The following is a 135,149-nucleotide window of genomic DNA, read 5'->3' as shown; positions in this document are numbered from 1 at the left end:
CAGCCACTCCTGCTGTCCCAAAGAAACAAGTCCACCAGTGTTTCGCAAAACGTTGCTTTTTCAGCCAGGGGAGAGCTCAGATTGCAAAGTGAGAAGTGAAAGAGTTTTGTATTTCTTTTTTCAGTCCCCTCTTTCGGAGCCGAACTGGCACCAGGAATCCCATTGGGCCGAAGGACGACTTCCAACATTTGGAACAGCCTGTTGAAATCCGTGTAAAAATGGAAAATTACGAGAGCCTGCCTGAGGAAAGGGTCTTACCCAACAGCTCTTGGATAAGAGCTCCAAAGGAGAGCATGGGATAGAAATCATTAGCCCTGAACTACTGCTGAGCAAAAGGGGAACGACGTGCTGCATGTCTGTGTCTTCTGTTGGCTTAGAGACCCCCGCAGGCAAAGCAAGGCCACGGTACTTTTCTTATCATAGACAAGATAAAGCATCACAGAATCACAGAATTGCTCAGGTTGGAAAAGACCCTACAGGTCACCAAGTCCAACTGCAACCCAGCCACCCTGCCCTAGCTAACAAGACAGTTAGCTCCACTAAGACAGGCAGAAATCAGGCTGCAAGGTGGTGGCGGCATGGGGCAGTGGGTAAGTATTGGTTTGGTGTTAGTGTGGTCTGGGCACATAATCTAACATAATCTGTCTGTGCTGAAGGTTAGGGGTGATCTGCAGTGTCGTCTGGATGGATACCCACCATGCTGCACCCACCATCAATATTCTGGATCCCCATAGTGGCATTGCTCCGTATCCACAGCGGGGTCCCAGCCCCAATGGGGCCATGACAAAGGAAAGCTCACAAATGCACCACAACGAAGGGCAATAGCAAAACCCTCAGTGCTCCATGGAGCAGCAGGATTCACATCAGCACTACCACCAGGTTGGGCAGCAGCCCCGTGCATGCCTTGCATGTGTGCACTGCAACACCACGTCCTTGGGAGGAAGGAAGAGTCGAGCATGGACACAGCTGAGCCCTGGGGTGGCGGCTGCCACCAGGCTCTCATTTCACCCCTATGAGCCCTCTGACTTCTTTTCCTCTCCCCTTCAGCTCAGGGGAAGATCAGAAAGCCGTCCTGAATGGTGAGAAGCACCTTGGCTCCGTTCCCCACCAGGATAAGTTTTCCCACTAGGAGGACGCTCGTTCAAAGGTTGTTTTTGCAAATGCCCCTGGTTTGTTTTGCTCGGTGCTTACATTCCTCCCTTGGCACAGCAGGCACACGGCCCTGTCTGTCATTAACCCGCATGTCTGGCAAGATTACTCTTCAACAATAACATCCTTTCAAAGATCCCACTTCTCCTGCACCTGCAAAACACGGACAGGAGGCCGCCCACAGCTCTGGGCATGCAGCAACAAATCACAGTGCCTTCGGATTCCTTTATTCCTGCTTCTGCTCAGCAGCACCTCGCAGCAAAGCAGCAATGCTCCCTTCTGCAGTCACGTTTTTTAATGCACGTTGGTTTAGGTGATGCCTACGGAAAGGTTTTGAGGCTGCGAGTTGTTTTTCTCTCTCCACTTCCATTCGGGGGCTTACATGCAAGGTGTGCAGTGTGTTCCAGTGCTTGGACAGGCGCTGCTGCACGGAGCTGTGGTGTTGTTCCTATGTGCTTATGGAGCAGAAAAATGTCCTGTTTTCAAAGCCTACTGAGGTTCAGAGTTCAGTCTTCACCCAAAGGCCACAAGTTTGGGTGTATGTAGGACACTGCCTGCATCTGGCACGTGCTCAAGTTGAGCTTCTCTGTCTTGGTAATTTTCCTCCTCTCGCTTGAAACATTGATCCATTTCCCTCTGTTTTGGGATTTTTAAATCCTCTCTTTCCATGTGCTTTTATTTCTATTTTCTTCTTTCTTTGTCCCCAGGATGGTGGGCACAGCCCTGAGCTGCTGGAGCTCATGGGGCATTGGGACACTGCTCTGCCATGAGGTTTGGGTCTGGGGGTGCTGCGTGGGGCCAGGGTTGGGCTCAATGAACCCTGTGGGTCCCTTCCAGCTCGGGGTGTTCTATGGTTCTGTAGTTAAACATGGAGGGTTTATAGCTGCCAGAGTTTCCCCATTGATCTGCCTTCATTTCCCCTTCACAGGCTTCAATCACAGCATCTGAAAAAGACCTTTTTCCTCAGGTTCTCTCCTGCGGTGGCACATGACCACAGCTCAGGCACCATGACCATGTCCAACCTGGCCTGTATTTCTTCTGATGTGTGATGAATCTGGGTTGGGAATAAGGGGCTTCCCCAGGTCTTGTTGTAAGGAAGTGGTGTGTGAGAGGTGTCTGCATGGAAATGGCGTTGAGCAGGACTTCTTTGTACACACACTGCATGTGCAGCCGAATCACAGAATCATTAAAGTTGGAAAAGAAGATCTCTAAGATCCCCCAAGCCCAACCCATCCCCACCATCCCTCTAAACCCTGTCCCTAAGTAGGATCATAGAGTCATTACGTTTCATAACGAGGATGCTGTGGGATTAAGGTTGGAAAAGACCTCTCAGATGCCCACCCCCGGCCCACCCACCATTCCCACTGCCCACATCCCTCAGTGCCACATCCCCACAGCACTGAGCACCCCCAGGGACCGTGTTCCCCCACCCCCTGGGCAGCTGTGCCAATGGAAATCTTACAGTGAGCGATGAACCAGGTGATAAGATCTGGGATTTAACAGGGAGTTTTGAACCCAAGTCACCTGCATTGACTTTGTCAACTTCCCAAGCTAACAAAGCAGCAGGAAAACCCCTTCTGAGTCTCACTGTGATTGTTTGTTCCCCCTGCACATGGCTTGGGCTGAGCTCAATCTAAAGAGCCAGGCTCTCCTTTCCAGGCCCTAACCCTAAGGCTCTCCCTTCTGGAGGGAGCCTCCTCTTCCTCTGCTGCTAAATGTGGGCATGGGAGCCCAGCAGCTTCTCACATCATCCCAGAGCACAGCCTGAGCCTCCAGGTCAGAGGGTTCATCTTTGCCTCCATCCTTTCTTCTGCCTCAGTGGCAGCAGTTCACAGTCCAGGTGATGGATATGGAGGTGTGATGTTGGCTCATACATTGCCCAAGTGATGAATGTGAACTTTGAGCCAAGGGCGACAGCTGGGCAGGGGAGAGGAGGTGGATCCCAAATCCACACACGTCAGCTGCTTCTACAGAGCTTCAGATAAGATGCAGAAGCTGTGTAAGACCTCAGTATGGAGATGTAAAACCTGTGTATGGAGATGTAAACTGAGGCACAGCTGTGGAACCACTCCAATGTACCATCCCATATCCTTTGGGATGCGGTACTGCAGATTCAGGTGGTTGTAGGAGTCCCATACTTATCCCTCATCCCTTAGCCTTAAATTCATCAGCTACAAAGCTCCCCGTGGTCTCTCTTCCTCGCTGTGATCCTGCAGAACCTGTTTGTTAATCTGTGTTGAAAAACAGTTTGTCACCTTGGGTGCAGCGCCCGGATTATTTACCAATGCTGGGCGTACATTTGAGGTGTGTGCTATGATCTTCAGAGCCTGGGCTGCTCCTTCCTAACGCTCCATCCTTGACAGCTCTTTTCATACGGGCAGAAACCACCCACATTTCCGTTACGTGACATCCTGACCCATCATCAGCAAACTGCACATCCCACCCCTCCCTGCACCAGCAGCACAAACAGCTGCGGGTCGTTTGCTCCGTAAGCGGAGCGTGGCAGAGCGCATCCAGGGCGCATCCAGCTGCCACGGCGAAGTCCATCTGCAGAGTTCAGCAGTCCCAGATTTTACCAGGGTTCAAAGGCATCAGCACCACATCCGGAGCTGGAAAGAGCTGAGTGAGCACAGAGCAGCACCTCCTCCCAGCACAGCTCACCCACACGTCTCGGCACCGCCGCGCTCCTTGCGCACGCTGACCTTTGCATCTGGAGCAGAATCCACCTAAGCATCATGAGACTTCCCCAAGCCCCGGCCCAGAGGTTTGGTTTTTGCATGGAGTTGTGCTTTACACCCTCCCCCCACACGCTGGTGTCACACGGAGCTGTTATCTCACAGGTATTTATCAGTTTTGTCCCTCAAAGAATTTGCCTGGGAAGGGGATGTTTGCACAGCAGAGCTTTGCAAAACCTTTTCTCCAGAGCGATTTCTGAAGGTAACGTGGGCACCTCAGGCGTGTGCAGGCTCATTCCTGGGCGTTTTCATCCACGATCCCAGGAAAGAGGCAAAGAAATGAGGAGAGCTTCTCCTCTGAAGCTGCGCGCCCGCCTCTTTTCACAAGGGGAAGAAAATTTGGCCCAGGCTGCAAGAGATCATTGATCTCATTGATCAAAAGACAGTGAGCTTTGTGCCAGGGGGCATTAAAAAAAAAAAAGGGTAGGGAAGATAAAGAAATACTCACCGCACCCTCGCTTCTCCCTGCAAGACAGGAGGATTCATGCAAGTCACTGAGCAAAGCCAGATTTTGGATGCTGGCAGCAGCTCAGGGTCTGGCTGCCTAGATACAGTCTAAAATTAGAGCACCTAAAAATTAACTGTAAGGCTAAAGAACTTTGGTCCCTGTGCTGAATGAGCACTGGAGAATTAGAGATAGACAGCAAGCCAGCTCTGCTTGTAATGCACTGCAACTGGGAGGCTGCTTTCAGAACCACGTCAGGCACACAAGAAATAGGGAGGACTTTTTTGCAATTATGTTTGCTGCTTTTATTAAGAAGGATGTGGAGGCAGTAGGCATCACAGAACTACAGAACCATAGAATGGCTGGAGTTGGAAGGGAGCTCAAGGATCACAAAGCTCCAACCCCCCACCAATGCAGGGCCACCAACCTCCCCATCTCACAGCAGCCCAGGCTGCCCAGGGCCCCATCCAACCTGGCCTCCAACACCTCCACGGATGGACGGGGCATCACAGCCTCTCTGGGCAGCTGTTCCAGCACCTCACCACTCTCTGAGCAAAGAAAAGCACAGAGCTGCACAGAGCTTATCATAGATAAGGCGCAGGCATGGCAATCTGGTTATGAATACAGTGGGGTAAAATAACGTTTCCCATTGCTGAAAGATGGGGGAGCTCCGCACTGAGGGCAGCGGTGCTCCTCCTCGCCTTCCTGCCTCCATCTTGTGATTCAACACCGGGAGAATCCCTGATGAAAGCTTCTTATTCCCTCTGTCCCCAGGGCTTGTCCCTGTAATGCTATTAGCCGAGGCTGCCTGCCCCACACTGACCTCCTTGCCAGCTCCGCAGGGCTCATCATCGCTCCGGCCATGACGGCTCCATCCTCAAATCCTTCATGGGAATGAAGAGAATGAGAATAAATGAGAAAAAATGAATTACCGAAAAGGAGAGATTGGCCCTATGACCGTGACTTACATGGACATGGCCAAGAGCCATCCCTTGGGATTTGCTCATTTATGGTGCTTTCCATCCCTGAAGCATTTTGTCAGCTGCCATCAAACCCTTTAGGACCGTCAGACAGGTGCACCCACGTGTGCACAGAAGAAAGCTGGGCAAACCCCCCCTTCACCTCATCCTACTGCTCTCCTCCCTTAGGATTCCAGCCCTGCAGAGCTGTTAAGAGATCCCATGATGTTTAGACCATTTCCGTATCCACATCCAGGGATTTGTCTCCAGGAGTGAGGATGGAAACTGCACAGCCATGACCAGATCTGCCTCGTGAGATGGCGGTGCCCCATCGCTGGGGACACCCGAGGTCAGGGGACCTTTGTGGCTCTTTTCCTCAAACAAATGAGTGTTGCGTGGCTGAAAATTCCACCTTCTGATGAATGGAGAAGGATCTTGGAATTGAAGTGCACCTCTTTCCTTGGGGAAGCCAGCTGAGCCACACTAATGCACTGTCCCTATGGCACTCTGCAAGTTGTATGGCAGAAGGGGTTGGTAGACATCCTGCAGGATGCTGTTGTTTGACTGCTCCTAGCTCAGCCCATCTGAACAACAACCCGAGCCTTCCTACGGTGTTGGATAGCTTGCAAACCATGTGCTGTCAGAAGCACATCCTGATAGTCCTGCAATTCCAGGGCACGTGGCGTGGGGCAGATCTGCAGTCTGAAGGGCTGACTTCAGTCCCTCACAGCATTAAGAGCAGAGGCTGCACCACAGCCAAATACAGAACAAATCAGAGATAACAAAGTCTGCAAGGAAAAGGCACCAGCCTGATTTCACAACCCCTGTGTGTCCCTGTGGAGCCATTCCATGGCTGCCTGTGGGCAGCAGGCACCAGACAGACCCGGTCCTGCAGTCCTTCCCTTACCCAGGGAGACCCATTCACTGCAGCAAAAACACTTCTGCAAATGATCTCTGTGCACCCCAGGGTTGCACGATCAGGCCAGGAAATTCAGAGAAAGAGTGATACTCACTGCTCTTAAATAGGCATTTGCAAGATGGAGTTCTCAACTTGATCAGCTCATATTGATTTTCTCTACTGCTTGTGCAGCCTCTAAAATGGCTCTTTGTCTCATCCTGTGATACTGGAGTGCTTAGGAAAGTAGATGGGATGGGATGGGACGGGATGGGATGGGATGGGATGGGGTGGGGTGGGGTGGGATGGGATGGGATGGGATGGGATGGGATGGGATGGGATGGGATGGGGTGGGGGAGGAGAAAGGAGGAAAGGGGAGAGGAGGAGAAAAGAGGGGAGGAGAGAAGAGGGGAGTGGAGGGGAGGGGAGAATGGAATGGAATGGAATGGAATGGAATGGAATGGAATAGAATAGAATAGAATAGAATAGAATAGAATAGAATAGAATAGAATAGAATAGAATAGAATAGAATAGAATAGAATAGAACAGTTTCTGTTTCCTAAACCATCAATTCCCACTGCTTTGGGGCTGACCCAAATACTGGGCTGAAGAACTAGAGGTAGATAGGACAAGGAAGAAAGAAGAGTAATCAGTCTAGGAAGGACCAAGTCAACAAGTTGAAATCACTGGTTGTTTTAAATCAAGCAAGCAAAATTGCTATGTTCTCATTTGAAAAATGAAAAATAAGGAGATGATGTCTGGATTTAACATATATTTACAAGGATAAAGCAATAGGCCTCTGCTTGTTAGCCCTATTGCTTCATAATCTCTACAGCCTCATCTCCTCTGTGGTGGCCATCTCTGCTAATCTCTGTTAGGTGGATGGTTGGACTGGATGATCTTGTACATCTTTCCAACCTTGCTGATTCTCTGATTCTGTGATTCTATTTCCCCTCTTGTTCTTTTTTAATCAGCCAGAGTAGTTGGCTTTGTAAAAACTTGCAATCCTGCTGTATCAGAGCTCCTCGTGTCTGGGATGTCCACATCTGCCAGACAAGAGCCGAGCCCAGATGGGTTTCACTTCCAGCTCAGAGCATCTGTGCAGGGCAGAGGTCAGTGCTGCCCTGACCCACCACACTGATGGATCTGCATTGCCAAACTCCAGGGCTGGGCAAGGCCAAGGCAGCAGCAGGAAAGGTGGGACAGCAATAAAGCAAGGAAGAGTGCAGCCACCAGGACATCTCAGCCCACGTCTGTCTTGGCACTGCTAAGCACAGAGCTGACGAAGAAAACTACTCCGTGTTTTTAACCTGTGGCTGGGGGGAGATTTGCAGAGGTGGAGCTGAGGCTGGAAGTGCTCTGCATGCGTTGGAGAAGCAGCAGATCAGTCAGCAGGGCCCATCTGCAGCCTGTCAGTGTGGGAAGAAAAGAGCTCTGAGCAGCATCCAATTCCCTGCAGCACTGAGTGCCAGAGCCCAGGGCACGTCTTTGGAAACCCTGAGACAGACCCAAACCGTGGGGCAAGAGCTGGAGAAACACAGACAGCAGCAAGTCCTCAAAGCCAGGTGCCTTCACCTCCTGCACTGAGAGCCTTCATTCAGGACTTCAATCCGTAAATAAAACACAAATCTTCACCGCAGGTCAAGAAGGCTCTTATCCCTTCAGTTTCTTGTGTATTGATCAGAGTAAAGAGCAAGGGAAGCAACAAAACCTGGTGATGGGGAACATGTTGGTTGTTGGTGTCAGTAAGGAGGAAGGGGTATTGATCACTTCCCAGCAGGTCGTGCTAAAGCTGGCCCCACAAAAGATCTGTTGAAGCCTATTAGCTAAGGCACATCCTGGGGGAAATCCTCTTAGAGCAGTGGAGGTGAGAATGGAGATGATATTACCATTCCCAGGACTGCCAACAGAGAGCAATGGGGCTGGGAAGGGTGTTAGGAGGTCAGAAGGGCTGTTCCCTTTATTCAGAAGGGAAGTTCAGATACAGCCATGCCATGTGTCACCTGGCAGATAGGATGTTCAAACACTGTTAAAGACCTTCTGCGATGAAGAGGCCACAGCCTTTCCAGCCAGTCTGTTCCAAACAAGATTCCTGGCAGTAATCACACCCATTGCTGTTTCCCCCATCCACTATGGATGTGAAGACAAGATTATTCCCTTCTCTGTTACTGCCTGCTATTGTTACTTTTAAACCCACACTTCTGCAGATATACCACACTCATGTGGGACCAGATGGCCTTTAGGGATCCCTTCCAACTCAAGCCATTCAGTGCCTCTATGACCCATGTGCGTATGTACCTGTATTTTGGTTATCAACACATCTTGTTACCAGGGCTGCCATGAGCCTGAAAGTGCTTCCAACGTATAAAAGAGCTGCTGGGAGTTGGGTTGTGACAGGAACACATCCATCCCTTCACTTACGCCCCGAGCTCTTTGGCATTCTGGTCCATTCTGGGCAGCCTGGTCTGGTGGTTGTTGACCCTGCACATAGTGGGGTGTTGAAATGGGATGATCATTGTGGTTCTTTTCAACCCAGGCCATTCTGTCATTCTATCATTCTGTCATTCTATTATTTTACCGTTCTATCATTCTATCATTCTATCATTCTGTCATTCTATCATTCTGTCATTCTATCATTCTGTCATTCTATTATTTTACCGTTCTATCATTCTATCATTCTATCATTCTGTCATTCTATCATTCTGTCATTCTATCATTCTATCATTCTATCATTCTATCATTCTATTATTCTATCATTCTATCATTCTATCATTCTATCATTCTATCATTCTATCATTCTATCATTCTATCATTCTATTATTCTATCATTCTATCATTCTATCATTCTATCATTCTATCATTCTATCATTCTATCATTCTATCATTCTATCATTCTATCATTCTATTATTCTATCATTCTATCATTCTATCATTCTATCATTCTATCATTCTATCATTCTATCATTCTATCATTCTATCATTCTATCATTCTATCATTCTATTATTCTATCATTCTATCATTCTATCATTCTATCATTCTATCATTCTATTATTCTATCATTCTATCATTCTATCATTCTATCATTCTACAATGTTTTTTTTTTCCCAAGAAATTTGCCAACCCCTGCAACATAAGAGCACGGGTTGCAGATGGGGATGCGATCAGGAAAGGACCATCAAGGCACACAGGGCACTTTTCTGCTTCTTTCCTTCATATATCTGTGAGCCAAACCCATTCTCATCCTCCTGTAGAACATCCCTGGGGTTGCTATTATTTCCACCCCCTTCTGCTGAGGTCTCCTCCAGTGCTGGGACCTGGGGAAGATGGCTGGGTATTGACATGCATCGATTTGGGCCATGATGGCTGGCTGTGATGTTCACAGGCTCAGGCTCAGAGCATCACTGCTGGGGTTACAGGAGCTCCTGTGCTGCTGCTCTGGGGATTATGGGTTGCATTTAAGCATAAAGTGCTCGGCAGTTCTTGGAAGCGAGGAGCCCAGCAGGATTTGTAGGTAATGCCATGGCCTCATAGAAAACACAGCCCTGAGAAAACCTTAACCCTCATTCCTTTGCCTGAGGGACATGGGGTAAGTTTGTTGAAGGCACAACGTGCTGAGATCGGGTCTGTGCAGGGGAGATCTGGGGCCGGGGGGTAAAATGAGGTGCTGAGCTGAAAGGATCCTCTTTTCGGAAGGGGGAAGTTAAGCACTTTGTAAACGCTTCTGAGAATCCTGACCTCACGTATCTCCCTGCTGGAAGACTCCTATAGCTGTGTGCACGCTCCCGGAGCATGGGGCTGTTCTCTGAGTTCAAAGTACTCCGTGATGTGGAGCTGAATTCCTCCAGCAGCCACACGTACCCTTGGCCATGAGGCTGTTTGCAGCCAGCCGCCGTTCTGTCCTTGCAAACACTCGGATGGAGGTGAAGATAAAAGTACTGCTTGCTTGCATTTGTTCCTTTTCAATTCTAGGTGATCAAAACAGCCCGGAGCACTGCCTTCCCTGGGGACCAGCCATGCTTCCATCTTTGTGCAAGCACTTTTTGCTGGGTGTGTGTATATATCATTGTTCTGTGCATGTGTGATTTTCTGCTCATGCACAATTTTCTGCATATGTGCTTTCAGCACGTGCATTTTCGGTCTGTAAGTCCCAGTTCATACTGAGCTGCTCATCACAAACACTTGGCCTGCTTTCAGTTCCATATATCAACATCACCCAGTCCAGTAAATCACAAACCCATTTATCTCAGAGCCATTGCTTTGTACTCCAGATCCAAAACGTTGGCTCGTGATAAGCTGCTGTTACAGAGCTTTCCCCCACTGATGAAGGTGTGCTTCCCACTGAAGGCCTTGTGTGATCTGGAGTGTGGGACCCCCACGTGCCCTGGAGATGTGCTGCTTTAGCAGGTTGCTAGCATGGAATTAGATGGCTCAGTGCCTCCAAGCCATTCAGAGCCAGCTGGGGATGGACGTATCCAGGATTCAGGTTGGGTATTAAGAGCAAATCCTCCTCCAAAGAGCAGTCAGGCACAGGCACAGCTGCCCAGGGAGTGGGGGGTCACCATCCCTGGGAGTGTTCCAGAATGATGGGGATGTGGCACTGAGAGACGTGGGCAGTGGGCATGGAGGGGTGGGTTGGGGATCTGAGAGGTCCTTTCCAGCCTTAATGTCTCTAGGATCTACGAGTGGGAATGGTGGTGATGGGCTGACTGTTGGACTTGATCTTGGATGGTCTTTTTCCAGCCTGTAGGTATGATCCCATGAGTGAACATGGTGGGCATGGGTTGATGGTTGGACTCAATATTGGAGGTTTTTTCCAACCTTTGTGAATCTGTGATTCTACGATTCTAAGAGTGGTCGCGGTGCTATGGGTTGGGGTTGGATTTGGGGATCCTAGATGTCTTTTCCAGCCTTAATGATTCAACGAATCAATGATTCTGTGACATGGGCAAGGCCAGGAGGAGACAGAGGCTTAAAAATGAATCAGACGTCCCCAATATGGAGCATGTGGGTCGCTGCAGTTGTTTCTCTGATGGTCATCATAGCCTGAACGAGGCAGTCTGCCAAAACCCAGTCTTAGACCGATCCTAAGAGATACCCAAGAGGTCCCCAAATGCTCACCCAAGCTGTCACCCCAAAATGAGGTGCATTTAAAGCTAAAGCAACACAGCGTGCTTAACTGCAGCACTTCCACTGCCCCCTCTGCTGCTGCCTCTTGGTTGGTCTCTAAGTGCTTTGAAAACAAAGTGATGGGTTTCAAATGCTTTTGCAGTTCTATTTCCCTTCTTGGAAAGGAAATGCTGTGTGGTGGAGAGGAGGGACGTTTAACATGCCACATTTGGGATTTCACTGAGCTAAAAGCAGGAAGTCTTTCAGTGAGTGCAAAACCACCATTTCCCCCCCCTTTGTTTTTTGCTACACCAAGAGAACTTCCAGCCCCATTGTGGGGCCAGCGTGGAAGAGATGCAGAAGGACAAGCCGTGTTTTGCTTGGCTTTCCTCCTCTTGGGGAATCAGTCCGTATTTCGTATTCATCACTTGTCAGAGGTTTTCTTTTGAGCCTCATGATCTGAACCTGCTAAGTAAGGCAAATCCAGATTAGAGCCTCTCGCAACAGAAATACTGGAGAGATCAGAGGGAGTTGGATGGAGGCAGGTGAGGAGCACCAACTCACTGCACTCCTAAATGTCACCATATTTTCTCATTCGGGGTTGCCGTAGGAGCCCCAGAAGGCTGAAATTTATTACTCTGCCCATATTCAATCTGCAGGGGAGGCACTGAGTGGAGCACTTCTCTTGGGCTCGTTTCTCAAATCGAAGCAGGAAGAGGGAGTGGAATTGCTGCAATTAAACGTGCTCTGTTTCTTTGGGTTTGTTTTGGGGTGACAGCTTGGGTGGCCCTTTGTGCCTCAAACGGAGCCCATCCTGAGCTGCAGGGCCCAAACTCAAACACAGCTGCAGTCTGGGAGGGCTCTGACTGACCCGAGCTCTTGGCTTTCCTTGCTGTTTATCTTGTCTTGTGTTGGAGGAGTTTTAATCCTCCAGACATGTGCCAAAATAGCACAAAAGCTTCTTGTCTTACGGCACTTTGCTCAGAGGCTGCTCTGGTCCTTCAAGAAGTCGAGACCCTGCACTGCTCCGAGCCCCCAGGATGGCACCAAGCAGCAAGGATGCCTGTGAATTATTATTCTCCATGTGATATTTAACACAAGCCTCAGCCACTGGCCTCTCCTGGGCTGTGGAGGTCCCTGAGGAATCAAGGACACGTTCCAGCCTTGGAGATAAAACTGACCTCAAGCGAAGCCAATTATATATAGCCACTGCCCTTCTCTGACCCTTCTCCTCCAGCTCTGTGGTTTGCTGGCTTGGGGTCTCCTGTGTCTCCAACTGCCCCATGAGCCCTCCGACAGCTCCAGTGTCCTTTTCCCCATTTCCTCTTGTGACATTATCCCAGTTACCCATTTTCTGCTTTTTCTATCTGCAGGGGTGGTAGAACTGGCTGGGAAGGTGCTGGACCGTCCCATCTCTCAGATAGGTGCTTCTCTGGCATCAGAGGCATCACATAGGTGGATCCATGGGGAAGAGATGGACAATGGGGGATTCCATCCTTTACTGTGACTGCTCCATCGGGCTGGGGCAAGGTCATGCCACTTCTACAGATCCAGCCCTTCCTGCCTGCCCATACCTGCGATCCTTTTCCCTGCCATGAACGACAGTTCACATCCTGCTTCCTCCCCATTTCCTCCATCTCCACAATATCACCATCCAAACACCCATCCAACATCTTCCCAAATCCAACAGTCACTCAATCCACTCCAATCACCCATCCAACATCTCCCCAAATCCCTCAAGCACAGGTAATTCCCCAACCCCCCCCCCCCTTCCTTTCCCATTGCATCGAGATCCCAGCTCCTCATCCCTGCCCCCAGAGCCCTCTCCCATCCCCATTGCACCCATCTGTATCCTCAGGGACATCCCCATCACTCTCCTCCAGCACCAACACCTGCCAGGCTTCTTGCAGAAGTCACAGCAGCATTGATGATAGAAGGACCAGCGCCAGGCAAGGCAGAGGAAAGGACAGGAAAGAAAAATAATGCTTGGGTGCTGACAAACAGCAAAAGAAAACACCAAAAAAAAAAAGAAAAAGGGAGAGAATTACTGCTCTTTTTCTGGTGCATAAATCTTCTCCTGCTCAGGCACCTCTGCCCTTAATTAAGGACAAAAGAAAAAAATCTATTAATAGAAAACAAGCAAGAAATCATAGCAGGTGACCTGCTTTATTTGCCTGGATTAAGTGGGGGATTACAGGAATGGCTAGCGATGTCAATAAGGGCTCCGGACAAATTTTTCCTATTGCTGCTGGCTTTCTGGGAACAGGAGGGATGTGCAGCTGGTCATTCGGGTGGATAACTTCACTGAGGCTGAAGCAGGGAGAAGGTGAAAATCAAAAACCCCACAGTGATGGTCCTGGCATCACTGGCTCGGGAGCAGAGCTGTGCGTTCAGCTCGTTAAATGCAATTCTGACAGTAGCACAAATCCTGGGATCTCTGACAGCTCCTTGCAGGTGGGAAGGAGAGAGAGAAATGAAGGGAGAGAGGAGATGTGATTGTATAAGGGCTCTCTGAGGGTAAAATAAAGCTGATCTGAGCAGATGGCTTCCTGCCACCTAAAACTTCCATGCTGCAAAATCCCATTAAGCGCAGAGTTTAACAAAGTTCTGGATATCAAGGAGCAGCAGCTATTTAAAGCCTTGAGCACCTGCCAAACGTGGCTTTGTGAGCCATATTTCCTGTCCCAGGTCATTTCTCCCATCTCCTAGCCACGCTCTCACCTTAGGAAATGCCATCATTTGTGACACGAGGTCTCAGTGCTGGTGCTGCTGTGGCATTCCAATGGGGGGTCTGAGGTTCCTTATAAGCAGCCTCACACGAGAAGTGATTTTCCCAGCCAAGATCTTTATATCCCTTCAGATATCTTTGAGGAATCGACTTTTTGCAGCACAAACTTTACCCAGCTAGCCTGGGAAAATGAAACTTGAACTAAATGCAAAGGAAACCATAATTCATGTCTGCCTGGAAATATCTTGAGCAGACGGCATGGAGACCAGCTGGGAGCTTTGTGCTGGGGAGTTCCAGTGGTGTGGGGTCAGTCAGGTGGGATCTCGTTGGCTTGTTATCTTCTATGTGTCCTACAGGGAGGAGTGATGGAAACGCTGGGAGAACCAAGTCCTTCTCCCCACACTGTGTGGACCATGAATTACCCACGCATGAAGCGAAACAATCCCAGAGACAGGGAAAACTTGAAGCTTGATGTCCACAATTCCACCTTCCACAAGCTGCTCTACATAAATTCGAGGTGACTGTCTTCTGGGACATTATATTTGGCTTTGTGTTCCTCAAAGAGCTTTCTCAGCTCTTCTAAGTATTTCTGATGGACTCGATCAACCTCTTCGGCCGATGGTTTGTGCTTCTTCAGCACGGGAATTGGCTTCCCAACTGGAAAACAAGAGCAACCATTAGGTCAGGTCTCCATGGACCTGCATGTGTTAGCACAGAGATGGAGTCCCACCTTTCCAAAGGTGTGAAGGACGTATTGGTATGAGCAGTCATGGTCTGGGAGACAGCATAGCCAAGGAGGCGGGGAGGTGGAGGTCCATCCCAGTGCAGCTCCTACAGCTTCTCTTAATATCTCAGGTGCTTTTTTCAAGACAAATCCACATAATTTGATTCCAGCCCCTTCCCATCTCCCAGAGCCACCAGCAGTAGGACACTTCTCCTGCTCTGCCCCCTGACTCTAATTGTGTTTGTCAAGCTCAGCATTGTGTAACACTGTTCCTCATCGAACTAATGAGGAGCCCTTCTGATACTGTGCTGCTTGTAAAACCATTGAGTCAATCCAAACAGGCTGTAAAACAATTAGAAGTAATTGCTGCCTGTCAAACCTAATCAGCAGGGTGAGCCCTGACCTTTCCAAACAGCCTCTTTAATTGCATTAATTCAGGCCATCAGCCGTACTGTGGGCCAAGCGTGGAGCTGTTGAAACCAGGTGGAACTCCATCACAACCAACACCTTTCTTTAAATTTGGTCTCCTGTTGTGCATGGTCTTCAATGAAACCAACCTGGCTTGTTTGTGTACAGATAGGTTGGGGCTTGTGCCTGCATCTGGGATGCTGGGCAAATCCTGAATGACTTATGCTTGTGGGATTGGCTTGGAAGCTCAACCTAATGCCATTACAGGGTTTTGTACGACTTGGTTCTGGTGGGACTGAGACTGGATGCATCTCATGAAGGCGATGGAGCATCTCGACTTGCTCTGGGGCTTTCTCAGCACTATTCAGACCACTTGGGTTCTGCAGGATGACAAAGCCAGAGCTCCAGACTGGTGTATGCAGGGAACCCTGTGTTATCATTTCTCTGTGCCAACCCAAAGGTGCTCCAGTACCACATTCAGCTGAGTGACACATCACAGCTTCCAGAGCTGCCTGGACACTCAGGCAGTCATACCCAATTGTGTTGTTAACTTTTTTCCTTCCATCTACAGATGGGGAATTTTTTCTGTCTTAAGGAAACATCCCAGAATCAAGGACCACTTAAAAAAACCTTTTTTTAAGCAAAAAAAGGACCACAAAAAGGGCAAGTGAGCAGTGGGAGGTGCTTCATTGCCAGCAAGTTTCCAGCCCATGCTCTTTGCTCCTTGGCTCAGCAGAAAGAAGACACGGCCCAGGGACCATCCTTGACCAGGCTTTGGCCAGGCTTTTGTTGAGGAGGGACTTACTCACGGTGTTGATGGGCCGGCGGTAGGGGACCACCCCAAAGCTGTACTGGAAGATACCTCTTGCGTGGAAGAGGGGCAGGGAGATGCCCATGATCTGCTGGAGCCGGTGCTGGATCCACCGCAGCCATGAGCCCTTGGGGTTGCTCAACTGGTCGTAGAGCTCATTCTCCCCAAAGGAAAAGGCAGGGACCAGGGGGGTGCTGCAGGGAGATGAACACAACGTGTGGCCAGGTCGATCAGTAAGGCCAGCCCCAAAACACCCTCACAGTCCCCAAGAATTCACCTGGAACATCCTATCGACCAGAGCATCCCTCCCCAGCCACCCTGTAGCCCCATCCTTTGCATCACCCATGCTTGATGGCCACGCGGACAAATCCCTTCCTGTTCTTCAGCAGCAAGGTGCAGGATCCTGGCCGGGCATCCAGAGCCTCCTGAGACCCACCGACGATGACAGCCAGCAGGTTCCCCCCCTCTGGCCTCTGCAGCACATGGTACGCGCTCTCCTTGTCAGAGGACACAAGGCCTGGGAGGTAGAGAGGAAATAACACTCAGCATCTGTAAAACCTGCCAAGTGAGGCTTATTCCCATTTTCCTTCTTCATCCAGCTCAAGATTGGTGCTCAATGCTTTATTTTCAGTTTTCCAGTGTTCTGGAAATCTCAGCCCAACTCCTCAGGGTGATGCAAAGCTCTGCCACATCACAACACTGCAGTTAAGCCCCAGCCACCCCATGAGCTGATTCAGATGGAGAAGTGGGTGAACTCCAAGCCCACCAGTGAGAGACAGAGGCCAGATCTCCACAGGTCTCTCTGGAGCCCTTTCCCCCCTCTCCATTTAATTTTTACCTCCTCCTTTTCCTTTTTGTTTCCTGTCTTGTCATGTATTGCACAACACCATGAACTACCTTTGGTAGCTGCACTGTTTCAGAATCCAGCACCTATAGATGCCACTCATGAGGGACTCCTTGACCTTCTCAGGCCTCCCCGATGTTTCCCCTCTTTGCTCCCTAAAAACCATTTGATTCACCCTCTCATCCCACCGCTCATCGGCGCTGCCGCCCCGCTTACCTGCGCTCATCAGGTAGTCCCGTAAGAAGGGGACACGGAACCACAAGGAGAGCGTCATCAGGTGTGGGGTGATGCCTGGGAAGATGGTGGAAAACCCTGTCGCCTCTGTGCCGAAATTGATGAAGGCTCCCACCGCCAGGACCCCGTGGGGGTGAAATCCCACCAAGTAGTTCTGCCTAGGGTCCAACTCCGCTGTTTTCACCAGCTGGACAAGAGGAGGGACAAGAGTCAATGCTGTCACCTCAGCGCATGGAGAGTGGGCTATGGAGAACAGGGGGGTTCCCTTGCAGCCATCCCTCCTTCTGCTGGGAAAGATCAACTGCAAGAGCTCAAACGTTGTTTACTGAGATGCATTTCATTGCCTGTTTTTGTATCTCCCTCCATTTCTTGGCCTGAAAATGACATCTCTAATGCTACAGATCTTCATTGTTCTTTGTTCTTTATTCTTTATTCTTTATTCTTTATTCTTTATTCTTTATTCTTTATTCTTTATTCTTTATTCTTTATTCTTTATTCTTTATTCTTTATTCATCTTGTGGATGCCCCATCCCTGCAGGCATTCAAGGCCAGGCTGGATGTGGCTCTGGGCAGCCTGGGCTGCTGGTTGGCGACCTGCACACAGCAGGGCTTGGAGCTGGATGAGCGCTGTGCTCCTTTGCAACCCAGGCCATTCTGTGATTCTCTGATTCTATGATTTTACAGTCATGCAATGGGATGGGTCCAACCCCACTAACATAGACAGGGACACCTCCCACTAGATCAGATTTCCCAAAGCCCATATTGCTTTCAGCTGTTCTACATGTTGTTAGGAAACAACTTTTAAAACCTCCTCCAGTACATTTTACACTATAGGAAAAAAAAAAAGCAAAAAAATGAGATAACTCCTTATTTAGCCTCTTATAACCGCCACAGCCAGAGCCTCCCTGGTAGTGATTGTCCTGTCCTGGAACACATCAAGTGATTGAAGAATGCTTAGTATATCATTAGGTGAGAACCTCAGCTTCCAAGGACAAAAAATGATGCATTTCTTTACATTATGGACTACCCTACAACAGGCCAGCAGCTTGAGCCTGTGTTATTTACCTAAAGAAACATGCAGGTCCATCAGGGAGCAATGGATGTCTGCCCAAGGTTGTTGCAATTTTACCAAGGAGTGAGAAATCATAAAATCATTATGTTGTATGGAAAAGACCATTAAGACCAACCATCTTGTCTGACTGTCAGCACAACACCACCATGCCCACTGACCATGTTCAGCCTTCAGGGCTGGACAGCATGGACTGCAGCACATGGTTGGCCTTTGAGGGTTGGCTGTTGGGCAAGCCAAAAATCTCAGCCACTTTTGAAAAGTGAGAAGCATTGCTTGGGTGGCCCAACAGGAGAGGAGACAGAACAGACAAGATTTGGCCTCTGTGGGTTACACTTGTGATGGCCCAATTGGAATGGAAGGACCAGTGTGACAAGTCAGCCTTGAGCTGTGCCACTGAGGAGATCCTGCAATCCCAATGTCGTACAGACAGGGCATAACCCTGCCAGAAGCATCCAACAGCCAATGCTGATGTCTTTGCAACCCTTAAATCTGGTGCTGAGGATGCTCTCAGCCTCAGGGCTGCCCATTACAAAGCCATCATGGATTTCCAGACAGCTCAAAGCACTTCTGTATGAGGAGAAACAAAGCCCCTGGTGCTTCACCCCATCACTGCCTGAGTGCCCTGCTTCTGTCCAAGTGCAGGGAGCAGCTAATGGGGCATTTGTTTTCCTAGAAGCACCCAGCGCCCTGAGTTCTATTTTACTTCTTGACATCATGGCTCATTTCCCACCTGTCCTGAAGCACTGTTGACTGTACACATGTGCCCATTCAAGCGCCTGCTCCTAATGAGAGGAAGAGACAAACAAAAGTCCCCATCACCACCCAAGCGCAGGAAGAGGGGCAGATGGCTGAACTGCTGAGCCCCTGCCACGATTTGCTCTGTTTTTGAGCAATCTCAGCTTGCATCAATGTAACCTGCATTTATCTTCAGTTTCCAAACAACCTTTCATCTCTGAATAATTTATAAGCAGGGTGAGATGCTGGGATGCGTCACAAGCCACTAAATCTCCTCCAGTGTGAGAAGGGAGGGTGGCAGCAGCCTGAGCACCTGGCTGCACCCCATGGTTGTGCCACCCTCCTTGCTAATGAAAACTGGACTTGGGCAAGCACCCAGCCCTGCAATCTGCTCCCAGCCATGCTAGGACACCTCCCATCCCTAAAAACCTTCCCTAGGAGATGCTGCTTGCTGCTCACCTCAGTGAAAGAGGATGGAAAATCAGTGTCCAGTGGAGCTTACAGGAGGAATTGCTTCTGATACACGATTCCTCGTACATCTAAGTGGCCTCAGAGCCACTAACATCTGGAGTCCTACCAATTGTAGTTGGGTCTGAACTGGGCCACATCCATGTGTTTTGTGGCTCAGTCATGAGTTAAGTATCCAGAGCCCTGCTTTAAGCTGAGGATAGCTTTTCTGAAAGTGTGCTCAGGTGCTCAGATGGGCTGCCCAGGGAGGTGGTGGAGTCACCGACCTCAGAGGAGTCCAAGGAACGTTTGGACGTTGTGTTGAGGGATATGGTTTAGTGAGAACCATTGGTGATGGGTGGATGGTCGGACTGGATGATCTGGTAGGTTTTTTCCAACCGTGGTCATTCTATGTTCTATAACAACTGGATGGTAGGAGCCCTGATGTTCAAGGTTTGATGGCCTGGTCAAGGTGGAACTGTCTCCTGCAGCAGCAATCACATCTTAATGACATTGTTGAAGTATTTGCCTCTTTCAGCTTTGCAAAGGAAGGGAGAGAGGGTCCCTGTCTTTGTCGCAGGGCTCACAATTTGGCCAGAGCCTACAGAGAAACCATTTCCTTGTATAAGACCAGGAAGGAAATCTGTAGCAGAGAAGAAACTTGGGTAAATTATCTTAAGCCATAGCTCAGTCTCTGGATGCTAAACCACCCTTCTTCTGGAAACACTCAAACACAGCAACTCCATCCATCCATCTGGGTTGTCCCTGCTGTTTGTTCTCTCCTTCCCCTCCTCCTGGCAGAGTCTGCACAGCAAGCTGTTCCCAGGCAGCCAGGAAAGTTAACACCTGGCAGCACCCAGCCCAGGCTCCACACTGCAGCCCCACAGTGCGTCATGGGGTTGAGGTGCAAGGGGTGGATCTCGTTCCTCCTGGCTTGACTGGGTTGTCACCTCTGCTCCTACTGAAGGGCATCTACTGCTCTGCTTTTTCTGGGCGAGTTGAACATTAATCATTGTCAAAGGACTTGAGGGTCCAGCCAAGCCGGTCTGTGTGTAAACACTGAAGGGAGACAAATTCTTGTCCTGAAGTTTTTCTTGGTAAGGCAAGACGAGTTTCTCAAGTTACAGGGGTGACAAATTAATGCATGGGACCTTCATCCCCAAAACAGAGAACTCTTATCAGCTTGGGGCCATGCACTCCAAGCTGAGCCATGGGTGTGTTGGCTTGAATGGCTTCCCCTTGTCGTGGCTGGGATGCTGGCTTGTGTCTTGTCTGCTGACAGCAGCCCTGACCCCTTGTCAGTGTGTTGTGAGTCCTGGTGGCGGGGCAGAAAGCCATTTAGATCCCAGATAGGGGGTTATCATGGCCCTCCCAGCTCATAAATTTGAACTTGAAGGGTGAGGTCTACTTTATTCTTTCTTGGATGTAATTGCTGCAGATGTTCAGTGCTCTTGATTGTATTATTGACTGTAAAAAGCTCCCCCTATTTATCTACTTAAAAGCAGGTCCAGAACATGGGAAAGATCCTGTCCCCCATCTCTGGTGAGATCTGCTCCATGCATGGTCACCATCCATGTTAGGGAAATGCACACACAGACTTTTAGGGGCTCTAATAAGAGGCCATGTACTGGTGAGGATCTCAAGCAAATTCAGTTTTAAACTGAATTAGCTAAACCACATTAACATCACAAGTAGATGCTCTCAGCTGGAATTAAAGTGGCCTTCATTCGTTATTTGTTTTGTTTTTCATTTCATTTTGCAACTGAATTAAGTGAATTAGGGCTTCCAAGGGACTGGATCAGCACAGGATTTCAGCACTGGTTTAATGAGGCTGTTTTAATTCACCTTTTGAGATGTGGCTGGGGTTTTTGGTTATCACATGTGTGCTGGACGGTCTTGCCCCAGACTATAGGAAAAGGGAGGAAGGGTGATTCCCCATGTGAAACTGGTGCAAAAGTGCTCGAAGGAAGCAAAAGTGTGTTTTACATCAGCATATCCTTGGGTCAGATCAACACCTAGCCCCCAGCTGGCCTTATCTGTAGGGCTGGAGAGATCTAAAAGCAGTTATGTGGCGAAATGGATGGAATCAGGTAGAGGTGAGCTTGGTCAATGCACAGTGCTTGCTGTGCCAGCAGGCAGATGGGCAGACTTGCCATGTCATCACATCCTAAGGGACAGAGGAACATGTGGTGGAGACAGGGATTGGCCAGGAAAGCTGGTCAGAAAACCTGTACCTTCTTCATTTAGTCTCCCAAACTGAATTGCTATTGTGTTCCTATCACCCTCTGGCCCCAAACTCACTTCCAATGATGTTATGCTCAATAGTCTGCTCTTAAGTAGGATAAACTTCTGTTCAGTTTCACCCTAAGCAGATCCTCAGGTCCCTTGCTTTCCACCCAAGCACCACCAAATTGCATCTCATGCAGGAAGAAGCATGCAGTCAGGTCCTCTATGGGATGACAGCAACCAAGGAGCAAGCCCCAGGAAGAAGAAATGGTACCAAAGAGAAGTCAGGACATCACCTAAGGGTGGTGGGAGAAAAAGGGAAAAGCAAACATCCGAGTGCCAGCAGCTCCTCAGGAAAAATGGGTTTCTGTTCTCAGCAATGGAAGGAGTCTGAGAAAATGTCCCTGGGCACTGGTGCTTTCTCCAGGTGCCACAATACTGAATGCACTTGAGGGCAGAAAAGGGAGGTCCAAGTCACAGGGCAAGGGAGCTCTTCAGAAGATGGGAGAGAGTTGTTTTTGTGTCACTGGGCTGTATGCTGCTTTTGCCTGAACAATCCTTCTTCTCTCCTCTAGCCAACAGAAGGAAGCAAAATGAACAGCCAGAAGTACTGGCAACCAGAAATGATGTTTAACGTCATGGGCCAAAGCACAAGGTCCTCAGTCACAAACAGTACAATTCTGCTGTGAAAAGGAAGAAAATACTCCTGGGAGGGCTTGGTTCGTGTGCATTTGGACCACTCCACTCTGCAATGCCCTGCACTGACCCAGAACCACAGCACACACAAATAACCCCCGTCACAGTTTATGCAATTGTGAGAATGAATGAGCTCCTAGGGAACTGCTGAGTCTCCAGTGACACGTTTTGGTTAAGCTAGCAAGAAAAAGAAACCCAGTAAGAGCCCAAGGGCAATGCAAGAGGTTGGGACTCTGCCAGTTGCTATAGATAACAACATCCAACCAGCACTTACAGAACCACAGAGTCATTAAGGTTGGAGAAGACCATTAAGATCATCTAGCCCAACCATGGAGCCCTCAAGAATAACCCCAAGGGTGACAAAAAGTGTCCTGTGCCTCTTCAAGAGGGGACAACAGTGCCTCGAGGGCTACAGGAACCTTTTACACACAGAGACATTTTTCAGGTTGCCCTGAATAAAGCTGGTGAGGTGATGCCTGCTGGGCTGCCCTGATGGGTGACAGCACCTGAAGGCAGCATTTGTTGAAGGCCTTCCCCTTAGGCATGTCCATGGTGCTCCTCAGCTGAGGTTACCAGAGCACCGTGGCTGCAGGAGGAAGGCTGGTGAACAGCAGTGAAGATGTGCTATTTCTTGGCCACAGGGGATGCTCGTAGAACCACAGAATCATGAACATTGGAAAAGACCACCAAGGTCATCAACCCATCAGTGATGGAGGAATTCTAATGCTGGGTGTGTTCCCACCATGCTGATAATGGATGCTCCTCTGGTGGAGAAGGATGTATGAGAGAGGAGGTACGAGTTTGGGCAGAGACCTGGCAGACTAATTACTGGCTGTTCGTTGAACACAGCTCCAAAATCTCTCTCAGAGGTACCACCAGCCCCAGCAGACATTGTGGGATACCTGCTCAACCATTGGCTGCCCAGAGAGATTTGTTGTGCATTTCTGGGGATATCAACCCTGCTTCTAAGGCCCAGGTGAGCTCAGCATAGTTTGCAGGCCTATCATGGTCGTGTGAAAATGAAGATGAGAATGACTGAAATAAAGGGGAAAAAAAAAAACCTTCCTGGAAAAGATGCTCCTGGGAAAATGCCTGGGATCCCAGTGCTCATCCACCTTTCACAGTCACCCAAACTCACTCTGGTCCTGGCAATCCCCTAATTAAACTAAGGGCAAAAGCAAAGAGCAAAGCAATTGTGCACGACTGGGATCAGCAGAGGGTGCTCCTCGCACATGCTGGGAGCCCGAGCGCTCCTGCGTGGCAGATCCCCGCTGCAGCAAAGTGCAAATTCACTCTGCCTAGATCTCCCCTCTCATTGCTTCTGCAGCAGCCAACATGCCCAGGGATCCCATAGGAGCAGCATTTCAATCCCTTTCCTGAAATACCCAAGGGCAGAGCAGTGCAGGCGGCTCTTGCTGCCTCCCCACCTCCCAGCACTGATGCTTGACCACAACAAGTTTGCAGCGGGGATCCGGGAGGATTAGGAGCCACATTTAATCTTCCCAGAATAACTAATCCTCCAGAGCTGAACAAACTCAATCTACACACAAATGCAGCCCGTGGTGCTGGATCCATGTCCCCCAAATCCATGTCCCCATTTACCTCTGTTCTGGTTGGGATTTTGGGCAAGCAGGAGCGTGTAGCTCAGACCAAAGCTCAGCTCAGTTCTGCTCCTTGAGAGATTACAGCATGGCTAAAGCAATATTTGCAGTGCTTAACATCTATGCTGTTAGGAACAAATCATTTCCCATTCCCAAATAATTTATTCGAGCCCATGCTCAAAGGATATGAAATGAAATGCCTTTCAAGCAAGGGAAATGTGTGACTTCTCCCAGAGCAGCACAGAAAAGGCTGCTCCAAACCCTCCCTGTGCACCCCAGTATGCTGCAAGCAAAACCAGTAGCTATGCTCCCTCTGCTGGTTTTTCTGCCTGGCAGTGCCAGCTGGTAGGAAGTCATAGAGTCAGAATTAGGTTGGAAAAAATCACTGAGAACATCCAATCCAACCATCAACCCATGCCCAACCATCAACTCAACCCCAACCATCAATCCATGCCCAACCATCAATCCATGCCCAACCATCAGCCCATGCCCAGCCATCAATCCATGCCCAGCCATCAATCCATGCCCAGCCATCAGCCCATGCCCAACCATCAACCCATGCCCAACCATCAATCCATGCCCAACCATCAACCCATGCCCAACCATCAACCCATGCCCAGCCATCAACCCATGCCCAACCATCAACCCATGCCCAGCCATCAGCCCATGCCCAGACATCAAACCATGCACAACCAACTCATCCCCAGCCATCAGCCCATGCCCAGCCATCAGCCCATGCCCAGCCATCAACCCATGCCCAGCCATCAACCCATGCCCAGCCATCAACCCATGCCCAGCCATCAGCCCACGCCCAACCATCAACCCATGCCCAGCCATCAACCCATGCCCAACCATCAGCCCATGCCTAGCCATCAATCCATGCCCAACCATCAATCCATGCCCAACCATCAGCCCATGCCCAACCATCAGCCCATGCACAGCCATCAGCCCATGCCCAACCATCAATCCATGCCCAACCATCAATCCATGCCCAACCATCAGCCCATGCCCAGCCATCAGCCCATGCCCAACCATCAATCCATGCCCAACCATCAATCCATGCCCAACCATCAGCCCATGCCCAGCCATCAACCCATGCCCAACCATCAATCCATGCCCAACCATCAACCCATGCCCAACCATCAACCCATGCCCAGCCATCAACCCATGCCCAACCATCAGCCCATGCCCAGCCATCAGCCCATCCCCAGGACAGACGGACAGCCCAGGGTGCTGCTCAGGAGTGAGTGTGCATGGGACAGGCAAGGAGGTGTCATTGGGTTTAGCTAGCACCTATGTTTTAGCAGAGAGATCGGTCTGACACTGCTCAAGCTGTGCTATATGGCCAGAAATTACAGAACATGCATGATGTAGAATCTTTACAATCACATAAACAGCATGCAGCATTTCTAGCATTTTCTGCAGTAACCCTGAGAATAATGACTTGGGAATTTGGGGTTTCCTGATGAATGTCCTATAATATTACCTGTCTCTTATCGTAAAAGCCACCAGGAGCTCTCCTGGGTTGTGCTCCCGTTCCTCCCCAGGACAGTACAATATACATTCTGGGGGACTTGCTTTGAAGCTTGGCCAGAAGCCCTTAGATCACTGCAAAAGCTCAGGAAAATGGCTCTGGATAAGGCAAGAGAGCAGCCAGAAAGGCAGAGGATGGCTTTTTTGGGACATTTCCAATAGCTTTCTACAGAGTCCAACTCTGAGTTTAGCCATGAAATAACTCAAGTTTACTGATGGAACAAAGGTGGGAGGAGTGGCTGCGAGCCCAGAAGGCTGTGCCACCGTTCAGCAAGACCTGGGAAGGATGAGAGTGGGGTAGAGGAAAACCTGATGAGGTTTGACATGAGCAAGTGCAGAGTCCTGCACCTGGGGAGGAACAACCACAGCATCAGTACAGGTCAATGGAAAGAATGCTGAGCTGCTGGAGAGGAGCTCTGTGGAGAAGGACCTGGGGGTCCTGGTGGGCAGCAGGTAACCATGAGCCAGCAGTGTGCCCTGTGGCCAAAAAGGCCAATGGCATCCTGGGGTGCATTGCACAGAGTGTGGCCAGCAGGGTGAGGGAGGGGATCCTTCCCCTCTGCTCTGCCCCAGTGAGGTCACATTTAGAATACTGTGTGCAGTGCTGGGCTGTCCAGTTCAGAAAAGATGGGGATCATCCAGAGAGAGCCTGGTGGAAAGATACAATGATACAGGGCCTGGAGCATCTCCTGTATGAGGAAAGGCTGAGAGCCCCAGGGCTGTTGGGTTTGGAGAAGAGAAGGGTGCACTTTAAAAGGTTCTCTGTAGAGAAGAACTTCCTGTAAGGTCACGAGTTGCAGGGGAGATGATCTGGCACTCATGTGCAATGTTTCTTTCCAGGAATTATCATGCAAATCCCCACAGTGATGCTCACAGCTTTACCTACCCTAGAAAATCACTGTACTGCGTGGCTCATGAATGCTCCTGGAGCATTGCTCAGGTTTGCACAGAACTGCGACGGCTCTGGGGCAGTTCTTTCACAAAATCATGGAATGACAGAATGGCTTGGGTTGCAAAGGAGCACAGCGCTCATCCAGCTCCAACCCCCTGCTGTGTGCAGGTCGCCAACCAGCAGCCCAGGCTGCCCAGAGCCACATCCAGCCTGGCCTTGAATGCCTGCAGGGATGGGGCATCCACAGCCTCCTTGGGCAACCTGTGCCAGTGCCTCACCACCATATAATAGGGAACGGACAAGGGGAGATGGCCCTATCTAAGCAGTGAGGTTAAATGGGTGCACATAAGGCAGATGATTAAAGGACATGCTGGGAAAACATGGGGTCACCCAGTAATTCTAGGCTGGGAAGACCATTCTGCCTTCAGCACTGCACAGCTGAGGTCCTGGGCTTGGCTCATAGGAGGGACGATCCCTGCGGTGGAGCGGAAGGCACAGAGGATGCTCACCGTGACGGGGAAGAAGTCCTTCATGTGTCTCCAGACAGCGCTGTCCCGCACCACGCGGATCCGCCGCCCGCCCCGGAGCGGTGCTTCCCTGTCTACGAACCACCAGGCGGCGTAGAGGACGCTGAGCAGCCAAAAGCGGGTGAAGAGGAGGCCGACGAAGGCAGCGATGCAGCACTGTGCTGGGAGGAAAGCCAGGCGGTGAGCGTAAGGGTGCTGGGAGGGGAAGGCTCACCTGGAGGAAGCTGTTCTGCACAGCCCTGGGATGGAGCCCCGGCCTTCCCTGTGCTCACCGTGGGATTATTGGATCAGTATGAGGGAAGTTAGGAAGCCAACAAATGGTTTTCTTCCCGTCTGCCCCAGGAACCAGAAGAGCAGCTTGACCCCAACCACTGGGAAGCATCCCTTTCTCCAAGGGCCCCTATGTCCACCTCCTCCATCAAGGCTGGTGGACCTCTCTGGTTCCACATTTTGAATGACTGCCCATGATTTTTAATTTTTCATCTTCCCATATAGAAGAATTTTACTCTTTATTGATTTTCTTTTTTTCTTTCTTATTGATTCTGGACCTTTTCCTCCTCCGCTTTGCCTCATTTTAAACTCTAATCCTGACCAGCAGAGGATTTTCAGTCTTTTTGACGTGGTGTCATCACAGATTTTATAGGCACGCTCTATTTCGTTCCCCAAGTCATTAACAACTTGGGACTTTTCCAAGTCATTAAAGACCTTCCTGAGCTGCTTCCAGTCAGTACTCAGCTTTGTCCTCTACCTCCTGCCTCCCTCGTGCCCTGTGTTTTGGCAGGGGAACAAGAGGAGAAAAGTCTGCACGCAAGCACGCATCACTGGGCACGCCAGATCCCACCAAGCCCAGCACTGTCTGCTGCACAGAGTCTGGGAAGCACTGATGCCCACCAAGCTGCCAGTCAAAGCTGTGTCCTCTCCATCTGGAAGCCTTGGTGGCCCTGTCCATCACAGTGTTATCTGAGTGAGAATGGGCTGAAAATCCACATTGACCCAAGTCCTTTTGCTTCCCCAGCTCATTGTGGGTCACATTAGGATGAGAGACAATGGTCTCAAGCTGTGTCACAGGAGGTTCAGGATGGTATTAGGAAGAATTTCTTCTCCCAGAGAGTGGCTAGGATGTGCAGGAAAGTGGTGGGGTCACTGTCCTTGGAGGTGTTCCAGACCCATGGGTTTGGGGTGCTGAGGGATGCAGGGCACAGTGGGGATTGGATGGGATTGGGCTTGGGGATCATAGAGGTCCTTCCAGCCTTGATGATTCTGTGACTCTACGATTCTATGACTGTGAGTTTTATATTTTGCTCTTCTCTGGGCCCTTATCACAGATCCAGGACCCGTGGCTGAAGGACACAGGGGTGGAGAAGCTCAGCTCAGACACAGATTCAGCATCCAGGCCCTCATCCCAAGACCTGGATTTTCATCTCTCTGGGGTTCACCTGGCACCCGCCATCTCCAGCTGCTCTCACCTGAGGTCTATCAGAGAAGATGTATATGATGCTCTCACTTCAGACTTCTTTGGTTGTCTTTACAACAACAGATGAGCTTTAATGCATTTTCTTCTAAAAGAAATTGTGCTTTTCTATGGCTGTGCTCATGATGCTTAACCTCTTTTAGGCTTTGGGAGTATTTCAAATGTTTGTGTTGGAAAACAGTATCTTGATAAGCAGATCTGGTTTGGAAGCTATTCTTTTGATAAGTCATCCTGATCCTAAAGTGTTGGGTGTGAAAACAGAAGCCATGTCTTAAAGTCCTGGCATGGTGTGCTGGTAATTCCTACTGGTAAATGGAAGGGAGGGGGGAAAGGGGGAAGGAGGGGAGAAAAGAAGGGAGGGAAGGAAGAAGGGAGGGAGGAAGGGAGGGAGGGAAGGAGGGAGGGAGGGAGGGAGGGAGGGAGGGAGGAAGGAAGGAAGGAAGGAAGGAAGGAAGGAAGGAAGGAAGGAAGGAAGGAAGGAAGGAAGGAAGGAAGGAAGGAAGGAAGGAAGGAAGGAAGGAAGGAAGGAAGGAAGGAAGGAAGGAAGGAAGGAAGGAAGGAAGGGAGGGAGGGAGGGAGGGAGGGAGGGAGGGAGGGAGGGAGGGGGGGGAGGGGGGGAGGGGAGGGGGGGAGGGGAGGGGAGGGGAGGGGAGGGGAGGGGAGGGGAGGGGAGGGGAGGGGAGGGGAGGGGAGGGGAGGGGGGGAGGGGAGGGGAGGGGAGGGGGGGAGGGGAGGTTGGTTTAGGATGGAGAAGCACTGGGCTGTGCACAGCAGCAGGTCTCACATGCAATGCAGATCTCCAGGTCACAACTGCTCATGCCTGGCGCTGCTCCTTTGAAGAGACACAACCACAGCTGCACAGCTCTCAGGCAAAAGAGCATCCAGCATGAAACCAAGCTCCAAGGTGCACACAAGACACCAGTGCTGCTTGAGGAACACCGCAGAGGTTGCAGTTGTACTGCTCCTAACAGCCAGGTCATCAGGTCTGCTGCAAAGCTGTGCAATGCTTAACTCTTTTTATCACACTGTGCAAAGCTCAAGGTATGCCCTGCAAAGTGAAGGCGTTGTTCTGGTCCATATCTATCTACTTATCACCCAAGTGAGGCACATATCTTGCATTACATAGTTATTAATTTTACCCTCAATTCATTTGTGGATGAAATTAATAACATCAGCTTTTTTTCTTTTTAATGCAGAGCAAAATTTGCACACAATGACCTTCACTTAGTCCAAAGAGCTCTTTTTTTTGCCCTTGTGAAGTCTTGTGATGCTCTGCGCCCATTCCTGTCCTAGTATGAATCCAATTTGCTTGCAGATGTCTCTGTGTTCTGCTCACAGACCCTTCCACAAAAGCCTAGCACAGGCAATGCAATGCCATGGGTGAGACACTGAGCCTTTGTGGACCAGCAGTGCAGGATTCATCTCCCAAAGGCAAGCAAGGTCATCTTGAGGCCACATCCCTGTCCCTCCTTGCAAGACAGGGAAGAACAGGAGGTCTACAAGCAGCAGTGTTTGCTTATTGTGGCGCCACCCCTGCAATCACGGCTTGCAAATGAGGAAAGCCAAGAGTTCCTTGTTTGCCCTTCTCCGGAACAGTGGCCATGTCAGAGCTGCCAGGTGGCAGCCATATTCCCCTTGGCATTCCTACACACAGCTGTCATTTTCTGGGCTACCTGCCAGGCAAACACTTTGAAGAATATGACAAAAGAGGTGTTAAGGCCTTGGCCAGGGAATCCTGGCAGATGTCTCCTTCCGATCCCAAACTGCAAGTTGCTGTAGAATCACAGAGTCGTGGAACCATTATGGATGGAAAACACCTATGAGATCTCCATGTCCAAACCCAACGCACCCCACTGTGCCCACTGACTGTGTCCCTCAGTGCCACATCTGCACTGGAACACTCCAGGGATGGGGACTCCACCACTATCCCACAAGGGATGTGAGGCCAGGTAAGTGACCTGATCTTCACCTCTTCCTCCTGCAGGTCTACATGCAGTCTTGCATGGGAAGCCAGCACCAAATTGTTATAAAAGCACTGGTTTCTGCAAGTATTGCCCCATGGAAACCCAAAATTTGCAGGACACAGAAATGACTTGAGAGTTTATGAGACCTCTGAAGGCAGATATTGCTGCAGGTCTGAGGGAATCATGCATATCCTTACAAACACATCAATCACCTGAAAATAATTATAGAACCATCAAAAGGTGGAAAAAAGACCTCCAAGGCCCAGTCCAACTCTTAACCCATCCCCATCGTGCCCACAAACCCACACCCCTCAGTGCCACATCCTGCAGTGAACATCCAGATAACCCTACACAGGGCTGAGATTGTCTGCAGCACTGCCTGCATTGCCATGGAAGGTGAGCAGAGATCCCTTCAGCCAAAAAGCAAAACCAAACCAAAGGGCCCTCGACAACAAGGAAAGCTCCATACCCCAAACCTTGCGCATTCTGCTCAGATCAGAAGCTGGGAGGTTTCTCTTTCTTCTTTTCCCTCAAAGAAGCTTGAAGCCAAAGTGAAGTGTTTGGTGGTGGGCACCTTGTGCTAGGAAGTTTTGTTGTTTCTCTGGTGGAAACCAGGAACCAGAGGAGGATGAAATACGACAGAGGTGGTTTTGTAGGGTAGTGAACCCTGCTGCACCACAGCCATGGACACGCCACATTCGTGCCATGCTCTCCAAGTGAGTTGTGAGCTACAAGCAAGTCCACACAAGGACCATGTCCTATCAGAGACCTCCTGGGCTCAGCATTGCTGCTCCTCTGGAATTTACTCCTTCAGCCTGAAATAAGTGAAACATCACCTTTTGGAAAGAGATCTTTGTCATTGCAGCAGCCCCTGGGCAGGTGAGTCTTGCACTGCAGCTCCCAGGAGGATTTGCAAGATGCACGGTGTGGTCCTCCAGGCCAAACCAGAGCCCTTAGCAGAGCCAAACTAAGGCTGTGGACTCTGCTCAGCCACCAAATTTCCTGACACACTGGCACTGCATGTCCTTTGAGGCAGCCTTGCTGATTGAAAGGGTTCAAAGGCTGGCTGCCCATGCTGGGTCTGCAAAGACAGCATGCAAAGAACTTCTGCTCCTTTGATCATAGAAGCATAGAATATCCCATGTTAGAAGGGACCTACAAGGCTCAGGTTCTGATGAGTTGGTTAACACAAGCTCAGACCTTAAATTAATGCATGCAGCATCTGGAGAGAGACCCATGCCCAAGCCCACGGAGACAAGGAAGGAGAAAAGCCAGGGGAAGCACTAGACCAAATCTGGGCTCCCACTTGCTGGTTTCAGTGCCCTGCAGAAGCCAGGACCCACTGCCAGGCTGTGCCACAGGGAGATGGCACTGGTCTGTGCTGCACTCTGCAGGTGGGAGCAGTGGGGTCCCTGCTCCGCACTCTACACCCCTCCATCCAGCACCCATCAGCATCTAAAGCAAGGAACATCCCCTGGAGGGGATGCATTTGCACAACCATGGCAACAGCAAAAGGCCATGCAAACGCCTGGCAGGGTGGCTGTGTGTTTGCAAGAGCCCTTTTTTGGCAACAGAAGCACGGCTCTGAGCAGCCAGTGTCAAGCTCTGCTCATGGAGGGCCTGATCTCTTGACTGGCTTTGGCCTCAAACTGTGTCAGGAGGAAAGAAAATCAGACTAAGGCTGTTCCAGAGAGAGAGAGCAACCTGTGGAAGCTCAGCAGTGGAGGAGGTTTGAGGTTGAGGTATTGTCTTCATTTTGGGCAATCCAAATTTCCCTGCAAAGGGCAGAGCCTGTGTCCTGAGAAGCTCCAGGTTACCCTCTGACCAACGGAGGATTCCTCCCTACTGCCCACTTTCTGGCTTTCAGCTGCTTCTATCAGTCAACCTCATTACTGAAAAGTTAAGTGCCAGCCTGACTCCACTCCAGCAGGGCTAAACCTACTGGGCAAGTTGTTCTGCTGGAAAACACCATCCATTCCCCTTAAATCTTAGATGCATCCATGCTGCAAACAGAACCCAGGTAGAGTCTGGCAAAACATTACTTAGCATGGGCTAAAGTTGTGCCCCAGAGCATGCAAACAGCCAAGCATCCATCTGGGCCAGCATGGCCCAGTGCTCCAGTCCAGCAGACACTGGTGCAGAGTCCATCCAACCCCACATCTGTAGCAGAGGTTTGATGGATCCAACTCAGAGACTTAACGAGGCTCTAAAGCACAACTTACACTTCCTTTGCAGATGCCAATTTGGAGACGTGTATCCCTGGATCCATATGTACCCTCAAACCTGCTGCTGCTCTGCTGGGACACATATCCACTGTTCTGCCATTGCCAAGCAGAAGCTTTACACAGTCTTCTATCCAGTTTAAGAAGCCAGCAGGCACGCTGATGGCAAACCCTGGGATGTCACCTTCCAGCTTGGCTCCTGGACAGTTTGCAGATGGTGTTCATGCTCTGAAAATTGGCTCTGGATGCTCAGAAGAGGAAGAGGAGCTGCCACTTACCTAGACATAGGAAGCTGAAGACCCACTGGACCACCGCTGCGGTCTGAAGCCTCCTCTGCAGTGGCAGGGAGAGCGGAGCAAACTCAATCTTCATCCTGGGCTCTGTCTGCAGGTCTCAGAAGGAGGAGGAAGCTCAGCAAGTGGTGGATGCAAAGTGCAAAGTTGCCCGTCAATATTTATGCAGCTTTACAGTACAGGGGGTTGTGCAACGTGCAGGGGACTTCGCTGGGAGGTGTCACTGACTTTATGTCAGTGTGACACTCGTCGTGTTGTTGGTGCTGCAAGTGTCCTCCGGCTCTGCAGCTCCCAAAAAGGAAAATCCATCACTCCTTGTGCGACAGCAGCTGCAGGAGAGAGCAGGAGGGAAAGGCAAGGAAGGAGCTTGTGAAACAGTGTTGGCTGGGAAGGGAGGAAAAAGGCTTTTCAGAGGAGTGGCTTTGCAATTCAAAACGTATAACCTATAGATAAAGCTCAAGGCTGTGTCTGCTGGGTGTGGAAAGGGCTGGGAGCCAAGAGGTATGCAAACCATGCATGAGTGTTTCACTGCCGAGCACAGGATGCATGAGCAACCTCCTGCCTCCACGAGAGGATGGATGGGTGGATGGACAAATGGGTGGACGGACGGATGGATTGAGATGGATGGATGAATGGATGGATGGATGGATGGATGGATGGATGGATGGATGGATGGATGGATGGAGGGATGGATGGGTGGATGGATGGATGGATGGATGGATGGATGGATGGATGGATGGATGGATGGATGGAGGGATGGAGGGATGGATGGATGGATGGATGGATGGATGGATGGATGGATGGATGGATGGATGGATGGATGGATGGGTGGATGGGTGGAGGGATGGATGGGTGGATGGATGGATTGAGATGGATGGATGGGTGGATGGATGGATGGATGGGTGGATGGAGGGATGGATGGATGGATGGAGGGATGGATCATAGAATCACAGACTGGTTTGAGTTGGTACGGGCCCTTAAAGGTCATCTGGTCCCACTCCTTGCAATACACAGGGACACCCATAGCTCCATCAGGTACTCACAGACCCATCTCCTGCTCAGGATGCAGTTGACTTTAGAGCAACAAGGGCACAGTGCTGGCTTACGCCCACCAGTACCCCAAGGTCCCTTTTGGCAGGGCTGTTCTCCATCCTTACATCCTTACACCTTACCCCCCTTACACCCCAGCTTGTACTGATGCAGACCCAGGTGCAGGCATTGCACTTGGCTTTGTTAAACTTCGTGAGGATGGATGGAGATGGAGGATGGACGGAGGGAGGGAAAGATGGACAGAAGGGTGGATAGGACAGTCAAGGGTCCATGTGCTTCCTTGCATAGACTTACATGGGTGCACGAGCCTGCAAACACTACCTCCTTTTTGCATTTCTACCTCCCACTGTCTGTACCTTTGAAAAATCACATGCATCAAATTCCAACCCGCAATTTTGCGGTTGAAAAACAGACAAACAAACAAACGAAACTCTGAAATTTGGGGAAAAAAACATCCTCTGAGAACTGATAGTCTGCTCAGGTAAACAAAGGAGCCATCTGAGAATACCACGGGGCTCGGCAGTAACCAGGATACGGAATTAACCATTCACTGGGCTGAACTAAACAGTGGGCTGACTGCTGAAAGGCATCCTTTGCTTCTCTGAGGGCACTGCAAATCCCAGCGCTCCCCGTGGCCAAGGATGACAGAACAAAAGCAAAACCCAGTCCTTGTCAAAAGCAAATGGGAGGTGTGAGCTGGAAAAAAATCCCTCCTCTTTGTCGGGCCCTTGGAACATGCCAGGATGGGAAGGACAGACATCTTTCTGCCTCCCTTTTCTGGACTCACTGACCCTGGGGGCTCTTTTCCTAAAGACACTGGTTGCTTTAATTGAGCTATAATGGGCTCTGATCTTGTTTGCATCTCTCCCCTTTGTCTTCAGGCCCTGTCTGTTCTGGGAAAGGAAAAGCTTTTAACTCTTTAGGCTCCGTTGCTTGGAGACCTTTCCTGCTGAGAAACAACCAGCAATTTCCGAAAGCACCAACAATTCCCAAGGCAAACCAGCAGCAATTGCAAAACAAACCACCCTGCAGAGATCATGGAATCATGAAGGCTGGAAAAACCCTCCAAGATCCCCAACCCCAACCCATCCCACCGTGCCCACCAGCCATGTCCCCAAGGTCCGGGTCCTTTTGGGCTGTGTGTGGTCACTGAGGCCCAGTGGGGACAGGGAGGGGACATTCCTTGCAGGGACACTCCTGGGGATGCTTCAAGGTGTGGCTCCCATCCTGCAGGCTTGCTGGGCAGCTCTTTGCCTGTGCTGCTGGGAAGGATCCCACCTGAGCTCCATAGAAGGTCCAGACATTGAGAAGAGCCTTTTGCCCCCAGAAATGTCATGCCAACCCCTGCAGCTGCTGTATCACTGATTCCCTGAGCAGCTTTTTGCTCATGGTTCATTATTACAGTAAAAAATATCATGTTCTATTTATTGATGTACAAGTTGGCTCTGTGGAAAAGCTGACCAAGGCTCAGCTGGGTAATAAATATTGATGTCCTGCTCTGTCGTGGGCATGCTATTTGCCTTTTGTATCTATGTTTCCTTAAATCAGGAGAGAAAAATACTTGGAAATGGTTTTGAAATCTTCCAAAGCTTGAAAGGGCTCGGAGGTTTCCAGTTAGTCAGGGAGAGGGATGCAGCTATTGCTGTGCATTGGTGAAACCACACCTGTGCTTTGTGCTACAGGGGAGCAGAGCTCTCTGCACTATGGGGTCTTCCAACAATTAGATGTTCTCTGCATGACTGCTGCTGGAAATATAAGCTGGTGCTGGTCACAGAAGGGGAAGATTCACACTTAGGGGATGGGTTGGATGGGATGGGATGGGATGGGATGGGATGGGATGGGATGGGATGGGATGGGATGGGATGGGGTGGGGGGGGTGGGGTGGGATGGGATGGGAATGGGATGGGACGGGACGGGATGGGATGGGATGGGATGGGATGGGATGGGATGGGATGGGATGGGGTGGGATGGGGTGGGATGGGATGGGAATGGGATGGGATGGGATGGGGTGGGATCAGAGCCATCGAGATGTGGTACTGAGGGATGTGGGCAGTGGGCATGAGGGTTGGGAGAGGGGTTGGGGCTCCTGGAGGGCTTTTCCAGCCTTCCTGACTCTGTGATCCTATAACTGAGATGGTGATTCTCCCATCCCAGCTCTCCTGCGTGTTTCTCTGATTGCTTTCACATCTTTCTCCTGTTCTCTGTGCTGACTTGGTTTGGTTATGGGGAGGCTGGAGGGGATCATCAGTGAGATACCACTGAGCATGTGCATTCCATGCACTGATGACACCCAGTGCTGCTCACTCCTCCTCCCTGCAGTCCCATGGCAGCACCTCCAGGGGAATTTGTCTGCTGTTCCATTTACTCATATCACCCAATTCTCAGTCACTGAAATCTCATTTTCTCACCATTCCTCCTCGCACACGTGTGTTCCATGGTACCCCTCCAGTGACATTCCCCTTGGCCTTTTCCTTCTCAGGTATTTATAGCCAGTTATCCGATCTCCTATGCTTGTGTTCAGCATTAAGCCCTTTAATCCCTCAATAGGTCATCCCTGTAATCCCTTTATCAGCAGCCCTTGTGATTGGGTTGATCAATGTCCATCTCCGAATGCGAACCCACGAAGCCCTGGGTCACCGAGCTGCGGGTTTTGCAAGTCATCCAGCTTTACACACCAGCATACTGGGGTGACCTCACAGGACCCCATACCTGGAATGGAACAGTTTGCACGTGGGGAGCTGGCTGTGCTCCGGGACCGAGGACCTGAAGGTTTACCTGCAAGGAGCAATGCCATGACACGCATCCAGTGGGAGGGAAGTTATCAGGAGGAAGCTGAAAGTGTAATTGCAGTAATTATCTGTTGGTTTCTCTTTCCTGGAGGTGCCCAAGGCCAGGTAGGATGGGTCCAAGGTGGCCTGTTGGATGGGTGGCACCCAGCCCACAGCAGGAGGTTGGAACCAGGTGAGCCTCGAGGTCCTGTCTCCAACTCAAGCCATTCTATGACCCTGACTATGATTCTATGATTCCTCTTTCGCCATTGAGTTCCATTATGGAATTTCATATCCACACAGTTGTGTGTGACCACAAAATGATTTAAGACTCAAGAATCCACAAAAAATCCTCTGTACGTGGCCAACTGCTGTGGTGCTGTATTCCTTTGTCCATGGTGCCACATGCTGGGGACCAAAGAAGGGACAGTCCTTGCAGGGCCAGCCCTGGTGCAGAGACGATGCTTCAAGGATGTGACTTGGACATGGAGGTAGCAGAGATATTGGATATAAATCTATCTTAAAAGAACTTTTTGCACCTAATCAAGATGGTGTGGAGCTGGATGCACTTCTCCAGGCGCACACACTTCATCTGGTGAGCTCTGACCCGGGTCTGCATTGGAGCCGGGGCCTCATCTCTTGTGAAGCTGATGCCAATGGTCTCTATAATCGTAGAACTGAAGTTGGGAGGCACCCATAAGGATCATTGAGTTCAACTTCTGGCTCCACACAGCACCCCTCATCATTATTATTAATAATAATTTTCATATTTAAATGATTTTAAATCAAACCATCTTCCCTCCCATAAGGTCTTACACTGAGCTGTACTGCGCTGCTCCTGTGACATACCATTCCCACTGCAGTAACTGGCAGGTATGTGTGCACGAGGGGAAAACTTGCACACATGGCACATGATGTTGGTTGGTGATCAGAGACAAGGAGCCAGTCCCTCTTTGTCAGCAGATTAGCAGAGAAAAATAGAAATTTGGAGAGCAGCAGCAGAAGCAGCTTCAGACCTGGCCCAGGATGGGCACCATCAGCTGTAGCTCAACTGGATGCTCAACATCCCGACTTCATCTGAGGATGCCTGGAAAAGATTCACCACCTCCTTGTTAATGAGCTCCCAAAGCACTGCTGTCATTGTGTGGGGATGCCTGGAGCTATTCCCTGCTTCTGCATCAAGGATGAGACCCATTCCTGCACAGATGAGACCCAGCACAGCCTCCTGGGCATCTACTGAAAGCCAACACTAATTCAGGGTGCTGCAATTCAGGGTTTGCTCTGCTTTCCTCCCCAATGTGATACCCCTAGCACCATGCAAACCAGCTTTCTTGGGTGGCATCAAAACCACCAAAGCCACCCATTGGGCAAATCCCAATGCAGTGACAATGGTGTCCTTGGTCATTCCCAACCCAACATCCCAACATGACACCGTGGCCTTTTCCCAGGAGAACAGGGAAAGCTGTTCTTCAACCCAACCCAGTGTCCCATCGTGGCACCATGGCCTTCATCCACGAGAAAGGGGAAAGCTATTCCCCAGTCCAACCCAACAACCTATCGTGGCATCATGACTTTTTACCAGAGCAGGGAAAGCTGTTTCCCAACCCAACATCCCAACATGACACCGTGGCCTTTTCCCAAGAGAACAGGGAAAGCTGTTCCCCAACCCAGTGTCCCATCATGGCACCATGGCCTTTATCCAGGAGAAAGCTATTCCCCAGTCCAACCCAATGTCCCACCATGGCCTTGAAGAACAGAGAAAGCTATTCTCCAAGCCATCCCAACTCAACCAATGCCCCATCGTGGCACCATGGCCTTTATCCAGGAGAAAGGGGAAAGCCATTCCTGCTTTTGGCTGTAATTTGAACTCTAAAGCACTTTTATTTTATTTTATTTTTTAACTCCTATGCTTTCCAAGAGAGGTTTGCAGCCAGCAGCTCCATTGGGCTAATTAGAGCTAATGGATTTTACTTGACGTATGCGATTAGATTATTTCCATTGCTGATTCCTGAAAGTGAATGAGCAGCCATGCTTCAGGATTTATATAGAACCACACAGTTCTCTCCGGGAGACACCGAGTGATTTGTTCTTTCTGCAGCCTCTAGCTTCATCCAGCACTGCTGGGTATCTGCAGAGCCTCCTGACACTGCCAAACCTTGCAGAGCTCAGGAAAAAGCAGAGATGGGGGATGCATGACTGTGCGCCTTCCTGCAAAACCAGCCCATTGCTCTGTGCACATGCAAAATCCCAGAGGGATGCAAGGTGCTGTGCAAAAGCCCAGCAAGCAAGCTGGATGCAGGGCTGGGATGCCCTGCAGCTGTAGGATGGGAGCTGTTGCATTGGGTTACTGTGGGCTTGATCCCTTTGCAATCTTGCAGACCTTGGGTGGCGTTTTTCCTGCTTTCCTATCATCAAACTGAAAGCAGCGTGCAAAGAAACGCAGGGCTGGAGCCAGGCGCTGCTGCACCTTGTGCAAAAAGGGATTGCAGTGCATTCAGAGCTTCTGTGCTCCCCATGGAATTGCCTTTATAACGTCAGTTTGAAGAGGAAAGCAGTGACTGGTGCTTCTGTTGCAGATGCACAACCCCTGTACCTGCCACACGCAGAGCAACGAGCTCCTGGAAAAACTGATGTGAACCCCAGTGCTGAAGAGCTTCCTGTGTCTTTAATGAAAATCCCACCCCTGCAACCCTGCAATGAAATGGCAGAGGGAGATAATTGGCTGCAATAACAGAGTGCAGTGTCTGCACGCGTGCACGTGTCCATGTGTGTGCACGTGTCCTCATGCACGTGTAGGTGAGCAAGTGTGCATGAGTTCATGCATCTGTGCATGCTCTCACATGCATGTTTCTGTACGCATGTGTATGTTGTGCATGAGTTGATCTGTGCCAGGGCATGTCTGCACGTATTAATGTGCAAGCATGTGTGCCTACATGTATGAATGCATTTGCATGTGTCCATGGGTATGCACATGGATGGGTGTTCCTATGTGAGCACTTGCACGTGCACATGGATTTGCAAGTGTGTGTATGTGTGTGACTGCACGTGTGCGTGTTTATGCCTGCACACCTGTGTGCACCATGGTTCACGTGTGATTTTGCATGTTCTCCCGTGTGCATGTAATTGTGTATGTGCAAATGCTTGTGTTTTGCACATGTGTGTACCCGTGTGTGTATGCACATATGTGAATCTCAATGCATGCATGTTTGCAAGTAGGGGTGTGTAGGTGCATGTATACCCATGTGTGTGCACAAGTGTGCATGCATGTGGTTGCATGTGTGTGTGCACATGCACATGTGCATTCGTGCCCGTGTGTGTGCATGCATTTCTGTAGGTGTGTCCAGCTGTGTGTGCATGTGTGTGCATACATCTACATGTAAACATGCACATGCATGCAGGTCCACACACGTGCACATGCACATGCAATATATGAGCATTCACACATGCATAATCACGTGTCCACACACACAGATACGCACACATGAACACATGCACAGTCATACAGTGAACTGAGTGCACACAGCAGCCACAGTCACACACATACATCAACATGCAGGCACACGCTCACACACACAAGCACGGTTACACCTGCACACATCTGTGCACATGCAAACACATTTATGTGCACACACATTCAAATGCACGCAAGTGAAACCACATGCATGCGAGCTTGTGCACATACAGGGATACACTTGCAACAACTCACCCCTACGTGCAAACATGCACATGCAGGTACACACACATACTCATACGTGTGCAATATGCAAGCATTCACACGTGCATTATCACATACATGCATCCACATGCACAGGTTTGCACACATAAACGCACACAACACACACGGACTGAATGCACACAGCTGTGTGAGCACGCACAGTCGCACACATGCACCCAAATGCAGACACACGCTTGCACATACGTGCCTCCATGCAGGCACCCAACCACACACACACACCCATCCCTCCATGCAAGCGTGCACAAACGGAAACGCACACGCGAGGCACGTGCATGCACACGCGTGCTGGTGCATGTGCAGACATGTCCTGATGCGTGCACACATCTGCACACACACATATGTGCACACATGCATACGTGCAAACGTTGATACGCACGGCCGTGTCCTGACCGCGTGCGCATGCGCGCAGGTGCGCGGACGCCCCTTGGCTGAGCCCCGCCCCTTTGGTAAGCACCGCCCCCTTTAGGCCACGCCCCCGTCAGAAGCCCCGCCCCATTCTGCGCTGCGCTGCGCGGGCGTTGCGCGGGGCTTTGCGCTCCGCTCCCTGCACCGCTCCGCTCTCTGCGTGCGGCCGCTGCGCGGAAAGTGAGCGGAGCAGCGCGGAGCAGCGCGGAGCGGGGCCGCCATGGCGTGGCCCTGCATCACCCGCGCCTGCTGCATCGCCCGCTTTTGGAACCAGCTGGATAAAGCCGATATCGCCGTCCCTTTGGTTTTCACCAAATATTCCGAAGCCACCGAGCAGCCCCTCCCCGCGCAAATCCCGCGCAGCGCGGCGGCGCCCATCGATACCCAACCCGGGGGCGATGCCGCGGCTGCGGGCGGGGGGGACGCGGCTCCCGGCCCCGCACGGCCCGGAACGGCCCCGCACGGCTCTCCGCCCGCGGACTCGGTGATGCGGCACGACTACAAACCCTGGAAGGTGCAGCGCCCCGAGCCCAGCTGCAAACCCAAAAGCGAGTACCAGCCGTCCGATACGCCCTTCGAGAAGGAGACGCAGTACCAAAAGGATTTCCGCGCTTGGCCCATCCCTAAAAGAGGGGACCACCCGTGGATCCCCAAAGCGGGTCCTTCCCCTATGCTCGTCCCTGAGCGCGGATCTCCCGAGAAAGCGGCTCAGGAGAAAAGGAGGAAGAAGGAGGAGGAGGCGGAGGCGGACGAGGAGCATCCCAAGGCGGCCCGGCCCGGGGATGGCCGAGAGAAGGGGCGGCAGAGGGGCGACGAGGCGGGCGGGCAGGAGGGCCGGGGCCGGGCGGCCGCCGATGCTCTCAACCGGCAGATCAAGGAGGAGGTGGTGGCGGCGGGGGTCAGCTCGTCCTACAGGTGAGACCCCCCCTCGGCCGTCCCGTCCGTCTCTGGGGGGCGGGGCGGTTTGTTTCCCGAGGGTTTTCGCTGTCGCTTTGTCGCCCTGTAGCCACCTCTCGGCCCGTCCCGCTTTATTGGGATGCAGGGAGTGAAGGTTCGGGTCCTACGGGGAGGGTCTGCAGCGCGGCCCCCACCCGCCGTGCGGGCGCTCTGGTCACTTCTCTGCCGTGTGCAAAGCTCTGCTGGTCCCTTCCGAGAGGATCTCTGGGTGCTCAGAGACCCCACTGCATCCTGACAGCATCCCTGTATCCCAGCAGGGACCCAATATCCTGAAAACATCCCTGCATCCTGACAGCATCCCTGTATCCCTGTAGTGTCTCTGTATCCCAGCAGCATCCCTGCATCCCAGCAGCGTCCCTGGATCCTGACTGCATCCCTGTATCCTGGCACTGTCCCTGCATCCTGAAAGCATCCCTGTATCCTGAGAGCATCCCTGTATCCCGACAGCATCCCTTCCTCTTACAATGCAGAGACCCCCACTGCATCCTGACATCATCCCCGCATCCCGACAGCATCCCTGCATCCAGAAACATCCCAGCCCCTGGCTTCACAGACCCCCCTACATCCCTACAGCATCATCCCTGGGCCCCAGGCATGCTGGACCAGCAGCATCCCCAAGACAAAGCATCCCAGGGCCGCGTTGGGATGCGGGTGACGCGCGCCCTGCGCTGCTTGGGTGGGGCAGCCTTGGGATGCTGCCATGTTTAACGCGGCACGGCGTGGGGCGGCACGTCCCTGGGTTCCCCCCTCCGTTCCCCCCCCCTTTTATTCCCCACCCCAGTCTCGGTGCCCTGATTTCACCCCTTTTAGCATTCGCTGCATTAATCTCCTCGCTTTGCTTGTATTTCTGAGCGGGGTCGGATGCGTCGGGAATGCAAAAACAAAGTGGCTGCTGCCCTGCACGGGTGTTTGCAAGGAGGATTTGCTGAGATTGTGTTTTCCAGAGCTTTCTTTGGCAGTGCCCACCTCTGCCGAGGGTGGGGATGGCAGAGAGCAGAGCTGGGGGGGGGGGGGCTGCTTTGTGACCTAGGTGTGACTGCAGCTTTTTGCTTGTTCCTGTGCCTGTGTGCACAGCGGTGGGTTGGGGAAACATCAATTTTCTTCCCTAAGGGGGGTTTGGAGATCGTGCTCTGCCACCAAGCAGATAGTAAATCCTTGCAGGTTTACTGTGAAGCTGGGTTTTCTGTCCCACTGTCCCTATTCTCCAGGTGGGAGATGGCTCAAGCAATGGGATTTAGGGTTTATTTTTGCTTGTTTTTGCTGTGTTTTGGAAGAACCACATCCATCTCTCTGGGGATGCGGTGGTTCAGGTGCTCTGAGATGGCAGAGGATGGGCAGGGATTTTCGAGTTGTCTGTTTTGGGATTGGGAATAGAGCTGGAGAGCTGTCACGGTTGCGCTCTTCCATTGCTACAAAGGATAATTAGGGTTATTTATGTAATTATTTAGATGCAGATTGCTTGCCATTCCACCCCTCTGTGCACACCATAGTCTGCTCCAGCAAACCCCTACAGCTGCATGTCCTCCCTGTGCAGAGGCTCAGATGGGTTCAGGTGCTGGACCCAATAGGAACGCGAAGGCTTGATGTTGTGGCTGATTGCTCTCAGCTTCTGTTCAAATCAGGCATCCTTCAAGTGTTGCTTTTTGTTTGGGTTTCTGAAAGCCAAACTCTGCCAATCCCCGTCACTGTGGAAAATCTCACTGCTCTTGGGTCTCCCTACCTGTATAGATAGGGTTGTGTAGGGTTAGGTGAGATTGGAACATCTCCAAGGATGAAGGTCCCACTCCAAGGATGGGGCCACCCACAATTACCAGATGGGGCAGCCAGAATTACCCCCTAACAACCCAGGGGTGGCTAACATGGGGCTTTGTCCTCTGTACCCTTTGCTGGTGTGTGGCTGCTGGCTGGAGGCAGAACTGGGGAAGATTTCCTTCCAGTGCTACGAATCAGCGTAATGTGATGCTCCAGGGCTGGGAAGAGACCTTTGGTGAAACCAAAGAACACACCACTAATGGCTTGTCAGCGTGCTGTGATGCTGTGTTCTTTACTGGGGAGTTTGGAACAGAGCATGGGATGCGTCCAGCGACGAGCCCAAGGTCATCAGCGCATGAGAAAGGGAGGAATTCCCCTTTTTACCTCTTCATAAAGAATATTGCAGGGCCCGCGTGCTGTGAACTCTCTGGTCTGCTCAGAGCAATAGAGCAGAGAGCGTTCCTGATGGTGATGGCCATGGAGGATGGAGGTTGCTCCCAGCCCTGGTGCTGGAGGATTATTTAGAATAATAGAATCGTTAAGATTGGAAGAGACATCCAAGACTGTCTTGTCCAACCCTCAACCCATCCCCACCGTGCCCACTCATAGAATCACGAAGGTTGGACAAGACCTCCAAGATCCCCAAGTCCAGCCGTCACCTCATCTCCCCCCATGCTCACTCAATCCTTCAGCAAGTCCAGAGCAGCTATGGCAGCACTGCACATCTGCAGGGGACTCCACGTGCCCCAGAGATCCTACAGAGTAAATGGGAAAACCATTTGTGTAGGGAAATGACCGAGTGTGCGTCCAATCCTAATGGTTTCTGTAAGTGAAGTGACTCCCAGGACAGTTGTAGTTTGAACCCCTTGGGAGCAAGTAGGCTTGAAGGTGATCAGGTTGTGCATGTTGGCATCTGTTTGCCATGTAGGGTCTTATTTCTCTTCTGCAGTGGGGAAACAGAAACAGGGCCCACCTGATCCCTTCCCAAAACACGGGCTGCCCAGGCAAAGCTATGGGGCCAGTTTGCACTGCTTTCATCCCCCTCCTCTTTGCTCCCCGCAGACCTTGAGGGACCACATAAGGACATCTTTCAGCAAGGAGGAAAACTGGGTTTGTATATTTTTCCCTGGAGAAAAAATGAAAGGGGAAATCTCAAATGAGAAGCACTGCTCCCGTTGTGCAGAAGCGGGTGGTAGTGCAATGAATTTCCCCATGAGAAGCAATATTGTGAAGCTTTGATTTCAGATTCTTTACTAGAGACATATATGGATTTTTTTTTTTTTAACCAAAGTTTTTATTTATTTTTCCCACCAATTTCTTTTCCTATCAGAGGAAATGAGAGGAATAGTGGTGACTCCTGTAGTATTAACGAGGCGCCTGTTGCTAATGCGCTGTCGCTCATCTCAAGCCCTGGAGGTGCTGAAGACGTGGAGCAAATGGGAAGTGTAGGAGCTGCAGGGATGAATGACTCAGTGCTGGAGCTGCTGTGAGCTTTGTGAGACGCAGAGGAGCTGACTCAGGAGGGATGTCCTCCTTGGAGCCACTCACACACGGATGGGGAGTTCATGCTCCATCACTGTGCAACTGGGGATGTCAGGTTGGAAGGACGTCCCCATCTGGTCCACATCGCAGTTCTGAGATAGGATGGAGGAGATAATGAACCAGGGCTTTTCTGGGCAGACTTAATCTCCCAATGTCATTTAGCTATGACCTCTCATTTTGCATAGGAGCAATGTTAAGTTAATCCATATAGATGTGTGGATCCAAGATTGCTGTCGGCTGCAAGGAAGGGAAAGGAACGGGGAGGTTCAGTGGGTGATACTGAGTGGCTTTGGCTCTGTCCATACCCTTAGCAGATGTTGCTGGTGCTCCAAGGACCGTTGTGTGGGATAATGGCATGGAGAAGCCTCTCACAGTGAGATGTGGAGAGGGTTGAAATGAGTGTTGCAGCTGTTTTATCACGCTCTGCATCGGAGGTGTTCAGCAGATGCGTAGATGTGGCACCTGGGGACGTGGGTGGTGGGCACGGGAGGGATGGTACTGTGTCCAGTTTTGGGCCCCTCACTGCAAGAAAGATATTGAGGCCCTGGAACGTGTTCAAAGGAGGGCAACAAAGCTGGTGAGGGGTCTGGAACACAGGGCTGCTGAGGAGAGGCTGAAGGAGCTGGGAATGTTCAGCCTGGAGAAGAGGAGGCTCAGGGGAGACCTTATTGCTCTCTATAACTTCCTGAACGGAGGTTGCAGTGAGCTTGGGGTCGGCCTCTTCTCTCGTGTCATCAGTGATAGGAGCAGAGGGAATGGCTTCAAGCTACGGCAGGGGAGATTCAGGCTGGACATGAGGAAGTATTACTGTTCAGAAAGGGTGGTCAGGCACTGCAATGGATGCCCAAGGAGGTGGTGGAGTCACCGAGCCTGGGGGTGTTCAAGGAAAGGCTGGATGTTGTGTTGAGGGACGTGGTTTAGTGGGAGCTATTGGGAATGGGGGAACGGTTGGACTGGATGATCTTGAAGGTCTTTTCCAACCTTGGTGATTCTATGATTCTATGATTCTATGATTCTATGATCCTATGGGTTGGGCTTGGAGATCTGGGACGTCTTTTCCAACCTTAAGGATTCCATGATTCTGCAGTTTTATGACCGGTCTCCCCTGGATGTGGTCTGTCCATCAGCTGGGAAAGAGTCTCGGTGCCATTCCAACCCAAAAGTCATATTGCCTGCACTCACCTTGAAGTGGATAGTATCCATCTTCAGGCTCAGCTGGAAGCAGTGTAGGCAGAGCAGAATTTTGTGGCTGTGTGTGCTGCAGGGCGGGATTGAAGGAGGTGGCATTCTGGTGATGGAGTTGTCGATGGACCTGAGCAGTTTTTTGTCTGCTCCTGCTCTGCTGTGGTCACCTTGGCAGGGACTCCATGGCCCATAGGATTGGATGGAACCCACTGAACCATTACATCCAATTATAGGCATCCCATTGCTTAGTTTTTTTCTGTTCCCCAGATCAGCTGTTCTTCTCTCCCTCTTCCTGAGGGAAACCAGCATTTCTAAAATATGGATCCAACGTGCTGCTTGTGGGTTTGGGGAGGAGACGCCCATCTCTTCCTGACCCCACCACACCACCTTTGTGGTCATCACTACCTCTGCTGACCCCTTCATTCTCCTTAGGCACTTCCAGCCATAGCAGGAAATCCCAGTGATTAGAGCCCAGCCTGGGAGCTTCATGCTGGATTTTCACCCCATTTTGAGCACGTCAGTCGAGGTCCTTCCCTTTCTTCTTCCTGCATGCTATCCTGATCCTCCTCCCTCCCGGTGCTGCCCATAGTATTGTGCCATTAGGAGGTCTCATCAGCATTGCCCTACTTTTGTGTGCCAAAGTCAACCTCAGCACCGTTAAGCACCGCTAACCTCCTTCCAGGCTGCAGCTCAGCGTTCAACACTTTGCATTTCCATTTCCTATGCCCAGTTTCTCGTTCGGCTGATGTTCGTATTCACTGGCTTAATTAATAATCTCCCACGTGGCACGGTATCAAATGCTTTAGATAGATTTTCACATTTTCTTTGTCTGCTAAGTCAGTTATAGTATCAAAGGACGTGTCAGACATCCCTCCTCCTCCCCTCCCCATCCCTGCTGTGCTTGTTTGGACAGCAGTGCATGCAGGAGCAGATGCTGCTGAGCAGACCCCAATTCCACATGGCAGCTTCGGGCTACTGCTGTAAAGCAAACAATAAATAAAGATAAGAGGGAGAGAGATCGTCTCATTTAGACAGCAGGACTCTGTCTGCCCTTCCTTTGCCAAATAAATCATGAATAGCTGTTGTAAATTTGTCTCCTCTCGCATTTAGAGCATGACCTTTGCTTTCCCTGTCTCCTACCAGTGGAACAACCCTTCGATTTCTAAGTACTTCTGCACTCTCCCCTCTATCAATCTTGCTCTCCTTTGCTCTTTGCTGGATGCGAGCACAGCCCTGGTGCTGATAACTGCAGGTGAGCCTTGCTGCGCTGCGCTGAGCAGCAGGGAAGGGCAGCTTCAAGGAACCCTCAGAGGATGCAAGTTTAATTTCTTTGGATTGGTAACTCAGCACCTTGGATACCCTTCAGATGCCCCCTCTCTCTCACTGTGTTTATAATACACCCACAGGGCAGCTCAGCGACTGCTTCAACCTCCGCCTCATCTCCCCTCCCCAAGCTCAGCATTGCAGGTGCTCTGTAGCAAACACGTTTTGCTTTCCTATTAATAGCTCCTTTTCTTACACAGTGCCTTCACCTGAGGAAACCCTGCAGCACCGCAACAGTGCGTGCATGCAGAGGCTGCTGCTGCATTGGGATCCCAGGGGTTTGCATGGGCTGCTGCAAAGCAAGCAGCAATGCACAGGGCTGCTGTGTATACCCACACCCTGCAGGACAGCACGTTGTCTTGAGGATCACTGCTCTCCTGTGGGTTTGTTGTTGTTTGTTCCTCACCTTGATGCCTCAGATTTGCTTTTCCATGCTCATCCTCATCTTGCTGCCTTTATAAACTCTCTGCTTCCTGTGGGAGTGCTTTGTGTAAATGCGAGCTGTTGATTAAATGATGCTTACATGCAATTATTAGGTGAACTGGTGGATATTTTCCTCTTCTTTGTCCATTTTTCTCCCAGTTCATAGGACTGTGGAATCATAAAGTCAGGAAAAGCCCTCCAAGATCCCCAGGCCCAATCCCAGCCCACCCCCCCATGCCCACTGCCCGCATCCCTCAGTGCCACGTCCCCACAGTTCTGGAGCACCCCCAGGGGTGGTGACTCCACCACTCTCTGGGCAACCTGTGCCAGTAGCTGACCACTTCCTTCCCATTAATCCAGCTACACAGGCAGAGGAGGGGAGATGGGAGGGAGCCCATTTCCCATAGAAGTGAAGCTGATGTATTTCTCCTAAAACAATGACAAGCAGACATCTTAGAAGCCATGCATTTATGTGGAGCTGGGCAGGTTGGGTTCAGCCAGAAATCCAATGTAACCAGCAAAAAATTGGACTTGAGAAGGTCAGAGTTTGGCAGGCCAGTGTGTTGCAGTACAGAAACCCAAGGTTTGTGTCTGGGTGCTGGGTGAAGGGTGAGAAAGTCCTTCAGAACCAGCCCTGATTGCTGAGCTTCAGCCTTCCTCCAGCATTTCCTTTTGCTTCTCCTCGTGGAGGCAGGGCTGGAAACACAGGCAGGGCTGCAACTCTCAACTTTTACCATTCTCCAATTTGGGAAGCAGTGGGGCTGGTGGTTTCTTGGCAGAGCATGGTGCCAATAGGACGCCATTCCCAGCAGAGCAGGGTACTCTTTCCCTTCCCACCTCCACTTGATGGATTTTGAGGCTCCATCAACCCTGAGTTCTGCCAGGAGGTCATCTTGCAAGGTATCTTGCAGTATGCTTGCAGTTTGAGCCACACTTTGCTTCCAGTGCAATGGAGTGAGCTCTGGTTTGGGGAAGTTATTTAAACTAAGGGGGGAATTAGATGCAAAAGTCTGATTGTTCCATTCTTTGCTGGGTTTTTGAAGCCAGGATGCATCTCAGGATTTAACATTTTGAAGTCCTGACAGCACTGTAGTAGAATCACAATATCCTGAGTTGGAGGGGACCCATAAGGATCATTAAGTCCAACATTTGGGCAGCTTTTGCAAAGCTGGCTCCTGGAATTTTGGACTGAGGGTGGTGGGATATATGAAGATGAAAGTGAACAACTGGAAGAAGTCTCATTAAACATGAAGTGCCAGTGCTGTGAGTAGGAGCGAGACTTGTCTGTTCAGCCCTTCCCATCTCAACATCTACTACAATCTGCAATCTAAGATCTCTACATCTAAATCTCTGAAAGAGTGGTCAGGCACTGCAATGGGCTGCCCAGGGAGGTGGTGGATTCACCAACCCTGGAGGAGTTCAAGAAACGTTTGGACGTTGTGTTGAGAGACGTGGTTTAGTGAGAGCTATTGGTGATGGGTGGATGGTTGGACTGGATGATCTTGGAGATCTTTTACGACCTTGGTGATTCTGTAATTCTATGATCTGGTCTTCCGGTGTCTCTTCAGGTATTTCTAGTCGTGGTGCTTTACACAATGCTCCCAATGTGATGCAAAATGGGAAAAATGAAGGCTTGTATTGTTCTTGAGCAGTGGGAAGGGTCAGGATGTCTAGAGATGGTCCACTCCTGTACCAGTTGCTTCATAGCCTCTCCACTCTTTTGTTTATTTATTTATTGAAATACAGAAAGGCTGTAATTGCTCTTGAAACACAGACAAATAGTGTTGATTGATGTGATCCAAGTTCTGGATTTCAGCAGACACCATGTTCTAGCCCATATGAATATTACTTGGTGTGAGACCAGAGTCTGGTAGCAGCCAAGGTTTGAGGCTATGCCCTTGGTATGGAAGTTGCATGGTTGTGTTATGCAGAAGGCAAAATGAGATTCGCTGTGGCCCTGATTGCTGTGGGCACTCCATCCCTCTGCTGCACTGGGAGACATCTCTTGGGAAGGGGAAGGAGTGCTGCAGAGGTGTTCAGAGCTTCTGCAGGGCCAAATGAACACGCTACTATGATACGATTAGTAAGGGATAACTATGCTATAATAGGAAAGTAGTGTGTAAAGTTCTGTGAGACCATATGGAAAGAGAAGATACTTATATACAAAATGTACGAATATGTTGGTTTTACCTCTTTCTTGCATAGATTTTATTCGTTTACATTCATTCCATACTCTCAGGTATCAATGTGTTCATGTGGTCCTTACTGCACCTCCTGGTTTCCCTCAGCTGATGACAGCAATCTAATTTTTGGACAGATGTTTAATATCGTTTAGATTATACCAGTTGTTCTGTGTGGGCTTTTGTTTAGTATGTCTTGTTAGTGGGCTAACAGAAAAAGGATTGGAGGAAACACCATATTTTAGGGTTTGGGACTACATGGTCTTTAGGGTCCCTTACAGCCCAAGCCATTCTGTGACTCCATGGCTGCTTGACTCCATGGCTGCTTGATTCCATGACTCCTTGACTCCATGGCTCCATGGCTCCATGACTCCTTGACTCCTTGACTCCATGGCTCCATGGCTCCATGACTCTATGACTCCATGACTCCATGACTTCATGACTCCATGACTCCATGACTCCATGGCTCCATGACTCCATGACTCCATGACTCCATGACTCCATGGCTCCATGGCTCCATGACTCCATGACTTCATCACTCCTTGACTCCATGGCTCCATGACTCCATGGCTCCATGGCTCCATGACTCCATGACTCCATGACTCCATGACTCCTTCACTCCTTGACTTCATGACTCCATGACTCCATGGCTGCTTGATTCCATGAGTCCATAACTAAATCCTTGACTCCTTGACTGTATGTAATGTGCTGCAGCTGTAATACTCTCCTCCTGCTGTGAGAGCATAGAGCATCTGGCCTTGGTGGAAATAACTAAGTTCTCATTTTGATCAGTTGGGAAAGGCAACCTCTGATAGTTTTTCTTGTTTTTCTTGGTGTTTGAACACACGTTTTCATTCCTATTACAGTCACACCTATCTTAATATTTTCATTACTTACCTTTGCTTCATCCTCAATGGCCCATTGTGAGGGCCGTGGAGCTTTGGAGGTGTGTCCCAAGAGCTTGATCTGAATCTCAATGGAGTCAATGAATAAAAAACCCTCTGTACAGCTTGGAGCCTGGATGTGTTTCTGCAGGAGCATCACAGTTTCAGCCAGCAGTAGTGTTCATTGAGCTCCAGCACCACGTGCATCCTGCACAGGTGGGTCACATCTGCTTCTTCCCTTCTGTATAGGATGCAACCAATCTTAAATATCCCATAGAAGCACTGAGATTGGAAAAGCCCTCCGAGATCCCCATGCCCAATCCACCTCCCCATGCCCAGTGCCACAGTGCCACATCTTCACAGTTCTGGATCACCTTCAGGGATGGTGACCACCCCCATTCCTTGGCAGCCTGTGCCAGTGCATCACTGCTCTTTGGAGAAGGAATTTCACCTAATATCCAACCCGAATCACCTCTGGCACGATGTAAAGCCATTACCTCTCATCCTATCACTAGTTACCTGTGAGTTACCATGGAAATACCTCCGTAGCATCAGTACCTTATGGTGTATAGGAGCTTTTTAAGGACAGAAAGGGACTTTAGGACTACCCCACCTGACTGCCTGTACAGTGCTATATTTCATCTGTATGCTGACTCCATCACTTGTGTCTGGTGAAATCATCCTGCATACTGGAATTGGAATTCAAAGAGATCTTGACATATTGGTGAAACAGCCTGAAATAATGGGAAGAGGGAAGTTCTTTACTCAGAGAGCGGTGAGGTGCTGGAACAGCTGCCCAGAGAGGCTGTGATGCCCCGTCCATCCCTGGAGGTGTTGGAGGCCAGGTTGGATGGGGCCCTGGGCAGCCTGGGCTGCTGTGAGATGGGGAGGTTGGTGGCCCTGCATTGGTGGGGGGTTGGAGCTTCGTGATCCTTGAGGTCCCTTCAACCCAAACCATACTCTGATGCTGTGAAGCAGTTCAGGAGAGATGGGGGTGTGACAAATAGGGAGAAATAACAGTGGTAGCTCAAAAACCAAATGTCAGTAATTATTACTGCATTGAAAAAGAAAGTCTAGGAAGTAGTAATTAAAAAAAAAAAAAAAAACACCAAAAAAAGTAATGTACTGGCATGTATGTAGAGGAATGTGATGCATAAGGTGTATCGTCCTTACACATTAGTAAAGCCTCAGGTTAACTCTTGCTCAGGATTTGGCTTTGTATTTTGGCAGAGCTGTGGACCAAAGGAGGTCCATCAGGGAGGTGAGGAGGGCAGAAAGCGCGGTCACTAACGAGGGGGAAGGTGTTCAGTTATTGTGGGCAGGATGCAGAGCACGAAGGAGGCAGATAACTGTCTTTGCAGAGATGCAGAGGTCCATTGGGATGCTCCAGCCCATGGAGAGGAGCAGGGCTTGTGTGCTGAATAGAAGAACGTACCCAGTGTTCTGCTGGAGCAGGGCTGAGAGATGTTGTGGCCACTGAGGGTGGCAGCAGGACGTCTCCACAGTCCCTCTTTTTGAAACTAAGGGGAAAGAAAGTCCTTAGCATTTGTTCCCCGCATTGATTTTCTGCCTGCAGTGACCTTGCAGCAGCTTGTTTTTCTTTACGTTCCCCAAGGCACAGGTTGGATCAAGCAATTAAAGGTTTAATAAGAGTTGCATGGGTGTATGCGTGATGACATTTGATGGATGCTATCAGCCATCACCCACTGCTCTCCCTGCCAGCCTTTATCCCGTGCTGAGGTTGTGCTGGAGGCTGATGCCATGTTGGACCTTGTGTTTCTTCATGACCAAAGGCCGAATAACCCCTTAATGGGCTTGAAGCCTGTGTGCATAGCTGGTGGTTTGAAGTCAAAAGTCATCACTCAGCAGTTAATAGGGTTAATGTGGGACTGCTGATCTCACCCTGCCTGGCTCAAAGCCTTTGCATGGGAAACCACGCAACTTCCGTATGTGAAAATAGAGATCCGTGTTCTCCTCTCATGGAGATCAATGAGAAAAGCCCTTTTGTTGGGAAACTGCCCCTTTAACTCAGCAGAGAACCCAATGTGGCAGCCATAGGGCAACAGCGTCTCCCCATCCTTCATCCTGGCTGCAACCTAAGTTATTTTTCTTTTTAGGCAATGCAATATTTAATTATTACTTAATATAAACATTTTATGAACTGTTACGATGGGTGAATTATTTATGGAGGGGGAAAGAGTGCTTTTTCTGAGCCTTTCTGCTCTGTCAGTTGCAATAAATATCAATCCAGAGTTGTGCTTAAAGCACGCATGCTGTGCCTTGGAGACGGTGCCTTTGTCTCTGGTCTCCTCTCACAATTAAGTACCTGCTTAATACACTTATCCCTTGCATGCTTTATTTCTTGATGAAGCTTGGAACAGCTCCAAAGGAAGAAGTATTTGCACATCATCTGCTCTCCAAATGCATGTTATTTGCCCAGTGGAGAGGCCGTAAACCTTTGCTGCACGCAAAGGTTGGTGCTTAGCAATAACAAATCCTCCTTCCTGTCCATTGCAGATGAGCTGTAAACGTGTGCTTTTAAGTTTTATTCCACCAGGTTTTGTTGGTTTCTCGTTTGGTTTTGCTTTAGGAAGGGGATAGCAGCACACCTTTGTAGATCTGGGTTTGCAGATGGTGCAGATCTACGAAGCTTCCCCAGCCCTCCTTGCGCTCTTCTGTTTTGTGACAGCTTCGGTGCAGTCAGCATGGGACCAGTAATTGCTTTGTGCATTTATGCCAGCCCTCGTTTTGGTTAATTAGGAGGAAATGTGGCCGTGCAGCCATCTGCCACGCTGCCCTTTTCCCAGATTCCCCTGAGGTGGTCCCAGTATTTGCAGATCCAATACCATGGGACAAATCCTGTGGTGGGGAACTGGAGTCAGCGTGTCTTCCCCTCACAACCTCATCCATGCCCCAGTGATGCTGGTGGCTCCCACGCTTACAGAGGGCATTTTTAACACATTTTCTACATTTTATCCACTTCTGTGCCTTTTGCAAGCAGGGGTAGCTCCTAAGGAAAGATGAGACCGTAAGCAGCGTGGACTGAGTGTTGCTCCATTAAATATGATGTGTTTTAATAGTGTAATATCTTCAGAAATAGGCACCAAATTCTGCTTTCTGTTGCACAAAGCAAATTTGCACCTCAGTTTTGGGTCCGTTAAGAGTCGGGGTGAGGGGAATGTGACTCAGCCCCATAGTGCTTTCCCTTAGCTCCATCATCATAGCATCCTATATCATAGGATCATAGAGTTATGGAATCATTAAGGTTGGAAAGATCAATAAGATCATCCAGTCCAACCAGCAGCCCATACCTGTGACTGTTCTAACCCATGTCCCCAAGAGCCACGTCTCCCCTTTCCTGGGATACCTTCCTGGGCAGCCTGTGCTGGTGCTCTACTGGAATGCTGAGGTCAAGACTCTCCACCAAGACTCACCTGTGCATGTCATACCCATCTCTATTATGCTTCTTCCAGTTAAAACTAATTGCAGTCTCAGAATTTTAACTCAATGGCTACGTTGCACAGAAAGGCATAGAAGAGAAAGCAGAATTCAGCCCTTTCTGTCAAACCCAGCAACTCACCGTATGTGCTGAAAAAATAATCCTGTAAAGAAATACCACAAGCTCAAACACGTGCACAAACACTGGCACAGAACAGGCACGTGGTCAGACCAAATGTAGGTTAATCTTGCACTCGTCTGCTTCATGTTGCATTACTTGTAGCTGTGTAGTTGTCACCCCACATATGTTGTGTGCAGCTTTCCTCCCTGACTTCACCTGCTTGGGTTGCACGCTAGGGACATGCAGCTCATTGAGCTGTGGAGCCATTTACCCTGAATTGCACATTATACTGGAGCTGGCACCCGTGCTGCCAGCCAGTGGGCTCAGGGAGGTTCTGCTGGAACAGTTCTTGCCAAAGGGTTTGTGGTGATCTCTGTGGGGAACACAACTGTGCACACAGTAGGAAGGCAGTGCTGAGGCTTCATAGAATCGTAGAGTGGTTGGGTTGGATCTTAGAGCTTCTCCAGCCCCAATCTGCCACTGGCTGGGTATCCCCCAGCTCAGTCTGCCCCATGGCCTTGGGGCCCTCCAGAATGGGGCACCCACAGTGCTCTGCTTGCACCCTATTAATTGCAGACATGGCTTGTGGGAGGATGAAGTAAGGTGTCATGGATTTGAATTGCAAGAACACAAGATGCATCCAAAGGTTGTTTATGCAAGACACCTGTATCATATATTATCTTTTATATTTTTACCTCTTAGACAAATACAGGATAAAATCAAATGACTTGGGAGCCTAAGCATAGGTGTGTGCTATGCTCTCGTGTGAGACTTCAGCTTGGAGAATTTGAGATGAGGAAGTAGATCACTTTGGAGATACCTGGTTCCTCCTACACTCAGGTTTGAGTGATTTAACAGAAAACAAGAAGCTGTGCTTGCTGCACCTTGGCTTCTAAGCTGGGCTGCAGACTTCTCTATCCATTGGGGATCAAGAATACATCTACTGTTGTGAATGGCTGGAGCATCAAAGGTGGAGGGCATTCTGCCAGGATATCATAGAATCATAGAATCACAGCATGGCCTGGGTTGCACAGGAGCACAGCGCTCATCCAGCTCCAACCCCTGCTGTGTGCAGGTCGCCAACCAGCAGCCCAGGCTGCCCAGAGCCACATCCAGCCTGGCCTTGAATGCCTGCAGGGATGGATGGGGCATCCACAGCCTCCTTGGGCAACCTGTGCCACTGCCTCACCACCCTCTGCCTCAAAAACTTCCTCCTCACATCCAACCCAAACCTCCCCTGTCTCACTTTAAAACCATTCCCCTTGTCCTATCACCATTCATCCTTGTAAACTGTCAGATTAGACTGCTGCCATGCACAGTATGTAAGGAATTTGCTCCAGAGGAGGTTCAGGTTGGATATTAGGAACAGTTCCTTCGCAGAGAGCAGTGATGCAGTGGCACAGACTGCCCAGGGAGTGAGGAACACCTCGTCCCTGGAGGTGTTCCAGAACTGTAGGGATGTGGCACTGAGGGACAAGTGAGTGGACTTGGTGGGATGGGTTGGAGTTGGGGCTGGGGAGCTTGGAAGGTCTTTTCCAACCATAATGACTGTGTGTGTCTATGAAATACATGGTACTTGGGGGTTTCATTGCTTTGGACTTTTGGCATCATGTTACTGCTCTAGGCTGATGCAAGAAAAAAACTTGAATTCCGTTTATTCTTGGCATGAAGTTTGCCATGGGGCTTGGTTCACTGCTGTTCTACTCAGTAGTCCTTCCTCAATGCTTCCTCTATGAATCACAGAAAGGGTTGAGTTGTAAAGGACCCCTAAAGGCCATTGGGTCCCACTCCCCACAGTGAACTGGGACACCCACAGCTCCATCAGTGCTCACAGCCCCATCCCATGACCTCGGGTGTGTGCAGGGATGGGGAACCACCACCTCCTGGGCAACCTGTGCCTCACTGCTCTTTCTGTATGCAACTCCCTCCTTATATCTAAATAAGGAAATCTAAATATCCCCTCTTTGGCTTGAAATCCCTTGTCCTATCACAGTAGGTCCTGCTGAAGAGTCTGTCCCCTTCAGATATTCAAGGGGATCCCAACCCAAGCTGTCACTTGTCCTTGCGTGGCCACACCTTTTGAAATCAAGTAACTGCATCTTTCATGAAAGCTGACACCAGCGTTGCATTTTTATCATAACTGAAACTGAGAACTAACTCATTCCTTCGTTTTTATGTGCACCATTGGGTCTTTGAACACCTGGTGCACAGATAGCATGTGAAGGGTATTCAGATGTAGGCATGTAGTAGCTCCTGTGGTGAGCAGCGTATGACCAAAGTCATCGGTGCAGTGGCAAGCCAATAGCTGCTTGTCTAAACTGCGTGCTGTTCCTCCTTTACCCCCTTCACCACTGGATCTATTTCTGCTCCCGTGTCAGGGTGAGCAATTACCCTGTCATGCAGACGAGAAAGGCAATCAAAGTGCAACGCTAATTTTCAGCTGCATTAGAATCACAGAAAGAAAGGAAGTAATGATCCCCTAAAGGGAGGAGAAACACGCAGCGAGTCGAATAACATCGCTGCAACAGAAAGCCAGAGCTTCCATTTCATTTCCTGACCTTCCTTTGGAAACACCCATTCTTCTGCACCGTGATTTGGGTGATCATTTCAGCAAATTTGAGTACAATCTTACCTGCCATCCCCAGTACTGCCAGTCTGCATCTTTTTGCCTCAAGGACAAACCTTGCGGTTCTGATGCAGCTGAACTGCAGCATCATTAAAGCATGGCTGGAGAAGGGCCAGGATCTCAGGAACAGGAACTGGCGTGGAGCTTACAGGGCTTCAGACAGAGCTTCCCAGAAAGTCAGGATGAGGGTTTTCCCAGCAGCTCCTGCTCAGGGGACCACAAGGTGAATGGATTTGGTGAGGACTCCCTCAGCAGCTCTTCATCCTGGCCCATCCTTGCTGAAAGGCCTTTGGATTCCTACCCCATCCTGCTGCTGGATCTCTGGGTGGACTGATCTTACTATGGGTTCCTGAAATGCAATTATAGAATTGTAGAATCATTAAGGTTAGAAAAGACTTCTAAGACCATCTAATCCAACTGTCCGCCAGCGTTGCCCACTGAGCACCTCCATGGGCAGTGACTCTCCCACCTCATCGTCAGCCCATTCCAGTGCCTGAATGGCACTCTTTGGGAGAAGTTTTTCCTAATATCCAACCTGAATTGCTTTGCTTGACCAAAAAAGCTTCATTTTCCTCAACCTCAAGTAGCATATCTTGCTGAGCTAGGTTCCTTTCTCAAAATTCACACTGTAGATTCACATATAGCTTTGTCAATGTGGTCTGCCACACTGTGATTCAGGATGCTCGTATTTACATGTAAGGAGCAGCAGAAAGCCACCACGTGTAGAGTGAAGTGTTTTGCTGAACTGACACCACTCTTGCTCCAACCAGCTGGAGAATAGCCATACAGCCCACTAAGGAGGATGTCAGCAGCACTTCAGCCTGGCCCTGACCCATTTTCCAGGGGTGATCATGACATTTACAGATGGGTTATTTCTGCAGGCTTGTTCAGAAATGCCAGGCTGTGATCACCCCAGGAACTTTTCTCAGCAGCCTTCACCACAGTGGCATTAAATTCACTGACTTCAGAGGCTGGAGCGTGCGCAGTGACAGCACAGCAGCTTCCAGAAGGTATGGCCAACATGTGGACCGTTGGTGTCACAGCTTGGTGTAGGATATGGCTGTGGTTGCCAGGATGGGTTACTGAGAGCATGCCTCATCTTCCTGTTTGAATGGAAACGGGGCTTTGGCTTTGGGTCTCCCAGTGGAATGAGGCATGTTGTGGGCAGTCACCTTTTAGACCCTTAGGAAAGCCAGCTGTTACAAAGGGAGTGTTGGAGTTGTGTTGAGTTGGATTGCAAATAAGATTATTAGAAACCCGGTATTGTTTTCACATTTTCTTCCCTTTACCCCTTCCTCAGCAGAACCCATGAGCTTGTAACATCAAGGGAAATTCAGGCAGGAGTAAACTAGCAAGTCTCTGTGAGGTTATGAGGTTCCAGGGGGGTTCCTGAGGTCTCAAAGCTGTTGGGTTCCCATTTCTCTAGATGAACATTTTGCATTTGAACAGTGGGATCTCCCGCTATCTTTCTCCAGAGGTGATCACAGGAGTGTTGGCACACAAGTAAGTGGGCCGTGGGTGCCCAGATGTGCCCTCTGCTCTGAATTTAAGGTCCAGCTCACCCTTTTCTATCATAGCTGGACCTCTCCACATTGCTCAGTGTCCCGAGACTGATTGTTCCTTACGGAAGGTCTTGGATATCTCTATCCCAAGGCATGAGCAGTGCCAGGGCTGTTAGCATTTGAGTTGGTCTTCAGCAGCTCTGTGACTCTTTTAGCTTCTTGGCCCTTTGCAGTGTTCACCGTCCCCTTCAGACGTATATTTGGGACATTTTGAACATGAGCAATATTTCTGCATCCTTGGAAAACCACGCTACCTGGCCCTCAGGCAGTGCAGTACCCATGATTTGTAGGCTGCTGATTCAAGCTGCTTTCACAAATGGATTGCAGCATGGTTCTGTTCTGCCAGAAGACTTGACTTCATCCCTTTCATTAATCATGTCTTGCTCACTGCCTGCTTCAGCTGCTGTTGGAGTCGCCCGGCTGGAGGCTCAGCACATTCCTCTCTTCTCTATCAGTGCTGTACGTGACAAGCCTTACCCAGGGATATATGGATTTTCACCCCTCCTCGGGCACCAGGAGCTTCATGACACCATTCACAGTTCCCAGCGCAGCTTTACAGTAAATTATTGTGTACGAAATGATGGCGTGGGCATTAGAGGATAAAGCTGTCTTTAAGCACACACATAAGAGCTGCAGACTTGGTGCACCGGGCAGTGGGCACGGTGGGGGTGGGCTGGGGTTGGGCTGGGGGATTTCAGAGGGCTTTTCCAACCTTAAAGGTCCTATGATTCTATGAACGTGTTGCTGAAATTTCCTTTGATAGCTCTAAATACTCTCAACGCCCATCTCTACAGTCAGGACTTCATTAAACCTCATCATCTGCTGCACTTTGGTGACGTTCTTTAGCTGTGTGTTCCAGAGGCTGACCAAGCTTTGTCCTTGTTTGTAGGTTTTCCACTCTTTCACTCCAATGGATATTCTTTTCCTATGTTAAAAGAAAGGAGGGAGCTGGAAAACACTTGGGAGAAATAACAGCTTCTCAAAAGCTGGAATTTGAGAGAGGCAGGATTGAGAATCCCAGAATAATGCAGGACTTAATTTGGCCAAAATGTGTATTTTTTCACTTCTTTTTCTTTAGAGGAGCATTAAAGAGAAACGTGATGTTCTGAAATATTCCTTCTGCAGCACTTTCATAGTGGTATTCATTGTCATTTCATGTCATCCTGGTCAGAATGAGCCAAACAAACGGGATGGAAGAGAACTAAAGAAACTGAAGAAGTAAGTTAATGATTGATTTTAGAGCGAATTGAGCCTTTCAGACCAAACATTTTACAAAGGGATTTTGTTTTTCAGTGGGCTCTTTTCCATTTGGGGCTGAGCTGCCATTTTTCAGATTAAGCTGGAGATCTCCCTTTGGGGAAGTTCCCCATCTCCTTGGCCTGTGCCATTCCTTTCACACTTGCACAGTGGGAGGAGGGAATCAGTTTGGGTCAGCACCAAGGGAACTGCCATCAACAGAACTCATTCAGCATCGTGGGCTGATTTGGAGCAAATGGAACCTCTCCTTAAAGTCCTTTTTGAAGTGGTTGAACCTGACCCTGTTTCCCCTTCCATCCTCCTTCTGCTGGAAGCAACCAACCACCCAGGTGCCCTAAGATGATCTGCGCCTGCTGATTTGCAAGGTGCCTTCTCATCCGGAGATGGTTAAACTCCCATCATCCCTGGTAGAGTTTTTCCTGCTGCATTTGTTTTGCAAGAGGTCATCTAATGTCTCGCAGCATCTTTTTGTGTTGGTGAGTTTAATTTCGATTTCCATTTGAGGTCAGCATTGAGTTCCTGATTGATTCTGATTATTCTTTATGAGGCTCAGAGATGGGCAGAAAATCTGGAGACCCGGAGTTTGCTGCTATTTCAGCTCAGCCCTTTCATGCTGTGCCGAGATAGCAATGCTTCAAAACTTCCTCAGCAAAATGAGGAGCAGCAAAGAAAGCAGAACTGGGCAAGTTGGGTATGGCCACACTGACAGCAGCCCAGACTCATGTCTCACCACACAGTGTGAGCAGAGGGCTTTTCTTTTAAGGTTGAGCTCTGTGCTCTTCTAGGAGTGGAGATACTAGAACCAATGGGTCACCGGTAATAGGATGAGAAGTAATGGCCATAAGTTGCTCCAGGAGAGGGTCAGGTTGGATATTAGGGAAAATTTCTTCTCCAAAGAGTGGTGATGCAGTGGCACAGCTGCACAGGGAGTGGGGTCACCATCCATGGGGGTGTTCAGAACCATGGGGATGTGGCACTGAGGGACGTGGGCAGGGGGCATTTTGGGGGTGGGTTGGGGCTGGGGATCTGGGAGGGCTTTTCCAACCTGTGTGATTCTATGATTCTTGCAGCAGGGAAGGATAACATTTTCAGTGCTCACTGCAGCCTGCAGCCAGAATTTGCAAGTTTCTGGCACCCTGTGGGTAATAGGGATGTTGAATAGTCCTGAGGTGTTCCCAAAGCCTTTCTCTATGCTAGGGTAGTTTTACTGCTTCAGGAACAGCCAGTACAATACTTCAGACAACCGGCACCCCTACTAGTGCAAGAATCCAAAAGCCCAGGCTCTGAGCTGCTGCTTTCCCTCTCAATTCTTTGTTCCTGTATGGAGCATATCAGTGTTCAAAGGATACAATCCCTGAGAGCACGGGGTCTCACAGTGTGACTGCTGGAGGAGCATGCAACAATGCCATGCACCACTGGGACAACACGAGCTTGTGGTGACACTGTGGATGTGATGGGGAGATCACATCAATGTGATGGGGAGACACCAGACCTGGAGAGCAGTGGGCACAGCCCCGACTTGCCAAAGCTCAGGGGGCACTGGGACACCGCTGTCAGCCACAGGGTTGGGGTCTGGGGGTGCTGTGTGGGGCTGGGGTTGGGCTCTGTGATCCCTGTGGCTCCCTTCTGATTCGGGGTATTCTGTGGTTCTGTGATTCTGGTCACAGCAACGAACCACAGTGAGATTTCTGGGCACTTACACAACCAGCACAGAATAGCCTGTGTCTGTTACAGTTGCCCAAGGAGGCTGTGGATGCCCCATCCCTGCAGGCATTGGAGGCCAGGCTGGATGTGGCTCTGGGCAGCCTGGGCTGCTGGTTGGCGACCTGCACACAGCAGGGGGTTGGAGCTGGATGAGCATTGAGCTCCTTTGCAACCCAGGCCATTCTGTGATTCTATGGCTTTATGAAGATAGGCACTGAGATCAGTGTGCTGCACTACAGCTGTAGTAGATGAGCCTTTGCTCCAGATAGCAGAAATGCAGAACTGGGCACACTCAGTGCATGAGGGTGGTCCCAGCAGAGAGCAGCTGGTGCACACCAGGCATAGTAAGGCTCCATGACAGCATGGTCTGTGCTCTTGCTTGTGCTTGCAGGGACCGGCCGTGGTGTAGTGCAGCAGCAGTAAGATTGGTTGTAGCACTGCAGACACCACAGCTCAGCTCCACGCTTGATCTCCTGCTTTAGCATTTTGGCAGCCCTTTTTCCCGTGTGTCTGTCTTGTCTGTGGAGATCTTAGGCTTTCCAGGAGTATCCATCTCTTTCTGTGTGTTTGCACAATGCTGTGCATAATGAGGATGCCAGACGCTATGGTAACAAACACGGTCATGCTGCTTCCAAGCTTTCTGTGAGCAGCAGAATGAACAAATCCTGGCTTGTCTTCCATCCTTTAAGTCCAGCTCCTATGTGCATGGATCTGCTGCCTCCATCCTTTGTCTCTTAGCCATTTGTTGGATGCCATAAGCGATAGCTCAGGTGTACTGGTTGGCTTGTTGGTACATGTGGGTTGGTTGACCACCTGTCTGTGGCCTGAAAATGAGTAGGAAAATGGATTTTAGCTGGCATTCCCTCAGCTGAAGAACAGCATTTGGGTGTTTATTCTGTTCATTGTAATGCAGTGTATTGTAATTTTCAGCTCTGGGCTTTCTGCTGCAAGTACAATTGAAAAGATTGAACGGGTTCAGGAGTTGCTAGGAAGGGATCTGAGTGACAGACAGACTTGAACTTGGAGAAATATTGCATGATTTTGTTTCCTTTAAAAGCAATTGAAAATGTAATCTACTTATGGACCAAAAGTGGGTCTTAGAAAGAAGCTTCCTATCTTCTTTAGGAGCTGCAGCTGGACGTTCTCAGTAAAACCACATTTTAATCCAGTTCTTTACAGATGTTTCCAATCCTTTTTTATCAAGCCTTTGTTTGGGAGAGGTGTTTTAACAATGGGCTGCAGAGGGATATCTGTAGATGAATGGGTGACATTTGGTGAACGGCAGCCGAGGGGACACAGATGAGCCCATTCATGTGCTTCTGTTCAGTGCAACACAGTTCCATGAAGAATAGCATCCTTCATGCAGGCAGCATCTCTGGCCCTGTTGCTCTATTATCCCAAGCACAAGAAGGGCTTAACAGTAACAGATGAGGGGGAGATGTGAAGAAATTGGGGGAAAAGATCGATGTATCTGGAATCAAAACTAAGGAAGGGTGGAGAGATGGACGTGGGAATTGTTCCATAGATATAAGTGTCTAAGTGAGCCCAAGGAGCCATCCAGGTCACCCTAAGGCGGTCTCCCACCTCTGGGATAGGAAAGGTTCTCTGGGCTCTGCAGACTTTGTGTCTGTGTTAAATACAAGGGCATCCTGCAGAAGTGGTGAGTCCTTAATGTAGGCATTCCATTAATTGAAGGAGGAGCGTGCGTGTATTAAAGCTTTCCTGAGCCTTTGGCCTCAGTCCAACTGCCGACTTTAATAAAAGTAAAAGCTGAGTATCTGTGGGACCATTTGTCAGATTTGGTTGAAGCTGATTAAGATGCTCAGAGCTGTTAAGGGAAGGACTGACTGGCAGGGACATAGTACCCTGAAGTGGGGCTTGGTGATGCATCCTATGGGGCATTAAATGGCAGGGACAGGGTCTGCAACCTCCTCTTGCCTCACAGGTCACAACATTAAGAACAGAGCTTTATTCTCACCTCCGTGCCTGGGAAGATCATGGAACAGATCCTCCTGGACAACATGCTCGGTCACATAAAGAATGAGCATGTGATCCGAGACAGCCAGCACGGCTTCACCAAAGGAAGGTCATGCCTAACTAATCTTGTGGCCTTCTATGATGGAGTGACGGCATTGGTGGACGAAGGGAAGGCAACTGATGTCATTTAGGTGGACCTGAGCAAGGCCTTTGACATGGTCCCCCACCACATCCTCATCTCCAAATTGGAGGGAAGTGGATTTGATGGGTGGACGACCCGATGGATAAGCAATTGGTTGAAAGGCCGCAGACAGAGGGTGGTGGTCAATGGCTCTGTGTCCAGGTGGAGGCCGGTAACAAGTGGTGTCCCCCAAGGGTCTGTCTTGGGACCGGTGCTCTTTAACATCTTTATTAATGACATCGATGAGGGAATTGAGTGCACCCTCAGCAAGTTTGCTGACGACACCAAGCTGAGTGGTGCGGTTGATACGGTGGAAGGAAGGGATGCCATTCAGAGGGACCTCGACAGGCTGGAGGGCTGGGCTCGGGTGAACCTGATGAGGTTCAACACGGCAAAGTGCAAGGTTTTGCATTTGGGCCGGAAGAACCCCAGGCACCTGTACAGGCTGGGAGGAGTGGGCCTGGAGAGCAGCTCGGCAGAGAAGGACCTGGGGGTCCTGATGGACGAGAGACTGAATATGAGCCAGCAGTGCGCTCTGGCAGCTCGAAAGGCAAATGGGATCCTGGGCTCCATCAGGAGAGGGGTGGCCAGCAGGGACAGGGAGGTGATTGTCCCTCTCTACTCGGCTCTTGTGAGGCCCCATCTGGAGTACTGTGTCCAGGTGTGGAGCCCTCAGTACAAGAAAGACATTGAGATTTTGGAAAGGGTCCAGAGGAGGGCGACTAAGATGATCAGGGGGCTGGAGCACCTCCCCTACGAGGACAGGCTGAGGGAGTTGGGCTTGTTCAGCCTGGAGAAGAGAAGGCTGCGGGGTGACCTCATTGCAGCCTATCAATACCTGAAGGGAACCTACACCCAGGAGGGGAGTAAACTCTTCAAAAAGGCTGACAACAGCAGGACTAGGGGAAATGGTTTTAAGTTGAAGGAGGGAAGATTTAGGTTAGATGTTAGGGGGAAGTTCTTTACTAGGAGAGTGGTTAGGCCCTGGAACGGGCTGCCCAGGGAGGTTGTGGATGCCCCGTCCTTGGACGTGTTTAAGGCCAGGTTGGACGGGGTCCTGGGCAACCTGATCTGAATATGTATGTTGGTGGCCCTGCTAGGCAGGGGGGTTGGAACTACATGATCCTTGGGGTCCCTTCCAACCCGGGTGATTCTGTGATTCTGTGATTCTGTGATTCTCCAAGGAAAAACCACTCTTTTGCAGAGGGCTTCTGCCACTGCTTTTGGAGTAACTCCTGGAGCTTGTGCTGGAGTCTTCAGGACCTAAAGGGACTGTGGCTCTGGGCAGCCTGGTCTGTTGGTTGGCAACCCTGTAACAGCAGGGGGGTTGAAGCTAGATGACCATTGTGGTCCTTTCAATCAGGCCATCCTATCATTCTGTGATGGTGCAATGTCTGCACAACCTATCTGACGCAGCCACACGCTGGGGCATCTCCATTCTCTGATGAATGACAGTTTTTAGAGACAAAATGAAATGGTTTGCTTCAGAACCACAAAGGTGGTGGTGCTCTGTGAGGAAGAACTGAAAAACGCAAGAGAAAGGTGGGGAACAGAACGTGTCCAGCAGATTCTAAAGACCTTTGAAAAATGCTCTTGTTTTTGTGTAGTTGTGTTCTCAGAAGGCTGCAGCTCTGTCCAAAGGAAGGACTAATGTGTTTTCAGTAACTCTGGAATTCACCTTCAGCTAATAAGGAAGAAGCCATTGCTCACAATACATTATAAATACTGCATTACCTCATCTGCTTGAGTTTGCATCGGGGACAGCTCTTTTATTACTCCTTCACAGAGCTGACAAAAGTTGTTGAACATAACTTGGTGAAGTATAGATGCGATGCACTTCACTGCTTACAGGGTAAGGGGTGAGCTACAGGAAATTTTGTTTCCTCACTCTTCCCCTCTGCTTCTGGGGAAGGTTGTTGAGAAGTGTTGAGTTGCCAACAGCATGGAGCAGAACACGGGTTTTAATGTTTCTTGTCTAAATAGTTTTTTCCACCCTGTGGGGGTCAGGAGCTGTTTGCAGGTAGCTTCAGTGAGGAGGTGATGCCGTACAGCCAACAAAGCATGCGTGGTTTCAAACAGAAGTAGCTATGGGTTGTGCAGTGCCTGGGACTGGCTGATTTCTACAGATCAAATTCCATTTGGATTTTGCCTAATGTAGTGAAAGCTTAAGGGCAAAACCCCGTCCATTAGATCTTGCTGGGTTTTGTTCCCACTCCCCTTTCTTTGACTCACGAAACCTTTTCTTTCTTGATCTTCAGAAATGAGTTCAGACCTTGGATAGACGTCAAGCCCGTGAAGGCTATAAAAGCGAAGGCCCAGTACAAGCCTCCAGAGGAGAAAATGACCCACGAAACCAGTTACAGCGCTCAGTTCAAGGGGGAAACCAGTAAGCCTGCTCCAGCTGATAACAAATTCCTGGAGCGCAGAAGGATACGCACTCTCTACAGCGAACCTTACAAAGAACCTCCAAAGGTGAGGAACACAGCAGAAGGGTCCCAGGACCACCCCTGCTCCTGGTAGGACGTGTCCAACACAGTAAGGTTGGGCTGAGCACCGTTTGTGTTCATTCCTCTTATGTGGCATCTCCATTTCTGTCCAGTGGGTGCATCCTCAGGGCTGGCTTAGAGTGGTTTGGGTAGGAAGGGATGTTAAAGGTCGGCTAGTTCTGCAGCTGGGGTCTGAGGTAGGTTGATGTACTTGGGAATCAAAACTGTACGAAAGTGAGGGTAGGGTCCAAATGAACTGTATTTGGCTTTGTTATTTCCCAGGTCATTAATCCAGATGGCTTTCTCTTTTTCCCTCTAAAGCTATTGACACATCACGTTACACTTTATCCCAGGAACAACCTGGTAAGAGCCAGATCTTCATCTGCAGTTAACAAAGAGAGCTCCACAGATCCTGATGTTCAGCCCTTTGTGCTTTGGTTAGATGGAGGATGTGTCAAGGAGGGCTTGGGCTGAAATCTCACCCAGTCTCTGTTCTCCAAGTAGCAGAGGATTTGCGTGTAAATGGATTCAGTTTTAAGCCTGGGATCATTTTCCTTCCCAGAGTTTGTGACTGCTTGGATTCGTGAGGTCATGGTGGGATAGCAAGGCCAGCATGGAAGAACTTAAAACTTATGCTCCTACTTCATTTTGAAGTGATCTCTCCTACTTTAGGGGCTTTAGAAACAGATGGATGCAGGACAAGCTGTAGACTTGGCTCAGATGCCACTCAGTGTCCTGCACCCCAACCATCCCCGGGTGACTTGGATTTGTACCTGCCTCTTTGTCCTGAGCATTGTTTTTTGGCTTTCAACTCAGAAAAACAGCCCCTTTGGGGCTTGCAAAGCCCTCCTGAAGACAGAGAACTGCTCCCCTCCCTTCATGGCAGGGCATAGCTGACATAGAATAGAATAGATAAACAACATTCACAGTGGCTCTCATCTAAATCCTGTTTTCCGCCTGTCCTTGTGTCTCTCTCTCCCTCTCTCTCTGTCTCTGTGTTGTTTGGCCTTTCACTCTCCATGCAGGTTGAAAAGCCTAGCGTAAAGCCTTCCAAACCAAAAAAGACCACAACAAGCCATAAACCCTTGAAAAAGGCCAAAGACAAGCAGATTGCATCTGGACGGGCTGCCAAGAAAAAGAGCGCCGAGACCTCCAACACAGCAAAGCCAGAGGACAAGGAGAAAAGTAAAGAGATGAACAATAAACTGGCTGAGGCAAAAGAGTAAATGTCACTGCACTTTCCTTTCTTTCTCTTTTTTCTTTTCCTCCTTCCTTTCCTTTTCTCTTTTCTTTTTTTTTTTTTTTTCCTTTGATTAAATAAAGGCCACAAAATTAATTAGAGGCTTCTAATCTGCTTTTTGTTCTGATTGTATTAGAAGCTTTTCTGTTTTATTTCCAAGGAGGATTAGCGAATCCTTGTTTCTGAGGTCAGGTTGTTCTGCTTTGCCTGCACAACACGGCTCTGCACAGAGTGAGGATGAGCACAGGAGGGATGTGGGAATGCGTGAGGATTGCAGGAGATGGAGGTGATGGGTCAGCCATTGTGTCCAACAGCCTGTCCCGTCCTTGGTCCTTCAGTGTGCTGCCAGGGGGCTGTGCTTTCATCCCATGAAGCCCTTTTTGGGATTAGGCTTGGTCATCTCCCACTGGTGTCAGCAGGCCTTCGAACGTGGAGAAGACCAAAGTTCATACGCAGTGCTGTGGTTTGCCATCAGTCCATTAGAGGTGGTGGTGTGGCCAAGAGCCACTTCTCCTGGTGACACCAGTTGGAGTTTTGCTCCAGCAATGGGGAAGGAGATCCCATTGCACATCAAGGGACAAATCATCCCCTGGCGTAGCTGTGATAGATGTTGTTGCATCAGGGCAACTTTGCTCATCAGAACCACTTGAAGGCCTTGATACAAGATAGGAGTGAGGGAAGGCGTTGAGGTCACTTGGGGACATCCCGAGTGCGTGGCTGCTCAGACCAGGTTATCTGCAGGCAGTTCTTCCCAATTGTTTCCCTTAGGATGTGCATCTTTTTTATTGTCTCTGGTTTGAGTTGAATCTTGGTCTGTTTTCTTTACTCCTGCAGTGCCAGTAGACAGAGCTAGATTCCAGAACAAGGTTTCATTTGCAAATGTGACTTTCCAAGGGGCAGAAAGGAAAGACTCTCCTAGGTTGGCTGGAGCCAACAGACTCTGTTATTTTGACTCTGGCTGTTGAAGCTCATGCTGGCTTGTAAGCACCCTACCAGGACCATAAGCCAGTTGCTGGGATCCTCAGAGTGCCTTCAAGCAGGATCTCAGGTTTTCAGTGCTATTTACTGTTCCCAGCAAGACTACTCTGGGAGCTACAAGCAGAGTGGGACCTTTTGTTATTGAGTACGAAGTAGGCCAGCACTCACATGTTGAGGAGATTGGGCAGATTTCCACATGCTGGTGGGCCAGACTGGCATAGCACACTCCAGAATTTGGGTCATAGAGCCAGTGGGAGCTGGGTGAGGTATGGTCCCAATCCAAATTTGCTGCGTAACTCTTGGAATCTGGTCTTAAATATATCAGGATTAGCTGTGATCTGATCAAACTGAGCTGTGAAACTCTCCCGTAGCAACTGCACAGAGAGGGTGCAAGTCAAGATAAAGGGTCCTTCCTTATTTTTGCAGTTCTCTGTTTCCATCCTAAGACGCAGAAACTTTCAGAGAGCAGACAATTGGGAAGAACAAAGAGAGATGGGAGGTGGGACAGGGGGGCGATAGAAGAGGAATTTCAGAATTGTGTTGCTGTAGAGATGTTGGAGTGAGGAAAGTCTTGCTGCTAGGATATTTTAGAGACGTGAAACTATCTAATAGGAAAAGAGGTGGGCTGAGAGGGTGAAGAATCTCAGCTTTGGAATCTCACCCCGTTAGAATTGGATCTTTTGGAAACATGTATGAGTGATGGGCTATGAGGCTGAAGAAAGTTTCGGAAGAGGAGATAAGCTCTGTGATATACAGATAGTGACATTTGCTGGCCTTAGTAATGAATAAATGCCAAGTTCAGTGTATTGTGTGATGTGTCCTGTTTGCCTTGCGCTAACAGCCTAAAGCTTTGAGTATAAGTAAGTGTAGTGTTCTGAATTCAGTGGTGTATTTCCAAGCTTAGCTGTGTTAGAACTGTGTGCTATGAGCTAGTCAGGTTGTGTATGTGGAAAATATATATTCATATATAGAAATATATATATTTAAGCCTCCGATATTTAGGAGGAAACCAGGGAAATCCTCCAGGAAGTAAAACTGTGGAAATCTTTGCGAATGTAATGCATTTTTGATGTGCATGCTCCATGGAGACGCTGACCTGTCCATAGTGGCCATTGCTTTTCTGAGTGCTCAGAATCCCCCGCAGCACTGCTGGAGTGCAAAGCTCAGCTCTGCCTGCAGAGCAGCTCAGCAAAAGGCTTGCATCGAGCTTGCAGAGGGGAGTGCTGTCCCCAGCTCTTCCCACCCCAGCACACGAGGGACAGCTGGCCAGAGGAGCCTGAGCTTCCAGGACTCTGTGTGATTTCTTGGCATTTAGATGCTCCAGCCATCTTCACACTCTACAGTAAAGTCCATTCTTGTCTCAGGATATAGCAACAGCTGTGAAGATGACGTGTCACAGCAGGCAGAAAATGTCAGGAAGGCATGTAGACAGTTATCAACAGCCCGCCACGCCATAAGAAAAGACCATGCAAAACCATTCTTGGAATTATTTTTTGGCCCTAAGTTTCACATTTGAAGAGATAGTGCAGTTACCACCACTCCGATTTGAATTCAGTGGTAATTTATCCCTTGATTCAACGGGAACCAAATTTTGCCCAAAAGATGTCAGTAAGAGCCACGCTCAGACCATCTACACCAAGCAAATCCACAGTCTGGATCGACTACTCCAGGTCTTCAGGATTGCTTCTTCGCCATGAGCAGCATCCATCGTGGTGTTTGTATTAAAGACGCACAGTGAGCGGTCAGAAAATGGCCTCACATTTCCTTAATGCATGATGGTTTGGGTGGCATCCAGCTACAAAGCTAGATGTGAAGGGTTAGCCAGCCAAAGCTCCTTCACTGGAGACACCTTCCAAGAGCCATTGATCTGCTTTGGGCACCTCTTTGGGTGGGATGAATGACCCTAGGAAGGTTTCCATTTTTGCAGAATTAAAATGAGAAACTCTCAGGGCCTCCATCTCCAGTAGCCACAAAATAGAGCTATAAATTCTGGCCTTTGCTCCATCCGCACCAGGTCTTCAGCATACATCTGAGCACACAGTTTTAGTACGTTTGATGCCAGGAACAGCAGCAGTCAGGCCTCAGGCTGAAATCCCACACTGCTCAACCTTCCACTGACTTTACACCCATCCGACCCGCTCAGGTTTATCAGAAGAGAGACCAAATCTCTGCCGTTTCAAGTTCACTTGGGACTCTGAGCTTGTCAATCCCACTGGGAAAGTGCTCTGCTGTTCTGTGTTTGCAGCTACCACGATGCTGATTCTGTTTCACCGCTAACTTGTAATATGTTTTGCTTTCCTTGTAAAAAGAAAAAAAAAAAACCAAGTATGTCGTGCTTTCTACCCTGTGAAAGTTCCTATGCTGTCGGTTGCTTGCTTTCTCATTTTCACTGTATTGTACTGTTACTCCTTTCTGCAAAATGGTGCTAATTGCTTACCGAGCTCCTGTTTTCTGACTGCTTTGCACACCGATCACCTGCTTCTTCATTTGCAACGCGTCTGCTGTGAAAACATGGCTCCCATGAATTCCACAAACTCTTGCCTCTTGGAGGCAGATAGGAAGTGTCTAATTAATATTTTGTGGCCTGGGTTTGGTTGCATATCACGGGTTGTCTCTTGTAACGTGTGAAGCACTCCTCTTTGTGGTGCTTTTTCATTCTTGCTGTTCGTATGAGAATGACACACACACTCACACACACACACACACACACACACACAAATTAATGTATAGCCAATTGATTGTGACGTGCTTGTGATCTTTGCTTGCTCAAAGGGTTTTTTTTCCAATGATAAATAAATGCTAAAGACGAATACCACCTCCTTGATCTTGTTTTCTCGATAAGAAGCACAGTTAAGTGGAATACCCTTCCAATCATAATCAGATTTGTGTTGCTAGACCTGCCACTTCCATGCCTGCCATAGGGACAACTGAGCTGTTGCGGCCTGGCTCCCTTTAGAGGGCTGCTACCCTCAGCCTAGGCTGACCCGAGAGCTAAGCGTTTGCAAAGGTGAAGATGGACAGTGAAGTCGTGTGGACGGAGCAGGTAGTTTGCTTTCATTTTCTCTGTACCCATGGCGTGTCGAGCAGAGGGTTTCTTTGGTGAGTGCCACGCATGCAGGCTTGTGTCCGCGTTGCATTGCATCAGGGAGCAGGAACCACCAAGAGCTGGAGGGAGGGGAGATGCTGTGGCCCCGTGGGTTTTAATGACTTGCCTTTTCCCAACTGCCTGCAGCTTTTGCTTGTGCCCCAGACCGCCTGAAGGACCCACAAGAGGTCAAAGGGCTGTGAGTCCTTGCTGAGAGGAGATGGGAAATGCTTGGGTTGAGCCCTTTCAGCATATGGCCAGGCACTTGGCAGCATCTGTGGAAATGCCGAGCGCCGATTGATGTACAAATGGCAACGCTGACTATATGAGAAAGTGTTGACTAGAGGAAAACAGGGCTGAGGGTGCAGCTTGGTTTCAGATGGTGAAGTCTGCTCTTAGTTTCATCTGTTTTTTTTTTCTTTACCCTTAAGCTCCTACCTGCAGTTCTTATTTTTAGCCATATTTTCTCTTTCAGTGGATATTCCAGTAACATCCCTGCTCACCTGGGAATAATTGTCTGCTTTGGGGCTGTCTCTTGAAATCTCTCCTCCAGTATTACACTTCTGTCTCCCATGAAGCACCAACTCTCTACTGCATTTCTGTTTCTGGGTGCTATTTTCCATCTCTCTCTGGTTTACAAGTCACTTTCTGACTTTATTCTACCCATATGACTACATGCTGTTTTCTGATGTCGTGCTGTATCAACATGCCTTCCCTCTCCCTTCTCCACCAGCTTCATCTGCTCATCTATCATGCATACCTACATGAGTTCTGGAGTGTTTCAGTCGAGCTGTAGGTCCTGGGATTCATCGTTTCACCCCTCCATAGCTGGAACTGGAGAAAACATTCACTGTTAAAGATGGTCATTGATGGGGCTTGTCTGTAAATGCCAAAATATGTTTCCACCGAGATGCAAAGGTAGAGTGTGGATATGTGATCCACCTGGTCCCTGCCAGCCACCCACAATCAGTACTGTAAAATGTGCCCTCGCTGCCCTGTTGCTCTCTGAGCTTGCTCATCATCACAGAGCCTGCACCTGGAGGGCAGGATGCTTTCCTAGGAGACGAGGACTGATAGGGTTGATGACGGGCCTGGAGACCTGTTCTTCAGTCATCCCTATCTGCATCCACTGCTGCCGTCTAACTCGTTAATCTTTGCCAGGTCATTAATGACTGGCACTGCCCACCAATTTCTAAAGGCTGTTAGAAGAGTGGCATCACTAGAAAGTGCTGGAAATGAGTTACTAAAAATTTGGCTGAGGTCAAAGGATGAGTAGAGAGAGTTTCATCTGCTGACTTGTCAGCCCTTACACCAAAACAGCCTCTTGTATCCTTTGGATTTCGGGTTTATTTAGAGCTGTGCCACTGCAGGGACCTTTTAGGAAGATGTGTCTGCCGCAGTTGGTACCTCTGGGCATCCAGGGAATAATCACCAATCCCAACAGCACATCAACACGAAATGAAGAGGAGAAGTAAAGAAAGGAATTCCCTGGTATGACTATGAAGATGTCACCATGTTCAGCTCTAAGAACGTCTCTAAGATCTCCTGCATTGTTGCAAAATACTGTGATGTGCAGACACCGACTTCAGCTCTCTTGGTAAGTTTGATCCCCTCGGAGTTTTAACAGCCTACTTCCATTTGTTCTTATTCACATGAGCCTTCTGGGTGGGAAGTGATTCCACTAATGTGACTGGGTCTGCTCCCAAGCTCAGCTGCTGGCTGTGAGGGCCACACAGCTCTAAGCACTTCAAGGCTGGACATTTTCTGTGGAATGGGGAGATTGCTTGTGACCAGTGTTATTTTCTGTTGCAGGATACCCTGGAAACAGTTCCCTAATCAGGGCTGTCGTGTGGAGATGTGAGCCCAAGGATACAAAGAAAGCCTGTTAATGGATGGAAGGCATCTTCATGCTCATTAAAACGCCAGTTCTCCCTGCAGGATGTCTGCTCCACAGAAACCAACGGCGTGGACCAGCTGCCAAAAAAATGATGGATGAGGAGCAGTGACAGACCTCAGGGGCGTGTGAGAGCACAGAGGCATCATAACCGTTCCCTCAATGTCGTTTATTGAGTGAGAGATGGAGAAGGGGGAACATTTCCAAACTTCTCTTATTGTCATCAGCCCACCTCCTTCCCTCCCATAACCTGAGCCATGCTGCAATCCCCAGCCCCTCTGAAGAACCCGTATTTCTTCACATATTCCTTTGGGATTCAGAGACCTACATGCCCTTCTTATCTCTGAGGTCTGGGTCCCAGCCAAGGGTGGGGAGCATCTTCCATAGGACACAGTAGAGAGGAGCTCATCATACAGCGGCAGTCAGGTCTGCCCCAGTTAACCAAGCAGCTCCCAGGAGCACTTGATGGTGCCAGTACCCAGTGGACAAGTTAATCTATCCTGAAAGCAGTCCCTGGTTGTGGGTCTGACCTGCTCTGAGCCTGGTTCAGGATTTTTTACCCAACTGAGAACCAATTTGGCTGTGGCCACCTTGTACTCCAAAAGATTTGTCAGCTGTGACACAACCAGCAGGCACCTTTAATGGGTTAGTGATTTGGGGCAGTGGTTGTCCAATCCAGTGCTTCTTTGAAGCTCTGGAACGGGCTGCCCAGGGAAGTGGTGGAGTCTCTACCCTTGGAGGTGTTTAAAAGATGTGTAGATGTGGTGCTTGGGGTCAAGGTTTGGTGGTGGATGGCAGTGCTGGATTAATGACTGCAACCGATGACCTTAGAGGTCTTTTCCAACCTTAATGATTCCATGATTCTATTTTTCCTTCATCTTTTCACTGTCTGTCCCACAACAGCTTCCCCAACCCTTTTCTTTCTCCCACCTCCAGACCCTATCTCCTCCAGGGCTTTCTAAATACCCAGCTTCACCAGGAACCTTCTCCTTCCATCGTCCCCAAGTTATTGTTGTCTCATGCTTGATCTCGTCTCTCTTGCTCTGTAAGCCTTTTTCTTTGCTGTACTGTGCAGTAACGTGCTCTGCTTGGAATAAACAATACCTCACCGACCGACTGCCCTTTCTCATTTCTTGGTGTGGCTTCAGTGGCTGTGTCTGCAGTGCATTTTGTCTGTCCTTGTGGCCAGTTCAGCAGTTGGTCTCGCTACCGCAGCTCTGTACCTGTAGCCTTTTGGGATGGCTCTGCTCATCTTGTTGTGCTGTGGTACCTTTTTTTAAAAAATTATTATTTTACAGCCTCATTGACAAGTTTTGTTGTCTATTTGGGAGCCCAAATCGTGTTCAGGGCACCATGACTTCCTGTCTTTTTCAGTTTTGGTGCATCTGAGAAGAGTTTGACTTTTCTCCAGTGCTGTGCAGAGATGTCCTGGGCTGGCAGGTGACACAACAAATGCAACCTAGGAAAACAAGGGAGAAGTCTTGTAGCTTGGAGCAGAAGAAGAATATTTTTTTTTCTGTAGCTCAGGAGAAGCTGGTGCGAAAGGAAATGATTCTCAGCACAATACAGAAAACAGTGAGCAGAAGTGGAAAGCTAAGCAGATATCGCTCTCAGGGGAAGAAAGAGAAGCTGGCTGAGCAGCAGGAGATGTTTCAGAGATGGATGCACAGGAGGCTTCTTGAGGACCAGAAGATGCCCTGAACATCAGCTCCTTCCGTCCCAGACTAGGGTTGGATCCATGGTCTCTTCAGCCTGTGAGTACAGCAGGAGCATAATTGAAGCCTGGAGATTTCATCGAGGACAAGTGAGCCCTGCAGCTGGGTTGGGCTTGACTTCCCCAAGCCCTGGGGATTTTGGTGTAGATACAGAACAGGCACAGAAGGAATAAAGGTCACTCGTGCTCTTCCATGTCTGCACACTACTTCTGTACTTTCATGGTGCCTCCCCTGCCTCCAGGCTTCTACTTGTGACTACAGAAGTGAACCAAGTTCTGGAACAATCTTCTAGGTTAGATCTGGATCCATCTGAAATTGTTCATTTGCTTGCTTTAACTTAGAGCTTCATCTCCCACTACCTGGAGCTGTGGCCCTTTCCAAGGAATGTAGCTGAGACCATTACTGAGTACAATGCTATGGCTGTTTCCCAGGACAAAGAAGACTTATTTCTGTCTCTGTTATCACAGAAAGCAAACTTTGTTGAACAAGATGCAGTAAAGCATTCAGAAGAAGCAATTTTCCACGTTCTCTGACCTCATTGTCAAGACGTTTGTCAAGGAGCTGATGAATTCTTATCTTCCAGGCACCACGAATGCTGTTCTGTTGGATAAAGGCCCTAACTAGAAAGTCAGTTATCTGGGAAAGAGACAGATTTCTCTTAATTCTTTGCAAAAAATATCCCTTCCACATCAGACTTCAACATATGTGGCTGGAGCTGTGCTGCTGTTTGTGAGCCACCAGTAGACGATCTCTTCTACTTGCTCTTGAGAGCAACTTCTGATTTTTCATGTGCCTGGAGCTGAGCTCTGTTGGATTAGATGATCTTCCTACTCATTTCCTACTTCAATGATTCTGTAATTCTGTATGGGCTGATTACAGCTACCAAATAGTTGCAATGCTTTGAGTTAAAATAATTTTGCAGATGTGGATTAACATCATCTCCAGCCCTGTTTTGATATGAGGTTACCAAAATGCAAAGTCTCAAATCTAGGGAGCAGGTCCTCCACTTGCCACTGACGGCCCTCATTGGTGTAAAGGTCTTCAGACTGTTCCCTAACTTGGCTGAGCCAAAGATCAATTGTAAATGTTGCTGCCTGTGTGCTAAGATTTATTGTATTTCATTATCAAGTTTCTTTTCAACCCACCGATTTGCATCGTCACACTGCGCTCTTCCTAATATTGGTATCCAGGGCTGGATTCTCTCCTCCTGGTGAGAGGCTGTGCAGTGCTGTGATGCCTTTGAGTGCCAGTTCCCAGGGAAATTAATGTAATTTCCTCCCCCTGCTATATTCCTTCCAGTTTAAAGCAGGTTCTGAATGAACTCTGCAATCATACGATTATGTGCATTCAGTGCAAACAAAGAAGAAGGTGGGGGCTGGGGATGGGGCACAGTCTCCTTCTCTTCCAGTTACGTGGCTGAAGAATGCACAAAGTCATTGGAAATAGGCCAAGAGATGACAATGGAGCAGTAACCACCCTGCAGACATGCACAGCGTGCACCAGCTTTCCTGGCTGCCTCTGAGAAGGGGGAATTCCTCAGATATGTTGGGCAGGGTTGAACACTAAGCAAAGGCAAGAGTTGGGATTCATCTGGCACTGAGCTGCTGCAGCCTGGAGCATCACATGAGCACGGGCACAAGAAGACCTGAGCTCTGGCCTCACTGGGCTGTCATCACTGACTAGACCATCATCATTGACCATCACTGACTAGATGTGGATACCTGCTTTGTTCCTGGGAACCTGGAACAGCTGCTGGCAGCTTTGGGTCTGCCCATACCTTTGGACGTGTTGACTGCTGGAGAGGATATGCAGGCTTTGGACAGCTTTCCAAAGAGCTGCCCTGAATTTTTCCCTAATCCTTTCCTTTAGGGTGCTGGGCTCACCTAATTCCCAGTTATGGGAACCTGTAGGCTGGAAAGACTTGGTAACAACAGTCCTACACAAGCTGTCTCCAAACAGTGCCCACTGGTCACACTGGGAAAAGGCAATGCTGGCCTCTGCCAACAGCATCTGGCTACAGAAGTCTCTGCAGTGTAAGCACGAGGGGCAGGATGAGGGTGAGTATTGGAGTGAGAGCTGCTCTGCAGGATCTCTCCACGCTGTGCAGCCCCATGAGCTCGCACAGGCACGTTGGTCTCACATCTGGGTTGCTGGTCTTGTTGGCCAAGGAGATGATCACTGTTCTCTTGGCCCTGGTGTCATCCTCTCCTTCATCCCTTTAAGCTCAGGGATGGGGTTGCTCCCTACACAAACCCAAGGTGAGGATGGGGAACTGAGGTTAACTCCATAATCCCTTAACACAACCACCATGCCAAGCAACCATCTTACAGCTGAACATGTTTCTTCCGCTTCTCCATTTGGTTTCTGCAACCTCACAGATCCCTTCCCATCCATCCCATCTCTCCTCAGCCCTGAAGATCCTCTTTTCTAACAAACACAGATTTCCCTCTTTCCCACAGTCTTTTCCTTCTGTCCCTCCCTCTGCACCACCTCCACTCTCTCTCCAACAAGACCCATCCTTCCCTTCAGCACCCATCCAGAATTTCTGACAGCATCTGCCCCAACTCCAGAGCCGTCTTTTCTCTTGCTCCACCTCATGTTTACTTGCTGTAGTTTACCCATGGCATATGTAGCATAACTGAACTTGGTGCTTCCACTGAGGCATCCCTCCTGTTTTATCCCAGGGACTCAGCTAATCCCAACAGAGATCCCACACCTTGGTGTCACGACCACCTCCTGGTGGTCGTTTGGGGCACTGTGGAGGAGGGATGCTCTCAGGTGGGGTTTAGGACACATTTTTTCTGCTTTCTTTTTTACCTGCTGTTATAACAGGCACTGGGTACTTCCTGAGCAGCACAAGAGCCTTGCTCCCCTGCTCTGTAGTGTTTTCACCACCCACCTAGAGTGAAACAAACTGCTTCTTTGTGAGACAATTTTACAGCGAGGTGCTCCTTTGATGCAGGTTATAATCAATTGGCAAGCATTTTTCATAGCTGACGGGTGAGCCTGGTCCTGGTTCTAAGTGAATTAGAAGCTCCAGCCCTCTCAGTGTAACGGGCATCTGTGTGTGGGTTATGAAGCATCTCCTTACAGGGGCCAGGGCCAGGCTCACCAACCATCTTGAGAACATACCAAACATGCAGGGCTGCATGGGGAGTGATCTGTAGAGTCAATAGTCACGGGTTAAATTCCATCTCGGGGATGGCATTTTGCTGTGGGGCATGAACCAGCTGCTCTTACAGCTTTGCAATGATGATCTTTCTCTGCTTACAGGACCCCTGAAAAAATCACTGGTGCTACAGACCAAGAACCAAGTACCTTAGTGCAGGAGCAATGCACATGAAGTTGAGCAGTTTCTTCCGAGTGGCGGTTGGAGCAAACGTATAGTCTGCATGAAATGTGTATCGTCTGGTTGGCATACAATAAACCTGATGAGCAGAGTTGAATGATAATTTCTCTTGTCTCTCAAATACCGAGAAATTACCAGGATCTGTATAATGCAGTTAGCATGACTGTGCCTTGATTTATACTCAGTAAAGTCAGAAAAAGAAAATGGGTCCGATGCTCCCTTTATTCATAGCTGTGGAATAGCACTGGTTTCATTGTTTTCTGGTTAATATGGACAGCAGGGAACTCAGATTCATGTCCATAACTCATGGGAGAATCATTCTGGATTTCAGACATTATCCTGGAAGTGTAGCTGGTAGGATCAGCAGGCCTTGTCAAAATCCTTGAGAGGCTGAAAGCTCTGCAGGGACATGGTTTAGGGGGCATGGTGGTGGTGGGTTAATTAATGATTGGGCTTGATGATCTTAAGGGTCTTTTCCAACCATAATGTTGTGTGACTCTATGATATCTCCATCTTCTTTTCTGGGTGAGGCTGTCTGTGTCCATATGATATATGCAGCACATAATGAGAGATGCAGCCCTGACCTACAGCCTGTCCCTTATAAGTGGCCAACAACATGAAGCATCCAGACCTTAATGAACACTTCTAGGTTTAGACCAGGGTGTTGTCACGCTTGGAGCAGGGATTTAACTTTCCACAAGCCCTAACTTTTAGCAGAAGGCTGCTTTTCCCTCTTGAACTTACTCAAGGCTATACCTCAAGGCATCAGAGGTGGGGAGAGATGGGCATCATCCATAGAACGTGGCAGCACCAAAACCAGAGGCTGGTTTGCTGGGTCCTGTTTAGAAAGAAACTGCCTTGGGCTTGGAGAAGTCATTCAAGCAGTTCAAAGTGTAATCACAAGTCTCTGAGCCTGATACACCTCCTCTTCCCACATGCTCCTTGTATTCAAACTGCTGTGTTGTGAAGAGTAAATCAAGAGTAATTCCAGCCATGGCTGGACCAACTTTAAAAGGAGTTCCAACCTGTAGTAGATCCAGTCTCCTTCAGCTGCAGAGACCCTTGACTACTTTTGCTGTTTGTTGTTCATTCTGTACTGCTGCTCTGTGATGTCCAAAATCCCAAAGGTGCCAAAATGGTGGGATCTACCCGAAGGACCTGGGAGGCAAAGTAGTGACCTAAACACACCTCGAGCTCCAGAGATCTGTAGTGTGAGTTCTTCTTGGCAACAGCAAGGTTGGAAAGATTCCTCTTTTCTTGTTAAAAGGAGTTATACACAGAGGAATATTTCTTGTGACATGATTTGTACAAGCCAGGAAGAAATCAGAGCAAATCCAATCACTGAACCATTGCAAAGCACCTCTGAGAAGATGTGAATAGTAACTGATGAAATATTCAGCACAAAGGGAAGTAGATTACATGCCTGTGAATAATAGCGCTGAGTGTGCGCCTCGCTTACTAGCTGAAGGGTCCTTGTTACACATGATTAAGTTATTAATTTTATTTTCTGTCTAATTACCATGATCACACAATTATTAGAGAGGAGCTCCATCCAAAATGTCAGCGCCAGACGTTGGAGGCCTTCAGGAAGTTTTGCTCCAGATGCCCAGAGCTGCAGGTATCCCAGGGCACTGGGACCGTGGCCATGGGGGCTGTTGCTTCCTGATGCCTTGGAGCCAATCCTTGTCTGTGGATCAGATGTTCAAAGGGAAAATCAGCTGAGAATCTTACCTAAATATAGTAAAGCAGACCTCAGTGGTGGGAACTGATATTTCCTGGGCAACCTGATCTAGCTGTGGTGTCCCTGTTCATTGCAGAGGAGTTGGGCTGGATGGCCTTTAAAGGCGCCCTGCTTGCAGCAGGGGGGTTGGAGCTGGATGATCTTTGAGGTCCTTTCCAAACCCAAGCCATTCTGGGATCCAATGATTTTGCCACAAGCAGGAATAGTCAGTTTGTTAAGAAATGCTAACAGTTTCTGTGCCCTGATATGTTCTGTTCTTCTGTTCCAATACTTCCCTCCTCCTCCTCCTCCTGGTGACAACTGCTGCCGTAAATTCTTGCTTCCTTCACTTTTCCTTCCACCTCGCTTTACTTCCCCTACACAGTTCCCTCCACTCAGCTCTCTCCCACTCTCATTACCAGCCATCATTCTGCCCACCCAGGGCGCTGTACTTCATTTCTCACCGTGCTTTTCTCTTTAGATTTTGAAGCATTTGAGCCAGGAGTTTCCCTCATGTGGGGCTTCTCACTGCTCTGCCCATCTTTCACTTACCCTGAGGTGTTAGTGTAATAGATGCCATTAATGGGAATTATGCTCCCACCAGCAAGACAAACTCAGTGCAGCTGAGTTCTGCAGGGTTGCTTTCATCCTTAGTGTGCTTGGTACATCTGTACAGCCGTGGCTGTGTTTTGTGTCAGCAGTGTGAGGCTGATGGAGGGGAGGGAATCCTTCAAATGAGCAAAGCCAAGGCTAAAATAGGAACAGCACAGGAGACCAGAAATTAGAGCAAGGGAAGGAAGGGAATATTTCCAGATCAGATATGAACTGCAGCAGAGGGAGATAGAGGCAGGAGGCAAAGCTCTTTGTTCTGGCCCAGGGGCTGGGAAATAAAACTGGGCCATGAACAACAAACCCCAAGAGAAGAAGAGGAAAATGGTCACGAGCATTTTTCAGACTTGATTTCACTCTTTGCAGGACTCTGGATGCACAGCTTGGAGGCCTTGCACTGCTTTCCAGGGAAAAGCATCCCTGTGGCCAAGGAGCTGCATAAAAGTCATGAGAGGCACCGAAGGCATTAACACAAATTAATGATGCAAAACTCCTAGTCTGAAGGGTTAATGAGGTGATGGGAGAGGAGAGCTGTCAGGGGGGATTTTTATTAGGGTTTGAGGACCACAGTGTTAGTGCTGTTAGTTAGTTAGTGCTTGTTAGTGCTGCAGATGCCAAAACTACTGCGGAGTTGCATCTGTTGGATTTACCCATCTGACTTACGGGCCACTTCCTCAAGAGGGGGCAGATATCCAGAGAATATCTGCTTGTGGCTGGTTTACACCAACGAAGGTCTGGATGAATGGCTAAGCCCCACGGCTCTCTCTAATGCTGTGAATGGTGTTTTCTTGTTATATTTTCCAGTGATTGATAGGTGACATCCTCCCTTGTTTCTTCAAAAATCCTGACCTGAATTATTTAACCTCCATTCACTCTCCCTTTCCTCCATTGTCTTCTCCCTTTTGTTTCCATTGCCTTGATGTGTTTATCTCTGCTTTGTCACTTCAGTCACTTTCTTCTTCCATCCTCATGCATCTTTCATCACTTGCCCCTCTCTGCTCCAGTGAGAGGCAGGTTTTCCTGTGTGGTGGCAATCAGTTTTAGTGACAGATCTAGGTTACTGTCAGGACTCCTTCTCTGTGTAAAATGTCTTTCATTTTTTATGAATCTGCTTTAATAATTTATCTCCTATCAATGATGCATAATGAAATCACCACCCTGAAATGGCTTTTCTGTGTTGGGGTAATGGAATGGGGATGGGCTGGAAGGCACTGTCCCCAGTGGTGTTTTGGTGCAAGATAAGCCACGAGTTTCAAGGGAAGGAGGAAGCTGAATTAGCTGACAAGATGCTATAGCTGGGTTCTTATCACCACCACTGTATCATGAATTGATGTTGCTGGACTGCAGATAACTGTGAGGCAAAGTTGGCAGGAGATGTCTTTGTTAGAAGAGGGAAGTGGATTTCACGTGGAAGTCTTGTAGCTCCCTCAAGGTCCCTTCCAACCCAAGCCATTCTGTGATTCTATGATGCTAAGACACCTTGTCTCAATAGATACTTTTGTAAGTGCTGTCTCCAGGAATGCACAGCTGTCCTCCCTCCTGTAAGCAGCTCAGGAAGGGGTGACTAATGGATTTGTTGCTTCTGTTTATTATTATTCATGTGTATTATTCATAATTACTTCAGTGACATTTTCATTCGTCTCCATTTGCATGGCATAATGGAAAAGGTTGGATGCTCTAGTGAAAAGCGTGAGGAAAAGGTTAACCTGAAGCTGTGCTTCAAAGCATCACAAGGAGATACGGGAAAACCTTGGTGCTCCCCATACTGCCATGCTGCCCATGGTGTCTGTCCCTTTTCCCAAGCAAACTTTGGGCTCAAAGCGTTAGAGTGCTCCTCAAATATCTGTATGGACATGAAAATATGTGCTCTAACTTGAATTAGGACAGGCTTTTGTTTTTAAAGACTGAGTTCAAAAGTACTGGGTTGAAACATGGAAAGCTGCTTCCTCTCATAATTTTTGGAAGTTTTCACCCAGTTTTCTCTGAAATGACAGATATGTGTCCCTAAGGGAGCTGTGTAGACAAGAAGGACAATACCATCTCTTCAGTGTAAGTAATCCAGTTGTTCAGTGCTGGATTTCTGACACGTCCTTTGCTGAAAAATGAAGGACAAATGTGATGCTAGATTTCCAGTGTGGGAAACGAAAGAACAATTAACCTCTTGTTCCTTTGCACGTGAATTCCCTTATATCCAGTGCAAGTAGGTGGATTTTGGATTGAAAAGATGAAGAAACTCCCCTTGCTTATACCAGAAATCAGGAGAATCCTGCCCACCTACGGCATCTGGGCCTCCCAAGTTGCCTGCTCCAAATGTTGGAGTCACTTCGCATTACACAAAGCTGGGAGTCTCCCCAGCTTTCTTCTGTAGAGATCATTTCAGCAAAGCAAGAATCATCGCTTGAGAAAAATCTCCTTATGCATTTGTCACATTGGGAAAGTTTGCCCCACACAAAGCATCTACTGATGCATTAAGTTGGAAAAATGAGGTTGTCACAGCCCTGCATTGGCACAGATGCCCCAATCTGGGGCATCCATTGATCACTGATCATGACATTTCCCCTATATTCAGCACTCGTGAGGCCGCACCTCGAGTACTGTGTCCAGTTTTGGGCCCCTCACTGCAAGAAAGACATTGAGGCACTGGAACGTGTTCAAAGGAGGGCAACAAAGCTGGTGAGGGGTCTGGAACACAGGGCTGATGAGGAGAGGCTGAAGGAGCTGGGAATGTTCAGCCTGGAGAAGAGGAGGCTCAGGAGAGACCTCATTGCTCTCTATAACTTCCTGAAGGGAGGTTGCAGTGAGCTGGGGGTCGGCCTCTGCTCTCGTGTCATTAGTGATAGGAGCAGAGGGAATGGCTTCAAGCTACGGCAGGGGAGATTCAGGCTGGACATAAGGAAGTATTGCTTGTCAGAAAGGGTGGTCAGGCACTGCAATGGATGCCCAGGGAGGTGGTGGAGTCACCGAGCCTGGGGGTGTTCAAGGAAAGACTGGATGTTGTGTTGAGGGACGTGGTTTAGTAGGAGCTGTTGGGAATGGGGGAACGGTTGGACTGGATGATCTTTTAGGTCTTTTCCAACCTTGGTGATTCTATGATTCTATGATTCTATAACAGGTTGCTTATTGCTGGGTCTGGCCACTATTTACTTGCCAATACCTTTATGGTTAAGCTGATATCTCCCTTACAGATATGAAGTTCTGGTCTTCTACAACTCATTAATATTGCTCTCCGTGAAGACATGTCTTTCATCTCTGCTGATTCTGGGGTTTTAAACACACCAAAATATGCTGCTTTCTTTCTGTCTCCACCATGACCCATGGCTCTGTTGCCTTCTGATCAGGTTCCTGCTGCAAATGTGCTGGCTTAGAAGTGCAGGGAATTTTAAAAAAATGGAGGTGCACTCTTATGAGCAGATTGAGCCTGGCCCTAGAAAAACATAAAATGAAGAAAGGCTGAACATATATCTATGTTCTATATGTATGTCTAAAAGACATTCCAGACATTCCATCAGTCCATAGTGTCATTGGCTATGAGGTCTCTGCTACCTCTCCTCTGATCCAGATGGAATTGGCCCTGCTACACTGGAAAGATGACCAGTTTAATTCAGTATAGAAATGCATTATCCCTAATGGTACATCAAGGTTGCACTGCTCCATCACTTAAGCTGATATCACAGAATCACAGAATTGTAGGGGTTGGAAGGGACCTCCAGAGATCATCGAGTCCAACCCCTCTGCCAAAGCAGGTTCCCTACAGCAGGTCACACAGGTCGGCATCCAGGCAGGTCTTGAACATCTCCAGAGACTGGAAAGATGATTAAGATCCCCAAGCCCAACCCCAGCCCACCCCACCATGCCCACTGCCCACGTCCCTCAGTGCCACATCCCCATGGCTCTGAACACCCCCAGGGATGGTGACCCCAACGCTCCCTGTGCAGCTGTGTCACTGCAGCACCAATCTTTTGGAGAAGAAATGTTTCCTGGTATCCAACACAACAGCAATGCCAACCCTCAGTGCTAGAATTTGCTCCCACTAAGCAAAACCTCCCTCCAAACATCCAGACTCGTTGTGCTGGTCATCCAGAAGACCCTCAGTCCTTATGCCCAGCTGGGATCTGCACTGACCATGCATGTCTGCAAATGGGTGCCACCACCCAGCTCACAGACCTGCGTGTGACAGTTGAGTCCCAGGCCAACCATTAAACACAGAGTTTAAAAAAGCTGATCTTTGTTTCTTCCTCAGAGCTGAATGAACCCCAGTTTACTTCCCCAGCCCACCCGCCTGGGCTAGCAGCAGCAACACTTCTCCATGCCACCCACTCTGTAGTACGAGCTGCATCTGGCAAGAGAAGGCTTTGCTTTGCTTTGTGAAATGACTGAACGGGTCCTGAAATGACTGCATATGGAAGAAATGCGACGTGGGTGAGAGCACTCAGAGCTTGGCTTTCCAGTCGTGCACAAGTAAAAATAGGTTAGTGGGTCTGCAGGAGTGGGAAGCTTCCTGCAACCCTCACCACAGCCACACTTGTGCAGATGGTTCCTCTCTGGGCAAGCTGTGGGCAAGGCTTTTCAGCTCTTCCCAATGATGCCCTGAGCAGAGAATTAACAGTGTTAATTCATCCCGTCCTGGAAGGTGTCTCATCTTTATCTGATGCACCAGGAGTCGGAGAAGTTATTTACCACATGCCTTGTGAAGATCTTTTCTGTGATGCTTAAAAAACTCTTTGCTCTGTTAGGTCTGATGATGAATAGTCCCACTGAATATCGAGGAGCTCCTCTTGGTGGAGAAAATGCTTTCCCCTTTCAAAAGATAGCACTATCTCTTCTTACCCAGACAGTCACATGGGTTGCCTGCCCTTGGTGACCCAAAAACCTACTGCAGTCCTTCCTAAGAGATCATTTCAGGCCTTCAGGCCATGACCTGGTCTGGTATTAAATGTGGAGGTTGGCAGCCCTGCTTGCAGCAGAGGTGTTGGAGCTTCATGATCCTTGAGGTCCCTTCCAACCTGGGCCATTCTATGATTCCATGACCACCTGCAATTTCCCAGCTTCTGACTTGGCTTTTGGCCTTATTAAGACGCATTCTGGCTGCACAGCCCCAAGCCATCCAGATTGCTCTGTGTGACTCATCATATTCTTTCTGCTGGCTGCCGTTGTGCTGTCTGCCACTTATGTCAGCAGTGATTTGATATTTATTTTCAGATCGTTGAGGGAAACGCAAAACAGTGCCGAGGCTTGTAGCAGGCTCCCTGAATCTCTGCTCAAAAGACCCAAAGGCCATCACTGATTTCAGAGGTCATCCAGTTGGTAGCTACTGGTTGAAGCGTTTCCTTACGTGATTGACTTACACCTTTTGTTGTTGATGACACCAAGATGTTTTGTGACTGCCACGTGGGGAAAATACAGCATGCAACACGTTCTTTGTAAGGATTTTACTGTCTTTGTTTATTGATGGCTCTAACTCGCTGCAAGGATTCCTCCATCCCCACTGCAGCACCTCTTTGCTCTCCTTTCCCCAGTCGCTACGTATTTTTCCAGGCAGCTTTCAGTTTCTCTTGTTCATTTTCCATACTTCTTCGCTTTAAGAGAAGGTGCCCACCATCCTTTTCTTTTTTTGCCATTGTTTCTTATGTTTATAATTGGGGATGCTGAACAGAGAAGGTTTTGACAGGCAGTTCTCTGAGTTTCAAAACAAAATGTTTTTAGTACCTTATTAGCTCTGCCTGAAAGGGTCCTAAAAATCAACCATGTTTACACAGGTGGAATTTTTCCTCCTAGATCATCTCACCCATCCTGTTTCTCTGGCATTGGTGCCCATCCCTGGAGATGTTCAAGGCCATGTTGGATGGGCTCTGGGCAGCCTGATCTGGTGGGGGGCAGCTTTGCCTGTGGCAGGGGGTTGGAACTGGATGATCTTAAAGGTCCCTTCCAACCCAAACCATTCTATCATTCTATAATATGATTCCGTGCAGAGGAAGGAGAGAAATTTGACAATTCATTGCTAAGCCAAGGAATAAAAAAGGCAAATGGCTTGAAATCAGAAGGATGTTGTAATTGTGCTTAAAATTATATGAGCTGTGACGTACAACTCTATAATCTACAATGATCACCCAACCGGGTGTAGTTTGGATTTCATTCTAGTCTGATGTGAAGCAAGCCAAGAATGCATTTGTGCAGACAGGACTTCATTTTCAGAAGAGCTGATGGCCACCTAAGCCATGTGTGGGTCAGCGTGGGGCAGAGGAGCTCAGGGGAGACCTCATGGCTCTACAGCTCTTGGGAGGAGGTTGTGGTGAGGGGGGGGTCAGCCTCTGCTCCTGGGTAACAGTGATAGGATGGGAGGTGATGGCCTCACGTTGTGCCAGGGGAGGGTCAGGTTGGGTATTAGGGAGAATTTCTTCTCCAAATAGTAGAGATGCAGTGGCACAGCTGCCCTGGGATTGGGGGGGGTCATCATCCCTGGAGGTGCTCCAGAACCACGGGGATGTGGCACTGAGGGATGCGGCCAGTGGGCATGGTGGGGTGGGCTGGGGTTGGACTTGGGGATCGTGGAGGTCTTTTCCAACAGTGATGATTCTATGACAGCTCTGAGGACTGAATGGGGACACGCACACTTCTGGAACAATGGGCAGCTGAAGGGATGCTGAGCTCTTTGGAAAAGCCATTCTGCCACATTTAATCATGGAAAACAAACAGGATGAAGGGGTACCAGCTGGTACTGTCTCCAGCACTTTCAAAGAGCTCTGTAAAAATTATGCCTGGAAATGCACCTTTGCCTTGGGCAATATCTTACGCGCTTATGCCACAGATGACATTTGCATTTGGAAATCTGAGACTGTTATAATTATGATCTCAGCCAGAAGAGTCACAGAATCATAGAATGGCCAACCAGCAGCCCAGGCTGCCCAGAGCCACATCCAGCCTGGCCTTGAATGCCTGCAGGGATGGGGCATCCACAGCCTCCTTGGGCAACCTGTGCCACTGCCTCACCACCCTCTGGCTCAAAAACTTCCTCCTCATATCCAACCCAAACCTCCCCTGTCTCACTTTAAAACCATTCCTCCTTGTCCTATTACTATCCAGTCATTAAGAAATACCACCTTGTGTGGTCTTCTTGCCACTTTCTTCTCTGTGGTTTAGGTTATAAGCAGAGATGGGGGCAAGGTTGGCAGTAAAATAAAAGGAGAAGGGGTGGGGAAGAGACAGGAACAGGGTGGCATCAGAATTGATGCCAACGAATAGCACACCTCCAAAGGAGTCCTCGCCAGGACATGAGGGATAGGGATGGGGCAAGATATCCTTCTGTTTGGCAGATTAGGTGCTCTGTGTTTTCCCCTCTGACATTGCCTCAGTTAAGAAACCAGATATTTCCTTCTACGCTTTTGGTTAAAATGTCAGATGTCTCCCTTGATAACATTTTGGCTTCTTTTCCCAAATCTTCTCTAGTCTCAGCCCTGGAGGATGGCAGCTGATTTCTGGGAGCGTTGGCACAGCCTGAGCCCACCTGGGGCGCTTCCAGCACTTCTAGCCTTGAATCAAGCCAAAAATGCAGAAAATGTTTCCTTCCTCTGGTTTCTCTGCATTCCCCACTTCCTTCCCAGAATCAGATGTATTCTTGCAGTTCTTTTTCTCCCAATCAATGTACTCCCTTTTTTTTCTAATTCAGAAGAAGCACAACTGCCATAAATACGAAGCCAGAAACGCCATTCATTGCATACCTGGTCCCAGACAAAATATGTAATCTATTTCTTCAGTAGTGATATGAACGCAGCAGAGACAATCCCTTTTTTTCCCTCTCTGTTATGAGATGTTGTTATGAAGATTTGTCAGTGCTTAAGACTGACAATTATTCTGTTATTCATGAGAAAACCACAGCATCAGGATGCCTCAAATCTGTGGGAAGATCTCATTTAAAATTACCCATCTCCCCTCCCTTCCATCCCCTCTATAAAAATGGGATGCAGCTGCAGCAATTTTCCATTGATACCAACACCCAGCCCAGCTGCTGACAAACAGCCCAGCTCCCCTTGCTTTCCCCTTTCCCCTCCACAGGTGTATCCTGGACCCACTCCTGAAGATACACAGGTTCCCAAAGGAGGAATCAAACTGGAATCTAATTGTAAAAATATTAATTTTAAGACCTGGTCCGACAACACAAAGATTTTGATGGTAGTGTTGTTCCTGTCCCTTGATTCTGCTGGTTCACAGTTCAGTCCATGTCAGCCTTAACAAATGGATGACCTCCACAGTTTTCTTAGCTGAGAGGGTAATAAAGGAAGCACTTAAGACAATATTGCTGCCGAAACCTGGGCCATATGAAAGCACAGCCCTGGGAGTTCCGAGTATACTCTTACAGGAACCCACATTTGTCCATACGGCTTACAAACTGTAGGCTATTGCATGCATTGCTCTGAGATGCCTGAAAACCAAGAGAGCCATTCGTTGTTCAGCATGTGAGGCCAAAGGCGTTAGCACTGGATTGGAAATGGGTCAGTTTTCATAGAATTACACAACCAGGGAATCACTGAGGTAGGCAGGTACACCAGACCGCCTTGTCCAAGCTCCCTGCTCAAAGCAGTCAACTGGAGGAGGTTGGTGAGCTCTTTGTCTTCAAATATCCCTGAGGATGGAGAATCCACAGCCTCTCTGGAGAGCCTGTCCCAGTATTTGATGCACAGGAAAAGAGCTTTTCCTCTTTTCCTTATGCTTAAATGGATTTTAGGCATTTCAATTGGTGTCCATTGCTGCTTGTTCTGTGATGATCTCTACTGAGAAGAACCTGGCTCTGTCTTCACTTCTGCCCTATCAGGTATTTATTTTGCTCCTTGATAAAGCTCTTCTCTCAGTCTTCCATTCTCCAGCATAAGAAATCTCAGCTGCTCCTCATAGGAGAGATGCCCCAGCCTGTGTTTGTGGTCTTTGCTGACTCACTCCTGTATCTCCATGTCCTTTTTTGTCCTTAAGTGCCCTGGATTGGACCCAGCGCCCCACACGTGACTCACCAGTGATGAGCAGAGGAGAATTCCCTCCCTGGACCTTGGGTCTCTTCCAACCCAAGCTGTTCCATGCTTCTATGTCTCCATGATTTTATGGTTGTATGACTGGAGTTCCATGGTTCTGTCACATGATTCAAGTTTGCTGAATGCAATCTACCCATCATCCAGATTACTGACAGAGTGTTTGAATAGCAATGGTTCCAATGTCAATGGCCTTCAGCTGGGCTTTTTGTCACTGATACAGCACTCTAGGTACCATTCAGTACATTTTCAGGCCTGTCTCACTCACTGTCCAGTCATCAGGTCTGCACTTCAGCAGTTTGCCTGTAATGTTGGATACTATGGGAGACAGCACTGAAAGCCTTGTTAAAGTAGAGATGAGCAATATCCACTGTTCTCTGCTCATTCAAGCCAGTCATCTCATCAAAGGAGACCATAAGGCTGTTTAGATATGATTTCTCCTTTGTAAATCCATGTTAATTAGTCAACATCTTTTTCCTATCCTTCACATCCTTTCAAATATTTACAGTTTACTCCATCACGATGTACGCAGCCAGCTCCTGCCAATCTGCAGTTCCTCCTTCTTGCTCTTACTGAAAAAAGGAGTGATGTTTTCTTTCTTCCAGACCTCAGGAGCCTTCCCAGTCACCACGACCTTTCAAAGGTGGTCAAAAGTGGTCCTGCAATGGCACCAGCCATTGCATCATTTCTTTGGATAACCCTATGCAAACAAACCTGCTTAAATCTGCCCCTCTTCTCCTCCTCTGGGATCTCCCACTGTGCTCTCATTCTCTGCACAGCAGGATGCTAAAAGGCTTTGTGGCAGCAGAAATAGGTGAGTTCTTGTTATCGATGATTCCGATGCACAGTCAGGCCAAAAGTAAGGAAAATTGCTGCTATTTCTTTAATAGACTTGGACTGCCCCCAAAAGCCAAATTACTAATTCTTATTCTGAACACCACAGCAATTTTTCCTGCGTACCTTATGTTCGATTCTGGCCAGGGTTTATGCGCAGAGAAGTGAAGAAGGCAGAAATAATTCTCCCTGTTGGAATCCATGCTTAACAAAATGTGACTGGGAGATGCCATAACGAATTCTTATTTCTTTTTCTGCGCAGTTTGGTTCGCTTTGAAAGTGTCAAAACAAAATGTTTACTCCTTTCTAAAAAGCCAACCAACCGGAGACCACACCTCCTGCTCGGCTGAAATGATCTCCTGCAGTCTTTGATCCGGCTCTGAATAATCCTTAGAATTGCATTTGTTTTCCTGTAAATAAACTCTTGGGCCAAAAAAAGTGTCACTCGGTGCTTAATGTGATTCAAATGCATCAGCATCAGGAGGAAATGATTCTCTGACCACTAATATTGACAAAAAACTCCCGAAGTGATATGCGGTCTTGTCTAAACAGAGTGGGAATAAGGAAAACCAGCCCTTGCTCACGTACTTGTAGGTAGATTTTTGTCTGAATTGGCCTTGGAGCTTGTTGGCCATTGGAAGAGATGTTATGGAGATATGGAGAGTAAGTAATTACTTGATGAGCATTGTAGAATGATACAATATCCCGAGTTGGAAGGGAGCCATAAGGATAAAGGAGCCAAACTCCTGTCTCCATGATGATGGAGTGGATGTTGGGATGTTGGAGCCAAAGCATCCTTGGTTCAGGTCAGGCTAGAGGTGCTGGGAGGTCCCATATCCCCGCGTTGCTGTGAGCCTTTCATGGAGCTTAGCCATTACCATCCAGCCTTGCTTAAGGAAACAAGGTCTTCAAATAATACCTCTGTGAGAGGAAGATGGCCCTGTGCAATTTTCAATCAAAATTTAAGCATGGAAAGAGCACGAGAGACATCCCAGCTCGTCTGTGGAGCAGAACAAGCTGCTCAGCCCTTGGCTGTTAGCAGAGCCAGCCAGACGAAAGCTCTTTGCTTCCTGAGCTGTGATGAATGGAGATGAGGTTTTGCTGATGCACAGCAGGCAGATGACTTACTGCTCAAAGTGTGTGGCTGTTAACTCTTCCCTCTCCTGCATCTCCCATCTGGCTGCTGAATGAGTCCTTCGGGGCTGTTCTGGGGGATGGCACAGCCCACAGTGCAGCCTTCTCCCTTTTGCACCACGTCAAAGAGCTGCAGATGCAGCTGAGAATCTGACCCAAAGATAAGAAATTTCATCTGGCCCACGTGGTCATGGTAAAAGTCCCTGCTTAGTTAAATGTGGCTGTTACAGAATGGTGGAATCATTAAGGTTGGAAAAGACCACTAAGAGCATCAAGTAAAACCACCATTCCATCACCACCATGGCCACTAAACCCTGTCCCTTTGCTCACACAGGAAAAATACAGAGTGAGCTGATTTTCTCTCTTTTTTCCTCAATGAAGAATTTCAATGGGTGCATTTCTATTTTGCATGTTTGTTTGTTTGTTTTTTCCATGTGGAGAGCTGTTGTTTATTATTCACAGCCACTAAATATCCTCTAAGATCACAGTACTTACAAAATGAAAAGGGAGGTATTAGATCACTTCTCTACTCATTTATTAGATTTATTATCCTCCTGTAGAGTCATCCATCATTCATCCCTTCCAGACAAATCTTGAGCTTGACTTCACAAATGAATGTGTTTGTCTCGCTGGCCCCAATTTGCATGAGTTCTTGGTGCTTGCAAACCTACTGTGTGCTCAAAACATGGATGTCTGCACAAAGAGCTGCCTGCACTTAATGGCTCTTGGTTATTATTATTATTATTGACAGCTGGGAGCTGCTGGAACAGCTGCCCAGAGAGGCTGTGATGCCCCGTCCATCCCTGGAGGTGTTCAAGGCCAGGTTGGATGGGGCCCTGGGCAGCCTGGGCTGCTGTGAGATGGGGAGGTTGGTGGCCCTGCATTGGTGGGGGGTTGGAGCTTCGTGATCCTTGAGGTCCCTTCCAATGCAAGCCATTCTGTGGATGTGATGTGTCCACATCTACACCTGTACAACCCTCCTACCCCTTCATCCCTCCAATCCATGTGACCCCTAACCTACCTCCCTCTAAATGAGACCGTTTACCTGCACAGTTCCCAGTGTCACCAGGTGCCAGCCCCATTCCTTCCTCCTTCCATGGACCATGCTGTTTGGTTACAGCTGAGCTTCCCTCATTTTCAGAGCCCACTACTGGAAGAGGGAAGGAAGATTTATGCAGTCTGGGAGGTGGGAAGCTTAAGGACACCAAGGAGCTGCAGAAGTGTGTGATGGGGTTTGCTCTGGGTTTATTAACACCAAATAATCATTCCTCCCTCCCATCCATCTCCTGTTCCCACTGAGCTCTGAATGGGACCCATCTAATAAAAATGCTGCCTCATAAAGGAGATTTCCAATGTCATAACTTCCTACCCCAGAGCAGAGCCACATGCCTTGCCTCACACCGTTTGGGCACTTTGGATATGGGAGAGAAGTCTGCTAGGAGGTACCTTTGCTTGAGGGCACAGGGTGCACTCTTTCCTTCATCTGTATCATGGGCATCAATGTGGGTGGGGAGCACCCAAAGCTCACAACCAAGACTTGGGTCAAATTCAGCCCCAAGGAAGGCACAGAAATGAGGAGCAGCAGAGGAATGAATCTGGTGGCAGAAATTTGGTCTTACTGCAGAGCATTACTGAGGGCCTTGCAGAGATTTCCCTACAGCATGAGAAGATCACACAACCTTTCCATATCTGAGCTCATCCATTCACGCAGGGCTTGCCTCAGGCTGTTCCTGTATCTATTAATGTTGGAGGACTCATTAATCCTACCTCGTGTCTCTGAGGCACAGCTCTCAGGGACCAGGAGGGGCTCTGTAGCCATTGAATTTGGACGCTTTCAGCAACCAGCTCCCTGCTAGATTGTATCTTCCTTAGAATGCTGCTCTCTGATGAGTTTAACACAGATAATCCAACCTTTCTGTAAAGAGGGATGGAAGCCACCTTGTCAGGAGCTCACATTCCCATGGACTTGCTTTTCTGGTTATCCTCTTTCCCCCACTGACTTCTGCAAGGCGCTTTGTTTGAGCACCTCTGATTCCTGTTTCCAGCCCTTGGAAATGTATTTCTCCACTCCTTTTCCTGAAAACTCTCATGATTTCCACATCCATTCATTCTGGTTTATACCTTTAGTCCAGGCCCTTTCTGAAAGTAACCCAAACCTGGAGGTTTAATTTACTGTGCATGCTGGATAATTACCTCCCTTCCTGGTTTCTCTGTTTGTTTTCTCGTACCAATTAATCTTTATAAAGGTCATTTCCAGAGCAATGTGTGCAGGCAGTAAGACTGCATCTCTGAAATGCAGTTTCCTTGGGGCTGGCTTGGACCTGCAGCAAAGGGACCATATTCATGACCCCAGAAATAAGCTTTCTCCTGCTGCCCAGGTAATGTCAGAGTCAGCCCTTTCACCTTGCCACCAGCAGATCCATCACTGTCATGTGTTACTCAGCACAGAGCGAGGTTTGGAAAACATCAGCCTTCACTTCTCTGGGGTGAGCAGTCCAACCTGCAGAGTGTGCCTCTCAAAGTAATGTAATTAGCTTCCTCGGGAAGCTAATGGGATGGGGAGGGAAGATGCTGAGGCCAAACTCCAGCTCTCAGAGCAGCACAGTTCCATAGAATCGTTTGGGTTGGAAGGAATCCTTAAAGATCATCCATTCCAGCTCCCAGTGCATGAGGAGCTATCCTGAGAGGAGCATCGTGGTCAGCAAAGGAGTGGGATGGATAGCTTTATTCCATTAAATCTATCCTCACACTGTGAGGAGGGGATTGAGAAAGAAGCAACAAGAAAACTCCACTGTAAGCTGCAGGCCTGCAGTCTGGGGCACAGCATCAGCTTTGCAGAAAAGCTGCAAAGGGAATCTTGATGAGCAACCAGAAAGAAAATCAGGGTACAAGGAAGATTGGCCAGCTAAGCGGGGACTCCAGCTCCATCACCAAGAGTCACACCATGTGCTGTGTGCACCTGCCCATCTTCACTGTGCAGAGAGTTGGCCAGTGCCACTCACTCCAGGCTGGATGTGGCTCTAGGCATCCTGGGCTGCTGGTTGGCGACCTGCACATAGCAGAGGGTTGGAGCTGGATGAGCACTGTGCTCCTTTGCAACACAGGCCATTCTGTGATTCTATGGTATTGGGCTGGAAGGAGACCTGAAAGGCCATCTGCTCCCACTGCCTGCAATGAACAGGGACACCCACAGCTCCATCAGTGCTCAGATCCCCATCTCCTAAACTTGGGTGTCTGCAGGTATGGGGTATCCCACACATCTCTGGACAATCTGTTCCATTCAGCATGACATCTATGGAGTGAGAGATACGTTGGAGTGAAATTACAAGGCTCAGAAGGTGGCAGGGTCCAAGGACAAAACCACATGTATGCCCAAAGGCCTTTGTGCTCAGAGCAAGTGCATGGGGCAAGGTCATCCCAGAGTCCCTGCCTATCTTACATGCCTTCTCCATGAACCAGCTGTAGGAAGACATTTGGAATTGCTAGGAATAAACCTTCACCAGGACACTCAAGTGGTGCTTAGAGTGAGCCCTAAGGAACAGTGTGGAACCACATGTTGTACAGCCACGCACTGGCTCCTGTGCATTTCTCATAGCATTATAGAATGAATCACAGAATGGCCTGGGCTGCAAAGGAGCACAGCGCTCATCCAGCTCCAAGCCCTGCTGTGTGCAGGTCGCCAACCAGCAGCCCAGGCTGCCCAGAGCCACATCCAGCCTGGCCTCCAATGCCTGCAGGGATGGGGCATCCACAGCCTCCTTGGGCAACCTGTGCCACTGCCTCACCACCCTCTGCCTCCAAAACTTCCTCCTCACATCCAACCCAAACCTCCCCTGGCTCACTTTCAAGCCATTCCCCTTGTCCTGTCACCACCCACCCTCACACACAGCCGTTCCCCCTCCTGTTTATCCGCTCCCTTCAAGCACTGAAGGCCACCATCAGGTCTCCCCACAGCCTTCTCTTCTCCAAGCTAAACAAGCCCACTTCCCTCCAGTTCCCTCAACCTTTCTTCTTAAGAACGAATGATTTCTGAAAGCATTTATATCAGCATTTATTAAAATGGACACTTCCTTCAATAAAAAAATACAGAACCTTTGAGCCAAGGATTCTGATTAGAATATGTTCTGGTTAGACAGTTTCTTAGGGCATTAGGTCTGTGCCTCATTTCCTTATTATTGCAGTGATTCAGTAACGAAGATTTATGGTCTAAGATTTGTTTGGTTTTGTGTTCATGTTTGTTCCTTTCTTCTCTACGTCTCTGTTTTCAATCTGACTCCAGCTCAGCAGAAAAATCAGATCTGAAATGCTAGCAATGTTAGTCTTCAACTCAATTAAAACCTTGATTTATATGGTGCTTCTGCTACTTCAAGGAAGGCCATATATTTTCCTGATAGTAGAGGGAAATTACTTTGAGCCTATGAGAAAGCCAAGTCCAAGCTATGGTTACTGCATGTTTCCATCAGCAAAGCTCTCTGCAGCAGTTAGATTTTTTATTCTCCTCCCCTGCTTGAAGAGAAACTCGAATGGAAACACTGGGATGTGCAAACATCAAAGTTCAGTCCTTCCTCACCCACTGTATTCTCCTCACCTACTGATCTTCAGTGCAGTAAGAACTGTGTATTGTTCTTCTTCAGAGACGCTATTTACTGCATTTAAATCCTTAGCTGAGTTTCCCGGGAGCTTTAGTCTTTATTTTTGCTGTGAGAATTTCAGCTGGAGTGGTTGACTCATTCTGGAGGAGCAGGCAGTGCTGAAGATGCTGTCCTACAGCTCCAACCACCATCAGAGGGCTGTCATCAGTGCTGCAGACTCAGGTTGAAGGCATGTAACTGGCAGCGTTCCCCTGTGGTTTGTTGAGTTTGATCAACATCAACAACCTGGATGAAGGGATGGAGTCCAGCCTCAGCAAGTTTGCTGATGACACAAAGCTGGCAGGACTGGCTGACCCACCTGAAGGCCGTGCTGCCATTCAACAAGACTGGATTGTTGGGCAGAGGGAAACCTGATGAAGTTTCCTTGTTGATCCTTTTCTTAACTCCTCTGGACCCACTCTAAGAGCTCCACGTCCTTCCTGTACTGGAGGCAGGGGTGATGGAACTTGATGATCCTTGAGGTCCCTTCCAACCAAAGACACTCTGCGATTCTAAATCATGGGGCTGGATTCAGTGATCCCTGTGAGTCCCTTCCAACTTGGGCTATTCGGTGATTCTCTGTTTGCTGTCCACAACAGTTGGCTGGATGGCAAAAGGCTCTTCACCCTGAAGATATGCAAGAGCAGAGCAGTTTGAAAATGCACTACACTTTGTACCTGCTGTTTGGCAATCAATAAAACAGTGTAGGTATGTAGGAATAGGCAGAATGTTCTCCTTAGCCAGAAAGAAATTTACTGCTGTAGAAAAGCATAGCTTTACAGTGATGACTACAGAACCAACCAACCAAACAAACAAAAGCCCTAAGAAATCAAATTAATCTCAAAGATAATTACAATAATAATAGTTTTTATGATAACCATAATTCCCCATCAGCTTGCAGGTACTCATGGTAGTCAGAAACAGCTCTTGATGATGTCTACAGACTCTCAAAATGAGGCTGTATTAGTCCATGTTCCATGGGTTTCTGCTTCATGAAGCTCATTTTTGTGGCTTTAAAGCTCATTAGCCGTCCATGAACTCCAGGTCAACGCTGGATCAGTACAGCAGGGTCTGCACTGAACACCACCTGAGCCACTTCTGGTCAGATCTGCTCATTTCCTTGCCGATGCATCAGAACAGAGCCGTAAATCACACCCAAAGGCTGTTAAACACAGCTGACATCCTCTCGAGGCCCTTTGCAAGCTGACTGTTTGCAGCTGTAATGATGCATTGCTTTTGCAGCCAGGATTTTCCCTCTCCTTTGAAGAAAAGTCAAATGCAGTCTATGGACTGCTTCCCCTGACATGGCAACACAAGGCAGAGAGGATCTCAGTGAAAACCAATAATCTGTACCCAAATCTTTTCAGACTAAGCATATTTATTATAGAGGAAATGACTGCAGGGTTTGTCTGCAGCTGCAGGGATACCCCAAAGTAAGCTTGGTCCTCTGGGAAAGCCCAAGTTGGTGTGAGCTGTTGGTGTCCAGCTCGTGCATTTAGCATCTTGCAAGCATCCATATAGAAAATGAAAAGGGAACACCAACACGTGCCCTGCAGTACCCAGCAGTTAGCAAAGCAGGGCAGAACAGGATCGTGCACCTCCCCACAGGGGCTGTATTTGCAAGGTTTTTCTCTTTACAAACACAGCCCTGAGAATCCGTGCCCACTCAGAATGGAAATCCATGCAACGAGTTCACCGTTTTGATTGTGGACCATATGGCCTTGTGCAGCTCCACTTCCTAACACAGACCTGTTCAGATTGTCTCAGCTGCTCAAGTATTTGTTCATTTGTGCTGGCACAACTGCCTAATTGTCCTTGTCACATCTCTTGTGGATGGGATTGGGTCTTGTCAGCAGCAGTGAGAGAATCTGCAAATCAGAGCATCTGTCAGAGGCTGGAGGGACAGAAGTGTCAGATGGGGAACAGACAGATGCTTTCCCATTCTAACCCCACAGCTGGCTGCAAAACCAAGTTGCAATTCATGGCTGTTATGACGTACCAGCTACATCTGAATGGGAGGATAGGGAGCCAAAGAGAAAGCCCTGCCCCCCATAAATCCTGCCCTCCCTTGTCAGCCAGCTTGCCTTGGTTGCTCTAGCAATTTCAGCTGCAGCTATTCCAGCTGCACTGCCAGGATGGTACAGCTGGCAAAATGGGCCTGACTTGACCCAGAGGCCAGCAGCTCCTCTGGTCCAACCTCTACATTATATAAATGTGTGGACATCTCCACACATTCTCTCAAAATACAGGTTATTTTTTTTTTTTCCTGCAATACCTCATGCAGGTAACTTAAATCATGATATTTCTCTCAAAGTCAGCCCCGCATCAGCACTGACTGCAGGTACAGACACATGCAGGTGAAGCCCCAACGCAGACTGATGCCAGCTGTGGCTGCCCTATCTACCCAAATTAAATACAAGCAATTCCCTTGTCCCTGAACTGTCATCAGCTTCCAATCAGCAACTTATCTTTGCCCTCTGTTTGTGTTGCTTAGAGCACAAAGCTTTTTGTGTTAGAAAAGAATATTAACTTTAATTTCATTAATTCTCCTGGTGGCTTCTTAGCAGCTCCGTGAGCTTGCCCTGGGTTTCTCTTCCATATTCAAGTCTTCCATAATGCATTTTATTTCTCTATATATCATGAAGAAAAGCCTTAAAAATAACCAACCCACACACTGAAGTCCCTGCCCAGCCTTCTCTATAGGGTTATTTGCCTTTGCAGGGAGGTGGATCTTTGTTGTTCCTTTGTCTTATACTACTAAGACATTCCCAGCATGTTGTGTTTCTTGGCATAACAATTTTTGATGCATGTCACAGTTGGTATGCAGTGGGGAAAATAGCAGCTTTCAGGTCTTTGACTCAGTGGCCCTGGGAAAAGAGCCTTTAATTGTCCTGCCATTCCCAAAATATGCCTTCAATTTCCCTAGGCCATGCTGATGTTCTCAGCCACAACTGGGATGAATATGGTCCTCCACGTGTGGCTCATCTCCCATTCGTCAGCCCTGCTGTGACCTTCTTCTCTCAACCTGTATTTAACACACCACAGAAGTATATACAAAGAGAAGGAAAGAAGATTGAAGGAAATAAATAGAGAGGAAGAACAGACCTAGAAATGGGGGAATCAAAATTAATAAATCACATGCACCATGGAATAGGTGATAATCTGGACAGCAAGAGAATAAAGGGGAAGGGAAGGGAAGGGAGGAGAGGAGAGGAGAGGAGAGGAGAGGAGAGGAGAGGAGAGGAGAGGAGAGGAGAGGAGAGGAGAGGAGAGGAGAGGAGAGGAGAGGAGAGGAGAGGAGAGGAGAGGAGAGGAGAGGAGAGGAGAGGAGAGGAGAGGAGAGGAGAGGAGAGGAGAGGAGAGGAGAGGAGAGGACATCCATGTCATCCATGAAATGACAGTTTTATGCTGAGAACAAGATGCACTGTGATAGCTCAGTAGTGGGCGCTCATAACTAGACCTATTTATAAGATGTAAAGCATTTTGTGAAAGGAAATAAAACATGATTAGGAAAGAGTTGAATTGTTTGTTGCATAAGAAATTTAATTGTTTTCATGGGTTTTTTTGGTTTTTTTCCTCAGAAGAAAAGAGAAAACAAGAGGGAAAAAGAAGGAAAATAATTATGATTTGTAGTCTTCTTTTCTTTAAAGTAATTGAGACCCAGAAGAAAGAAGGAGGCATAGTAAAAGCACTGTAAAAATTCCAGGGAATTTCTTCTCTGGATCCAAGAAAAACTTTAAAACAAGGGAAGCAGATAGATGACCTCTGCATGTCTTGTATGCAAAATCCCTGTATGCACTCAGTGAGATGAAATAACAAAAAAAATCTCCAAATGCTTTCCCTCTCATTGTCACCCAGCTCTACAGAATTCATAATTGGAACAAATGGGGATTTGAGGAGAAGGTATCTTCCCACTGCCTGCTCTCCAGCCCCTTTAACCGATTTTTTGTGGCTAGGAAATCAGCATACATGGGGCTAATTAGGAAGCAGAGGTATTATTATGCAGCACGCTCGGCGCGGCTCGCTGTGCTGATGGAGATGGATGGATGCTGGTGGCCAGGAGGAGAGCTGAGAGCACTTTGTCATGAGCAGATGGCAAGGGGAGGGGAGGATGGGGGAGAGGGGTCTCTCGGGGGAGTAAATCCAGCTCAGGAAAATGTTCCTTTTACTCTATGGCCTGGCCGACTGAATTAATGTGAAGTGCAATCGGCCTCTCACCCATTAATGCTGTGCTTTTGAAAGGGAAGAGGAGAGAGGAGTCAATCAGTCGAGGTGTAATTGAGGGATGACTGATGGAAAGGGCTAATGCAGGCGTGTTTGCTGCACGACAGTGAAATAACATGTGGCTGAAGAAGCTCCTTTCCTTCCTCACTGCTTGGAAGGTGGCAGGGAAATGCTGGGGAGGTTGGCTCCTGGGGCTGGGGAGAGCCAGGCCAGCACCACGCAGAATGGGCTGGAACAGCACAACTTGTCCCCTGGGGGTCTTGGGACAAAAAGGCATTGAAAATGCTCAGCTATAGTCCTAGAGCTGCTCCAGGAGTCATTTCTTTTGTGCAAAAGACCAATATTTGCTTTCCTTGCGAGCTCCACCGCAACCTGGTAGGGCATCAATTGACTGGAAGGTGCCTTGGGAGCTAAGCCTACAATATTTGACACTTCCTCTACAACATCCCCTACAATATCCTCCTCTCCAAATTGGAATGCTATTGACCTGAGGGGTGGGCTGTTCAATGGACAAGGAACTGGTTGTGAAGTTTGCACCCAGAGAGTGGTGGTCAATGGCTCAACGTCCAGACGGAGGTCAGTGAAGACTGGAGTCCCTCAGGGATCAGTACTGGGACCAGTGCTCTTTAACATCTTCATCAGTGACATTACAAAGCTTGTTCCCTCAACCAAAGGAATCCCAATTGCATTTTCCCCTGTGCAGCAACAAGGACCTACTTTCAATCCAACCCAGCAGCAGGGTTTAGTGCCTGACCAGAGCACATTCACAGTGGGCCAGTCAAAAATGTCCCATTGCAAGGGTGGGAAACAGGCAGAGGGACAAAGCACTCAACCTTTCCATGGTGCCAACATCCCTATAAATCATCATTAAAAAATCCAGGTGATCAGAGTTGCCAGTTGATCTTACAGAATAAGGAGAAATAGCACGGCAAGGAGATTCATTGGGACAAGGCTCTAGACATTGTTGGGCTGGCATTCTGCTATCACAGAATCACTGAAGTTGAAAAAGACCACTAAGATTATCGAGCCCAACCATTGACCCATCACCACCTTGCCCACAAAAACATGACCCTAAGTGCCACATCTACCATTCCCTTGAAAATCTATATAAGGTGCTAGAGGATGTGCAAAAACCTCCACCAGTTCGCTGGTGGAGGAGTGTCAGTTTGTAGGTGATGGTCAGGGGGAAGCAATAAAAGCCAGCAGGGAAAGTGAGCAAGTGTTCTGTGAATGAAGTTCAAGGACCTCACTGAAAGAAAACCAGGTTTCCATTCATGCTGAGGGCAGAAAGGAGAATTAGTGCCTCCAAGCTTTTAGGATTAGATGAATTTGCTTTGTGAGATTTTAGATTCATTTGAAAGTTTGAGGTTGAAGAGGAGGTTGTGCTCAGAGCTATTTCACATGGATGCTGTGTGTGCTATTCCCCAAAAGCCAAAATACCAGCACTGTGCAAATGGCACCTCCTCTCTGACAAGCTCAAAGTCCAACACTGTGATAGGAGTGATGCATCCTCCAAACCCCTGCATGGAAATGCTGTGGTCAGAAAAGAGTTGAGGCTGGGCAGGAGTCACCTGGAGCAAATCACGTACCCATGTGGGCAGGTTGGGATTTGCTGGCTTTCCCTTTCCATAAGCAGAGGGTGCAGATGCAAAGTGCTTTGCTAACAACACTTGAAGAGATGGTTGTGTACCATCATGTGCATTCAGCTTCCTGTTTCTTACCACTGCCTCTAGGAAGACATGCTCAGAGCATCTTTTCTGCTTAGTGGATGGTGCTGGAGGAGCCACAGTCTGCTGTGGACAGAGGGTCAAAGTGTACAAAGCAGAGCCCCTGTCACAGATGTGATGAACTGAGACTGCTTTCAAGAGGGATCATGGTCTGTTCAGGGCTGGCCTTGTGTTTGATGAGTGATCAGGTTCATGTCCTGATCCCAGCCCATTTCTTCCAAGAGGAGGAATTGCCTCTGTGTTTGGAGGTTTCCAACCATCTGGTCCTTCCAGACAGCAGCCCAACAGATACACACCCTCAAGCCTGGCTTGTTTGGCTTTGTTTTCATTTCAAACCTGGACACAGTGGCTTAACACAGTGCTTCACTCACTGATGACATTGGCTCAGCCATTTCATGGCAAGAGGCAGTGGGATGTTATTTGGAACTCCTGTTTCCCAACTAGAGAACAATGGGATGGAGATGAAAACAAACTGGGAAGTGGAGGCAATGCCCTGAGATGCCTCCCTGCTTCAACTCACACCACCTCAGCCCTTTGGGAACTTATAAAACCCCTCTCCCTGAGGTTTTTGCTGCAAAAGGGCTCTGCTGAGCAATAGATGGGCTTCTCTTTTCAAGATGGCAATCCCTGTTCTGCATTTAGGAACCTGCCTACAGCGAGACTGAAAGATCTGGCCAAGATGAACTGGATGGTGAAGCTGGATGCTGAGCCACGGTGTTTCTCCTAAGAACCTGTTTATCACAGGGGAGCTGGACTGGATGACCTTTAAAGGTCCCTTCCTGCTCAGCCCTATGATTCTAAAAGCCATCCTGCTTCTCCATGCACATTTAGATGGTGGTGGCTAGACACGGACTTGAAGTGGTTTTGGGGAAACACCCACCATCAGAGTGTGGTCTGTAGCCAAAACTGGATTCCTTTCTTTCCATATCTCTCATGCCTGCGACATACGTTTGCTTGGGGTCTTAAAATGCTGAAAGCTCAGTCTGGACAACATGATGCATCCACAAAGGGGGATGAACGTTCATGAACAGAATTCCAGCATCTGATAATCTGGGCTACAACAGCTTCCATTATCTCGGTCCTTCTGTAAAATCTGCTCCAGATCAAGGTCTGTCTAAAAATCCCATCTCTGCTGAGATAAAAGAAGCCCCCAGCAGCCCCCCCCCCCTCCCTCTTTGCCCCAGCAGCCCCTCCCGATCAACGCTGTGAGCCTCAAAAAAGACGATGGGGTCAATCCTTCTTAAATTCTCGGGGTTAAAAACAGATTACTTGCAATTGTAAAAGTGAATGTGGGAACAACAGCCACAGGCTGAGGAAACGCTCCCATCCCGGCCCAGGGATGGTGGTTTTGAAGTGACACCCACTGGCGAGGAGCAAGACTGCAAGGCGAGGTGTTGGCCTTGCATGAAACAGCCTTCGGAGGCTGTTATTTTAGCAAAATACCCTTAGAAGAGATCAAATTGAATTGATGCATCCAAAGAAATACACCCAAAAAGCGGCAGCAGGTTTAACTGTATCACTTGGTTCATCAGTGACTACTCGTCCTGGCTTTGGAAACATCCATGGTGGTTTCATGGTGGGCTTTTTCTGTATCATCCAGCTGGGTCATGGCCAAGGGACCCATCACTAGCCAGTGATGGTGATCACATAACACTGTGGGGTTCCTGCCCCTAAAAACTCATAATCCAGGAGAAAACAAGAACCTGGCCAAACAGAATATAGAAAGGAGGTTCTCAGATCGCATACGAAGCTCAGGAGGACTCAAGCTGAGTTGAAAGCCACGAGGTTACACCCTGGTGCCTCTCTGGGATGTGTAAGACACGTTCATAGGGTTGGTGTGATCCTGCTGCTGCCCTGTGAGCACATATCACAAAGATGGGAGGCAGCTTTGAGCTGCTCACTCAGATTTCATCTGCATTGCTGGAAAACCCTTTGTGCGCTCCCACCTCAGGCCAGGCAGGCAGTTTCCAATCATGTAGATTTTGACTTGGAATAGAATACATATCTACTATTTGTCAATTTAGCATTTATGGTCATTTTGAGAAAAAATGCCCTCTGCATCCTAATGCAAGAAGGCATGATAGAATCATAGAATGATTAGAGTTGGAAGGGAGCCTCCAAAGGCCATCTGGTGCCACTCCCTGTAATGAATGGGATGTCCACAGCTCCATCAGGTGCTCACAGCCCCATCCAGCCTGACCTTGGGTGTCTGCAGGTGTGGGGTAACCACCACATCACAGCCCCATCTTCAGTTTCATGCTGTAGGATCTGGACCTGAGGAGCTGAGAGCAGGCAGAGTCAATGCATGTCAGACAGGGCTGCATCAAACCAATGCTAAGAGACATCAGAGAGCTTGAGTCAACTTAATATATCCTATGAGTGTTGATCAGAGCCTCCTCAACTACATTTGAGTAATTTCAGGGTAACAGGAGGCACCTGCCCCTTTCATTCTGACTGTTCTTGCCCCTTCTCTTCAGACAACGAAGGACCAACCCAGGTGGCAGCCATATGAGTTGGTTTGGCAGCTATAGGTGCATGAGAAACTTGTAGGTAACTAATGATAGGATGAGAGGTAATGGCCTGCAATTGTGCTGGGGGAGGTTCAGGTTGGATATAAAGGAAAATTTCTTCTTAGAAAGAGTGGTGATGCAGTGGCACAGCTGCCCAGTGAGTTGGGGGGTCACCATCCCTGGGGGTGTTCCAGAACTATGGGGATGTGGCACTGAGGGACGTGGGCATGGCGGGGAAGGGGGGGAGGGATTGGGATTAGGGTTGGGGATCTAAGAGGTCTTTTCCAGCCTCAACGATTCAATGTGATCCATAGGTTGGGTTATTTTGCAGAGATTTCTCCTCCCTGGGTTGGATGGCCGAGTACCAGGCGTGGGCAGGAGCTCTGTGTGTTACTGAGTCCCCGTTTCTTCCAGAAGATGGGAAATACCTTCTTTCACAGCCTTTAGAATCATAGAATCATAGAATCACCAAGGTTGGAAAAGACCTTCAAGATCATCCAGTCCAACCGTTCCCCCATTCCCAACAGCTCCCACTAAACCACGTCCCTCAACACAACATCCAGCCTTTCCTTGAACACCCCCAGGCTCGGTGACTCCACCACCTCCCTGGGCATCCATTCCAGTGCCTGACCACCCTTTCTGAACAGTAATACTTCCTCATGTCCAGCCTGAATCTCCCCTGCCGTAGCTTGAAGAATATATACATATACACATACACACACATATATATATACTTTATTTTATTGTATTTTTATTTTTATTCTTTTTAAAAGAAAATCTTTGACTTCACAGAGGGAAAATTGTTGATCTTGCAGCAGATGGCGCTTCTGCCTAGGAGATGGAGCTGAGAATAAAGGCACTTTGTTCACCGAGCAGCAAACGAATGAAGCAGGGTGGTGGCTCTCCAGCATTCATCATCATCAGAGAAGGCAAGTGTAGCTTCCAAATAAACTGAATTCTGTCTTACTGGCCTTGCTTCATTGGGATTTTCAGCAAGCCTTCCCAGTCCTCTTAGAAGAACCCCCCTGGGATTCAGGGAAGGGAAGGGAGAGCCTGCAGTTAAATCAGAATATCACATTTGGCCACCTACAATGGGAAGTAGAATTTTCATCATTTTAGCTAAAATTACTTCATACTGATTTCCGTTGTTGTATGAACAACATAGCAAAACACTTCCATTCATCCTAAAAAAATTAAGAATAGTTATTTCATGGTGAATTTATGCCCTTTATTGGCCTCTTTATTGGTCCAATAAAAGTGGAGGGCAAAGTCTGCAATGTGAAAGTTCACCTCCATTCCCAATTTTGACTTTGATTTTTGTACCAGCTCATCCCAGCAGCGTCACAATCAACACGTACCAATATGCACACAATTGCACGCTCTTCATCCATTCCAGACAAGGTTCAGACCTTTGCAAGTTTTAACTGATTTCTCAATCTTTTCCTTAAAACCCACGTCAAGGAGCTGAATTACATGAAAAACAGGGACTAAAGCTGAGATAAAAGCAATAAATCAGCTCATTTGCAACCACTGGGGCTAAGAGCACTGTGAAATAACGTCCTGAGAAACCATCAGATGGCAAGCTCGTTACTGAGCTACCCAACTGATGGGGAATGCCATGAAAAGAGGGAACAATGAATTCAGTGCTCTCTGCTGGATGGGTGTGAAGACTTCAGCGCTTCTCCCACGATGATCTGTGCACAAGAGGGATTATTTTCCTTAGGGGAGAAGAGGAAAGCCAGGTCAGCCACAAGATGGAGTTTGTGGCCCACAATCTACACATCAGTTTGCATGGTAGGGGCTGAAACCAAGCTAAAAGCCAGCCCTGATGGTAGGGTATGAACAGCTGTGCTCAACCCAATAACTCTTCCCACCCACTGCTCTGGCCCCCATGAGAAACTGCAATTTTCTGTCACTTTTTTTCTCTTCTTTGAACATTTCTATATTATAATTGCCTTTTTTTTCCCTTTTTTTCCCTTTCCCCCTCCTCTTCTTGTTCTTTAAAGGTGAGGGCTTAAGGGAGGAAAGGCTGTTACTAAAAGAAAGGCTTTTCTCCTTTCCTACTGGAACACAGGTTCCTGAATTACTCCACGTGCCTTTGATCAAAAACACAATCAAATATTTATGCAGTGGGTGATCCATCTGCTCAGATGGATTCCCAGCGGGGTGGCTCCATTCCTGCCTTATTACTCATTTCATTTTCCTCACTAGCTCCGTTTCTCCTGGAATAAATTGGTTCAAGATTGAGACAGCGGAGGGAGTCAATATTTCTTATTCCTTCTCATCTGCAGGCATAGGAAATGCAGCACTCATTTATTTGCAAGTGCATTTATTTAGCGGTGGCTTTGGGGACCAATCTGCACATAAAGAGGTGTCCCCAGGCTGGTTTGGCTGTTGCCTCTGAATGTATATGGCTGGGGGATGCTCAGCACATCAATTCCCTCCTCTGACACTTTTCATGTGTATCAGCTGGAGGGCAAACTGATTTCATGCTGAGATTTCATCATTTCCATTTTGACCCTAATTGAAGTGACATTTCTTTCCAATATCAGTGCAATTAAAGTAGGTGCAGGATGGGTACTGAGCCCGCACACTCCTGGAGGGGGAGGAGATCAACCACCTTACTGAAGAAAGCCTTTTCAATGGAGAGAAACCATCTGCATTGGCACGGAAAACGTTTAGCCAGTGTGACTAACGAGCCTGAAACAAAGAGCGTAAAATGAGCATGGAGATTCTTATGTATTTGGGGGCATGGCAGCCTCAAGCTACACATGTAGGTTCATGTCTTTTTCCCTAGAAGATGGATGGGCTCTGCTGGGTGGTTGTACCTACCTCAGCAGGAGAGGTGCTTGCTCCGATGCTCAGCACACTCTCCTGACAAGCAAGCTCTTGCCACTGGGATGCAGCTATCCTTGGGGTCACAGCTAATTGGGACTTCAGGAGGCCTCAACTCAACGTCCTGCCCACTGCTGGGTCAGCTCTGGGTGAGGACCCAGGGATTTATTCAGCTGCAGACTGAAAACCTCGCAGAATGGAGCTGGAACCTCCCTGGGCAATCCCTTCCGTGAATGCTCTTACAAATCCACCTCCTCTGAGGCAAGAGCATCCCCCGGCCCCTGCTGTTGTCTTCACAGAGGTCTCTTGGAAGAGCTCATTGTCCCTGGACAGGCCATATGCCATTATTATAATTGGTAATATCATATTGTTATGTCGTTATATTATTGCAGCAGGTAAGAACAGAACCAGGTGTAAGCAAATCCATCTGCCCATCCCTAAAGCAAAGATGAGATGAGACCCATTTTCCCACACTGGGAGGCAGTGGGCTGAGATAAAAAATTTCTCAGCAGCCCAGAGACTATAAGAAAACCCCACAGGAATGTGTTTCATACACTGCACTGCGTGCTGGAGAGGGGTGGTTGGATGCTGACCTTGGTGCCATCAGTGCTTTCCCACTGCTCTATGTTGGCAGAGGGGATGTTCCCCAGGGAAACAGAAGCCCTGCAACTCAGTTTGGTGTCAGAGAGGGAGCAGGCAACAGGGAAAGAGAGCAGGGTGCTCTGAGCCTTTGTCTTTATCATCTTCATATGCTGTTGGAGAAACTGACTTTGCAATCAAAACCAGCAGCTCTCTTGATTCCCTTGACTGGAAAGCAAATTATTACCAGCTTAGGAGGTGAGCAAGGAACAGTCTCACCAATTCAGAGCTGGAAAAGCATCTGATCCACAGCATCTGATCAAAAGCTCCTCTGCAGCCAAAGCAAACTCAGCCTTGTCCTCTGCTCAGGCAAATCCCAGCATCTGGATTTATAGACATCATTGCCACTGCCTAAATGAGCTCCACAGCCAGCTTCATTACAGATGGGTGGAAACAGTCATTCTGGGGAATCTCCCCAGCTGGACATAAATATTCAGCATGTGATCAGCTGCTCAGTATTCCCCTGTCCCAAATAAATCCATGCTGTTTCCACTGCATTCAAATGAAAGACCCATAATGGGGATCATTTCTATCACTTACCTTTTTGAGGGGCATGGTGGAGGTGGCTGCTTTAAAGCCACCTTTGCAGCACTCTTTTCTCTTAGACTCTGCCAGGAAAGCTACATAAGGCCAAATCATCTCTCCAAGGCAAAGTCAGCTCAGTCCAGTAGGATTTTTAGAGTAATTCATATTGCATGCTGTATAAAGGCTGGTGCTGCACCTGGGTCTTCCATTTTGCAGTGAGGGAACCGTGGGCCCTTCGTTAACTCAGCCTTTAAGATACTAACAACAGTTATTTTGGTTCAGATTAAAAATATTTCCAATCCAGCATTTCAAGACCAGGAGAGAATGCAAGCAGATGTTGATGCAGCCAGTGTTTATTCCCCCCAGTGTTTGTAGCTTGTGGTTTTCTTGAGCTAGAAATGGCACTGTCATGTTAATTTGCTCTACTGTATTCTGCTTTCTTAACCTTTTCTGCTTGCATTCCTGAGCGAGTGTAAAATTTCAGTGTAAAAACATCCTGTGGCAATGGGTTTCACCAACTGATAACATAGAAGGAAACTTCTTCAACATATTGGATTTGGTTGGACTTGATGATTTTTAAGGCCTTTTCCAACCTGAGCGATTCTATGATTCTATGTTCAGAATTTTCCACTTGATGATTTAATTAATTACCCTCTAGTTCATGCACTCTGAGAGTGACAAAGTATTCCTTATTTTCCATCTTTTGCCCACTTGTGGCATCTCTTATATTCCTCTTTTTAAGGCTAATAAATCTTAGTCTCTGCAGTTTCTGATGCCTTTCCCAGTTCCCCCAGCCAGTCCGTGCTTTTGCATTGCAATCGTGCAAAGGCTGCTTTCATTTCCTTTGGCCAAGACATTGCAAACAATGTGAGGAATTGTAACCAGGCAAGTCCAAGTTTGCATGCCAACAGCAGACTACAGGAGCTGAAAGAACTGAGGCTTCAAAAGCCCTGGCACAGGCTATGGGAGAGGTAGGTTGAAATCCATATTATGACTTGCTGGGCAACCTGAGCAAGCACTGCAGAATGACGCCTCCTCTGGGTACCAGGCATCTGTATCACATCAGGCTTAGCAGCAGATATACTTCCTAATTTGGAGGTGTCTTTCTGCCTCCATTGCATAGAAGCTGAGCAAACTCCTCTCGAAGGGATGCATTGAGAGGTTAATTCCATTACAGGTATGGGGCAGTGGTACCTATTTGAGTACATTGAATTGACCTGGTGCAGAGGAGTGAAGGCATCTCCAGGAGATCACCATCACTCCCTCCAGTCTTCACACATCCTTGCAGCAAGTAAGCTCTGCTGCATGGCTCCTGTCTGCTCAGCACCGACCCAGTCCTTATACTTTCACCTAAGGGTGAGGGGCAGTGAAGGGCCCGATGCTGAGCTCATCACTGAGGTGCAGCCTCACCATTTTTCCCCATGTCCCAAGAGTATTAAAAGCAGCAAAGCACTGAGGTATTTCAACAGTGGGAGCTACGTGTGGTGGGAGCTGGAAAGAGCTGCTTAATTCCTGGAAGCAACCTCAGTTTATTGTGCTTTAATACAAAGTCACTTCCGTTTGGCTCCTCATCCAGCTCTCACCATTCTTTTGGGCACCCCTACCCTGCATGTAAGCCCAAGCAGCTGACATGGGGAGAATAGAACAAACCAGAATAGCTGCCCTCAGATAGTGCTGTTCCTGCTGCCGGTGGCTGTTGCTGCACACAGGGCTTTTCAGACTTCCCTTGGTCTCTCAGCAGATCATTGAGAACAGGCCCTCTCACCAAAGCAGCACAAAAGCTGCTGGCCACAGCCCAGGCATGTCTCTGAATCCTTCTTTCTGCAGAGATTAATGGGAACCAATGGGAGTCCCAGCACAGACTGTCAATGACCAACACTTCACCAGCTTAGGCTGGATGGGGCCCAGCCAAATTTCCCACGCAGAGCACTGGGTGCCCTCTGTATGGCATGGGCCCTGGGGACAACCCCAACTCCGAATTTTGGAATGGTTTGTGTTGGAATGGACCTCTAAGATCATCCACATCCAACCCTCCTGCTCTAGGCTCCAACCACTCCTTTGCAGCCAATGGTATTTGGAGGTAATTTGCTCATGACAAGTCTCCTAAGATGCAAATTTCCAACTCTTTTGGGCCCTCTGGGGCTGAATGAGTGTTCATGTCTCAGTCATCACAGAGTGTCTTGGGTTGAAAGGAACCTTAGACATCATCCCATTCCAACCCCCTTCCATGGGCTCACCAGATCAGGTCACCCAGAGCCCTGTCCAACCTGGTTTTCAGTTACTGGGCATCCACAGTTTCCCTGAGCACAAATTCTCAGTCATTCTGTCATGACTTTCATGGGGATTTGGACAAGATGACCTCCGGAGGTCCCTTCCAACTCAGACAATGTCTATGATTTTGTGACTGAGTGATGCAAAACGAATTCCATGTACTTAGATCTCTATCTCTCTGAAATTGAGTGGTGGGGCAACGTTCGCTCCAAGCCCAGTGCCTGGTTGATCAAGATGTCACCTTCATACCTCTCTCACCTTCATACCTCTCAATGGGAAGGAATGGGAAGGACATCTTAAGATGTCACCCTTCATACCTCTCTCACCTGCACTCCAGCTGTTGTGGGTGCATTTTCAGGTGCCCTTCTCCCAGCAATACTTGTGCTTCATGCATTAGCTGATCACTCTGTAACAAAGCACAGAGTCCTTCACATTCCTCAGAGAAAGCTGTCCTTTATTTCTTCAGGTGTAGTCTTAAGATTTTAATTAATTCCTAAATTGCTGTATCGGCATTTTTTATTCTTCTTGTTAATTTGAGGCACATATAAATCAGAGGAGGAAATACTCTGAAAGCATAAAACTCACAGAGGGCCTAGGTTCCCAGTGTAGCTGTTTTTTTTTCAAATAAATAAGTTTTCAGTTCAATTTGCGGTGTTTAGGACCTTTAGGTCACTTGCTTTTGTCTGATCTTTGCATGCCTAGGACAATCATTTTTTCCTTTTCTTTGCAACAATTCTCAGTCAGTCTTCTGATAACATATGGACCACAGTCTGGAAAACAATATATAGACCAAGAAATATCTGCTGCTGCTCAATACAGGCAAGGGAATTCTCTCTTTGCATTCAGACACAAGCTCTCTCAGTTGAGCCACATGTGAGAAGCAGCAGATGGGAACCAACGCTTGAAGTCCAACAGCTGGACAACCCGTGCTGTGCCTACACACAAAACTCAATTGCATCCCTGAAGAGCTGTGGTGTGGAAATGAGACCTACAATCAGGATACAACCCTTGTCACTGCAAACTGGCAAACACTTTCTTCCACATGAGGTGGGCCTGCAGAGGTCTGAATGATCTTGCTGCTCTTACCATTATTTACATTTAATGGGAAACAAGTCTAGTCACATCAGTAATCTTGCAATGAATCTGATACAGTTCCTCCCCTCCTCTCTGTCATACAGGGAAATTTAAAGCTAGAGAGACAGCCACTGATACTGCTATTATCTCTGCCCACCAGTTCCCAGCTGGCTATTGTGGCCCTTAATCTGAGTTAATCAGCATGAGCTCATCCTTTCAGATGGGGCTTGCACCCCTGAGCATTGTTCCCCTGCCCTCAATGTTATCATCTCCTGCCAGCCAGAAAGCTAAATGCAAAGACAGCTTCAACATCTCCAGGGGCATCGTGATACCCTGCTGTTTTCATGCTGGGAGGGGTGTTTGTTTTGAAAACACAGAGCTGAACAACAATTACCATAAGCAAAAGTAATCTGGATTTGTTAGGGAGATCAAATGCATCAGGCCTTATGTGGTAGGACAAGGAGGAACAGGATTCAGTAGAACATCCTAGGACAAGGGAATGACATGGGATAAGGAAGATTGCTCTGGAGGTCAAGTCTGTGCGTCACAAGCCAAAAATGGGAAGGAAAGTTTGGGCTTGAGAGAGGTGTAAGGGCAGCATGGGGAGAGAGAGGAGGATTAGAGTTTGAAGATTGGAACTTGATGGACTTTGAGATCTGTTCCAACCCAAGCCATTCTATGAAATGGTTTCTTTGGCCACTGATGGTGCCATGGGCAAGTCAATGGCAGCCTCAAAGCTGGTTTCTCCTTGGTTTGTGGAAGAGAGACCTCCCCTCCCAGGGGAAATCTTATCACCCTTATCTGCTTTGGAGTAGTCATCAAGGACTCAAGTCCACCAAGAGTGAAAGGCAGTTCCAATGGGCTGCTCATCCTCTCCAACAGAGAGGCATTTAAGTTCAACCCACTCTTTAGAGTTTCAATGGAGATTTTGGAGAAGGCTCCAGTTCATGTTTTTGAGGGCATCTGACTTTCTAACAGATGGCAGCTGAGGGTTATGAACTTCAGCTCAGCTATATAAGCCCATGGTCAGATTTATATGGTTTGATCTTCCCACAGATGAGTTTTGCTCTCTGGAGAACTGAAGGATCCAGCAATTTTGGGGATAAAGCTTATATTACACTGAGGACATCAGGACTCCACAAGACTTATCTCCATGCCTCCTTCCTCCTAAATATCACATGCTGAGCACGCTATGATCCTCATCTCACTCGTGCATAATTTTTCGTGGCTCTTCTGCCCCTCAGATTTTCACAGGCTCCATGAAGTGCAAACTCTGGATCTGCTCCCACAGTCTCTTCTCTATCACAATGACAGCAGTGAGGCATCGAAGCCCTCCATGTCACCCCAATACCATGTTTCTGTTCAACAGCATCACAATGGAGGTCAACTCTTGTCACCATATTCCTCTCCAAACACTAACCCACAGGATTCTTCTCTAGATCTCAGTGGTATCCTTGCCCAGTTGCATCACGACTCATTTGCCCTTATGAAAAAGGCATTCTTTTTTTTTAATGAGGTATCCAAGGCTACTAAACAGTCCAGCCTCTGTCTTCTTCTTCTTATTCTTCTGCCCATGTGTGTTATGGACAAATGCTATCAGTTCCTGCAGATCTTCTTGCCTATATCATCCATGCAATTTGTTCACAAAACCTTTTTCTTCCCTCTGGCTCCCCTCCAAGATATAAACATACCCCAAATAATACAACTGCTGAGACAAGCAGCAGGAAAATCAAAAAGAGTGAAGTGAAACACAAAGATTTCAGGTAATATTTCAAGTAATATTCACAAATGAAATTCCTGCAGCAAAATCACCTTGGAGTCAAGAAAAACATTTATTTCTGAGAAAAACAAGTAAAATTTATTCCCTCTCCCTCCCCTGCATGCCCACAGTTCAGAGCCCTTCCAAAATACAAACACATTTCAGCAGCAATATGAATATCAGAACCAAGAACAAGGCAAATGGCTTAGTACCTACACCACAACGTTCACCACGTGTTACTGCTGCAACACACCACACATGTCAAAAGCACATGGGAAAACTGACCAGAAGGTCTACTCTTCTGAGAGAGCTCATTTCTACAGGACTAAGGGGTGAAGTACAGCAAGAGACTCCTAGAAGAATGAGGGAGATCAGGGAAGACTGTAGAAAGAACGTGCAAGAAGAACAGCGGCGTTAAGGTTTTCCTCACTGAACTTTATTGGTGTGAAATCACAAATTCCTGAACATTTCCACTTAAGAAAAAACCCAAACAAAAATAGCATCCACAACCAAACAAAACCAAACCAACCACCACCCCACATCCTGAATCCTCTTTAGCACAGCTTTCATGTCAGATGCTTCAAGAGAAAACCCATTGTAAGACTAGGAGAAGTCCAAACGTTTATGCCACCACATTGGTTCCCCCCCAAACATAGCTACAGAACACAAAAGCCATGACACTCAATGCTTTTGCAAGGTTGGGGTGCTCTGTTTTTCTTGAAGCATCCTCAGTGGTTTCCCAAGTACAGCCAGCCCTTTGGAGAATTGAGAACCTCTTCAACCAGACACAACATGGGGGTAAATCAGAGATGTCCAAAAGACTGAATTGCTGGAGGCACAGGGAACAGTAAGAGAGCTTTTTTTATTTATATGGGGAGATGGGCTGCGATCTGTGGTCCTCAGAACACTAGGCTACAGGAGAAGAAAGGGCTCTCTGTTCATGAAGTCTGCCATAACATGAGTTGATACTTTATACTTTCTTCCACGCTAATTTAATTATACCAATGAAAAGTGACAGTTTCTTCTGAAGTGAAGAATTTGCATTATAAACATAACTGTGGATGCAATTTGATTGCAAATTAAATTTCCCTTTGCCAGCTTGGATTTTGTCTTCTCTCCTTGGAGGAATCACAGAATCATCTAGGTTGGAAAGACCTTCAAGATCCCCAAGGCCCAACCATCCAACCACCACTGCAAGCCCACCTCTACACCATATTCTTAAACATCCACATGTCTCTTAAATACTTCAAGTAACCTTTGCCACCATTACATCTCCTTTATATTGCTTACTGTGCACAGGCCCTGAGGAAAATTTGAGGCTGAGAATGCATAGTGTGCCTTCACAAACAAAATGGCCACCAAGGCCTTTCAGATTATAAGCAGTGTTTGGTACATTTTGTGCAAGGAAACACACTGCTCCAACAATGGAAAAGCACAGGTTTCCTAATGAAAAGGAGAGAACAGCACGCCTAGCTAACAGCCAATCTGGGGTCTTCAGCAGGAACTTCTTGCCATGTTTTTCAGGTCATCCTGATAACATCACGAAGAAGAGGTGAACGTCTCAGCACTCAAAGAAGACAGAGATATTAAAGAGCACCAAATAAAATCCATCCATATGGGGGAGGGAGGCAATAAGAGGAGGCTTAAGATCATTAGAAGATTCTGAAAAGAGGAGAATCTGGGCCAACAACAGGATTCTCATCTACTTCAGGAAGAGGTCATCAGTGGGAAGAGGTGCAGAGAGCAGCTGCAGAGAGGTGAATGTATAAGTAATGAGCATTTTTAAGAGATCCCACCCTACGTTTGGTAACACTTCATGACCTAATTGAACAACATGAATGTCTGCACTGAGGGTGGTGAGGCATTGGAACAGGTTGCCCAAGGAGGCTGTGGATGCCCCATCCCTGCAGGCATTCAAGGCCAGGCTGGATGTGGCTCTAGGCAGCCTGGGCTGCTGGTTGGCGACCTGCACACAGCAGGGGGTTGGAGCTGGATGAGCATTGAGCTCCTTTGCAACCTAGGCCATTCTGTGATACACAGACCCATAAAAAAATATCAGTTCCAGCCATGGACTAAGATATACCACAGGCTATGGCTACTCTACCAAATCAAACAGGTTCACTTCTGGACCTGAGGTCAAAACCCTGGAGCAGCACAGGTGGTGCTACTGAAGATGTGCCCTGAGACAAGCTGCACATTAGGCTCCCAGAGGCACTCTGTCAAATCTGTTGAATATTGAGTTTATTTTCCTAGTTGTCAGCATCCTTCAAAGCCAAAAGGAGCCAGATGTAGTTCTGTGGGTATCACACTTCAGGATGTTGGTTTTTGTTTTTTAATTTAAAAAAAAACAAAAAAAACTTCTACACATTCTAACTTGCCTCACACTGCTCTCTGAAGAACCACCTCTTGGCTACATGATTCACTTTGTCCTCAGTGACAAAGTCTCAGCGAGACTAATCTTGAAACACATAGAAGAGACAGCACCCTGTGCTTTCAGGTGATAGACCCTGCAGTATATGCAGAATGGACTCAGAGTGTGGCCTATTTAACCAAGCTTTCAGGGATTTAGCAGAGAAATTTTCCTGGGATATCAGCTGAGATCTCAAACTCAGCTGCCCACTGTAGTAGAACTGCTCATGGGCATCAACGACCATTTGGGCAAGCATGGGTTGACACAGGGCTCTATGGAGCTAAATGCATAGATATCTGAGAGCTGAAGAATTGGACCCTGTAAATGTAATTGTGTCTGTAACAGCCCTGGGTGTCAGACAGAAACAAATAATTGCCCTTGCACCAACAGTACAGAAAATCATGATCTACATCCATGTAAGGAATAAATTATTTTACAATACGGGCAGTGAGGACAGGGCTCTGAGCACTGATGGAGCTGTGGGTGCCCCCGTTCATTGCAGGTGGTGGGACCAGATGGCCTTCAGGGGTTCCTTTCAACTCAAACCATTCTACGATTCAGGGAAACTTAAAAGAAGTCAAACTTGCAGGGGTCGCAACCCTGCTTAAATCTGGAGGTGGCAAGGTCTGCAATGCAGCTTTCCTACAGCCCAGCACTTTCATCCTCTCACCTCTCAGCATCAAAACCATTGGCATCATCAGACCTGGAAAAAAAAAAACCAAACCAAAACACAGGTTGCTCAGGGCCTGGTGGGAGCACATCTTCAGTGCCTTATGTTGCCCTTCCCCACAGAGAGACTGCTGTCTGTCCACAAATGTAGCCACCGACTCAAGGGGAGGATCTGGATAGGAGAAAGATGCTGTCAAAGCCCCACGGTCATCTGTTCATGTGCTGCAGGATGGTGACACAGCCATGGTAGCTGGTACAGCGCTGCAGCGGGGGCTGCTGCTCCACACTCCCCGTTACAGGGTCAAAAGTGAATGCTTTGTCTGTGCCTTCCCCATTCTCATCTCGGCCACCCAGGATGTAAATCTTCCCTCCGCACACCGTCAGGCCGCAGCTCTCCTGGAAAGCAGAAGGAAAGGCTGAAAGATGAAGGATGGCCCAACAGCTTTGGGCGGTGGGATTGAGCAGGAGTGCATGACTGCTATGGGCTCAGCCCTCACCTGTCCTGCATGGGGGAAATAAGCAGGATGAGTAGGGTACGGCTCTTGAGGTACTTCGGTATTATGGATTCAGGCACTTGAAGAACCTCAAGCCAAATGTCAGCTCCCCAGTATACTTCCTTCACATTTAATGTCAGCAAAATGCAGACGGGTACCTTTATTCCATGGAGAGAGAAGGCTCAGAGCTTCTCTCCTCATATTAGGAAAAGTTCTTATATGAATATTAGGGAAAATTACTTCACAGTCACTGGAGCAGGCTGTCCAGAGAGGTGGTGGAGTCCCTGGAGGTGTTCAAGAGAAGGGCTGATGTCACACTGGGTGACATGGCCTGGAGTGGTCATAGGTATGGGTTGGTGGTTGGAACTGGATGACCTTGTGACCTTATTGGCCTTTCCCTCCTTAACAATTCTATGATTCCTAAGTCTTTCTCTTACCAGAGGCCCAGGGAGGGCAGCCACTTCTCGCCAGCTGTCTTTCCTTGGATCATAGCTGAAGATTTTACTGAGGAGCCCACCTACAACATAAATGATGTTGTCCAAACAGACGGCACTGATGCACCTCTGGTAGAAAGGAGTGGGAGACAAGAGAGTCCACTTGTTGTCTTCTGGATCATAGCATTGGACCTGGAAGGAGAAACGCAGCTATGGGAACATAAATTTATCTCATCTCCTTGCTTGGATGGAGATAATATCCACTAGAAATAAAAGAAAATTGGTCCAGAAACACGGATGGGAACTTCAACACTCATAGGCCAGTGCAATGATCAAAGGGACATTCCTTCATCAGCTGGCTGGAGTCATGGGCAGTTCTTTTGAGGGTCTATGCCTTCAGCTCTCACAGACAGACTACCAGCTGGTCCTAACCAACACAGTACATGGTTACATATTCTGGTATTGAGCTGGGAGCCCCTGTCTGCTCTCAGTGCAGCTCAGATGTCACCTTCTTTGGTAAAACCATTATTATTATAATATATATTTTAAGTCTCCTATTCTTCATGTTCCTTGCTGGCCTTTCTGTGATCCTTTCCATTAAAGCACAGTACCTGAAAGCAGACCAAAGATGAGCTGAAACTTCCCACGGGCTTATTTTGCATCTCTTAGTTCTGTTTCCACCTCCCAGCCATCCTCACCCCCTTGCACCACCCATACCTTGTCAGTGTTAGCAGTGTCATCCACAGCACCACCCAGCACGTAGAGCTTGTTCAGGCAGGAGACCACAGCTGCCGAGCTCACTGCTTGTGGCAGTGGAGCCAAGGTGGACCAGCTGTTGGAGAAGGTATCATAGCACTCCACACTGGAGAGGCGGTAGAAACCATCAAAGCCTCCCACAGCGTAGATCTGCCACAGAAAGAGCAAAGCAAGCCAGTTAGAATCTCCTGTACTCACCAGCTGGGCTATACACTATCACAGAGTACTAGAGCTGACACTTGTCCAGCCACAGTGATGTTCTCTTGTTAAATCCATCATATGTCAGGGTTTGAAACAGCCTACGCTGCACAGTTTTCACCCAAAGCCTCAACACAGTCATCTTGCAGAAGTCTCTTGGCACCCCATGGTAGATCTTATTGCTACAGGTTCATATGTGGCAAACTCAGGCAGCAAAAAAAACATTAGCTAGAGCTAATAGTACCATGATTATGTCCTGGTCTCTAAATGACTGAGATAACAAACAAGCTCTGACAATGTCTCATTGCACTGGGAACTGGGAAAAAGGGAAGACTGTTCCAAATGGGCTTGTTTCAAAACCTACCTTGCCCTGAAGCGTTGCCATTTTGTGCCTCCATCGGCCTTTCTGCAGACAAGCAACCTTGATCCAGACATTCAGCTGGGAGCTCAGCACCCAAACATCATTGCTGCTGATGTGTCCCCCTTAAAAACAGAGGAATGGAGGGCTGGCACAATCTCAAAGACAGACCCATCACCCTGGCACACCGCTGTTTTATATGGGTCCTTCATGCAGCAGAACAACCTAGGCCAGAATGTGGCTGTTGGGTTACTCTCACGTAAACTCAGCTTCCCAAGGATGATGCCCTCTGAATTTCAAGGCACTTATTACACAACTCCATCCCTTCTAAGGATCTCTTCTATAGGCTTTGTATTTTAAATCAAGGATGGGCAGACGGTGATGTGACAGGAAACCCTGAAAGTGCACATCAAAACCAACTCACTCCACTGCAAGAGGATGGAAACCCAGATAAGCAAGGAGGAAGGTTTTTCCAAAAGTGCCATCTTCCCCAGAAGGCTAAAAGCGTTTCTTGGGACAACAAAATCCAGGGTAAACTTCACCAAGAAGTGACTTTGTTCTGGAGCTGAGATGCACGTCAATGAGTCCCAGTGAATCGACCCCAGGAGCAGTTCTCTGAACTGAGCTCCAGGTGGGGACTACAGCTGTCCCAGGACACCTCACCTGATATGTAGACATCATTCTTCAGCGTGCAAGCAGCAAACTCTGACTTGGTGTAGCCAGGCACACTGGAGAGGGCCGTCCACTGCCTGCTCTTTGGATGATAGAGATCAGTGAAGGGCAGCTTCAGAAGGCCTTTCTTATCACAGCCCCCAATGATGATGATAACTTCTGCCAGCTCCATGAACCTAGACCATAAAAGGCATGGGTAAGTCCCTAAGTCCCCATCCCATTTAGGATACTGGCAGCACATCCCAGCAGGTAGGGAAGGCTCCTTTCTGTCACCAACTACCAGTTTCCTAGGCAAATCATTTTGCCCATGCACCTTCCCTCTTATCTGCCCATTCAAATCTCTCAGCTTGAGTGGGAAAGGGTCCAAACTTTGTAGGGAAAGAAAACTGAGAGCGACCTTTGAAAGTCCTTTGTGAGATTGCCTACTGCCCCTCACCCTGTCCCTTCCTGCACAATAAAGCCTAATACACAACACAGGGCTGCAAGCACGGAAAGCTGCTCCTGGCAGCCAGCCTGCAACACGCTCTCTGCCTGGAGAGAGAAGTGTTTCCAGGAAATCTCATTCTCTCCAGCCCTAACAGCAGAGAGCAGACGAGACAGACGGCTGGGCAGGAAAGTCTTGCCAAGAAGTAGGTGGCTAGAGAGGAGCAGCCCTGCAGGAGGAGAGAGGAGAGGAAGGAAGAGGGAAGAATGGGATTTGAAAGGCTTGGTACCATCCCCAGCTCTGTCTCCATTTGTGCAGCCTGAGACAGTTTACTTTAGACCTAAACTGTAAAAGAAGGGGAGTTAAAATGGGAATGCTGGGAGTGGGATTTATTCCCAGTGAATTTAATCTCTGTGCTTGGAGAGGGCACCACAGACTGCTATTGAGCAGTTCTTTGTGTAGCGGCCCGTTGTCACAATCAGCACAGAGAAAACAAGTCCAAGCCTCACATCAGACTGAAAGGGCTTAAACCATCCCTGGAGGTTTAAAAAAAACCCTAAAAAACAAAAAGCCAAACAGGCTCATGTCATGCAATGTGGTTTAGAGCAGTTACAGGCATGGGCTGATGGCTGGACTAGATGACTGCAGTGGTCTTCCCAACCTTAACTATTCAACGATTCCACATCCCCATTCTTCTACCCAAGCTGCTCCACTAAGAGGCAAAAATAAGCTGGATTCCATGGTCGAAAGTGCAGAAGAACACAAGAATTTGTCCCCACAGCCATCATTCTCCTCTAGAGAAGCACAGGAAGCCTTACAAACCACATGGCTTGATACAGCAACCCATCCTAGAGCAGAGGTGCTCTCAATGGAGTTGTTCATTGGAGTGCTTACCAAACACGTGCTGAATGTACCAGTGTCACCATGAAGGAGTAACAGAGGCTTACAATATGTCTGTCTAAGTCTAGAAAATCCATATGTCAAAATCACAGAAAGGTGCATATTCCCGTGCATACCCACCCCCAGAAACTGGTTTTCCTTTGTATTTTCCATTTCATACTGCCAGCTGCCTGGGTTGGAACTTCTTTATCTTCATGTCAATCAATGAATTGCAGGTACAAAAGAAAGAATTTGGGGTGCTTAGGTAGCTACTTGGACTGCAACTCCCTATTTTTCCTGGACATTAATTACTGTCCCAGCAGCTATGCCTTTGAGCTAGGCAGCATGCTGATAGCTAGAAGGCTAAAGTGAAGTAAAAGACAAAAAAAAAAGAGTAATCATAGAATGGTTGGATTGGAAAAGACCTTAAAGCCCACTCAACCCCAACCCCTGCCATGAGCTGGGTGTCTGCCACCAGATGAAGTTGCTCAGGGCTCCCATCCTTGGCCTTGGACACCTCCAGGGATTGGGCACCACAGCTTTGGGCAACAGTGCTGGGGCCTCACCACCTCTGGGGAAGTAATTTCCTCCTTGTATCTGACATAAATCCCCCTTTTAGTTTAAAATGGTTATTATAAATAATAAAATTGTTTAGAACTGTTACTACGAGTCGCAGTGGTTTAGTGGGCACGGTGAGGATGGGCTGATGGTTGGGCTAGATTATCTTGGAGGACTTTTCCAACCTTCATGTTACTCTGATAAGAATCAAAGAACTCCAACCAAGCTTTAAGATACAAGAACTTGGACCATGCAGGTCTAGGGAAGGCGTTTTACCTTCTGGGCCTCGATCTCAAAGAGCTGACCTCATTCCCAAGGATGTAATACTTGCGGGCTTCGTGCAGCAGAGGGATGCACTCCTTTGAGTCCTGGATGAGCCCATCCGTTTCCACCTTCTCCAGGAAGTATGTGGGGTTGAGCAGTGGCAGACGCACATGCTCAAGGAGATCCTTCAAGGCTCCTTTCCGGGCAGGTACGTCGTGTCGTACCCAGCGCATGACTGCTTCAAAGACCACCTCCTCCTTGGGAACCACCAGCTGCTCATCAGACAAATACTCAACCAGTTCCTTCACACCCATCTCTAGGAACTCTTCATGGCAAGACACCTCCACGAAACACTCCAGCATGAACCTCTTGCTTTTTTCTGTCAGGGAAGTGATGGAGAACGAATCGGCAAACTTCATGATGCCTAAACAATTGCAGGGGTGAAGCTGGCCTTCAAGAAAGCTGATACAAGCATCCCTAAGCTTGGAGATCTGCAGCAAGTCAGACAGTTCCAAGATGCCTTCAACATTGTCTTCCTGAATGACAATGTTCCCCCCATACATATAGTCAAGAAGGAGAGACATGGTGGAAGCAGAAATCTTCTGGATGTTGATGATATTCTGATGGCTTTCCTTGAGATTGCCACCAAACATCGCCCGGAAATAAGTGCTGTTGGCTGACAAAGTAGCACGGTGGCAGGGGAATTCTTGCCCATCAATTAACAACACCACATCTGTGAAGATGCCCCCACGCCGGTAGGCGTTCAGTGTCTGTAGGATTTGCTCAGCATGGCAGGACCCATTGCAGAGCTTCACATGCAGCTGCTCTTTGCTCGTGTCACGCGTTGCATTTTCCAGGCTGCTTGTCCTGTAGCTTGATTCTTCTTTCATCATTCGATGCATCCTGGCTGGGAAGCAGTGATTGAGATGACAGATCAGACCGTTAATTAAAATATCTGACCACAGCGTCCAACAGCACTGTGATTTCTGCATCTTTCTTGATGACATCAGGCAGTACAGATTCCAGCCAAAATCTTAGACAGATTTTACCCTCATCCAGAGGAGCTCATCCTCCATAACCAACATTTTCTCAAAAACAAAACCCAGATGTGGCCTCTAGGATATTCCCAACGCAACCCCATCCTGGCACACCAAACTCTTCTGCTTTTAGATGATTCTTTGTAAGACAGTTGCCTTACCCAGGCTGTGCTTTATTAACAACTTCCACACTGTTTTCTTTCTTTCTAACATCTCAAAGCTCCCGTTAAGCTAATTTCCCCACCCAGCCAAATTCAAACCATCCATGGTGCACCATTTCTTCCCAAGAACCCATCCCAACCAGTTGCTGCTGCACTGACACAAGTCCTGGGAGGAACTGAACTTAGGTCTCCCCCTGCTTGCCCAACTGCTCTATCAGCTGAGTGTTAAATAAGAGGCATAGCAATGCCAACGCTTCTTTTTTAAGAGCACAGCACCAAGCATTCAGGTGGGATGTCTGTGAGGGCAATCCTATTCCTGCCATGGGGGTATTGCAGAGACCTGAGGAGCAGTGAGGCAGAGCAAAGAGCCCTACATAAATCCCTAAGCAACCCTGGGGGAAAGGGTGGAGGCTCCAGACATCCTAAATGGCACTGAGAAGTGCTCAGGCTGCAGAAGGGGAACGCTGTCAGCTCAAAGTGATTTAGAGAAGTTACAACAAAGGCAGCATGGTGAACTCTGCGTTTTGCTGGCACACGCAGCTCCAGCCAAAGAAGACAAACGTTCACATTTCATCATTTCTCACCCTGATCTATGTGAATGCCCAAGCCCCTGGTGACAGTAAGCTTACAAAGAGAGACCTCCCCTGGATAAACCCAAAGTTCTTTCCCCAGCTCACACCCCTCCTCATCTACCCATGATACCAACTCTGAGAAGAGAGTGGGATTCTCCCATTGCCCTTACCCACACACACTCCTTTCTGCATCACTCCCTCCATCCTAATATTGCTAAACTCTGTATTTGTAGGGAGAAAGCTCTCCCAGCTGTTAGCACAAGAATCTCAACATTACCTGGCCCGAAGGTTGAGTCCTCCAGGTGGGACCTAATGAACACAGCCTCCCTCGTGGAGATCTCCCATCCACGCCGGGGTTCTGTGCAGAGATGAGTCCCCTCCACTAAACACGCTCAGCCTGTCTCTGGCAATGCTTGGGGAAGCACAAAAGCATCGCCTTTATGCTCTCTGCTGAAGAGGTGGGGGAGAAATCTGCTTTTGTTTCTCCGCTACAGGGCATTAGCCATGCAGCTGTCAATAACAGCCAGTCTGGGAGGAGCTAGGGAAAACTCACCGAGGATCGGGGGGAAAACAGAGCACACCAGGACAGCTTATGAGGGATGAGCCATCTGGAGAGCAAATTGGGGTCCAAGTGGAATAATTTATTTGATAGAGACTCCAGCTCGCTGGAAACCACACTAAATCCAATAAATAAAATACAGCTCTGCGAGCAAAATAGGCACCCGTAACACAGATAGATTGGGTCAGGCAGAAGACACGGTGCCCCTCATTAATGCGTGATAATTAGGTAATTAGATCCACAAGGACAGACAGGAAGGTTTGCCCCATGTGGCTCTCAGCAGCCTCCCTTCCAACTCAATCCCATTGCTGGCTGAAGCTCCTAGTAGGGAACAAAGCAGCCCTGAGTTGGATGCATGAAGTAACCAGCAGCCTCAAGATTGCCAAAACCCTTGATGAAATGCAGCCCATTCCCTTGCCCAGCATCACTTTGTATTATTTCATTCTAAGCAGAAATGCAAAGAACGACCAACCCTGCGTGTTGCTATCCCAATAAAGTCGTCTTTCCTTGGAGCACCACCACTGTGTTTTCCAGCTGGATCCCTTCTGCTCCTCTCCCATCAGTGGGATGCAGGGCACAAGCTGGCATCCTGCTCATTGCCAACATTTGCATATGAATTGGCAGCGACCTGGAAAGGACTGTGGTTTCCCAGCCTCTGCCGTGGGCTCAGAGGGCTGGGGAATTTGGTCTTAGGACCTTCCATCCCCAGTTGAGTTGGCTCTGCTGGGTTCCATCCAGGATGGGTGGGTGGAGAGGGTCATCAGGACAATGAGCAGCACAGCACCAATCCTTCCCTTTGGGACAAACAGATCTCCTGAGTACAGGAAACCCTTCACCGACGTTTCAAAGCTATTGACACCTTGCCAACCAACCCAAAAGCAAATCCCAGCTTCCAGCGAGGCGTGCAGCCTGTTGTTAAGTAGTTACAGATGCACCAAATGACTGTGAAGGGAAGATTTTCTGGGTTGCAGCTGACCCTGTGTTCATGCCAGGCCATCTATTAGCACATTTTCACAGGCAAGCTGTACTGTGCTTAGCCCTGGATCTGTTCCTGTGATGTCACCATGTCCCAGCATGGCTGTCACTGTGTGAAGGCTGGGGTACAGCCCATGCTTATGGTCAAATTGCATGAAACTGAGGGCGTTAAATACCCCAGAGGTCTGGAAAAGGACATTGGGGTGCCTGATAGGCAGCATGGAGGAAGAACACTCTGTGCAGGGGCAAGAGTTCGTCCTCTCATTTGCTCCCAGTGCCCTGGGTCTCCTCCCAGGGTAGATGGTGACACCAGAAGCAGTGAGCTGGGAGCCCTATTCCACTGTAAAATATTTTTTTCACATGAAAGATAATCAACCCATGGCATGTGGTCTACAGGAGCCATCAGGCACAAAACCACATGCATTAAAAAGATGCAAAAGGGAAATAAATGTTTGTAACAGGAACTGTGGAAAAAACCTCTTTGTGAATGAGGACTGAAAGGAATAGCAGAGTAATTGTGTCAGAGAAAGAAATAGGAAGGGGTGCAGTTAAGGTAAAAAGAAATCAAGTAGAAAAGAGGAAAGGAAAGAGAGCTTTGGATAAATCAGGTAATGGAGGTCATAGGGAGAGTGATCACTAGGACCTGAGCACAGCATCAAAGAATCAAGAAGGTTGGAAAAGACCATTCAGATCCCCACCCCCAACTCAGCTGCAGCCCACCATGCCCACTGCCCACATCCCTCGGTGCCACATCCCCTTGGTTCTGGAGCACCTCCAGGGATGGTGACCCACTTCACTCCCTGGGCAGCCCATTCCAGTGCCTGACTTCTCTTTGGAGAAGAAATTGTCTCAAATATCCAACCTGAACCTTGGTTCAGGTATGGGTTGTACCCATTGGTCTCGCCATTACACACCCAATGGATGGAAGTGCATCCTACCCAGGACGGCAGTCTGCATGCTCCTGGCAGCAATGCCCAGGGCTTCATCTGGCTACAGAGAGTCAGGAGACTCTTCCTACCCTTATCCAGTTAGTGGCAGTGAAAGACAGTCACTGGCATCCAGAAGAAGAGACCAAAGCAGAAGAATGAAGAAGACGAGGAGGACAGACTGGAGCAGAAACAGAGTCCAGGAAGAGGAGAGGGAAAAAACATGAGAAGCTTAGGAGGAAAAACATAAGGTTTCTCTATAACTTTCCAGGACCTTTCCAACCTTCCAGCTATGGTTTAGTGCTTGTGGTACTGATAGGAATGGGAGAGTGGTTGGACTAGATGATCTTGCAGGTCGTTTCCAACCTTGTGATTCTGTGTGATTCTGTGTGATTCTGTAACCCAACCATTCCATGCTTCCATGACCTTCCAGGACCTTTCTAACCCAACCCATGCTATACCTCTATAGCCTTCCAGGACCTTCCAACCCAACCATGGTCACTCCCTGCTTGGTCCAGCCAAGCAGATATTGCCTCGCACCAAGAGCAAGCCTTCAGCCCCATGTCACTGCTGTCACTCATAGCACAGCTGGATTTTCCATGCTGCTTTTTGCAAGCTCTGAGCCACTGCATCATATGAAGGCTTTGGCAGGGATGTAAGAGATGCTTTGTATGGCAGGTTCCTGCAGACCTATGATACAGCCACATCAGCATCACCTCCCAGACCACAGGGCTGCAACTCTGCCAATAAAGTGACTGCGCCGGCATGGTTCCCAGGTACCATGAGAGCTATCACAGCTGTGCCACTAGGCTTCTATGGGCAGTTTTAGAGAAGAAAGAGTTAAATAGCACAACGTTGGCTGTCCCAAACCCTTTGGGCTTACAGCCAGCAGCCAATTCTCAGCTCTTTTATTTGAATAGCAGACACAGGCTACATGACTCTTATTTCTCTCCCTTCAACTTTTTAGTGTCTTTCCCAAGGGCACAGCAATCACAGCCTCCCGTTATGGATTATTCGGTACTGTGGAAATCAGCAGCTCTCCCTCTTCCCCTTAGGGCAGTTTTATTTTTCACACTCAGATGGTATTCCCTCAGCCAGTCAAATCCTTGACACAGTACTGACTATCCGTCACCAACCAATGGGATACAGCCGTGTTTTCTTTAATCCCTTTCATCTGTCCCTTAATGCAGCCATTCATGAGCTGGAGAAAACAGCTGCTTAACAAAGAAGAATCCCAAGCTGTCCCAGACGAGATCCCCTCCTAACCCAAAGCACCCTCTGTCTGCAGCTGGGAGCAGATCCTGGCCTGAAGAATAAGAAACAGAGCAGATGCCAAGCAAGCCCTTCCTTTAATACACACTTTCAGCAAAGAACTGCTCAGGGACTTCTCAAGCTGGATCTTACATCCAGACTGTTGTGTTTAATAAGTGCTAATGGACATAAGAGCCAATTATTCCTCTTCAAACATGCTTATGTTTTTCAGCCTTCACAGCACCCTGGGGCAATGACGTGCACAGTGTGTATTAGAAATGAATTGCTTCCTATTTGTTTGGCTTAAAACTGCTGCCAGATCAGTGATACTGGTGCATCATTGTCCCCACGTGGCCACAAGCACCAAATATTTATTTGGCAGTTGTAACTCCAGACTTGGGTCTGCAGAGTCGCACCCTCTCCACCTGACTGCTTGTCAAGTGCTGTTGGATAAAATGGGGGTGGGAGAGAGGGTGCAGCACTGACCTCAGAAAGGAGGATCTCCAAACCTTCTTCTGGTCATAGAATCATTAATGTTGGAAAAGACCTGCAAGGTCCCCAAGCCCAACCCTACCCATCCCACTGACCATCCTTCAGTGCCCCATCTCCGAGGTTCCGGAACACCTCCAGGGTCAGTGACTCTCCCACCTCCCTCAGCAGCTGTGCAGGACATTACTGCTCTTTTGGAGAAGAAATAGAAATTGTTCCTAATTTCCAACCTGAAGTCAGACCTTGAGGTTCTCCCACAAAGCACAAAGTGCAGAAACACGAAGATCAAAACGCAAGAAGAGCATTTTGCAAGCCCAAAACACACAACAAGATCACAGACGGGCAGGGGAATACTGACAGTTTATTTCACAGAGCATCTCAGAATTCATTTCGGTCTAGCTCTATTTTCATCAAAAAAGTATATTCCTTTAAAAAAAAAAAGTAGCAAATCTTCAGGACGATAACGGTAACAGTCGGTGCGTTACGCATAGAGTTTGGGTCTCACCATAAAAAAAAGTGAATTGTGAAGACAGTGACTCTTGGTTGGATCGCTTTTAACACTTCCAAGCTGTTAAGCACTTCACCTTTCAATAATGTCATCTCCAAGGATAAAAACAGAACATGCAGGTGATTATCAACAGATGCCAAGATTCAACAACAGCTCTCACTGGCAATGACAACCCGCCAGGAATGCTTCAGTGCAGCACCTCAGTAAGGGGAGAAGCAACTTTTATCTCAAAAGCCTTCAAATCCACCAAAACCTTGCGATTCTGCAGGAAAAAAAAATAACCAGCCACCATGCGTCATGGACTCAAGAGAGTTCCATATAGAAGATCAGCTTTTGAGGAGGATAAAGGGGAGCGTGGAGTAGGGACTCATTCCACCTACATTCATGAAAACCCAAGGTAGATGCAGACAAATTAAAGCCTCAATTTGTGCTGCTTAGAAGGTGCTTACAAAGCATCACAGTTCAGATTTGTTTGCTTGCATTCTTAACAGAGGTATGTTCCTTATGTCACTTTGGCATGCCTTCTTTCTCTTTACATGGCTGCAACGACCACTTCTGCACTCTCATTCTTATGCACCGAACCCAAGATTCTGAGGTTTCAATATGCTACTTCAGTACATTCAAGATTCAAAACTTCAGTGCTGCCACAACAAGGACGATCTGCCCGAGGCTGATTGCTGTGGCTTCCTTCTGGCTTTTCCAGGTTTGCCTTAGGAGGCACATCAACATCCCCCAAACCTCCCTTCTTTTCTACAAGGCGACTTCTCCCAGGGCTCAGCAAGCAGGCTCAGCCCAAAGCCTGAGCTTCGGGTCACATTCCCACCATGGGAAACAGCTCCCATGGTCCTGGCATTTCCAAGGTGGAACACAGCAAGCTTCAAAGGAAGCTCGTGCTCAATGGGATTTCCCACTTTGCACATTGTGCCAACCAAGATCCGGTGAGGGAAGGAGTGACCCAACAGCAGAAGGCCGCAGGGACCGAGCCAGGAGCCATTCACATCACTGTCAGCCTTCCAGCTGGATTCAGCTGCTCTGGGAACCAGCTCCACACAAACAGAATGCTGACCCAAAAACAGGCTCTGCCCAGTGAGACCTTGGAGACTGAGAGCAGGGAGCTGAGCACCCCACTCCTAGGCTGAATCAGTGCAGGGATAAAACACAACCACCATCAGTGTGGTTTCGAAGCTTTATTTCATGTTTCTTTAGATCTCTGCTCTAGGATTTTGGTTTCAAGCCTTTTGCACTGGGAGTGTGCATCTGCTGCAAGACCGCTGCTCCTCTGGAGGATGCTGACATGCAGCTTTAAAGATGCTGGTTTCAAAGCAAGGAGGAAACATCTCCTTGCAGGAATAAATTACTGTCCTGGGCTACTTCAGCTTCCAAACTATTTACATCTCCTTCACTCAGGGGCATCTGCTGGGCACAGAGGGGCTCACGCTGCTGCTGCTCCTCTTCCTGCGTGGATGCAGTGAAGTAAGGAGCAACTGCAAGTGCCACGTGGCATAGCAGGCACTTTAGCCAGATGGGAGCAGTGATGGTGCCCATGGCATTGCTTTTTGCAAGCCATCCAGGCGCCCAATGGAGCCCAACTCATGGAGAAGATAGAAAAAGAACAGCAAAATCAAAGCACTGCTGCCAGCAGAGGCCAACCTGCAGCTACCACCCAGGATTTGCCTACAGACATTTCAAGAAGGCCATTTTTCTGTCGACATCCAAGTTTTGGGGATGGGGAATGGGACAGAGAGAATGTGCCCAAGTGTCTGAGCCAGTGCAACTCCTTCCCCAGCTCTGAACTCCGACATGGAAGAGCAGTGCCATCTCCTCTCCAAGGAAAGCTTCTCTTCTCCAAGCAGGCTCCTGTTCAATTACAGCTAACACTTCATTGCCCAGGAAGGGAAAAGGTGGGGAGGAAAACAGAAAAGAAAATGACACTTCACGAGAACTTCACAACATACAGTTTAAACAATTCAGCTACACAGTCGATGCATCAAGGGAACGAATGGAGCAGGGGGGGGGAACTGTCCCAAACTCCCCCCAGGGGGACTCAGGCTGTCACGTCAAGGTTCAAATAACTTCAGCCATAACGTAGAGGGTTTAATGAACACGGTATTTCCACTCATGCCCTGGAAAAATTACACTCAAGGAAGAAAAAAAAAAAAGACAAAAAGGAATTCAGATTTTCTACATATTTACAAAAAAAAAAAAAAAAGCCCCTCAATCTCAGAACCAGAGAGGTGGAGCAGCCACTGATGGTGGAATGGAAAGGGATCTCTGCCCGGCCAGCAGTTCATCAAAGTTTCCCATCCCATGGAGAGCAGGAGAGCGCAGCTCTCATTGCAAACACGGGGTTGGCCAGACGTGGGCTTGGGCTGGAGACCCTCAGTTCATCCGCAGCCTGGTGTCCCGATGATCCGTGGGGGTGACCATCTCGTTGGCATAGCCATTTTCAGAGCAGAGGGACAGCTCGTCTGTGGTCTCCACGCCGTTGTTGATCTCTGGGGAGGGTAAAGGAGGGGGGGACATTGTCACAGTGGTGCGAGATAAAGGAGACCCTCGTGGATGAGCAGCCAGTAAAATCATAGCATCGCCTAGGTTGGAAAAGACCTTCAAGAGGATCCGGTCCAACCACCAACCTGACCTCCAAGTCCCATCACTAAGCCACATCCCTTAGTGCCACATCCATGTCCCTTAAGTTCCACGAGGGATGGGGCCCTGCCACTTCTCTGGGCAGCCCACTGCAATTCTCGACCATCCTTACTGTGAAGAACCTCCTAACATCCAGTCAGAGTCTCTCCTGATGCAATTTGAGATTGAGATCCATCTTATCCTAAAGGGATTTCCCTCTGGCTTCAGTAGCATTAGCCCAATTTAAGATCCAGCAATGAATTACCTCCAAGCTGGAGCTCATCTCTAAATTTCAGATCCTGTAAGCTCCATAATCACCAGAGGCAAAACTGGACCTTGCCATACATGTGATGCTGTGCTGAATTAACTCACCTTTGGAAAAAGAAATATCTGAACATCATCTCTACCCTATTTGCTGCTCTGGAACCAGGAAGATTCCTGTAGTCACTGTGGAAAATATACACTCACTGATGTTTTAATCATGTCCACCAACTCTAAGTGAAACCGTTTGTTTCAGAGGCACAAAATATTAACATGCACCCCTGACCTCAGAAGGTGCTTTGTTTCTGAGATTTCATGCCTAGAAAACAGTGGGGAGGCTTAATTTTCCTCTCATCAACTGCTCTCTTATTCTGTTTTCCCTGGGTTTACTCCTCATTTTGACCATCAATGGAGGGCAGAATCAGGCCTGCTTTCCTCACAGTAAAATCTTTGAAGCACAGCTTGTCTTCGTACAATAAACCCTGATCCCTACTGGAGATCTCCAAGAAAGAAAGCCAATAATAGAGCCCAAAGGCAGACTACAGTCACATTCCTTCAAACGTGAGCATTCCAGCTTCACACATTGATTTTAGCCTTGTAAAACTAAATGTTTCCTTTGTACAGATGCCTGGGATCTTTCTTGGAGGTGGGCTTGGACAGACACACTAAGAGGAAGATGCTGCATACCAACATGAAAACCCGCAGCCATATGGGAATGAGGAGCCAGAACCAGATCCCAAAAGTGACCACATCTCACAGCAGGGTCAGTCCAGCCATCCCATCCCAACAGTGGGAGATGAGACCCACATCAAGGTGTGGTACTGAGGGAAATGGTCAGTGGGGGTGGTGGAGGTGGGTCAGGGTTGCACTTGGTGACCTTTGGGATCTTTGCCCACCTTAATGAGCCTGAGACTCTGCCTCCTCCATCAGCAGAGTGACAACTGAAGGATGAAGCACAGAGCTTCGACTGTGCGGCCCTGATCCATACCTGAGAAGATCAGCTTCTCCTTCATGATCTTGACATCCCGACTGGACCGGCGGACGGCAGCGCTGAGCATGATCTGCTCTGGGTTGTAGGTCCTGATGCTTCCTAAGCGCCACCTGCAAGAGAAGAAGGGGAAATCAGGGGCTGGGTCTCTCCACCCCTGACAGCATCCTCAAAGTGCTCACCAACACTGGGAAGATCAAGTCCCGGAGGCCCTCAATGCTTTCATGCCCTTGTACCAACACAACCCCGGACGGCAGGAGGATGTTTGGAGATGAGCATGTGGTCTCAGGGAGGGTACAAACATAAAAAGGAGTCATCTCCAAACCGCCTTCAGCATCCCAATCCCACTAATTCCAGCAAGGACTGCAGGCACCCCAAACCCCTCTGCACCACATCAGCTGGACAACTGCACTAAGGAGGTGAACTGTTTTGACTCTGAGAGTGGTTCCGAGGGAACAAAGACTGAGCCAAGTGAAGGAACTTCTTTTTCCTCGCTTGCATTTGTAGGAGAAGAGAACTCAAATTAAAATTCAAGTCTCAAGCCTGAGACACGCAGCAAAGACATCAGCATGAGATGCTTGGAAGGAAAGCACGAGCACTCCCAGTGCAGGTAGATCTTTATGTACGATGCCCCTGCATGGAATTTATCTCAGGGCAGTTCCCTCCCCAGTTGCCAGGTCTTTGCTTAAATGCTTCCAGCCCAAAATGCACACTTTTTTTCTTTAGCTTCACCAAAAATTTCCATCACGTGAATGACAACGTAAAGCTGATGAGAACCTGGCTGCACATGAACATCGGCCAGGCTTTTTGTTCTAAAAGTGCACATAAAGAAAATGCAACAACAGCAGCAAAGCTAAGTAGGGCTTTGCTTTTAAGCTCTTTTTCACCCCGTGAGCGTCTCCGTAACACAGATCCTCAAAGAAAATACAGGAATTGGAGGAATGTTTCCTTCAAATAAAGGGAAATCGGGGCTTAGTGGGTTTTCACAGCCCCCTACCCACCAATTTGTTCCACCTCCTGCACACAGAGGAAGGCTTTCAGCTATTCCCATTCTCCCTGCCGGAGCCAGGGACGTAACAAAGCTCTTTGGTGGAAAAATAGCAGAGATTCAGGGCAGCCTATGGATTTTCTGATCTTCTGGCACCATCTAGTGGCTACACATCGAAGAAAAATGTGATATTCCTGTCTTTTATGGGTCTTTTTTTGTTTGTTTTTCCTTTTTTTCTTTTGGGTGGGGGTGAGTGACAGCTGCCTTCTCTTACATTTCCAACCCCCTCCCCATCCCAGGAGCAGATTTGAGAAGCTCCACACCAGTCTGGCCCCACAGCACGGGCCTGAAACGATCATAGATGAGGTCCTGGTGTTGTTCCATTCAAAATAAAGTGAAATAAAAGGAATCTATCTGATGCTGATTTCCATGGTTTCCACTTTATTTTTCCCAAATCCCAATGGGTGACACCACACTGTTGGAGCACGGATGAAGACAGGGCTCTGCTACAGAGGGCAGATGGGGTGGGACGGTGTGGGATGGTCACAGTGCACAGCTCATGGACCCGTGGATAAAAGCAACCCAGAAGGAGCACGAGGAGGTGGAGAAGATATTAAAGCATAAAAAAAAAACCAAGCCTCCAAAATGATTTTTCTTTTATCACCATCATCTAATCTGAGCTACTTAAACTTGGAAGATGGCCATTGTTCCCTTACTGTCCCACACTGGCAGATCCAGCTAAGATCAATATGTGCACAGGGTCTCACAGGATAAGAAATTCCTTAATCAGGACCAAAAAACGTTTTGTCACCATGCTGGGTCTTCCCTGTGCCCACAGCATTGGGACGTGGAGCATTAGGTTAGATTGCATGGCCTAGATGCAGGCTGATCTCTTGCTCGAGTCATCCCACAGAGGGCTTGGGCCCCTTGAGGGCACAGAGCTCTGGACAGGATGCCCCAGCTCAAGCACTCTGACAGCTTTTGCACCACTTCTCTGGGTGAAATTTGTGCACGCACCTGAGCTGAAGCACACTGACTCCAGGTGCCCTCTGAGTTCTCTCCCCTAACATTTTGTGGCCCTTTTCTGGGCTAGTACGGAGTGTTAGTAGGTTCAGTCAGGACTTGCTGAGCATTCAGGAGGGAATTTCAGCTCCAGGTAAAAGGAGCAGAGCAGGGCTCATAGCTGGGATGCATTTTCGAATGGAACGCACCCAAGGAGGAACATCAAAACCAGCCCAAATTTGCAAGGGTCATGCAATCACTCAGTTAGCTTCTACAGCTGCTTGCAGCTCCATGCAAAGCAAACCAAGCTCCCAGTACCACCCCCATTTTGAAATACCCTCTTAGCAGAGGTGCCATCAGTCTATTTAACCATGATGCGACACCAATCTACGCTGCATGAAACATTTTCTGCTGAGCTCAATAGACTTAGGGTCACCAGGAAGCTTATTTAATAGGAAATAACACCTCTCCTACCCCCTTGGACTCTGTTGTGACCGGTCACATGTGCAAAAAGGGCAGCCCAGAGCAGGGCTCGTTGTGTCAGACAGACAGCAGGTTGTTCGTGTTCTGGGAGGCATCAAAGCAGACCAGACGGACATGGGATAGGAACAGACTAAAAAATACTGGGACAACAACACAGAGACAGCAC

At 48.5% G+C, this 135,149-nt stretch overlaps 4 protein-coding genes across 8 annotated transcripts in view; 1 reads left to right on the top strand and 3 right to left on the bottom strand.

The window, feature by feature from the left end:
• Window positions 1-13,525: 13,525 nt before the first annotated feature.
• On the bottom strand, window positions 13,526-32,802 carry MOGAT2 (monoacylglycerol O-acyltransferase 2). The gene is made up of 6 exons (XM_048950694.1): window positions 32,704-32,802; window positions 26,751-26,929; window positions 17,022-17,226; window positions 16,304-16,478; window positions 15,956-16,155; window positions 13,526-14,675 (listed from the first exon to the last, which is right to left on the bottom strand). Exons 1-6 carry the CDS (start codon window positions 32,795-32,797, stop codon window positions 14,521-14,523), a joined length of 1,008 nt encoding a protein of 335 aa, XP_048806651.1. The 5' UTR covers window positions 32,798-32,802; the 3' UTR covers window positions 13,526-14,520.
• Window positions 32,803-40,764: 7,962 nt separating this feature from the next.
• Window positions 40,765-78,717, top strand: MAP6 (microtubule associated protein 6). Its single transcript, XM_048950620.1, has 4 exons — window positions 40,765-41,592; window positions 66,048-66,261; window positions 67,301-67,497; window positions 78,461-78,717. Exons 1-4 carry the CDS (start codon window positions 40,898-40,900, stop codon window positions 78,528-78,530), a joined length of 1,176 nt encoding a protein of 391 aa, XP_048806577.1. The 5' UTR covers window positions 40,765-40,897; the 3' UTR covers window positions 78,531-78,717.
• A 37,670-nt stretch (window positions 78,718-116,387) lies between these two features.
• Window positions 116,388-124,555, bottom strand: KLHL35 (kelch like family member 35). 3 transcript variants are annotated; one of them, XM_048950461.1, is made up of 8 exons: window positions 124,482-124,554; window positions 124,206-124,378; window positions 122,171-123,065; window positions 120,025-120,209; window positions 119,368-119,486; window positions 118,767-118,955; window positions 118,053-118,241; window positions 116,388-117,517 (listed from the first exon to the last, which is right to left on the bottom strand). In XM_048950461.1, the coding sequence occupies exons 3-8, from the start codon at window positions 123,058-123,060 to the stop codon at window positions 117,329-117,331; spliced, it is 1,761 nt and encodes a 586-aa protein (XP_048806418.1). In that variant the 5' UTR covers window positions 123,061-123,065; window positions 124,206-124,378; window positions 124,482-124,554; the 3' UTR covers window positions 116,388-117,328. The 3 variants fall into 3 exon arrangements, with proteins under 3 accessions (XP_048806418.1, XP_048806427.1, XP_048806438.1); XM_048950470.1 differs by having other exon boundaries at window positions 122,171-123,061; XM_048950481.1 differs by having other exon boundaries at window positions 117,390-117,517; window positions 118,053-118,132; window positions 124,482-124,555.
• A 3,920-nt stretch (window positions 124,556-128,475) lies between these two features.
• Window positions 128,476-135,149, bottom strand: part of GDPD5 (glycerophosphodiester phosphodiesterase domain containing 5) — a 171,192-nt gene continuing 164,518 nt past the window's right edge. For 2 of the 3 annotated variants that reach the window (XM_048950402.1, XM_048950421.1), the window contains 2 exons: window positions 132,511-132,623; window positions 128,507-131,131 (listed from right to left, as the gene is read on the bottom strand). In XM_048950402.1, the coding sequence (XP_048806359.1) occupies window positions 131,016-131,131; window positions 132,511-132,623 (229 nt within the window). In that variant the 3' untranslated portion in view covers window positions 128,507-131,015. Of the gene's footprint in view, window positions 131,132-132,510; window positions 132,624-135,149 lie in introns of all 3 variants that reach the window. The other variant, XM_048950411.1, reaches the window with a different exon arrangement.

This window comes from Lagopus muta, chromosome 1, assembly GCF_023343835.1.
Source record: "Lagopus muta isolate bLagMut1 chromosome 1, bLagMut1 primary, whole genome shotgun sequence".
Lineage (NCBI taxonomy): Eukaryota > Metazoa > Chordata > Aves > Galliformes > Phasianidae > Lagopus > Lagopus muta.
Note: the sequence above shows the minus strand (reverse complement) of the source record. Positions and strands in the feature narration are given on the sequence as shown.

What these genes read in the sequence shown, in the direction of transcription:
- MAP6 (XM_048950620.1), top strand. Translation starts at nt 40,898, where the DNA reads ATGGCGTGGCCCTGCATCACCCGCGCCTGCTGCATCGCCCGCTTTTGG. An exon ending in CTTACAAAGAACCTCCAAAG is followed by an intron (nt 66,262 to 67,300) that starts GTGAGGAACACA and finishes CTCTCCATGCAG; the next exon opens with GTTGAAAAGCCTAGCGTAAA. An exon ending in AAACTGGCTGAGGCAAAAGA is followed by an intron (nt 67,498 to 78,460) that starts GTAAATGTCACT and finishes CTCTGCTTACAG; the next exon opens with GACCCCTGAAAAAATCACTG.
- KLHL35 (XM_048950461.1), bottom strand. Translation starts at nt 123,060, where the DNA reads ATGCATCGAATGATGAAAGAAGAATCAAGCTACAGGACAAGCAGCCTG. An exon ending in GAATGATGTCTACATATCAG is followed by an intron (nt 119,487 to 120,024) that starts GTGAGGTGTCCT and finishes TCTGTTTTTAAG; the next exon opens with GGGGACACATCAGCAGCAAT. An exon ending in CTGCCCTCCCTGGGCCTCTG is followed by an intron (nt 117,518 to 118,052) that starts GTAAGAGAAAGA and finishes TCTGCTTTCCAG; the next exon opens with GAGAGCTGCGGCCTGACGGT.
- MOGAT2 (XM_048950694.1), bottom strand. Translation starts at nt 32,797, where the DNA reads ATGAAGATTGAGTTTGCTCCGCTCTCCCTGCCACTGCAGAGGAGGCTT. An exon ending in GGACTACCTGATGAGCGCAG is followed by an intron (nt 16,479 to 17,021) that starts GTAAGCGGGGCG and finishes TCTACCTCCCAG; the next exon opens with GCCTTGTGTCCTCTGACAAG. An exon ending in CGCGTGGCCATCAAGCATGG is followed by an intron (nt 16,156 to 16,303) that starts GTGATGCAAAGG and finishes ATCTCCCTGCAG; the next exon opens with CACCCCCCTGGTCCCTGCCT.